The 116,443-nt window shown below is 43.4% G+C and overlaps 4 protein-coding genes and 1 pseudogene across 6 annotated transcripts; 3 read left to right on the top strand and 2 right to left on the bottom strand.

The window, feature by feature from the left end:
• Nucleotides 1–17,429: 17,429 nt before the first annotated feature.
• LOC311145684 (calmodulin-1) lies at nucleotides 17,430–31,460 on the bottom strand. Its single transcript, XM_084181942.1, has 6 exons — nucleotides 31,353–31,460; nucleotides 26,467–26,497; nucleotides 25,813–25,956; nucleotides 22,773–22,879; nucleotides 19,067–19,202; nucleotides 17,430–18,455 (listed from the first exon to the last, which is right to left on the bottom strand). The coding sequence occupies exons 1-6, from the start codon at nucleotides 31,353–31,355 to the stop codon at nucleotides 18,427–18,429; spliced, it is 450 nt and encodes a 149-aa protein (XP_084038068.1). The 5' UTR covers nucleotides 31,356–31,460; the 3' UTR covers nucleotides 17,430–18,426.
• A 1,295-nt stretch (nucleotides 31,461–32,755) lies between these two features.
• On the top strand, nucleotides 32,756–58,023 carry LOC311145631 (nuclear exosome regulator NRDE2-like; annotated as a pseudogene). The gene is made up of 15 exons (XR_014615599.1): nucleotides 32,756–33,501; nucleotides 34,462–34,630; nucleotides 35,391–35,534; nucleotides 42,145–42,544; nucleotides 42,764–43,172; nucleotides 46,756–46,889; nucleotides 49,590–49,621; nucleotides 50,507–50,627; nucleotides 52,191–52,287; nucleotides 52,727–52,899; nucleotides 56,326–56,443; nucleotides 56,475–57,195; nucleotides 57,373–57,507; nucleotides 57,635–57,706; nucleotides 57,821–58,023. The product of XR_014615599.1 is annotated as a nuclear exosome regulator NRDE2-like (transcript).
• A 747-nt stretch (nucleotides 58,024–58,770) lies between these two features.
• On the top strand, nucleotides 58,771–62,456 carry LOC311145784 (epithelial cell adhesion molecule-like). Of its 2 annotated transcripts, none has more exons than XM_084182096.1 (8): nucleotides 58,771–58,974; nucleotides 60,701–60,941; nucleotides 61,051–61,122; nucleotides 61,223–61,286; nucleotides 61,390–61,491; nucleotides 61,719–61,895; nucleotides 62,000–62,059; nucleotides 62,144–62,456. In XM_084182096.1, exons 1-8 carry the CDS (start codon nucleotides 58,776–58,778, stop codon nucleotides 62,204–62,206), a joined length of 978 nt encoding a protein of 325 aa, XP_084038222.1. In that variant the 5' UTR covers nucleotides 58,771–58,775; the 3' UTR covers nucleotides 62,207–62,456. The 2 variants fall into 2 exon arrangements, with proteins under 2 accessions (XP_084038222.1, XP_084038221.1); XM_084182095.1 differs by having other exon boundaries at nucleotides 61,390–61,506.
• LOC311145783 (26S proteasome regulatory subunit 4) lies at nucleotides 62,452–77,641 on the bottom strand. The gene is made up of 11 exons (XM_084182094.1): nucleotides 77,594–77,641; nucleotides 77,270–77,323; nucleotides 76,983–77,079; nucleotides 76,574–76,698; nucleotides 76,130–76,315; nucleotides 75,865–75,993; nucleotides 75,588–75,684; nucleotides 74,816–75,005; nucleotides 63,369–63,520; nucleotides 63,032–63,186; nucleotides 62,452–62,848 (listed from the first exon to the last, which is right to left on the bottom strand). The coding sequence occupies exons 1-11, from the start codon at nucleotides 77,594–77,596 to the stop codon at nucleotides 62,714–62,716; spliced, it is 1,323 nt and encodes a 440-aa protein (XP_084038220.1). The 5' UTR covers nucleotides 77,597–77,641; the 3' UTR covers nucleotides 62,452–62,713.
• Nucleotides 72,275–74,703, top strand: LOC311145785 (intelectin-like). Its single transcript, XM_084182097.1, has one exon. It carries the CDS (start codon nucleotides 72,455–72,457, stop codon nucleotides 73,421–73,423), a length of 969 nt encoding a protein of 322 aa, XP_084038223.1. The 5' UTR covers nucleotides 72,275–72,454; the 3' UTR covers nucleotides 73,424–74,703.
• Nucleotides 77,642–116,443: the final 38,802 nt, after the last annotated feature.

The raw sequence follows: 116,443 nt of genomic DNA, 5'->3' as shown, positions 1-116,443 counted from the left end.
CTGACCTAAGACAGGGAATTTGTACTAGGATTAAATGTCAGGAATTGAAGAGGGGGATGACCGCGGCAGCTTTCCAATCTCTGGGGATCTCAGACGATACGAAAGAGAGGTTGAACAGGCTAGTAATAGGGGTTGCGACAATTTTGGCGGCTAATTTTAAAAAGAAAGGGTCCAGATTGTCTAGCCCAGCTGACTTGTAGAGGTCCAGATTTTGCAGCTCTTTCAGAACATCAGCTGTCTGAATTTGGGTGAAGGAGAAGCGGGGGGGGGGGGGCTGTTCGATGCTAATGCAGTACGCCACAGGATGTTTTTGTGCAGGTCAAGGGCAGTCAAGTCTGGGGTGAACCAGGGGCTATATCTGTTCTTAGTTGAATGGGGCATGCTTATTTAAGATCTAGAGGAAAGCACTTTTAAAGTATCTCTAAACACTCTGCCTCTGTCTCTGTTGGTTATAATTACTTGGCCATTGCTGTACACAACAACCATTGTTTTCCACTTCCCACATTGGGTGTTAGTGTGTGTGTGTGGTCTGGGGTTTCCAGTTTGGCCATTTAGTGGGAACTAAGTGGCTGGCTCTCTACAATATCTATCCCTGTTTCTATGAATAATCCAGTAGGGATGGTTTCTCCCACCATGGAGAAGGTGAGGATGTTCCTTAAGTAATCTGAACTCATCCTGACTCCTATACTGTAGGTTATAGTGGAACTGAGGAGCGTTCGTGTGTGTGTGTGTGTGTGTGTGTGTGTTTCTGAGGTCTTGCTCGGTATGGGCAATACTGATTGATCAAGGTGGTTTGTGAGAGAATGTAGTTTCCCGCTATACAGTAAACTGCTCATAAATAATTTATCCATTAAAGGTGATGAATAATGAAGAACATGCATTTGTGTTTTGTATGTATGACCATCTGGATGATTCGATTGAGTGTTTTCCAATTCACTAACATCAAGCCTAGTGGTACTGCTGTCCCCTATAGGTGTGTCAATGGAAACAATGTCACTGTGGATGTTAGTGCAGTTATGTACATTTCTTCATAAATGCTGGAAATGTCTAATTGTCACAAGAGTGGTCACTGGACATCAAATAAAAATGTATTTGTTACATGCTTTGTAAACAACAGGTGTAGAATAACAGTGAAATACTTACTTTAGGGCCCTTCCCAACAATGCAGAGAGAAAAATAATAGAACAAATTAAAACGAGGAATAAATACATAATGACTAACAATAACTTGGCTATATACACGGGGTAACAGCACCGAGTCGATGTGCAGGGGTACAAAGTAATTGAGGTAGTTATGTACACATAGGTAGGGGTAAAGTGACTAGGTAACAGGATAGATAATAAACAGTAGCAACAGCGTATGTGATGAGTCAAAAGGGGTCAATGCAGATAGTCCGGGCAGCTATTTGGTTAATTATTTAGCAGTCTTATGGCTTGGGGTAGAAGCTGTTCAGGGTCCTGTTGGTTCCAGACTTGGTGCATTGGTACCACTTGCCTTGCAGTAGCAGAGAAAACAGTCTATGACTTTGGTGGCTGGAGTCTTTGACAATTTTTAGGGCCTTCCTCTGACACCGCCTGGTATAGAGGTCCTGGATGGCAGGGAGCTCGGCCCCAGTGATGTACTGGCCCGTCCGCACTACCCTCTTTAGCGCCTTGCGGTTGGATTCCATACCAAGCGGTGATGCAGCCAGTCAAGAGGCTCTCAGTGGTGCAGCTTTATACATTTTGAGGATCTGAGGGCCGATTTTAAATCTTTTCAGCCTCTTGAGGGTGAAGAGGCGTTGTCGTGCCTTCTTCACAACCGTGTTGATGTGTGTGGACCATGTTAATTTTTTAGTGATGTGGACACAGAGGAACTTGAAGCTGTCGACCAACTCCACTACAGCCCCATCGATGTGGATGGGAGCGTGCTCGGCCCTCCGTTTCCTGTAGTCCACGATCAGCTCCTTTGTCTTGCTGACGTTGAGGGAGAGGTTGTTGTCCTGGCACCACACTGCCAGGTCATTGAACTCCTCCCTATAGGCTGTCTCATCGTTGTCGGTGATGAGGCCTACCACCGTCGTGTCATCAGCAAACGTAATAATGGTGTTGGAGTCGTGCGCGGCCACTCAGTCATGGGTGAAATGGGAGTACAGTAGTGAACTAAGCATGCACCCCTGAAGGGCCCCCGTGTTGAGGGTCAGCGTGACAGATGTGTTTTTGCCTACCCTCACCATCTGGTGGTCAGTCCCAGGGTCCTGAGCGTAGTGATGAGCTTGGAGGGCACTATGGTGTTGAACACTGAGCTATAGTCAATGAACAGCATTCTCACATAGGTGTTCCTCTTGTCCAAGTGGTAGAGGGCAGTGTGGAGTGAAATAGAGATTGTGTCATCTGTGGATCTGTTGGGGTGGTGTGCGAATTGGAGTGGGTTCAGGGTGTCTGGGATGATGGTGTTGATGTGAGCCATGACCAGCCTTTCAAAGCATTTCAGGCTACAGATGTGAGTGCTACGGGCCGACAGTCATTTAGACAGGTTACCTTGGCATTCTTGGGCACAGGGACTATGGTGGTCTGCTTGAAACATGTAGGTATTACAGAACGGGTCAGGGAGAGGTTGAAAATGTCAGTGATGGCACTTGGACGCTGGTCACGACTGCTCTGAGTACGCTTCCTGGTAATTCATATGGCCCCGTGGCCTTGTGAATGTTAACCTGCTTGAAGGTCTTACCCACATTGGCTAAGGGGAACGAAATCACACAGTAATCCGGAACAGCTGGTGCTCTCATGCATGGTTCAGTGCTGCTTGCCACGAAGCTAGCATAGAAGCAATTTAGCTCGTCTGGTAGGCTCACGTCACGGGGCAGTTCGCGGCTGGGTTTCCCTTTGTAATCCGTGATTTTTTACAAGCCCTTCCTCATCCGATGAGCGTCAGAGCCGTCATAGTAGGATTTGATCTTAGTCTTGTATTGACGCTTTGCCTGTTTGATGGCATTGTCGGAGGTCATAGTAGGATTTTTTATAAGCGTCCGGATTAGTGTCCTGCTCTATGAAAGCGGCAGCTCTAGCCTTTAGTTCAGTGCGGCTGTTGCCTGTAATCCATGGCTTCTGGTTGGGATATGCATTAGTGATGGCGGAAAAAAAACAATACAGTTACATATCGGGATATTCTTTTTGATGATATATATTGTATCTTTTGCCAATATCGCAATATTCTTTTTGCGCTAGTTGGCTGTAACTGGACCAAAACTCCAGTATTTTTCCTTAATAGTTTGTTCTCCATCTTCTTTTTAAATAGGGAGACAAGTTGTTTTCAGCACTTTTATTTCCATGACTGATCAAAACTCATTTTCTCATGCTCCCTCTTGTCTCTCTGCAGCAGACATATGGTGAGCAATATGTTAGGACCATGGAATCACAATAACATCACAGTAATGAATCACAATACATGTAGAATCGTGAGAATCGCAATACATATCGTATCGGCACCTCAATATCGTGATAATATTGTATCATGAGGACCGTGCAATTACCAGCCCTAATACAGTGGGGGAAAAAAGTATTTAGCCAGCCACCAATTGTGCAAGTTCTCCCACTTAAAAAGATGAAAGAGGCCTGTAATTTTCATCATAGGTACACGTCAACTATGACAGACAAAATGAGAAAACAAAATCCAGAAAATCACATTGTAGGATTGTTAATGAATTTATTTGCAAATTATGGTGGAAAATAAGTATTTGGTCAATAACAAAAGTTTCTCAATACTTTGTTATATACCCTTTGTTGGCAATGACACAGGTCAAACGTTTTCTGTAAATCTTCACAAGGTTTTCACACACTGTTGCTGGTATTTTGGCCCATTCCTCCATGCAGATCTCCTCTAGAGCAGTGATGTTTTGGGGCTGTCGCTGGGCAACACAGACTTTCAACTCCCTCCAAAGATGTTCTATGGGGTTGAGATCTAGAGACTGGCTAGGCCACTCCAGGACCTTGAAATGCTTCTTACGAAGCCACTCCTTCATTGCCCGGGCGGTGTGTTTGGGATCATTGTCATGCTGAAAGACCCAGCCACGTTTCATCTTCAATGCCCTTACTGATGGAAGGAGGTTTTCACTCAAAATCTCACGATACATGGCCCCATTCATTCTTTCCTTTACACGGATCAGTCGTCCTGGTCCCTTTGCAGAAAAACAGCCCCAAAGCATTTTTTTATTTTTTTTTATTTCACCTTTATTTAACCAGGTAAGCCAGTTGAGAACAGGTTCTCATTTACAACTGCGACCTGGCCAAGATAAAGCAAAGTAGTGCAATAAAAACAACACAGAGTTACATATGGGGTAAAAAACATAAAGTCAGAAATACAACAGAAAATATATATACAGTGTGTGCAAATGTAGCAAGTTATGGAGGTAAGGCAATAAAATAGGCTATAGTGCAGAATAATTACAATAGTATTAACACTGGAATGCTAGATGTGCAAGAGATTATGTGCAAATAGAGATACTGGGGTGCAAAAGAGCAAAATAAATAACAATATAGGGATGAGGTAGTTGGGTGGGCTAATTTCAGATGGGCTGTGTACAGGTGCAGTGATCGGTAAGGTGCTCTGACAACTGATGCTTAAAGTTATTGAGGGAGATAAGAGTCTCCAGCTTCAGAGATTTTTGCAATTCGTTCCAGTCATTGGCAGCAGAGAACTGGAAGGAATGGCGGCCAAAGGAGGTGTTGGCTTTGGGAATGACCAGTGAGATATACCTGCTGGAGCGCAGACTACGGGTGGGTGCTGCTATGGTGACCAATGAGCTAAGATAAGGCGGGGATTTGCCTAGCAGTGATTTATAGATGGCCTGGAGCCAGTGGGTTTGACGACGAACATGTAGTGAGGACCAGCCAACAAGAGCGTACAGGTCACAGTGGTGGGTAGTGTATGGGGCTTTGGAGACAAAACGGATGGCACTGTGATAGACTACATCCAATTTGCTGAGTAGAGTGTTGGAGGCTATTTTGTAAATGACATCGCCGAAGTCAAGGATCGGTAGGATAGTCAGTTTTACGAGGGCATGTTTGGCAGCATGAGTGAAGGAGGCTTTGTTGCGAAATAGGAAGCCGATTCTAGATTTAACTTTGGATTGGAGATTCTTTATGTGAGTCTGGAAGTTGAGTTTACAGTCTAACCAGACACCTAGGTATTTGTAGTTGTCCACATACTCTAGGTCAGACCCGTCGAGAGTGGTGATTCTAGTCGGGTGGGCGGGTGCCAGCAGCGTTCGATTGAAAAGCATGCATTTAGTTTTACTAGTGTTTAAGAGCAGTTGGAGGCTACTGAAGGATTGTTGTATGGCATTGAAGCTCGTTTGGAGGTTTGTTAACACAGTGTCCAATGAAGGGCCAGATGTATACAAAATGGTGTCGTCTGCGTAGAGGTGGATCTGAGAGTCACCAGCAGCAAGAGCGACATCATTGATATACACGGAGAAAAGTGTCGGCCCAAGAATTGAACCCTGTGGCACCCCCATAGAGACTGCCATAGGTCCAGACAACAGGCCCTCCGATTTGACACACTGAACTCTATCTGAGAAGTAGTTGGTGAACCAGGCGAGGCAGTCATTTGAGAAACCAAGGCTATTTAGTCTGCCAATAAGAATGCGGTGGTTGACAGAGTCGAAAGCCTTGGCCAGGTCGATGAAGACGGCTGCACAGTACTGTCTATTATCAATCGCGGTTATAATATCGTTTAGGACCTTGAGCGTGGCTGAAGTGCACCCGTGACCAGCTCGGAAACCGGATTGCATAGCGGAGAAGGTACGGTGGTATTCGAAATGGTCGGTGATCTGTTTGTTAACTTGGCTTTCGAATACTTTCGAAAGGCAGGGCAGGATGGATATAGGTCTGTAGCAGTTTGGATCTAGAGTGTCACCCCCTTTGAAGAGGGGGATGACCGCGGCAGCTTTCCAATCTCTGGGGATCTCAGACGTTATGAAAGAGAGGTTGAACAGACTAGTAATAGGGGTTGCGACAATTTCGGCGGCTAGTTTTAGAAAGAAAGGGTCCAGATTGTCTAGCCCAGCTGATTTGTAGGGGTCCAGATTTTGCAGCGCTTTCAAAACATCAGCTGTCTGAATTTGTGTGAAGGAGAAGCGGGGGGGGCATGGGCAAGTTGCAGCAGAGGGTGCAGAGTTGGTGGCCGGGTTAGTGGTAGCCAGATGGAAAGCATGGCCAGCTGTAGCAAAATGCTTGTTGAAATTCTCGATTATTGTAGATTTATCGGTGGTGATAGTGTTTCCTAGCCTCAGTGCAGTGGGCAGCTGGGAGGAAGTGCTCTTATTCTCCATGGACTTTACAGTGTCCCAAAACTTTTTGGAGTTAGTGCTACAGGATGCAAATTTCTGTTTGAAAAAGTTAGCCTTTGCTTTCCTGACTGCTTGTGTATATTGGTTCCTAACTTCCCTGAAAAGTTGCATATCGCGGGGGCTATTTGATGCTAATGCTGTACGCCACAGGATGTTTTTGTGCTGGTCAAGGGCAGTCAAGTCTGAGGAGAACCAGGGGCTATATCGGTTCTTAGTTCTGTATTTTTTGAATGGGGCATGTTTATTTAAGATTGAGAGGAAATTACTTTTAAGGAACAACCAGGCATCCTCTACTGACGGAATGAGATCTATATCCATCCAGGATACCTGGGCCAGGTCAATTAGGAAGGCCTGCTCGCTAAAGTGTTTTAGGGAGCGTTTGACAGTGATGAGGGGTGGTCATTTGACCGCGGACCCGTTACGGACGCAGGCAATAAGGCAGTGATCGCTGAGATCCTGGTTGAAGACAGCTGAGGTGTATTTAGAGGGTATGTTAGTCAGGATGATATCTATGAGGGTACCCATGTTTACGGAGCATGCTTCACAGTAGGTATGGTGTTCTTTGGATGCAACTCAGCATTCTTTGTCCTCCAAACACGACGAGTTGAGTTTTTACAAAAAAGTTATATTTTGGTTTCATCTGACCATATGACATTCTCCCAATCCTCTTCTGGATCATCCAAATGCACTCTAGCAAACTTCAGACGGGCCTGGACATGTACTGGCTTAAGCAGGGGGACACGTCTGGCACTGCAGGATTTGAATCCCTGGCGGCGTAGTGTGTTACTGATGGTAGGCGTTGTTACTTTGGTCCCAGCTCTCTGCAGGTCATTCACTAGGTCCCCCCGTGTGGTTCTGGGATTTTTGCTCACCGTTCTTGTGATCATTTTGACCCCACGGGGTGAGATCTTGCGTGGAGCCCCAGATCGAGGGAGATTATCAGTGGTCTTGTATGTCTTCCATTTCCTAATAATTGCTCCCACAGTTGATTTCTTCAAACCAAGCTGCTTACCTATTGCAGATTCAGTCTTCCCAGCCTGGTGCAGGTCTACAATTTTGTTTCTGGTGTCCTTTGACAGCTCTTTGGTCTTGGCCATAGTGGAGTTTGGAGTGTGACTGTTTGAGGTTGTGGACAGGTGTCTTTTATACTGATAACAAGTTCAAACAGGTGCCATTAATACAGGTAACGAGTGGAGGACAGAGGAGCCTCTTAAAGAAGAAGTTACAGGTCTGTGAGAGCCAGAAATCTTGCTTGTTTGTAGGTGACCAAATACTTATTTTCCACGATAATTTGCAAATAAATTCATTAAAAATCCTACAATGTGATTTTCTGGAAAAAAAATTCTCAATTTGTCTGTCATAGTTGACGTGTACCTATGATGAAAATTACAGGCCTCTCTCATCTTTTTAAGTGGGAGAACTTGCACAATTGGTGGCTGACTAAATACTTTTTTCCCCCACTGTGGGGACGACGTTTTCGATGCACTTATTAATGATGCCGGTGACTGATGTGATAAACTGATGATGAATCCCGGAACATATTCCAGTCTGTGCTAGCAAAACAGTCCTGTAGCTTAGCATCCACTTAATCGGACCACTTCCATATTGAGCTCGTCACTGGTACTTCCTGTTTGAGTTTTTGTTTGTATGCAGGAATCAGGAGGATAGAGTTATGGTCAGATTTGCCAAGGGGAGGATGAGGGCGAGGGCGAGGGCGAGGGCGAGGGAGAGCCTTGTATGCGTTTCAGTGTGTGGAGTAAAGGTGATCTAGAATTTTGTTGCCTCTATGCTGGTAAAAATGAGGTAAAGCAAATTTCAGTTTCCCTGCATTAAAATCACCGGCCACGAGAAGCGCCACCTCTGGGTGTGCATTTTCTTGTTTGCTTATGGCCCTATACAGTTCGTCGAGTGCGGTCTTAGTGCCAGCATCAGTTTGTGGTGGGAAATAGACAGCTACAAAAAATATAGATGAAAACTATTTTGGTAAATAGTATGGTCTGCAGCTTATCATTAGGTATTCTAACTTCCTTAACATTAAAGATCACGCACCAGCTGTTGTTAACAAAGAGACACACCCCTCCCTTCCTCACCGAGGCTGCCGACCGGTCTAGACGATGCATGGAAAAGCCAGCGAGATGTGTATTATCCATGTCCTTGTCCAGCCATGAAACATAGAATATTACAGTTATTCAGGTCCCGTTGGTAGGATAGTCTCGAACTGAGTTGTTCTCTAGTGACTGTACGTTCGCCAACAGAACGGAGGGTTGAGGTGGTTTATTTGCCCGCCAACGTAGTTTGATCAGGATGCCGGCTCGTCTGCCTCTTTTGCGCCTTCGCTTCCTCTTTCAAGTCCCGGGGATAAGGGCCTGGTCCGGAGTAAGCAGAACATCCAGAGCTGCCGACTAATTGAAGTAGAAATTGTCATCCAAATCGAGGTTAGTGATCGCTGTTCTGATCTCCAGAAGTTATCCACTGCAGCGCCATCTTACTTATCATGAATGGACATGAAAGGCAATCAAGTTTTTATTGGTGAACTCCTTAGGGTAGTAAGTGGTCTCTTTCTCTTCCTTTCATTGGAAGTATTTTTTATTCCATTACAAAATCTAAACTCCTATAAGAATATATGGTGTGTGTTTCGTAATGAGCTTGAGAATCAGTGTCCCATTTCGACAAAATAAACGCTCCTACCATAAGCACACACACACACACACACTGTATACACACTATATATAGTATAGGCTTAGTGTACACTGAGTATACAAAACGGTGTGCAACGCAATATTAGGAAGGTGTTCTTAATGTTTTGTACACTCAGTGTATATGTATCTTCAACAGGAATTGGCAGAGTTTCAAGCAGCAGAAAGATGGTTATTCCATATTCTCCCCCCACCATGCTCTTCTGCTCTACTGGACACCAACACACAGAGATCTTTACATAATGATTTTGCATGGGCCGCTGCCTGCGCCTCGCATCCAGGAGAGAGTGCTTTAATTGTCCAGTGCGCTCCAGCGGCTCGAATACGAGAGGGGAGTTAAGGGTTCGCAACCTTCAATAATTTATGAATTAAATATGCCCTGGAAGCACACTGTGCACACACAGACACACACACAGCGCAGAGTTCATTCAGGAGCCAACAGTATCAGGTGCTATATTTCAGCACTGTGGTGTTAGAAAGGGAGGGAGACGTTGAGTGACAGAGTTATTCACCCACAACCACAGTGAGGTGACATACCAGGGTGACCAGAGCTGCATACCAAATGGAACCCTATTCCCTATATAGTGCACAACCTTTCAGGGCTCTGGTCAAATGTGGTGCACTATATAGGGATTAGGTTGCCATTTAAGACACTACCCAGGTCCTAAGAAGGTCCGGTCAACAGTATGCTATACACTATCTCTACCTCTCCCAGGCCAGAACAAGAACTAAACCCTCTCAACCCTTTAATTTCCCTGACTGCATCTTTCACTGTGTTTTTGGTGCCTACTTGTTGTGTTGTTTTGTTCACAAAGCGCCTCTGTCATTGGGGATTACTGTTTCATCTCCTTGGCTGGGTTAGCACTGGGCATATGAGGGAGGGAGGGAGCGATGGATGCACAAGGAAAGAGGGGGAGGCAGAGGGAGGAAGGCAGAGGGAGGAGACAGTAGGCCATGAAGACTCCTCCAGCTCTGAATGCCAACTTGGGTGCATCTGATTGGTGCAATCACAGTCAGTCTCAGCACAGGGCTCAGCACAGGGCTCAGCTGTCTTCTGAGCATGCTGTTAGCCAAGCATCATAAACTGTCTGGGGATGGGGGATGAGAGGATGTGGGATTTAGTGGGAGTCCCATTTTAGCCCAGTAAAGGTCATGGGACAGGTCCCCTCTGTGGAATGGTACTTTTACATGGGGACCAGACCGCCTGTGATGCGTGTGCGAGCGTCACAAAATAAATGTACACATACATGTTATTCAATAATTTCACTCGTCAACGGGCATCTGCGTAGCCAGGCGCTAAAATAGAACTTGGTTGTATTTTAGACGCTTGACTCACTGCAAGTCCTGCCTCTCCCATCTACTCATTGGTTTTTACGAGAACGTGCCCACGTGGTCACAGTAGCGGTGCGTGGGTCAAAATCACTGGGGAAGCCAAGCCCCCCCAAAAAATACATATTACAACCTATGTGTTGTGATAATTGCGTTGTTTTCTCTATAACATGTTAGTTTATATGCCTTAACACCATGATATATAGGACTAAGGCCGAGACAATAAGAAGACAGTTGCATAATAAATTCAATTACACATTTGTTTCCTTGCAAAACCAGAGAGCAACATCTGTCTGGTGAAGTCCACAAAACATACTGCATATAACAAACAGTTACATGACCTAAAGCATGGTCAAGCAAGGTAATGTTTCAGACATTTTCAGACTACTAAACAACTATTGATTTAGAACCTATGCATGGGCCGCAGAGAGTTACCGCAAGTCGCAAAGAAAACAGGAGCTGCCTCCACTATTCCAGCACCATTTCAACTTCAACATCATCTAATCACCTCTGCTTAGTCTAATACAGTGACAACTAAAAGATACCAAAAACAATTTAGTCCAATCAACGTAAGCTAAATATGTGTCTGTCCATGGTACTGATTTCTCTCTGTGTGTGTGTGTGTGTGTGTGTGTGTGTGTGTGTGTGTGTGTGTGTAAGTAGAAAACATGTTGACTCACCCTACTTGTAGAGAAACGCCAATGCCGTCCTCCTCTTTCATGTTGCCTAAACATCATACAGTACACGCTTTTAGTTTTTGTTATCCTAGGCTACCTGGCTAAAATGCTTGCTCGCTAGCCTAACTTCCTTTCATGGGCAACGATGCACCAGCTAGTTAACATTAGCATACTACATCTAGCTACATATTGAAATTCCATCCTCTCAGGCCAGGGGCACAATGTCTGAATTTATGGTTGGATCAGAATTGCTGTTATAATCCTTGGCCAGATTCCTATCTCCATCCATGGATAATTTAGGAAAGGGACAATTTTAGCTAGCTAGCTAGCTAGCCACTGGAGGACAACAACACAATGAGATGCCACAATTCAAGTTTTTTTCTGTCAATGATGTTTGGCGTCTGAGGTGATGTGATTGGTCTGAAGCCAAATCCAAACACTTTTTTTTGGGGTGCCAGGACCATTCACAGCTGAGCTCACTCAGTTTAGCGCAACGCTGATTGGCTATTATTACATTTTTTTAATCAAGGGAGGCCAAATGCTCACTGGCTTCCCTTGCATTCAAAGCAAAAGGCGGCAACAATGTAATTCTCCTTTTGACCAGACAGCGTCAGATAGATATGCTACACATACTGAGATAGAGGGTCGCTGTTTCGTTCTGTCGGATGCATTCTCCGGTGAGATACATTCAGCCTCTTGTGAATTGAAGGAAATGTATGAAACACAGAGAGACGAAAGATACATTATTTAGTTTCATTTTTTCTTTGTAAATGTTTTGGGGAAGCCTGGCTTCCCTTGGCATCCATCAATACACACCACTGGTTGATTGAAAGAGGAACGAGGTCCACACTCCTGCCCAGTTGGTGACGGTAATGCACCTTAAAGTTGGTTGCCAAACGACATAAAATCCACAGAAGATGTAGATGAACGAGGAGAGATTTATGAAAGAAAACGAACTAAAAACAAACCAGGTTTCCCTTTTTAATCTGTGTATTAATTGTTGGAGTAGAGAACACACCATTTTTTATGACTCAACATGGGTCAAAAGGACCATATGCATTTCAGGTAAAATAACAACCCAATTATAAAATACACTGTCCGTAAAATGTATATAGTAGGTATAAGCTGGAAATAGAAGCCTAAGTGTAGTTGTCTATTAGTTTACTCCAATTAGGGGAGGGGTGGTAGGGTTAGGTGAAAATAATAAAGGAAAATATCTATATACACACTACCAGTCAAAAGTTTGGACACACCTACTCATTCAAGGGTTTTTCTTTATTTTTACATTGTAGAATAATAGTGAAGACATCAAAACTATGAAATAACACATTTGGAATCATGTAGTAACCACAAAAGTGTTAAACAAATCAAAATATATTTTATATTTGAGATTCCTCAAATAGCCACCCTTTGCCTTGACGACATCTTTGCACACTCTTGGCATTCTCTCAACCAGCTTCATGAGGTAGTCACCTGGAATGCATTTCAATTAACAGGTGTGCCTTCTTAAAAGTTAATTTGTGGAATTTCTTTCCTTCTTAATGCGTTTGAGCCAATCCGTTGTGTTGCTACAAGGTAGGGGGGGTATACAGAAGATAGCCCTATTTGGTAAAAGACCAAGTCCATATTATGGCAAGAACAGCTCAAATAAGCAAAGAGAAACGACAGTCCATCATTACTTTAAGACATGAAGGTCAGTCAATACGGAACATTTCAAGAACTTTGAAAGTTTCTTCAAGTGCTGTCGCAAAAACCATCAAGCGCTATGATGAAACTGGCTCTCATGAGGACCGCCACAGGAATGGAAGACCCAGAGTTACCTCTGCTGCAGAGGATAAGTTCATTAGAGTTACCAGCGTCAGAAATTGCAGCCCAAATAAATGCTTCACAGAGTTCAAGTCACAGACACATCTCAACATCAACTGTTCAGAGGGGACTGTGTGAATCAGGCCTTCATGGTCGAATTGCTGCAAAGAAACCACTACTAAAGGACACCAATAATAAGAAGAAACCTGCTTGGTCCAAGAAACACGAGCAATGGACATTAGACCGGTGGAAATGTGTCCTTTGGTCTGGAGTCCAAATTTGAGATTTTTGGTTCCAACCGCCATCCCATCTGGTTTCAGATTAGTGGGACTACAATTTGTTTTTCAACAGGACAATGACCCAACACACCTCCAGGCTGTGTAAGGGCTATTTTACCAAGAAGGAGAGTGATGGAGTGCTGCATCAGATGACCTGGCCTCCACAATCTCACAACCTCAACCCAATTGAGATGGTTTGGGATGAGTCAGACGGCAGCGTGAAGGAGAAGCAGCCAACAAGTGCTCAGCATATGTGGGAACTCCTTCAAGACTGTTGGAAAAGCATTCCAGGTGAAGCTGGTTGAGAGAATGCCAATAGTGTGCAAAGCTGTCATAGAGGCAAAGTGTGGCTATTTGAACAATCTCAAATATAAAATATATTTTGATTTCTTTAAAACTTTTTTGGTTACTACATGATTCCATGTGTTATTTCATAGTGTTGATGTCTTCACTATTATTCTACAATGTAGAAAATAGTAAAAATAAAGAAAAACCCTTGAATGAGTAGGTGTGTCCAAACCTTTGACTGGTACTGTGTGTGTGTGTGTGTGTGTGTATATATATATATATATATATATATATATATATATATATATATATATATATATATATATATATATATATATATATATACACACAAAAATATATGGGGGTTTGGAAATGCAAACAATTACATTGATGGAAACTACAATCTATCTGCAATATTAAAGCTGATCTACCCCCCACCCCCCCAAAAAATAAGAACGTTTATTTTCAAGGACAAATTAGCTAGCAACAGCAAGCTAGCTAAATGTCCATGAATGTTTAAATGTGATTCAACCTGTCCCCAAATTAATATACAGTGGGGAAAAAAAGTATTTAGTCAGCCACCAATTGTGCAAGTTCTCCCACTTAAAAAGATGAGAGGCCTGTAATTTTCATCATAGGTACACGTCAACTATGACAGACAAATTGAGATTTTTTTTTCTCCAGAAAATCACATTGTAGGATTTTTTATGAATTTATTTGCAAATTATGGTGGAAAATAAGTATTTGGTCACCTACAAACAAGCAAGATTTCTGGCTCTCACAGACCTGTAGCTTCTTCTTTAAGAGGCTCCTCTGTCCTCCACTCGTTACCTGTATTAATGGCACCTGTTTGAACTTGTTATCAGTATAAAAGACACCTGTCCACAACCTCAAACAGTCACACTCCAAACTCCACTATGGCCAAGACCAAAGAGCTGTCAAAGGACACCAGAAACAAAATTGTAGACCTGCACCAGGCTGGGAAGACTGAATCTGCAATAGGTAAGCAGCTTGGTTTGAAGAAATCAACTGTGGGAGCAATTATTAGGAAATGGAAGACATACAAGACCACTGATAATCTCCCTCGATCTGGGGCTCCACGCAAGAGCTCACCCCGTGGGGTCAAAATGATCACAAGAACGGTGAGCAAAAATCCCAGAACCACACGGGGGGACCTAGTGAATGACCTGCAGAGAGCTGGGACCAAAGTAACAAAGCCTACCATCAGTAACACACTACGCCGCCAGGGACTCAAATCCTGCAGTGCCAGACGTGTCCCCTTGCTTAAGCCAGTACATGTCCAGGCCCGTCTGAAGTTTGCTAGAGTGCATTTGGATGATCCAGAAGAGGATTGGGAGAATGTCAGATGAAACCAAAATATAACTTTTTGGTAAAAACTCAACTCGTCGTGTTTGGAGGACAAAGAATGCTGAGTTGCATCCAAAGAACACCATACCTACTGTGAAGCATGGGGGTGGAAACATCATGCTTTGGGGCTGTTTTTCTGCAAAGGGACCAGGACGACTGATCCGTGTAAAGGAAAGAATGAATGGGGCCATGTATCGTGAGATTTTAAGTGAAAACCTCCTTCCATCAGCAAGGGCATTGAAGATGAAACGTGGCTGGGTCTTTCAGCATGACAATGATCCCAAACACACAGCCCGGGCAACGAAGGAGTGGCTTAGTAAGAAGCATTTCAAGGTCCTGGAGTCTCCAGATCTCAACCCCATAGAAAATCTTTGGAGGGAGTTGAAAGTCCGTGTTGCCCAGTGACAGCCCCAAAACATCACTGCTCTAGAGGAGATCTGCATGGAGGAATGGGCCAAAATACCAGCAACAGTTTGTGAAAACCTTGTGAAGATTTACAGAAAACGTTTGACCTGTGTCATTGCCAACAAAAGGAAATATAACAAAGTATTGAGAAACTTTTGTTATTGACCAAATACTTATTTTCCACCATAATTTGCAAATAAATTCATAAAAAATCCTACAATGTGATTTTCTGGATTTTTTTTCTCATTTTGTCTGTCATAGTTGACGTGTACCTATGATGAAAATTACAGGCCTCTCATCTTTTTAATTGGGAGAACTTGCACAATTGGTGGCTGACTAAATACTTTTTTCCCCCACTGTAGTTGGTAAACAGTTGGTTTTGGTATTTGAAGCTGCGTGTCATGAACACGTCTGGTGGGGATAGACAAAATCAACATGCGCACGTGCAGAGCCGGTCTTTTCAGCATGTTAGGGTTAGCTTCGGTCTAAACATTTTACAATAAACTACAGGAGCATTCATCAGTGTACGGTTCTCCATCTTAATTTCATTTATTTTTTGTACCCAGCACCTGCAAGTTATTGGATGTGCGTTCACTATATTTGTGTTAGGACCAAACCTAGTGAGAGTGAGTGTTGCCTTCACGTCATCATTCATAGGAGGATCTGATCCAGCTTGAGCCAAACAGATTAATGGACCTGTTTTTTTGCTTTTCTGGGAAAATAATGGCTAGCACACTCCTTTTAGAAAATGATGTGTTTCCAGTCTGTCAAACAGCCATGGTAGAGCTCATTAGGGCCCACAGCAAGGCTGTAAAGTGTGTGTTCAGAGGAAGCCATTGTTAGTGCCATCATAGCCTCTCATCATATCTGCTTTACAGCTCTGAATTATCTCCCTGAGTTTGCTAACCTGCCTCGAACATGGAAGCTGAAATGATCAGTTGACACACAGACACGCACATGGCAGGCCACGTGCAGCTTGTCTGTCAGAGGGGCCAGGAGGTGTGGGCCGCTGGCACGCCACGCTGAGCATCTCTCTCCTCCTCCCACGCGCCTGTCACTGCGCTCCGTTCCCCACCACTGAACAGCACAGCAGCAGCCAGGCCACTACACACGCTACAGTACAGCTCAAGTGAACACAAGGCAGAGAAATGCCCATCCATGGTTGTCTAAATCTTCCCTAATTGGCCAACTGTGTGTAGCCATCTTGAAGCCTTTGCCGATCTCAGCTACATGTTGAGGAACGATGACTGGGGTTGAGCAGTACATAGCTGAGATAACCAGCAGCACTTCTGAAAAGGAGGAAGTTAATAAACCGGTCTGATTCTACATCACTGGAAGCTGGGCGACACACATACGCTTCCCTACATCACTGGGAGGGGCAGGGTGGGAAATCAATAGATTCTGTGGCTTCGCGTGCCGAGGACCCTATACAACAGCAGATAAATGTTCTTCTCCATTTCTCTCTCTCTCCCTCCCTCTACAAACTCCCACGTGCCTTTTCAAATCCCTGTCATCCCAGCCCCAGCATGCGCCCGCCTGCTGCTGTTGCTTGGCAACCCACAGTCTCGCTCCCTTTCTGCGAAGGCAGACGCTCTCGACATCCGACCGCTCGGCTTGGAAGAGAAGTCCTCATGAAACACAACACGTAATCATATTGAGTAACACAGCTCCCAAAAAAGATACGTGTTGCTATGGTGATCCCAGTCTAGCTCTTTCTCTGCTGTAAGTGGTTACTAGAGTGTAGGCAGCAGTGAGCGGTAGATCGGGTTGGCTGGGAAGGGAAGCAGGCTCAGCTCAGGATCGTTGCAAGACTTTTAGGACAGCCATTCTTTTCAAGCTAACGTGTCGACATCTAGTATAGGATGGAGGGGGGGGGGGGGGACTGTCAAATGAACAGTGGGGGGTTCGCACCAATCCACTCAGCCACTTAACTTCCTGGATAGTGACCTCCTTCAGGTTTCTGATAGCATAAAATGAAACATGGGCTGTATCTTTTGATCTAAAATTAGATGGCAGTCATCAAATCATAGGTCAGGCAATTATCAGAATGGGTAATTAATGTCAGTGAAGAGGCCGGGTGAGGGTGTGCATTAATAAGTTGAAGGACAGAATCTTCAAGAAAGAGATATTTGGGTTATCAAACCTGTCCTATTCTAATGTAATACAATTCCCGCACAACAGACAGATCACAAGACAGATCCGCACGCACTCACCATGCACGCACACATAAAGGAAAGGGAGGGAGTTAAAAAGGTTAAGTTCATGGTCTTTTATTGGAAAAAAAAAAAATTAAAAGACTAGCATGTACAACTTGGAATGAACTAAACTGAACTCAAGATTTACAGTCTAGAGAAGACTCTGGTGTTGAAGACCCTAGGATGCGCTGTAGATCGATCAAAACCCACACGCAACCATGGTCAGAGTCGAGAAACAGAAGATAAAAACATTGACGGTACAACCGTGTTCCCTTGCCAAAAATACTTCTCCAAGCAGGTAAAAAGAGTCCAGAACAACCCGACTCTCCAGCTCGCCTCCAACCCCCTCGAATCATACCCAAAGTTCAACGCACAACAAGGAAACAGAAATCCAAATATTCCCAACATGCCAAACATAGTTCTAAAATGATTAATTTTTTTAAATGATAATTTTCTTAAAAATATCTATTTTTGTAATTAATTACGCAAACTGCAAAGGTCCCATTCATTTGATCTCTATGCGAGTTTAGTATGACCACCCCCCCCACCCACCCATCTCTTCTGAGCTCTTTTCTCTCAATATAGACTGTACCAAAACCCTACGGCGGTACCCTCGACACCGCTGTGGAATCAGAGTGAGCCCATTGGCTGGCTAGACTGCGGCGCCAGTCTCAAGCTGCATGCATGAAGAACAGAAACAGGAAAAGAAAAGACGATTGGCCAGCCCAAACATTACCACTAGCAACTGGAACCAATAAGCAGTTCGCCAAGTGCTTTCTTTAGTTGTTGACGGTTTTGTTTACAGGTATTATTTCTGTTATTACTGATGTCTAACTCATCTTTGGGGACAGGACCACTAACCAGTACATGCAGATAATGTTTTTTTATTTTATTTATTTTTTTACTTTTATGTGGACAGATTTTTTCATTTTTCAACATTCAGTTATGTTTTCTATACAGAAACAGTATGAATAAATGTATATTTTTGCAAGAGGTAAGTAAAACATTTGACTGATTTTTTTTGTCTTCTAAGGTCAGGAGAAGGGTAGGGGAGCTTCATTTTGCTGTCATCATTTGTACAAATTCTGTGGACAAAAGAACAAAAAAAATAACAGACATTAGGAGAATGAAGAGAAAACAACCAACCACTGATCAAGGCAGCAATTTCATTTGTCAGATCCAGACAATCAAATAAAAAACATGTCCGTCAAAGACAAATCCAGACATGACAGAAAATAATACAATTAAATTAAACTCATTCTCATGAAAACTGTTTATGTAAGCTCAATATCCTATTACAGAGAGACGGACCAATTACATAAAGGGATCAGGATGAGAGAAAGGGATGAGAGAACAGGTGGATCGGGCAGGAAAAGGATGAGAGGTAGTGAAGAGGGGATCAGGATGGTAAAAAGGATGAGAGAAGAGGGGGATGAGAGAGGTAGAGAGTGGAGAGAAGAGGGGCATCGGGTAGTAGAAAGGGATGAGAGAAGAGCGGAATTGGAGCTGTAGAAAGGGATGAGGGGAGCGGCAGAAACCCAAGACTGGCTGTACTGTAGCATGGTGAGTATGAGCGAGTTGGTGACAGCTCTACTGACTACAGGCCCCTATAGGGACACTGCTGAGATCTACTGTACACTCCTACAAAGCAGAACGAAAGAGAAAGAGTTAGACAGTTCCACTGTCCTCTTCTTACCTTCATAGTTGACCTGTCCATCTCCGTCAATGTCGGCTTCTCTGATCATCTCATCGACCTCCTCGTCTGTTAACTTCTCTCCCAGGTTTGTCATGACGTGACGGAGCTCTGCTGCACTGATGTAGCCGTTCCCATCCTGCAAGGGAGAGGAGGTGAGCTGGGCGAGACATCACAACAAACAAACCTGCCTTTCCCAAAGGGACTTTACCATACTTATGTAATGTATGTTTGCAGTAAGCTTACTCTAGGACTGACATGCATTCTACGTGTCACGGTACACTAGTGTGAACATTGGAACAAAGCCATGATTGTCTTTTTACAAAGGGACTGTACTTTGTAACTGTATGCAGGAAGAGCAACCATAAAGGATATCACTGATCATTAGGGCTGACCCCATTTAGTCGTCTGGTCGATTGGTTGGTCGACCGAGATTTCTTTAGTCGAGCAGTTGCACAAAGAAAATAATCAAATAATGGTGTACAAGACACGTATCTGATTCAAGCCTGTCTGAGTGGACTGATCCATTGTGGATGCCGTTGGGATGGCACAGTCCATCAGTCTAAGACATTGTATATGGTTATATTATGTAAGAACAATGGTGCAACAAATAAAATAAGTATTATTTTATAACAAATGCGCTTTCTCCTGCTTTGGATAGTGGTCACTGTCCACGGTTCTGAAACATAAGTGCGCTGTTGAATTGGCCCTTTTCCTAAACCATGTTGCTATGTGCATAATAGCAAAGTTAACCAGCATATTGGTGTTGAGAACAATGCAGCGGAGGAGGCAGCAGAGTTAGGAGACAAGAAAACAGCCCTTGCCTTAATTGTCAAAGAAAATGTATTAGGTCTAGAAATCAATAGCCTAACTGTTAAATGTGCCTGGCTTTAGGCTTAGAAGGGCAGACTTGTATAACCACCATTGAGCTGTAGGCCTAAGAGTGCATCCTGTTTAGTCTTAATACCGTAACTTACTTAGGTCTATATTGCATTACTTATATAGGCTACTGTATCAATCATTCATTCGTTCATGTCATCACACTGCATACGAGTCATTCATGATTTGAAATGAAATGAAGCATTTTTGTTTAAAAATAAAGTGAGACTTTAACAATTAGCTTAAATAAATACAATTGTATAATAACATTTCTGAAAATTGCAGAAATTGCATTCACAAATAAATGAGACTGTTTTTAGTCTTTGCTCTAATAAAAGGCTTAACAAACAAAAAACATTACAGACTCTCTGGTACGCTTATAATTTATTTAGTGTTGTTTATATTGTTCCAAAACAGTCCGAAAAATTATATTGTCACCTATACAGTACCTGTTGTTTGGCACACATAATATGCACGCAGCGCTTGCTCCTTACCGTTTTGTTGACCTCCAGTATTTTCCACAACTAGTCAAATTTATTCCACACATCTGACTTCCCCTTTACCTCCTGAGCAACCAGTAAACATTCCCCCGTTACAAATGTATTTGTCACATCCTCTGCCTCCATTTTGCTGTCTCGTGTTACGGTTCAGAGTTTGTTATAACCAATTTATTGATGTAATTATGATACACTATAGGTCAGGCCCTATTGGTCACATGCATGAGACACATACATGTATAAGGTGAAGAGAGCAAGGGTTGAGGGAATAGATTGTTTTCCCTAAACAAATGAGGGATTTTGGTAACTATAACTTTTCAGTCAGAAATGGCTGTAATTAGGTTGTAGCTTCAGCAACACGGACAGTGCGATAAACACTTTGATGTTCTGTGGTGGTCGCTGCAGCAGGAAGGAGAGAGAGACAACGGGTGCTGGTCACATAGTAAGTCGCTGGGTATTTTCTTTTCGAGCCCGGCACAATCAAATCAATTGCTGGACGGACTCCCTCTAGTCATTTGTGTGTCTTAATTATTTCATCAAACAGTTCGCTTAAAGCATCAGACAAGCTCAGTGCATATAGTTGATTTGATAAAAAAACACAGGATGTGTCAATATATGGAAAAATACACATTTGAAAATTTTGACCGATCGATTGATCGAAAGAACAGGCAACTCTTTAGTCGGGGACAGCCCTACCGATCATATACTGCTTGACAAACAGTGGCAAATTATATATACAGCGCATTTGGAAAGTATTCAGACCCCTTGACTTTTTCCACTTTTTGTTACGTTACAGCCTTATTCTAAAATTGATTAAATTGTCCCCCCCATCAATCTGCACACAATACCCCATAAAGACAAAGCAAAAACAGGCTTGTAGAATTTACATTCAGACCCTTTACTCAGTACTTTGTTGAAGCACCTTTGGCAGCGATTACAGCCTCAAGTCTTCTTGGGTATGACGCTACAAGCTTGGCACTCCTGTATTTGGGGAATTTCTCCCATTATTCTCTGCAGATCAAGCTCAGTCAGGTTGGATGGGGAGTGTCGCTGCACAGCTATTTTAGGTCTCTCCAGAGATGTTAGATCGGGTTTAAGTCTGGGCTCTGGCTGGGCCACTCAAGGACATTCAGAGACTTGTCCCGAAGCCACTCCTGCATTGTCTTGGCTGTGTGCTTAAGGTTGTTGTCCTGTTGGAAGGTGAACCTTCGCCCCAGTCTGAGGTCCTGAGCGCTCTGGAGCATGTTTTCATCAACGATCTCTCTGTACTTTGCTCCGTTCATCTTTCCCTCGATCTTGACCAGTCTCCCAGTCCCTGCCACTGAAAAACATGCCAACAGCATGATGCTGCCACCACCATGCTTCACCGTAGGGATGGTACCAGGTTTCCTCCAGACGTGACACTTGGCATTCAGGCCAAAGAGTTCAATCTTGCTTTCATCAGACCAGAGAATCTTGTTTCTCATGATCTGAGAGTCCTTTAGGTGCCTTTTGGCAAACTCCAAGCGGGCTGTCATGTGCCTTTTACTGAGGAGTGGCTTCCGTCTGGCCACTCTACCATAAAAGCCTGATTGGTGGAGTGCTGCAGAGATGGTTGTCCTTTTGGAAGGTTCTCCCATCTCCACAGAGGAACTCTGGAGCTCTGTCAGAGTGACCATTGAGTTCTTGGTCACCTCCCTGACCAAGGACCTTCTCCCCCGATTGCTCAGTTTGGAAGAGTCTTGGTGGTTCCAAACTTCTTCCATTTAAAGAATGATGGAGGCCACTGTGTTCTTGGGGACCTTCAATACTGTCAAAAAAGAACGTGGTACCCCCTTCCCTAGATCTGTGCCTCGACACAATCCTGTCTCTGAGCTCTATGGACAATTCCTTCGACCTTCCTTCGCTTGGTTTTTGCTCTGACATGCACTGCCAACTGTGGGACCTTATATAGACAGGTGTGTGCCTTTCCAAATCATGTCCAATCAATTGAATTTACCACAGGTGCACTTCAATTAAGTTGTAGAAACATCTCAACGATGCTCAATGGAAACAGGATGCACCGGAGCTCAATTTCGAGTCAATTTCTAAAAACCTGTTTTTGCTTTGTCATTATGGGGCATTGTGTGTAGATTGATGAGGATTTTTTTTATTTAAATCAATGTTAGAATAAGGCTGTAATGTTAACAAAATGTGGAAAAAGTCAAGGGGTCTGAATACTTTCCAAATGCACTGTACATAGTTGATATTGTATGAGGTGAAGCTGTGTAAACAGGGTATGTAATCCCTCACACACATCCAGTAAAGACACGTAGTGTGTACACACACACACACCTGACTGGCACCATCCTTACCTTGTCGAATACCCGGAACGCCTCACGAATCTCCTCCTCGCTGTCTGTGTCCTTCATTTTCCTGGCCATCATAGTGAGGAACTCTGGGAAGTCAATGGTTCCGTTGCCTGGGGGGGGGGGGAGGGGCGAAGAAAGAAGCTTTATTTTTTTAAACTTGAAATGGGGGGAGAAATAAATAATTGAAAGTTGCTTATCAGGGATTCAAACCCCCGTCGCAATGGGCCATGCGTGGTCCAGAGTGGGCTATGTACTGTAGACCACTACAACAGGCTCTGGTAGGGGTTGAGCTGTCTCTAATGCAAAGCAGAGGGAGCCATGACAGGATCACAGAGAGAGGTGGAGGCCACTGGATCAGAACTTCAGGGGGCCTGACTAAACTCTTTGGAGCAGACTCACCCCAAACACTGATCACATTTAACCTGGATTAGTCTTGGCTCGTCAAGGGTGTGTGTGTGTGTGTGTGTGTGTGTGTGGCGGGGGGGGGGGGGGGGGGGGGGGGGGGGGGTGATCATGTGTGTGATTCCTGGTTAAGACAATTCCTCTGAGCGCACAGCTGTTCCCTCTCCGGACATACAGTTCCCCAGTGAATCAATACATGTCTGTTCTGTTCTCCACTCTACATGTCCTCTCTCTGTGTGCGTGTCTACCCATCTTACTGTTACATTCTATATACAGGGCGGGGCAGAGTCTCTCCTCATGTACAGTGATGGAAAAAAGTATTTGATCCCCTGCTGATTGTGTACGTTTGCCCACTGACAAAGACATGATCAGTCTATAATTTTAATGGTAGGTTTATTTGAACAGTGAGAGACAGAATAACAACAAAAAAATCCAGAAAAACGATATGTTATAAATTGATTTGCATTTTAATGAGGGAAATAAGTATTTGACCCCGTCTCAATCAGAAAGATTTCTGGCTCCCAGGTGTCTTTTATACAGGTAACGAGCTGAGATTAGGAGCACACTCTTAAAGGGAGTGCTCCTAATCTCAGCTTGTTACCTGTATAAAAAAGACCTGTCCACAGAAGCAATCAATCAATCAGATTCCAAACTCTCCACCATGGCCAAGACCAAAGAGCTCTCCAAGGATGTCAGGGACAAGATTGTAGACCTACACAAGGCTGGAATGGGCTACAAGACCATCGCCAAGCAGCTTGGTGAGAAGGTGACAACAGTTGGTGCGATTATTCGCAAATGGAAGAAACACAAAATAACTGTCAATCTCCCTCGGCCTGGGGCTCCATGCAAGATCTCACCTCGTGGAGTTGCAATGATCATGAGAAAGGTGAGGAATCAGCCCAGAACTACACAGGAGGATCTTGTCAATGGTCTCAAGGCTGCTGGGACCATAGTCACCAAGAAAACAATTGGTAACACACTACGCAGTGAAGGACTGAAATCCTGCAGCGCCCGCAAGGTTCCCCTGCTCAAGAAAGCACATATACAGGCCCGTCTGAAGTTTGCCAATGAACATTGAATGATTCAGAGGAGAACTGGGTGAAAGTGTTGTGGTCAGATGAGACCAAAATGGAGCTCTTTGGCATCAACTCAACTCGTCGCTGTCAAACATGGAGGTGGAAACATTAAGCTTTGGGGGCGTTTTTCTGCTAAGGGGACAGGACAACTTCACTGCATCAAAGGGACGATGGACAGGGCCATGTACCGTCAAATCTTGGGTGAGAACCTCCTTCCCTCAGCCAGGGCATTGAAAATGGGTCATGGATGGGTATTCCAGCATGACAATGACCCAAAACACACGGCCAAGGCAACAAAGGAGTGGCTCAAGAAGAAGCACATTAAGGTCCTGGAGTGGCCTAGCCAGTCTCCAGACCTTAATCCCATAGAAAATCTGTGGAGGGAGCTGAAGGTTCGAGTTGCCAAATGTCAGGCTCGAAACCTTAATGACTTGGAGAAGATCTGCAAAGAGGAGTGGGACAAAATCCCTCCTGAGATGTGTGCAAACCTGGTGGCCAACTACAAGAAACGTCTAACCTCTGTGATTGCCAACAAGGGTTTTGCCACCAAGTACTAAGTAATGTTTTGCAGAGGGGTCAAATACTTATTTCCCTCATTAAAATGCAAATCAATTTATAACATTTTTGACATTTTCTGGATTTTGTTGTTGTTATTCTGTCTCTCACTGTTCAAATAAACCTACCATTCAAATTATAGACTGATCATGTCTTTGTCAGTGGGCAAACATATAAAATCAGCAGTGGATCAAATACTTTTTCCCCTCACTGTATAGGGCCGTATAGCACCCCGACTGGCTGTTTCAACTTCCCCATTGTGAATGAATGGACGGCTACTACTGTGTGTGTGTAAACAGGGTCTACCACGGCTGCTCTGAGCTCCTTCCCTGGGCCCTCAGAGAATGTGCAGCCCAGCAGAGCAGAGCTCAGAGTGGATTATGTCATGGATTTCACTAGGCCATTATTACCTGCTGCCGTTATTCAACTGGCTTTGTTGTAGGCAGTCGCTAGGTCTGACTGACCTAAATAGTGCCAGTCAGTCATTGTAATCAATGCAAATACTCCCAGTCCCAGCACTAACACAAGTTAGGCCGTGGATAAACTCATCAATAACTTGATTAATAAGAATCAATGTTCATCACTGTTGGGTTGACTTCCAGAAGGGAGAGCAGGGAAGTGACTGAACACACACACACATCTGCATTAGAACTGCTGCATTAGAGCATAGCCCAAGGAGATGGAGTAGTACTTATGTCTTGCTTAAATTCCCAGCATTTCCAGAAATCTCAGTTGGAGCCTTCCCTCCTTGCTTATTCCCTCCCGTTTCCAGGAATCCACCACCCGGGATTTCTGGAAAACCTGGAAACTTTACAACCCTAGTTGGATCCGCTCCAGGGTGCTGTTTTCCATAGGTACATATCTAGGATCAGCTTCCCCTTCCCTTCCCTTCCCTAACCTTAACCATTCCCCAATTCTAACCTTAACCATTAGTGAGAAAAATGCTAAACTGACCCAAAAATCTGCATCCTGGTGCAACTTCACCCTACATCGTAGCAGGCGGAACTCACCATCAGCGTCAACCTCGTTGATCATGTCCTGCAGCTCTGCCTCTGTGGGGTTCTGTCCCAGCGACCTCATCACGGTGCCCAGCTCTTTGGTTGTGATCGTGCCATCGCCGTCTTTATCGAACAAGGAGAACGCCTCCTTGAACTCTGCGGAGAAGACAGCAACAGTTAGTTATGTGTCAAAAATAAATATAAGGAAAAAGATCACAGCTGAGCTACATTAACAACTTGATTAGACAGTCACTGACTTTTTAAATTGACTTTTATCTCATAATGTATGCCATTTAGCAGACACTTTTATCCAAAGCGACTCAGTCATGCATGTATACATTTTACATATGGGCCAACTCATCTAGGCTACATTTGTTCATTGTATTGAGTTACATTTTCAACCAGTAATAATCACACCTCAGTTTGACCTCATGGGCTATGATATGGCCTCGGCTTGAAAGGATTACATTTGTTCATTGTAAAGGTGAGTGGATAAAACGTCTCGCCAACAACAGGTATGTCTGCTAGGTCTCGGTCTGCCATTACGTCCAGAGCAGAGTTTATCAGCAGGCAGGAGCTAGCTAGCTGACATGCCTCACTCACATTAAATATTCATACACAGCTGAAAACTGAAATGTGTGCGTGCATGTGCGTTGAACTCTTTACCGGCAATCTGCTCCTCTGTTAGTTGGTCGGCCTGAGGGGGGACAAAAAGAGGGGGAGGAGGAAGAGAGGAATAAAAAAGATTAATGGCTTTGTATTGTGGCTGAAGACTGAACACAAGCAGCACTACAGAAAAATGAACAATTTCTTCCTTTTTCCATCCCAGTCCACCTCTGAGCAACAGTATGTAATCAGTGATGTCTGAGCAACAGATACAATACAGTACTATGAGTCTTGGCCATGATCCATCTAAGGCAGAGCAGAGAATACAGTAACCTGATGTAGAAAACACACTGTCAGGCTGCCTGTCTCTACTCTGTGCTGCTGAGCTACATTGCACATTAATGCCACGGAGGAGAGGCCAGACCAGACATTTCCCACTTGAATTCAATATAGTCCTGGCCTACATACACACAATGCATGAGTACAGTAAAAACACTGGCAGTCACCTACACAGAATCATATACACTTCAAGCCAAGCCAGCCATGTTTCCCACAAAATCTGATATCACTCATGCAGCTACACAGGTGTACTGTCCAAAATTAACTACAATAAGAAAGCAACAGAAGGGTAGGCTAACTGGTTATTCTAAACTAGAGCCTGTTTTTCTGCTTACACACCAGCACCGGCTTCCCTCCCCATCGCTCATACAGTCATCAACCAGTTACAGCTCCCCTATCATTCATACAGAGGGCACAGTAGAGTGTTGGGACCTGAAACTCATCAAAGTGCAGGTCGGTCAGGTCGGCCACCAGCTTCTTTGCCTTAGGCTGGTCCTGCCAGGTGTCCGCCTTCCTCGCCTCTGGCTTGCCATCCAGACGTAGATTACCCTTCTTCGGCTTTCCATCGAACATCCCAGCCTTGGAGGAGAGGGCATCCATGGCCTCCCGCACAATCACCAGCCCCTCGGCCAGGCACTCCGCCCGCTTGGCGTTTACGTTGCCTTGGCACCTGACTTCCACCAGTTCAGTCTTGGTAATATGCAGGCCGTTCTTCATGTCCTGGACCTCTTTGACCACGTTGTCGATGCGGCTGTTGATGGAGTCCACCAGCATCTGTAAGAAAGACTTGAAGTTCCTCTCCTGCTGCTCGATCAGCTCCTTGTAGAAGAACTGCTGCTGGTCCAAAAGCTCATACACCATGGACAGAGAAACCAAGTCGTCATCCTGGTAGCAGGGTGCCTTCTTTGGCAACATGGTTCTCCTATGTCTCCTCTGCCTGCCTGTCTGGATAACTGGAGCTATGTTTGTCACGTCTCTGGCTCCTAGATGTGAGGAGCGGTGTCAAGCTGTGTCAAGTCTCTGGGAATGGGGCTCAGCTGGCTGAACTTAGCACCAGACAGAGAGGAGGACTAGACTGACCGATAGTGAAGCAGGGTTTACCTGACCTGAAGCCAGAAGTATGCTACTGTGGCAGTGATGTGACTGACTGGCTACCTCCCACTATACTGTAGTGGCAGCCTAACATTGGGGCTGCTGTCTGTATTGGATATCTTTGGGAATCCTAACTTCCACATGGGTCGTTTCAACAGAAGCTCTGGGGTTGATGTATCGTGTTGTGCTTTTCACCACCCCGCCGGCCGCAATCCGGGCTGTCAGCGTGGTGGTATGGTTACAGAAACCAACAAGGGGCCCTGAAGGATCGTTTCCATGATTAAAGCCCGGTCACATGGTGTTTAGGGCCCCCCACCAGGCTGGTTGGACAGACAGAGCCAGAGCATCCAGGGCCAGAGGCTAGATGCTGACGGCTCCCTGCCTGGCAGCCCCACAGACACACACAGAACACCCAGAGCCTGGCAGTGGCTGCATGTCACATCAAGGTGTCAGGTCTATTGTACGGTCTCTGTCAACCAACCCCTCTCTGATACATTGGCTTTCATCTAAGCTATACCTTGGCTTTGTTTCTCTGAACCATCAGCAGTATTCTTTGGCAGTGTCCCCAGAGGGGAGGTCCTCCTCCTGCTCCTTACCCCTGCTGGCTCCTCAGGGCTAGCCCAGTACAGCCCCAGCCTACAGCCTGCAGGACTGCTGGACTCCAGCCAGGAACACCCTTCTTCCCTCCAGCCCCCCAGGCAGGGAACAGGACCCCTAACACACACACACTCACACCGCTATACACACAGCCACACACCCGGCTGTCAGAAATCTGACCTGAATTCACAAGCGCCACACAACCTCGCCAGGAATCTGGCCTCGATATGAGAACTAAAAACAGCATAGCTGCTGATCAGCGTGGTATTGCCACTTTCACACCACATTGACAAGTGGTCCCCGAGGGCCATGTGGTGATAGTGTAGTGCCACGTGGTGGTAGTGTGTTGCCACAGAGAGAAGTTTGTGAGTGAGGGCTTCCTGTCACTGCTATGTCCCGTTTGTGTGTCTGGTCTGTCTGCCCACATGACTGGAGCTCCACTTTCCTCCTGAACACATTACATAGGCCTGCAGCAGAGGGATGGGGTTATCAGACACTACCACGTCATATGAGCATGTGATATAATGTGCAGTGATATCATGGGCATAGTAATCCTCTAGGCTATATGATCATATACACCAAACCCACACTTGCTCATCAATCTCTTGCAGCAATATTCAGCACATTGACATCAACACTCGGGCTCCCGAGTGGCGCAGCGGTCTAAGGCACTGCATCTCAGTGCTAGAGGCGTCACTACAGACCCTGGTTCGATTTCAGGCTGTATCACAATCCGTCCGTGATTGGGAGGCCCATAGGGCGGCGCACAATTGGCCCAGCGTCGTCCAGGTTTGGCCGGGGTAGCCCGTCATTGTAAATAAGAATTTGTTCTTAACTGACTTGCCTAGTTAAATAAAAGGTTAAAAAAACAAAACAAAATTGTTATTGCTGCTTATTGTTGAATAGCATGAACATGGTAAATGTGCAACTTGTCGTCACAGAATGGAATATAGCCATGGTTTTTTCCCCCTGCTTGTTTGCATTAGAATCACCCTACTTTGGATAAATAATATAATTTGAGCTGTGGGCCTGGTTGTCCGCACTCGGAGTTGGGAGGCACTGCTAAGGCAGTCAGTCAGTCACCCTGCATTTATACTTACAAAGCCTGTGGCCATTCCGTGGCAGTAAAGCGAGAATAAAACAGTCAAGACACAGTGCAATGGCGTTTTTTCCTACATTGAGTCAAAATACTAACTAATAGAGTAGATCATTGCAGTCCACTGAGTCTGTCTTTTAGCCATTTCTGCATGGAAACACACATTCATTTCCTGGTCAGGGCACACAACAGGATCCCGTGGAAGGGTCAATGACTCCACAACTACAGCCGAGATAGCACAGAGGACCCATCCAGCTTCTTAGGCATTAATACAGACGAGAGCAGAGTTCAAACAATCTTTCAGTACACGCCTTCACAGCACAGCAACACACAAACAAACAAACGCACACCTAAAAATATTTATTCTTGTGATTGCCCACCACACCCAATCAAACATCCGAGCAAGGGCCGAAACAGTGGACCCAATGTACCCAGGCCAGTAGGCACACTGATGTGTGTGTCCATATGAAAGGCTTGATTCAGAGTCTACAATCAGTAGCTTTGTTATCACCACTTTGGTGGAGACATTCCTTCCATGCTTTCGGAGAAACAATGTGTGCATTGAGCACAAGAACATCATTTCCTTAGAGAATAATGTTGTCACGCTGTCCTCCCGCTGCTTACACAACACAATTAAGCACTCCCACTTAGGCAGGCCAGAGAAAAGTATCTTGGACGTTGAACCTCCTGTGACAATGGTAAAGTGAATTACTAACTGAAAACCACGTGATATGCAATACATTGTTCTCCTCGGTGTATAAAATGTGATAAGACCAAGGCATAAGTCAAGCATCTGCATGTCCTGTCAGAAATAGGGCAACTATTCCAAAAGTACCATGTAGGCTATATCATCACTTTCGATCTGACACATAACATAATGGCGCAGATAACATTTCGATTAAATAGAGTCCATAACTGACCAGAAACAGTGATAAAAATAACAAGTCCATAAATTATTTTTAAGCATAGATGAACATTGAAAAAAATGGGACAAGCAGCCTGAATCAAACGCCATTAATATTGCACCAAGTAGCCTTAAATTCCATAGATGGGGTTCCCCTGCTGTCTCCTGAGGCAAAAAGATACATGAAACAATACATTTTACATCGTTCTGACCAGTAACAGAACCTGAAAAAGATTGATAATATATCAAATGATACGATCAAGTGCCTTGCTGGATCAGATCAAAGTCGCCTAATAAAAAAATGCAACATCGTGTCAAATTGATTGAATCATTTATATAATTCTGAATTATAGTGATTTTCTGGGTGGGGGGGTTGGTGTGCAGTAGGCACAGCAGCATGCACTGGTCCCTCGAACAGCATCAACAGATAGCTACATTCGTTCGTCTGCCTGTACATGTGGAAGTTACAGAAATCTCAATGGTTTCGCAGCTTCCGTTTGATCAAAATTGGATAGCCCACATATTTTATGTTACATGATCTTAACACGTTCCATTACCGCCTCATAACACCGATTTTTTTCAACATTAAATCGTAAACTGCGCCTGATTCACGGACGCATGGAGTTAGGTCTGTCTCGCTGATATGATTAAGCCATTGCCTCGATTATCAGCCTAAAATCAACTTTTTAAGAGTTATCATGCGTCTTATATCCGACCAATATGAATTGTAGCCTCCAATACTCAAAAGATGTGACACCCAACAATCTGACAAGCCAGCATCGACGCATGATCACTCGAACCGTACTTCAACGGTACACGCGAATCCTCCTCTGCAGAAAACCTTAGTATTCCTGCCTTACACTATATTTTACTTTAAAATGATAAAATTTCGAATGCATCACATAATATAATACTCACCATGTCTGACGGCGCTGGATGGTTTGGTTTTCTAAAACTAGACTACGAGACTGACCAGCTCCCGTGGACCTCTAATGATGGGCTGAAGTTGTGTATCTCTCGCGATCTGTGTCTATATAGCTTGGTGTATTCCTCCGCCGCTGAAAACCGTCCTCACTCACTTCCGCATTTTCCCACTGCAGGACAGGCAGCCTGGATCACTCACTCAATTTGCCAAGCAGAGATTAATTGGCACTAAAAAAGCTATTGGCCACACACAGAACAACACACACCACCAGTGACACTTAAATGGTCAAAGTAGGCTATATCTACATTTGACCAGCCATTCCTTTATTGTTGCATTGTAGATGAGCAGCACCAGATAGAAATTCATATTTCAAAAGAAAAGGCACACATAAGATGTTGTTGGTAGAAAAGCTGGTATTCAATCATCACTTCATGATAAGGCAATAAATGTGCTGCATTACATTATTTTATTGGTTCATAAGGCAATAGTGATAGTCTGAGAATAATAGAGATGTATTTCAACAGATGATAGAGCTGGGAAAGGAAAAACACATAGTGATTCATAAAGTTGTCATGACAAATTAACAATTTAAACCTCTGCAAACAGAAGTAGGCTAGCTATGAATATTGAATTCATATTCATTCCCCAATATCAGTCATTGACAAACGTAACAATAATGCAGTTTTATTGTTGGACTGCTTGGTAATAAAACGGGTGAAAAAAATATTTTTATTGCCAATGTTTTGCAAACTCTGAACCAACTTGTTTCCAGTATTTTTCATGATATCCTAAATCTGTAATTTCTTCTTAGAATGAAATTATAGGGAGCATGCCTTAGGGGATCCGTATTCAATATCTATAGCCTATTCTTTGTTATTCTCAAATAAAGTGAAAAGCATATATTCAGTTCATGCATTTGTATTTTGATCAGGTTATGCAAATAATTACTAGGTTGTTTAACTCAATTCTGCATGCTGTTTGTGATAATAAAAAAACCTAACACCTAATAAGGTTTAATATTTACAAAAGAAACCGTTGCAAAAAAACTGTAAATTGTTGACATAGGCAGAGAATAGGTTGTGACAGTGGCTTTGGTCATCTGGCAAACAGTACAGATTGTAGTTTACTTCGACAAAATGTCTGTCTGTGCACTGTAAACTCCTCCCTGCACCCCGTGCCTATGAACTGACAGGTTTCTGATGCGCTCGAGGTGGAACACGGGCGCTCTACTTTTTGCAACGCACTGTTTTATCTCTGCGGAAGAATACTTTAAAACACACGGGCCTGTCTCTTTGTTGACGCTGGAGAAATTGCGGTTATTTTTGAGACGGCGCTCCTCATTGGCTACAGTGGACCTGCAATATTCTGTTCACTGTACGAACGCCTAAGATTGGCTACGTTGGATCTGCAATGCGTCAAGCAATGGCGCCTAATGTTACCTGAGTAATTTTGGAAAACGATGTGGCCGGACAGTCTACATTGTAACACAGAGTATTTTTGCAATACTGTAATAATTGCTTACGACAAGACGTTTCTTTCAGTCTTTCTAGTTTCTAAAAATGTTTCCTCACCTGGCAAGGGCTCGATTTGAGTTTTTCGGGAGGAGTGGTTGTGATAGGCGATTGGTCACCGCAAACATACACGGAACATGTAGTCGCGGAATTTAAAATGACAGGGGTATCGATGAAGGAATAGAGAATTACAATATTAGAAAGCCTGTACTGATTTCAAGTCTATTTTGTAAATTAGACCAGTAATGGATACAAAAACAAGATTTATTGTGGCTAAACAAACTGTTTAATAGTAATTATGATTGATTTTAGACAATCTCGCAGCCTGCAACAATCAATGGACTGACAAACCATTAACGATGAGTCCCAACCATATTCACGCTTTAATCAGTCTATGGAAGTGACTGATTGATTCATGCTCAAAGATGAATAGGCTAAACTAAATCATAAAATGTGCATTCAAGATAACATGATGTAGCCTAAAATTACAGCTACTACCTCCAACAAACCACAATCGCTTCCGAGGTGACGTCATATTTAGGCGTCTGTTTACACGCAGAAGAGAACAACATGGCTCTATTTCCAGTTTTTGCAGGATTATCAAATACAAAACCTGAGAATGCACCTAAAGGTAATACCACAAATGTTTATTTATGTTTAGTGGATGTGTGAACCAGCTAGCCCTCTTTCTGTGACGGTCTGGGACTTCGAAAGAGAGATCTTGTGAAAGTAAACTCAAGTGCAACGTTTCTGTCTTCGACAGAACACATTAAAAGAGCTGTCTGTCAGCTAGTGGTAGTCAGTTTGCTAGTTTCTCTAGCTTGTTAGCTAAATATTTTACTACAGCTAGCTAAGTGTCTTTGCCATCGGTAAAACACAGTCTGCTCGTAACATAGCTAACTAACATCCCCCAAAAATGCATTCATAGCTATAATTTAATTACTCAATGATGTAGCCAGGTAAATTATTATGATAAACAATTTGCCTACACGCACTCACTGTAAGTCAGCAGTGCATTGGCCGCTCGGGCCCTCACCATAAACTAATTCTAACCAAAAAGGTGTGTTAGTTATATCATGTCTTCACAAAATTAAACCCTAAACCCATGGACACAGTGCGAGAACTAATTGCGATTGATTAGACATGCCTCTTCTCTCTCTCAGAACTAGAATGGCTGAGCAATCAACGTTTTTGCACCGACAACGCTCTTTCTGTCCTCCAGCTAGCCACTGAGTAAGCCAACGAGACACAACTAGCAGAAACGAGGTGTTGTGTTATTATCATAAAGGTCTTTAATAATTATTCAATTATTTCCCTTTCACTGTGACAGAATAGTATTTCATGCTCCATTGTACAGCAGATAGGATAAGGCATTCCGCCCCTTTTGAGAAGCACTGGTTTTATTGAGTGGCTTTGAATGTTATTGCACAGTCTTGTTGTTATTACACAATGATATATCTCGTACTTTTGTGGGATGATATGATCTGAGCATTGACACCGTTGTTGGTAGTTTCACCCAAAAGTCAACGGCTTGTGGTATTTGTACTTAAATGTTTACTTCTAACATTTCTGAACATACTTTTTACAACAGATAGAGAGGATAAGAATTACGTCCCATCCAAGAAGAAGAAAAAGAAGGAGAATAAAAAGAAGAAGCACAAGAAGAAGAGTGGATAACCCTCCACAGCAAGCAGTGGCTCAGATTCAGATACTATCTACCCCAGTGATCTCCTGAAAAATGTTGAGAGCACTCCTCCCAGGTATGACCTCACTCCCTTTGTTCCCAGTGAGACCCAGTCACTCAGGTGTACATGCTCTGGTAGGGATTTCAGGACTGGGCTCAAATGTTGAAGTATCTCAGAGTAGGAGTACTGATATAGGATCAGTTGGACAGGGGGTGAACTGTTCCTAGACCAGCACTCCTACCCTAGGATGCTTTTTTAATACTTGCCCATGTCTGGTAATACTGTACTAGTTGTTGCTGGGTAGGAGTAAGATTCAGTGTCTGTGGCTCAGTGCGTTATGGGAGGTCTACTCTGTGTGTCTAGGCTGACTGCCAGTTGAAGGTGCTCTTCTTGACAGACTTTGAACTCAACTACGTCACACACACACACATACATACACCTGTCTCTATGCCTCTCTCTCAAGGACTGTCTCCTAAACAGGAGACTTGTATAACTCATCTTTGAAGCCACAGTTAAATTAGCCTAATGTTAGGATTATGTTTTGGATCTGTACTGTACTACTAATGTTTTACAACTCATCTGTACTGTACTATCAATGTTTTCTGATTTACAGTAGACCATTATATTTTAGGTCTGTACTCTGCTCTATCAATGTTTAACGATTATGTCTCTTTAATGAAAATTTCTGTTATGGTTGTTTGAGTTAGCACCACTAGCCCTAATATTGTATTTTTATCAAATCATGAAAATGCTAACTTGCTACATGTCACTCAACCCTTCTTTAGAGGTCTATACTCTGCATTGATCCTGACGGTGTTGTTCTTTCTGTCTGTAGTGAGGAGGCGCAGTGTCAGGTGGAAGGGTCTTTTGTGTGGCTGGACGACCTCCAGACCCTCACGGATTGGCCCTTCTGCGTGGACAGGAGAGCAGACTGCGCCAACTGGGAGTACAGATCGCTCTACAGAGGAGACATCGCTAGGTAGGTAACCTCCCTTCCCCCACCACTGCACCACCTTTCCGCCTCCCCCTTCACTCCCCCCTCCAGCACCCCTTATCTCTGCACCACTACTGCCATCTCAGCTCTGGTGTAGCCGCCCATCAGCCGTCATCCGCCCACTCTTACCCTGTCCATGCTACTGAGCTGAACAGAGCTGAGCCAAGCTAAACTATACTGCACTGGCCTGGCATAGAAAATATCTGAGCCAGCACAGTCTGGTTCAGGTTGGCACAATAGTGTGAAAAGGGTATCTGCTGGCCAGCAGTGTTTAGTTAACCCCCCCCCCCCTCCCCAGCCTGGTTCTGCTCCCAACTCAAGGTCATTCAGAGAGGGAGTCAGTCAGCTCCAGCTGCAGGTGCCAGAGCCTCCATTACAGTACCAGGGGGTGATAATAAAAGCTGCACTGAGAGTTTTGGGTCTGCGGTCCTGCAGTAATCCATATCTCACAGGCGGTTTTACTACTTCAGCCCTCTGCCTGCCTGCAGCCCACAGTCAGGGTGCGGAAATCAAAGCGTTCACCTGCTGTAAATTCCTTCCTTCCTGTCAGAGCACTTCTTAGATATAAGCTCTCTATGCCCTAGTGAGTTTAATAATAGGATGTATGCTTGTGGAGGGGTATATAGAAAGGGCCTATAAACGTCTACACCCCCCTTAACTTTTTTCACATTTTGTTGCGTTACAAAGTGGGATTGAAATAATAGATGTAATTGTAATTTCTTGTCATTGATCTACACCATAATGTCAAAGTGAAAAGAAAATTCTACAAATTAATACAAATGTATTAACTAAAATACAGTTGTTGCATACTGTAAGTATTCACCCCCTTTGTTTAGGCAAGCCTAAATTAGTTCAGAAGTAAAATTTGGCTTAACAAATCACATAATACATCTTATGGACTCTGTGTGAAATAATAGGGGTTGACATGATTTTTGAATGACTACCCATTCTTCTGTCCCCCATACATACAACATCTGTAGGTACCTCAGTCAAATATTGAATTTCAAGCACAGATTCAAACAGACCAGAGAGCTTTTCGAGAGCCTCATAAAGAAGGGCAATGATTGGTAGATGGGTAACAATAACAAATCAGACATTGAATATATCTTTAAGCATGGGGCCATTGGTGATTTTAATAGCTACAGAGTTCATTGGCTTTGATAGGAGAAAACTGAGGATGCATCAACAACATTGTAGTGACTCCACAATAATGACCTAAATGACTGAAAAGTGAAAAGAAGAATATAAATATACAATGCCTTCAGAAAGTATTCATACCCCTTGACTTATTCCACATTTTGTTGTGTTACACCCTAAATTCAAAATAGATTCAATAGATTTGTTTCTCAACCATCTACACTTCACACATTACCCCATAATGACAAAGTGAAAACATGTTTTTGAGACATTTTTGCAAATGTATTGAAAATGAAATACATAAATATCTAATTTACATAAGTAGTCACACACCTTAGTCAATACTTTGTAGAAGCACCTTTGGCAGTGATTGCAGCTGTGAGTCCTTATGGGTACGTTTCTAAGAGCTTTCCACACCTGGATTGTGCAACATTTGCGCATTATTCTTTTCAAAATTCTTCAAGCTCTGCAAAATTGGTTGTTGATCATTGCTAGACAACCATTTTCAGGTCTTGCCATAGATTTTCAAGTAGATTTAAGTCAGAACTGTAACTCGGCCACTCAGGCACATTCACTGTCTTCTTGGTAAGCAACTCCAGTGTAGAATTGGCCTTGTATTTTAGTTTATTGTGAAGTGAGGTGAACTCTTCTCCCAGTGTCTGGTGGAAAGCAGACAACCAGATTTTACTCTAGGATTTTGCCTGTGCTTAGCTCCATTCTGTTTCTTTTTTATCCTGAAAAACTCCCCAGTCCTTAACGAATACAAGCATACCCATAACATGATGCAGCAATAAGTAATGTGTTGTATTGGATTTGCCCCAAACATAACGCTTTGTATTCAGGACAAAAAGTTAATTGCTTTACCACATTGTTTGCAGTATTACTTTAGTGCCTTGTTGCAAACAGGATGCATGTTTCCTTCATTTCACATCCTCAGTTTTCTCCTATCACAGCCATTAAACTCTGTAATTGTTTTAAAGTCACCATTGGTATCATGGTGAAATCCCTGAGCGGTTTCCTTCCTCTCTGGCAACTGCGTTAGGAGGATGCCTGTACAGTGAGGGAAAAAAGTATTTGATCCCCTGCTGATTTTGTACGTTTGCCCACTGACAAAGAAATGAACAGTCTAAAATTTTAATGGTAGGTTTATTTGAACAGTGAGAGACAGAATAACAACAAAAAAATCCAGAAAAACACATGTCAACAATGTTATAAATTGATATGCATTTTTATGAGGGAAATAAGTATTTGACCCCCTCTCAATCAGAAAGATTTCTGGCTCCCAGGTGTCTTTTATACAGGTAACGAGCTGAGATTAGGAGCACACTCTTAAAGGGAGTGCTCCTAATCTCAGCGTGTTACCTGTATAAAAGACACCTGTCCACAGAAGCAATCAATCAATCAGATTCCAAACTCTCCACCATGGCCAAGACCAAAGAGCTCTCCAAGGATGTCAGGGACAGTATTGTAGATCTACACAAGGCTGGAATGGGCTACAAGACCATCGTCAAGCAGTTTGGTGAGAAGGTGACAACAGTTGGTGCGATTATTCGCAAATGGAAGTAACACAAAATAACTGTCAATTTCCCTTGGCCTGGGGCTCCAAGCAAGATCTCACCTCGTGGAGTTGCAATGATCATGAGAACGGTGAGGAATCAGCCCAGAACTAGACGGGAGGATCTTGTCAATGATCTCAAGGCAGCTGGGACCATAGTCACCAAGAAAACAATTGGTAATACACTATGCCGTGAAGGACTGAAATCCTGCAGCGCCCGCAAGGTCCCCCTGCTCAAGAAAGCACATATACAGGCCCGTCTGAAGTTTGCCAATGAACATCTAAATGATTCAGAGGAGAACTGGGTGAAAGTGTTGTGGTCAGATGAGACCAAAATGGAGCTCTTTGGCATCAACTCAACTCGCCGTGTTTGGAGGAGGAGGAATGCTGCCTATGACCCCAAGAACACCATCCCCACCGTCAAACATGGAGGTGGAAACATTATGCTTTGAGGGTGTTTTTCTGCTAAGGGGACAGGACAATTTCACTGCATCAAAGGGACGATAGACGGGCCATGTACCATCAAATCTTGGGTGAGAACCTCCTTCCCTCAGCCAGGGCATTGAAAATGGGTTGTGGATGGGTATTCCAGCATGACAATGACCCAAAACACACGGCCAAGGCAACAAAGGAGTGGCTCAAGAAGAAGCACATTAAGGTCCTGGAGTGGCTTAGCCAGTCTCCAGACCTTAATCCCATAGAAAATATGTGGAGGGAGCTGAGGTTCGAGTTGCCAAATGTCAGCCTCGAAACCTTAATGACTTGGAGAAGATCTGCAAAGAGGAGTGGGACAAAATCCCTCCTGAGATGTGTGCAAACCTGGTGGCCAACTACAAGAAACGTCTGACCTCTGTGATTGCCAACAAGGGTTTTGCCAGCAAGTACTAAGTAATGTTTTGCAGAGGGGTCAAATACTTATTTCCCTCATTAAAATGCAAATCAATTTATAACATTTTTGACATGCGTTTTTCTGGATTTTGTTGTTGTTATTCTGTCTCTCACTGTTCAAATAAACCTACCATTAAAAGTATCTGATCATGTCTTTGTCAGTGGGCAAACGTACAAAATCAGCAGGGGATCAAATACTTTTTTCCCTCACTGTATGTGTGGGGTACAGAGATGAGGTTGTCATTCAAAAATCATGCTAAACACTATTATTGCACACAGAGTGATTCCATGCAACTTATTTTGTGACTTGTTAAGCAAATGTTTACTCCTGAACTTATTTAAGCTTGCCATAACAAAGTGGTTGAATACTTATTCACTCAAGACATTTCAGCTTTACATTTTTGATAAATTTGTAAAAATGTCAAAAAACATAATTCCACTTTGACAGTATGGGGTGGGTATTGTGTGGAGGCCAGTGACAATTATGTTTTTTGAATCCATTGTAAGTTCAGGCTGTAACACAATAAAATTTGGAAAAAGTCAAGGGGTTTGGATACTTTCTGAAGGCACTGTACATAATAAAACATATTCTAAAACATGCATATGTATGCAACAAGGCACTAAAGTAATGCTTCAAAAAAACACGGCAAAGGAATACACTTTTTGGCCTAAATGCAAAGCCTTATGTTTGGGGCAAATCCAACACAACACATCACTGAGTAACTGCGTGCTTATTTTCAAGCTTGGTGGTGGCTGCATCATGGTTAGGGTTGCAAAATTCCAGGAACTTTCAATAAATTCCCTGATTTTCCAGAAAAGTTCCAGGAATTTTGCAACCCTAATACCCTCCATGGTATGGAAATGCTTGACATCGGCAAAGACTAGGGAGTTTTTCAGGATGAAAATGGATGGAGCTAAGCACAGGCAAAATCCTAGAGGAAAACCTGCTTCAGTCTGCTTTACACCAGACACTGGTAGAGGAATTCACCTTTCAGCAGGACAATAACCTACAACACAAAGCCAAATCTACACTGGAGTTGCTTACCAAGGAAACAGTGAATGTTCCTGAGTGGCCAAGTTACAGTTTTGACTTAAATCTGCTTGAAAATCTATGGCAAGACTTGAAAATTGCTGTCTAGCCATGAACCCCAACACCTTGACAGAGCTTGAAGAATTTTGAAAAGCATAATGGGCAAATATTGTACAATACAGGTGTGCAAAGCTCTTATAAGATTAACCCAAGAAGACTCACAGCTGTAATCGCTGCCAAAGGTGTTTCTAACATGTATCGACTCAGGTGGTTAAATACTTATCTAATCAAGGTACAGTATATCAGGGTTTTATTTTTCATTCATCTTTAATCCACTTTGACATTTAGAGTATTTCGTGTAGGTCGTTGACAAATTACAATTAAATCCATTTTAATCCCACTTTGTAACACAATAAAATGTGAAGTAATCCAAGGGGGTGTAGACTTTCTATAGGCACTGTATTATTGCCACACCCCTTTACTTTTTCCACATTACAGCCTTATTCTAAAATGGATGAAAGAAAAACATTTCCTCATCAATCTACACACAATACCCCATATTGACAAAGCGAAAAGAGGTTAAGTTTTTGCACATTTAAAAAGAACTGAAATACCATATTTACATAAATATTCAGACCCTTTGCTATGAGACTCGAAATTGAGCGCAGGTGCATCCTGTTTCCATTGATCATCCTTGAGATGTTTCTACAACTTGATTGGAGTCCACATGTGGTCAATTCAATTGATTTGAAAAGTCACACACCTGTCTATATAAGGTCCCACAGTTGACAGTGCATGTCAGAGGAAAAACCAAGCCATGAGGTCAAAGTAATTGTCCGTAGAGCTCAGAGACAGGATTGTGTCGAGGTACAGGTCTGGGGAAGGGTACCAAAAAAAGTATGCTGCATTGAAGGTCCCCAAGAACACAGTGGACTCCATCATTCTTCAATGGAAGAAGTTTGGAACCACCAAGACTCTTCCTAGAGCTGGCCGCCCGGCCAAACTGAGCAATTGGGGGAGAAAGGCCTTGGTCAGGGAGGTGACCAAGAACCCGATGGTCACTCTGACAGAGCTCCAGAGTTCCTCTGTGGAGATGACAGAACCTTCCAGAAGGACAACCATCTCTGCAGCACTCCACCAATCAGGCCTTTATGGTAGAGTGGCCAGACGGAAGCCACTCCTCAGTAAAAGGCACATGACAGCCCACTTGGAGTTTACCAAAAGGCACCTAAAGGACTCTCAGACCGTGAGAAACAAGATTCTCTGGGTTAATGAAACCAAGATTGAACTCTTTGGCCTGAATGCCAAGCGTCACGTCTGGAGGAAACCTGTTACCATCCCTACGGTGAAGCATGGTGGTGGCAGCATCATGCTGTGGGGATGTTTTTCAGCTGCAGGGACTGGGACACTAGTCAGAGCATTCTCCAGAGCGCTCAGGACCTCCGACTGTGGCGAAGGTTAATCTTCCAACAGGACAACGACCCTAAGCACACAGCCAAGACAACGCAGGAGTGGCTTCGGACAAGTGTCTGAATGTCCTAGAGTGGCCCAGCCAGAACACACTGAACTTTTTTATAAACTGCTCAAGGGCAACAAATGGAGCTCCTGTCACATGTCCAGTTGATGTCGTTTTTAATGTGTTGTCGAAGTGGCATCTGTAACTTAAGAGACCTGCAATCAATACCTGCTAATACACTCACTCACTCACTCACTCACTCACAGCAAGCTAAGAGAAATGTGATCAATATAGCCAATGATTGGAGGGGTGTTTGGTGTATTGCTACAGGGGGACTTAGGTATTCCCTTTTGGACATGGTCAGGTGATGCAGACACTTTATTTCTCTCTTTCTCCCTATTTGTCCTCCCTTACTGAGCTGCACCCCTTTCACAACTCTCTCAACACAACCATTTCTCAAGACATTCCATTACTGTTTTTCTTGACAGGGATTTTACATGTGACTGTAATTATTGTAATGTCTTTCAAGGTACAAGAGGAAAGGCCGTTCGTCTCTGGGTTTGGACCCGCGATCTCAGGCTGTGAGCTGGTCTGAGTCCGTCCCATAGAAGAAGAGAGTAGAGGAGACAGGAGACAGTGACCCTACCGCTACTTCTCCCTCACCGTCCACCAGCTGCTGTGGTCTGTGGGAAAACCCACGCTGCCTGGACCAGGCCTCCTGGGTCAACCCCCTGGGGGTGGATGACTCCTCCACCTCCCTGTGGCTTCAGGGGAAGGGGAAGGCGGAGCAGGGCAAGGCAGTGGAACAACCCTCTACTCCCAGAGTCAATGCTGCCGCCCTGCTGGCTGAACGGTTGGAGGACTTCAACAGGAGGCTGAGGGAAACCCCCACAGACACACAGACCTGGCTGCAGTTTGTCCACTTCCAGGTACGGTATTCAATGTTAAAACCCCACAATTATACACCACACCAATCAGTGTCATCACATCACATGAGATTTCACAAGAGTTTGCTGGCCATTTCACCAGGTCAGGAAAAACTCCAGTCCTTGGCCTGTATCTTGATACAGAAAACATCACATGATTAATTATGTACTAGCTACTATCATTACTGTTAAATTATAATAACTTCCCGATCTGTATTACAGGACGAGGTGGCGAGTACCACCGGGGTGTTTGGTGACATCTCTGAGAACGAGACAGAGCGCCGGAAGAGGTCAGTGAGGGCCACGCTGGAGAAGAAGGTAGCCATTTTGGATCGAGCGGTGGACAGTATCCCCAGGTCTGTGGAGCTGAAGCTGGAGCGACTGCGTCTGTGCAGGGAGCTGTGGGAGCCGGCAGCCCTGTTGAAGGAGTGGAAGAAACTGGTGTTCCTGCACCCCAACAGTGCCCCTCTGTGGAGGAAGTACCTGCTGTTTGTGCAGAGCCACTTCAGCACCTTCTCTGTGTCAAAGGTCAATGCGGTGTACGGGAAGTGTCTGAGCACCCTGGCGGCAGTGCAGGATGGGAGCATGTTGTCTCACCGGGCGCTGCCGAGCACTGATGAACACATGCTGGGTAATGGTCCAAGCCACATACAATATACGCTACATATTATTATGTTTTCAATTCAATTTTGCATGAATAACTTATAACATATTAAAGGTAGACTCAGCGATATGACGTCGATGCAGAAAGTAAATGGCATAATGGGTTGGAGTTGGAGGGCAACGCTCAACTTTGCTGTTTTGGTGCTCTGGCTACAACACTGTGAACAGCGTGAAGCGAACCCGTGCACATACGCAGATACTGTGTGTGACTGTGTGAGAGCGAAGTCTTGCATCTTGCTCATCTCAATATCTGCGGTGCTGCTCGTGGCAACGTCATTTTTCACTCACTGCCTGCTCTGTCGTCATGATACTGTACATTCAAGCCTGTTCTATTTGGTCAAGTATTTTTTCTTCTTTTTTAAAATCCTTCATTCGCACAGGGCTGTACTGTAGAGGGGCTGACACTTTAGATGTAAATATTCGTAGAGGCGAGCAGAGAGCGAGCATTATGGTTCAGGTTTCTCCTTGTCAGTATGTTATGTGCTGCTGTATTGAACTGTTTGTGGTTTGGACTGTGACTGTCACCGTGAGAGTGGAAGAGAAGAGTTGATGAGTTGTCATTCTGTGGGAAGAGAAAGGTGCCATTGTCTCTAATATCATGTTATAGGGATGATTTAGATGGTCTAGACATGGAGGGAGGGATTGAGAGCTATTTCGTTATTCTACTGTGGGCAGCTAATAGATTAATAGTGTGTGTTTGTGTTTATGTATCTTTCAACTCCTTTCAGAAGCCTTTGGTATGGATTTGATGAGCTTGTAATCTCTCGTGATAGACTAAATTGAGTTAGCTGGCTAGCTAGCTCCATTATTGTGGTTATATGTGTATCATGATGTCATCACCAGATGTCCATGGGTGTGGCAGATCGTTCAGTAGGCAAACATTGTGGAATGGTGCAGATGGATATGTCATAAATAGAACTGACATGATTCCTTCTACATGACTGACAAATATATCTGTTTTACACAGGACATTTCTATCTGCAACATCCTGTAACATGTTTCCCCCTCCTGAAAAGACCCCTAAACAGGTTTGTGCTGTGTCATGTTTCTGACCATTGACAGGACAGAGGATAAGGACCAGAGGAAAGGGAGGGAGAAGGAGAGATGAGATAGGGAGTGGGAGAAGGAGAGGCAGAAAGAGGGAGGATAATGGATATCCAGTGTCCATGCTGCTGAGCCATGATATGAGTACTGCAGCGATGGCCTAGCCTCCTGGCCCTCTGGCAGCTGCCCCTCAATTTGTCTAATGAAACTATTATCTAGTTTGGCTGGCCAGTGGGCAGTCTGGGTAGGGCTGCTACTGGGCTAAACCAGGAACTATCCTGTCAGGGCTTTAGCCTGCTGAACAATGATAAGGATGGGATGCACTCCAGGAACAATTCAAGTAAACATTTTTATTTTCTTTATGAAAAATGATAAGATTTAAACAAACAGAAACAGAAGCCAGTGCTCGATATTCTTTAGCCTACTGAAACAGTTTGTCTGTCTACCACAGCTAACTGTTATTACAACAATGACTGGGTATGTAAGGGTGGAATAACATTATTTGGATTTGATGTTATCCAGTGATGCCTCGCTTATTCAAATCACCTGGAATTTTGTTTAACATACTGGGACTATTTGGGTTCATAGATCACCTGCTGCAACTCATAGAAAGTAGGCTAGCTGTTTCAGGTTCAACAAATGGATGTAATCACTTGTGGAATCTTTGGTATTCTCAACTCGACTTCATAGGTACAGAAAGCTATTTTATTTGAGTGATTCTCTTGTTATAATATGATGGTCACAGACTCCCTCTTGTGGTTGGATAGTACATATTCTAGCGTTTCTGCAGCTGCACTGTGGACAGATCAAACAGTGTGGGAGATCTAAGCATGGAATAAGCAGCATGTGCTAAAACTGGACGATAGCCTCTGCTTACATACGAATGCTGGGCATATATCTACACCAGGCTCCTTGCATTCCTCTGAGGGAGACTGTCAGTCTCTTTGACTGTTTGTTTCCTTTTAGAATATGCTGATGGTTTCTGTACTGGCAGTACAAGGCAGGTAGCCTGGTACCAGATCTGTTTGTGCATTGTCATGCCAATGATCATAGAAGTTGGGCAAGACAGTACAAACAGATTTGGGACCAGGCTACAAGGCAGGGTAATGAAAACCCCAACTTGTAGGGAACATCTGCAGGAGACGGCAGCATTAATTATAACTTGATAATGATTTAATGAATAATGAAGATGCCTGTGAGGAACAATAAAAAGATTTTGAGAAGCTGCCATTTCATGTGACCTCAGGGATGTGTACCTTTAATTCGCCTGCTGAATTTTTCATTCAGGGAAGATTAGCTATCTGTTATTACTTTTCAAACTTTCTTTCCGCCATCCCTCACTCTCACTTTCTTTTCCTCATCCTACTTAGTTTTTTCTTCACTCATAGTCTGAGGATATATTAATCCTTAAAAGCTCATACTAAACTAATGCACCTGTGCTGGTTCTAATAGGTGGAATTGAAGTGGGTGCTTTGTGTGACGGCCTGGCAAGAGTCAAAAGGCCTCCTGTGGGGCAGGGATTTTTTAAAAAGTAAGACAAGATGGACAACACAGAGGGAAGACACTTGGCAACAGCACAGATGCATCAGCAGACAGACAGTGGAAACAAAGCACTTCACGACAAGAGAGACATCACCAGGGAGACCTATGACAACAAAAAGCTACATGGCACAAACAACGTTAAGGGCAGACAACAGCACGATGGAAAAAGACTGTCACACCACAATACAAGCTACATAGCCCTACTGAACAGACAAATAGACAGACAGCACCAACAAATAATGGCAGCGCAAGCGGACAGACAGAAAACAGACACCACAATCAACAGCGTAGGTTATTGGCTCGCATAACAGCTACATGTGTCCGTGAGAATGTCCATGATTGAGTCCTTGAAAGCTGAGACGGGGACAAAACTTTCCAGCTTTAGCATTTTTTGCAGATAATTCCAGTCGCTAACTGCAGCGAACTGAAAAGAGGAACGACCCAGGGATGTGTTTGCTTTGGGGACTTTTAACAGAATGTGGCAGATTGGGTACTGTATGTAGAGGATGATGGTTGCAATAGGTATCTCAGGTAGGGGGGAGTGAGGCCTAAGAGGGTTTTGTAAATGAGTATCAACCAGTGGATTTTGTGTCTGGTATAAAGAGATGGCCAGTTTACAGAGGAGTGCAGTGATGTGTCCTATAAGGACGTTATTTTCAGATCGGCAGGTAAGGGTGCACTTGAGCGGCTAGATGTTCTGTACCATTCTGCCATCCGATTTGCAATGGCAGAATGGTTCAGAACATCTAGCCGCTCAAGTGCACTCTTACCCGCCGATCTGAAAATAACGTCTCCATAATCTAACATGGGTAGGGTGGTCATCTGAATCAGGGTTAGTTTGGCAGATGGGCGAAGGAGGAGCGATTACAATACAGAAAACCAAGCCTAGATTAGATGGCCTGATTTAATGATGTGGTATTGTATGTCCTCTCTCTCTCTCTCTATCTATTTCTTTATCTCTGCAGCCATCTTCCTCCAGCAGTGTCATTTCCTCAGGCAGGCAGGCCACTCAGAAAAGGCTGTGTGCCTGTTCCAGGGCCTGCTGGACTTCACCTTCTTCAAGCCAGACACTGTCAAGGACCTACCCACCAGACAACAGGTAGAGACACACACACACACACACACACACAGTCATTCCCCCATGTACCTCTGAAAATAACACACATGTTCAAACACATGCACACATACAGCTGGTTGGTCTCCAGAATAGATTGATGATGAATTGGGGGTCTGTGTTACTGTATTGGCTGTTTATCCAGAGCCAGTGCACCAGTGGGATGTGTTTACCTTAGACTAGGGCTGTGTGTTTTCCGTCTCGGGCATTAAAGCAGTGCTGGGGACCCATCCAGAGAGTGCCCTTCAGCCTATGGTCTGGGCCTTGTCACTTTACTTTATGCTCTACATGGAAACTTTGCTAAGGGGGCATTTAAAATGCATGGCCAGCTTTTAATAGAGGCTTTTTTCCAGCAGTGGTGCATTCTAATTCCTATCTAACTGAGCCCTGGCTTTCTCAGCCAAATCCATTTCTGCTGAGTGAAAGGTAGAAGAAGGAATATTACCCTTTTTAAGTACAGGGAGAGAGAGGTCTCTCTTTCCTCTGTGTGTTTATACTGACAAATAGCTGGCCAAATAGAGAGGTACAATAGAAATCATTTTGAGAGGTTTCATATTCATGGAATATTGAAGCATGGAATACGAATGAGTGTTTAATAACTTAGCTAGTATAAATGCAGAATTATGAACCATGTTGCTTGTATCACCCTTGCGATCCTCAGAAGGATGTGTCTGGGCACTGAGCTTCTGCTCACTGTGGCTTCTGTCTCGCTCTGTGTGTGTGTGTGTGTGGGGGAGAGCGAGAGAATGAATAATGGCCTGTTTGCAGTGGCTCACAGATCACTCTCCCCCCAGGACATGTTGCTGTGTGTGTCTGCATGGTAAACATAGCATTAACTGTTTTAATTGATCAGAGATCCTTTAACACTACGTCTCTGTTCCAAGGTCCATACTACCAATTAGAATGAAGCAACATGTAGCCTATTAGGCATGCATTGAAAGTGGTATGCTAGTGTGGATATTGGAACATAGTCTAGGTCAATTGAGCTTTGTATTGTTAAAATGTAACACCATATAGGATCTAGTGATATTTCTCTACCAGATTTGGAATTACTGATACCCAAAGCCCCATGTTCAGAGCCTGTCTGTTTTTTGTCTCGGAGACAGTGAGATTTAATAAGAATATTAATGGGTTGGATCCCAACGCTGCCACCAAACGTAAGATGGCTACAGTGCATTCAGAAAGTATTCAGACCCCTTGACTTTTTCAACATTTTGTTAGGTTACAGCTTATTCTAAAATTGATTAAATCATTTTTTCCCTCATCAATCTATACACAATACACTAGAACAATCTATACACAATACACTAGAATGACAAATCGAAAAAAGGTTTTTAGAAATTGTTGCAAATGTTAAAGAAAATATTTTAAAAAATACCTTATTTACGTAAGTATTCAGACCCTTTGCTATGAGACTCGAAATTGAGCTCAGGTGCATCCTGTTTCCATTGATCATCCTTGAGATGTTTCTACAACTTGATTGGAGTCCACCTGTGGTCAATTCAATTGATTGGACATGATTTGGAAAGGCACATACCTGTCTATACAAGGTCCCACAGTTGACAGTGCAGGTCAGAGCAAAAACCAAGCCATGAGGTCGACAAAATTGTTTGTAGAGCTCCGAGACAGGATTGTGTCGAGGCACAGATCTGGGGAAGGGTACCAAAACATTTCTGAAGCATTGATGGTCCCCAAGAACACAGTGGCCTCCATCATTCTTAAATGGAAGAAGTTTGGAACCACCAAGACTCTTCCTAGAGCTGGCCGCCCGGCCAAACTGAGCAATCAGGGGAGAAGGGCCTTGGTCAGGGAGGTGACCAAGAACCTGATGGTCACTCTGACATAGCTCCAGAGTGGAGATGGCAGAACCTTCCAGAAGGACAACCATCTCTGCAGCATTCCACCAATCAGGCCTTTATGGTGCCCTGACGGAGACACTCCACAGTAAAAGGCACATGCCAGCCCGCTTGGAGTTTGCCAAAAGGCACCTAAAGGACTCTCAGACCATGAGAAACAAGATTCTCTGGTCTGATGAAACCAAGATTGAACACTTTGGCCTGAATGCCAAGCGTCACGTCTGGAGGAAACCTGGCACAATCCCTACGGTGAAACATGGTGGTGGTGGTGGCAGCATCATGCTGTGGGGATGTTTTTCAGTGGCAGAGACTGGGAGACTAGTCAGGATCGAGGGAAAGATGAACGAAGCAAAGTACAGAGAGATCCTTGATGAAAACCTGCTCCAGAGTGCTCAGGATCTCAGACTGGGGCGAAGGTTCACCTTCCAACAGGACAACGACCCTAAGCACACAGCCAAGACAATGCAAGAATGGCTTCGGGTCTCTGAATGTCCTTGAGGGGCCCAGCCAGAGACCGGACTTGAACCCGATCAAACATCTTTGGAGAGACCTGAAAATAGCTGTGCAGCGAAGCTCCCCATCCAACCTGACAGAGCTTGATCTACTGAGAAGAATGGGAGAAACTCCCCAAATACAGGTCTGCCAAGCTTGTAGCGTCATACTCAAGAAGACTCGAGGCTAATTGCTGCCAAAGGTGCTTCAACAAAGTACTCAGTAAAGGGTCTGAATAGTTATGTAAATGTGATATATTTTTTATTTTTTTTGATACATTTGCAAATATTTCTAAAAACCTGTTTTTGCTTCGTCAATATGGGGTATTGTGTTGTAGATTGGCATCAGCATGCTTCAGTTCGGCCAGTGGTTAGCCAAAGTCATCTAGGCGACCCGAACGAATGTGCTCGAATTGTATCTGCATGGCTGGGGAATTAGTCTACTAGTTTATCAAGCCTGGTATTTTTTAATACAACTTTTCACATAACACACATTACCTGCCGTTGTTGATGAAGCCGTCTGTGTCATCAGGGCAGTAAAGACCTTCGCTTGAAAAATGAGAGAAAAGCGACAATAGTACTGTTTGTCCATTTTGAGACGCCGTAGCCAGTATACACTTCCTCAAAACTGTCAGAATTAATCTAAGATAACTCAAGAAATGTGTCATTAATTTTGATGTTTTTGCCAAGGAGATCTTAGTCGCGCAATTTTATATCTAACTAAGATGTTTGATGCAGTATTTCTCAATGAAAGAATGTGCATGAAAACGAGTAATCTCTCGTTGAATGACAACAAAGAATCCCTACAGTTGACCAATCACTGACGAAGGGGCGTAGACTTCGGCTGGCCTGGAGAAAACAATGTGTTTGCCCGAACAGCCGAAAAACCCCTTAAGTCCAAAACTAACAAAAACGTCACAAAATGTCGTTATAAAATTTGCACAAACTCTTCCAAACTGTTTCGGCTGGGAAGCATGCGGACGCCTTTACTGCCCTGATGACACAGACGGCTTCATCAACAACGGCAGGTAATGTGTGTTATGTGAAAAGTTGTATTAAAAAATACCAGGCTTGATAAACTAGTAGACTAATTCCCCAGCCATGCAGATACAATTAGTAGTCATTTTGTTTGTGAATTTACCACTTGGCTGTCGATTTATATTACCCTGTCACAGGCCCTCCCAGTCAACACCACCTCATACGATTGCCTGTTGCAGTTGTTCGAGAGATGTCCAGTTTGCAGCTGAACATGCAGCATAGAGAAGTCCAGAAAGGGGGCCTTCATCAGCCACATGTTGGCAAGTATCCGGGCCAGCAACCTTCACCTGTCAGCATTAAAAGCTTTCACAGGCTCATCATTTGTACAAATACAGAAGGTAACCCACTTCATTACTTTGATACATTTGATAACCCAATTGTGAAACATAATTTATGTAAACGGACATTATTTGTTGCTTATTTTCTACTTCTTAGACGCATATAATGTCCAGGGCATAACCAAGCCTGGTAGAACCAGCCTGATCGCTGTGTTCACCATTCTATTTCACTTCACATTTTATGATATCTAAGGTGAACACAGAGATCAGGTTGGTTCCACCAGGCTAATCATAACCACCATTGATAATGTAGTCAGTGCTCTCTTGCAAGATGATGTCCAGACTGACAGACAGGCTTAATACTGATTTCTCTGAATGGAGAGAGACCTGGCACTTTGCATAAACATTTTACTAGACAACTTTTACTTGTATTTATTTTGTATTATTGAATTTAATGGTATTAGTCAATATGGGGAGGGGAAACCCTGTGTATTCTGCACCAGGATCAGGGAACTCCTGTTGTATACAGGACACCACACAGGAAGGTATGACCACTCTGACATTTGCCAAGGTACCCCCATTACCACCAGACAAAATGCAGATAGGCACAATATCTGTATCGGCTGGGAACGACAGTGAAAGATGCACATTGTTATATAAGCAGAACACTGCTTCTATGGTATTATGTAAAGGGTTGTTTATTCTAAATGGATCTGTTACTACATTTGAAAGTTATCAAAACACTTTGTTTAGAATATCTACATAAATTCAGCAATTGCATTCTTCTCATATTACTCTGTAGGCTACTGACTTATTCAAAGCTTTCTCTGGCATCTCACCATACACCTGCATGTAGTTATTGAACTCAGCCTGCAGGAGGTTTGTTTGTTGTGATTGAGTGGGGGGAAACAGCTGCGGGCAAGGTTCTGACAAGGTTCTGGGTTCTGTTGGTGGTGGCAAGGACACACCCAAGAAACACCCACATCAAACCACACCCCCCAAGCCAACTCACGTTTGGCTTCTGTCATTGCTGCCAGCATTTCTTGAGGAGCGAGCGAAAAAACTAGGCCAAATCAGCAGATGCAGTTCCCCTTTAATGAGGAAGAGAGAGACTCCCTGTGGCTTTACTCTGTAGTCATCTGATTATTAGAAAATGATCTGAGCAATTTCTCCAGAAATGTGTGCAGTATTAAACAGTACCACCTTTAATTCCACACTAATGAGTTTCTGCTGTTCTCCATGGAGGTCTGGTTTGCTAATCACTGCAGCACTCTGTTGATGGCAGCCAGAGACATGCACTAGCAGCATTGTGTTGATGGCAGAGAGAGACATGCTGTCCTGTCTCTGCCATGGTCCTGTTACTGTCCTGTCCTGCAGGCTGTCCTGCAGTGCAGCCTAATGTTGTTCTTCCTGTCAGGAGAACTGCTGTCCTCAGCGCAGACAAAGACAACTGCCCATCAACCCATGAAATGATTACATTGTTGAAATAACTGACATTCCCACTCCTCCACCCACTCTGTGATTGTGCTTAGTGTTAATTACTGTGTTATTGAGGAATTGATTTATATAAATATCTGTTTTGTATTGTATTAAACTATACCATTGACCTTTACGGTCCCCCAGGTGGAGTTCTTTGAGCCCTTCTGGTACGGTGGGGAGCCCCGTGTCGGGGAGAGGGGGGCCAGGGGGTGGAGAGCCTGGCTCCAACCCAGTGAACAAGGTCAATCACATTATAGCTAGCCTATTCTAAAATCTGTGGTAACACATTACATGAAGTTGCTCTTATTCCCGTGTTGTAACACTAATTACACTAGTAACATCATAGTATAAGGACTTTTTGGCAATGTAAGTCATACTGTTGTAATGTTAAAGGGATACTACGGGATTTCGGCAATGAGGCCCTTTATCTACTTCCCCAGAGTCAGATGAACTCATGGATACCATTTTTATGTCTGCATGGGGTTTGAAGGAAGTTGCTAACTAGCGCTAGTGCAATCGCTAACTAGCGTTAGCGCAATGCCTGGAAGTCTATGGGTATCTCCTAACGCTAGTTAGCATTGGCTCACGAAACGACTTCAAACTTCCTTCATACTGGACACAGAGACATACAAATGGTATCCACAAGTGTCCCTTTAACCTTTGGAACCTCTTTGTGACAGCTGATGAAGATGGTGAAGATCAGGAGGAATCAGAGGTGAAGAATAAGACCTGGCCCAAGTGGAGGATCTGGTTGGACGTGGAGACGTCACGTGAGATCATCCATTGGCTGCCGTGGAGGCCAGACAAAACCAAAGGCCAATCGGTGGAGGACTGTGAGGACCCAGACCAACAGGTATTGGCTGTAATCACTGGTGATAGTGGTGCCGAAACTGGGATATATCTACCATTAAAAACGGGTCCTAGCGTTGCTGTTTACAGTGCATTCGGAAAGTATTCAGACCCCTTGACTTTTTCCACATTTTGTTACGTTACAGCCTTATTCTGAAATGGATGAAATCGTTTCCCCCCCTCATCAATCTACACACAATACCCCATAATGACAAAGCAAAAACATGTAGAAATTTTGCAAATGTATTAAACACAAAAACAGAAATATAACATTTACATAAGTATTAAGACCATTTACTCAGTACTTTGTTGAAGCACCTTTGGCAGTGATTACAGCCTCGAGTCTTCTTGGGTGTGACGCTATAAGCTTGGCACACCTGCATTTGGGTAGTTTCTCCCATTCTTCTGTGCAGATCCACTCAAGCTCTGTCAGGTTGGATGGGGAGCGTCGCTGCACAGCTTTTTTCAGGTCTCTCCAGAGATGTTCGATCGGGTTCAAGTCCGGGCTCTGGCTGGGCCACTCAAGGACATTGAGGCTTGGCCCGAAGCCACTCCTGCGTTGTCTTGGCTGTGTGCTTAGGGTCGTTGTCCTGTTGGAAGGTGAACCTTTGCCCCAGTCTGAGGTCCTGAGCGCTCTGGAGCAGGTTTTCATCAAGGATCTTTCTGTACTTTGCTCCGTTCATCTTTCCCTCGATCCTGACTAGTCTCCCAGTCCCTGCTGCTGAAAAACATCCCCACAGCATGATTCTGCCACCACCATGCTTCACCGTAGGGATGGTGCCAGGTTTCCTCCAGACGTGACGCTTGGCATTCAGGCCAAAGAGTTCAATCTTGGTTTCATTTGACCAGAGAATCTTGTTTGAGTCCTTTAGGTGCCTTTTGGCAAACTCCAAGCGGGCTGTCATGTGCCTTTTACTGAGGAGAGGAACTCTGGAGATCTATCAGAGTGACTATCAGGTTCTTGGTTACCTCCCTGACCAAGACCCTTCTCATCCGATTGCTCAGTTTGGCCGGGCGGCCAGCTCTAGGAAGAGTCTTGGTGGTTTCAAACTTCTTTCATTTAAGAATGATGGAGGTCACTGTGTTCTTGGGGACCTTCAATGCTGCGAAATGTTTTGGGACACTTCCCCAGATCTGTGCCACGACACAATCCTGTCTCGGAGCTCTACGGACAATTCCTTCGACCTCATAGCTTGGTTTTTGCTCTGACATGCACTGTCAACTGTGGGACCTTATATAGACAGGTGTGTGCCTTTCCAAATCATGTCCAATCAATTGAATTGACCACAGGTGGACTCCAATCAAGTTGTAGAAACATCTCAAGGATGATCAATGGAAACAGGATGTACCTGAGCTCAATTTTGAGTCTCATAGCAAAGGGTCTGAATACTTATGTAAATAGGGTATTATTATTATTTGTATTTTTGTATTTTTTTCAAAAAAATCTAAAAACCTGTTTTTGCTTCGTCATTGGGGGGTGTTGTGTGTGGAACGGATTATATTATTATCTATTATTTCTTCATACCTGTTATCAAGAATCCACGGCTGAAACTAGCCAGCTAACTAGCTATTTGCTATTAGCTATTGCTATTAGCCACCGTTAGCGGTCTTCACCACTGTCCGTGGCCTGCACTACCTACCAGCCAGCTCTAGCCTGGACAATTATCGGCCAGTCTGCACAGCGTGCTATCGACCCAGAGCATTTAGGATTTTCTGCCGGAATCACTGAATCACTGGACCTTAACACCGGATCATCACAACTAGCTAGCTGCAACCGAATGGATGTTGTTGTTGGCTAATCACCACTAATCACCACTTGTCCCAAAGCTAGCACCAGTTAGCCTTGAGCTAGCCTCGAGCCAGGCCCATCTCCAGGCTATCCACCTCTCTGTCAACCGGACGGGACCTCCTAGTGTCGACACGGAGCCCCGCCGATCCATCACGACTGGTCTGCCGACGTAATTGTCTGATGTGGTTTCAACAGGCTTCCCGTTGCGACGACCACAAAGATCCATCTGCTAGCACCGGCCCGCTAGCACGCGCAATCAATAGCCGTGCCTCCTGCTCGCCTGTGCTGTAGCAGCCTACGAACTGCTCCCGGACTTACCTATTGCTGTTCACTGGACCTTATGATCACTCAGCTACACATCTGATGCCCGCTGGACTGTTCCTTTACACGGTACCCCATCCTGTTTAGCCTCAGCCCAAACTTTCGTCGCCATTACCAGTTGTTGTCTTAGCCCTCTCGAATAACACCTGTGATTGCGTTATGCCTCTCTCCCATATCAATATGCCTAGCCTATTGCTGTTTGGGTTAGTTGTTATTGTACTATTTCATTGTAAAGCCCCCAGTCCCGCTCAACCTGCCTCAGATAGCTTCTTTGTCCCACCCCCCATACACGCGGAGACCGGCTCAATCGGTACCTCCAGTGATGCTATCTCTTTCATCGTTACCCAATGATTAGGTGTACCTCCACTGTACTCATATCCTTCCTTATCTTTGTCTGTACATAATGCCCTGAATCTATTCTACAACGCCCGGAAATCTGCCCCGTTTATTCTCTGTGCCCAACGCACTAGAAGACCAGTTCTTAAAGCCTTTAGCCGTATACTTATTATATTCCTCCTCTGTTCCGCTGGTGATGTAGAGGTTAACCCAGGCCCTGTAACCCCCAGTATCACTCCTACTCCCCAGGCGCTATCATTTGTTGATTTCTGTAACCGTAAAAGCCTTGTTTCTTGCATGTTAACATCAGAAGCCTCCTCCCCAAGTTTGAGTTATTCACTGCGTTAGCACACTCTGCCAACCCTGATGTCCTAGCAGTGTCTGAATCCAGGCTTAGGAAGGCCACCAAAAATTCAGAAATGTCCATCCCGAACTACAACATTTTCCGTCTAGCTAGAACTGCCAAAGGGGGCAGAGTTACAATCTACTGTAGAGATTTGCAGGCTATCATACTATCCAGGTCTGTGCCCAAACAGTTTGAGCTTCTACTTCTAAAAATCCACCTTTCCAGAAATAAGTCTCTCACTGTTGCCGCTTGCTACAGACCTCCCTCAGCCCCCAGTTGTGCCCTGGACACCATATGTGAATTGCTTGCCCCCCCATCTATCCTCAGAGTTCGTACTGCTTGGTGACCTAAACTGGGATATGCTTAACACCCCGGCCGACCTACAATCTAAACTAGATGCCCTCAATCTCACACAAATTATCAAGGAACCTACCAGGTACAACCCTAAATCTGTAAACATGGGCACCCTCATAGATATCATCCTGACTAATTTACCCTCTAAATACACCTCCGCACCAATTGTAAATGTACTTATCTTCAGTCCTTTTTAATGCCGAACTATGTGTCCACTGAGATTCTCCCACTAATGCTCATGTCTCTCTGTGTCCCTTCTCCTTCGCTCTGTATGTAACATGAAGGTGCTGAGGTACGTGCGTGGCAGAAACAAGAAGCGTGTGAAAGCCCAGGGGAAGAGGAGCAAGTGCTTGGCCAAGCGCCGGCTGAAGCCTGTGGGGGAATCTGGACGAGGCTCACAAGGTATTCGACACAGCCCTGGGACAGTATTCCCAGCTGGAGGTGGAGGAGGCCTGGCGATGGGGTACGGACGGAGCAGTGGCAGGGAATACTGTCACGACCGCTATTTCTTCACCAGCGGTCTATATCCTCACCAAGCTAGCAGAGGTAGTTCGTATGCCCCCTTCACTGGACAGTTGGCTCCAGTGGCTGTTCTGAAGGCCAGGAAGGCATATGAGCAGGCTGTGGTGAGCTCCCTGCCTGGACTGGAAAAGGGGGCCTCAGGGCAGGGACACTCCAAGAAGCCCAGGCAGGTCAAAGGGCTAGTGGAGTGTTATGCCCTGTTCCAGTACCTGACTGTGGGGGTTGATGCTGCAGATGCAGTCTACAGCCTGGCCAGGGAGAGGCTGGAGCAACACCCCAGTATGTCAGCCCAGGGGTCAGCTAGCAGCGAGGCTAATAGTGACACACAGACACAGAGCTCTGCTGCCTCAGAGTGTGAGGCCCTGGCTGTCCAGCAGGCGGCACTGCTGCACTACCACACCAGCACCAGTGTGTACCCACTCAGCCATCTCAGACTGGCGCTGACTGCGGTGCTAGTCTGCTTTGCCTCTAGCGCCCCCCTGTGGCAGCTCTATGTGCAGGTGGAGAACCGCTACCACAGCGCTGGCAGGGCTCGCCGCTTCTTCCACAGCGTGACCAAGGCTAGTGCCAGTGTCGTGCCACGCCTGTTTGCCATCAGTGCAGAGGAAGCAGCTGGTGGACTCTGTACAGACGTGAGAACACTGAGGATGGAAGACTTTAATCAGTATCAGTTAATCTAATAATGTCAATAACAGAACACACACACACAAAGAGATAGTACTAGTCTGTAGTAGCTCACATTTAGATTGAAGTTCATTTGGTTAACTAACTGGATGTTTTTTCATGAGTTATTGCTTTCTTCTAGGCAGGTCTGGTTGCTATTGCGACACCTTTTCCACCCTTCCAGAAAACGGCCTAAGCAACCGTATCCGCTCGCTATTTGAGATGCCATAGCAACAGAGCACGGGGTCCACTGTCCGTTGCTGTGGAGGATGTACTTCCTGGTAAGACACCTCTTTAAAACATACGCCTAAATCATTATCTAGTTATCAGAACCTATATAGCCGAATGATGAAGGAGCATTGGAAGTATGGCTGAAGCTGACGTCTGGTGTTTTGTTGTGTACTATAGGTGACAGAAGGGAAAGTGGAGAAGGGAAGAGGGATCTTCTACAAGGCTCTCCAGGACGTCCCATGGGCCAAGGTGAGCACAGTGACAGATGAAATGATGAAACAGTGATAATTAGTAGCTCTTTGGTGTGTTTTGGTCAGAATATATGACATTGTTTCTGACGTGTGTGTGTGAGTCCATCCACAGGGTTTATACATGTACGCGGTGCAGCTCTTTCCTGAGCACGTGCAGGAGTTCCTGGACCTGATGACAGAGAAGGAGCTCAGACAGAGTTCCCATGGAGGAGGTAGACATACTGCTCTAAAACTTTTCCCACAGTGCAACAGGGTCCTGGCTTCCTCACACACTACTGTGGACACCCATAAGTCGTGCACTGACCAATAGAACAACCAAGTCTCCTCAGGAAAAATAGCATTTTACTTTTCAAACAGATGTGTGAATAAATTATGTGTTACACATACACTGTATTATGTGTTAATTCAAAAATGTCCATATTTTGATTGAATTAAATATCTACTTTTATGTCAAGGACTTGAGTTTAAACTGATTTAAAAAATAGATTACTGTGTTCATTTAAAATGAATATTTTGTTTCCTAACACTGGTCTGTCAACCTTTATTTAAAAATAAGCTCTAAGCCTTTCACGCATTGTGAATCCTGAGGGATGCTTGTGTGCATTTCCTGCAGGATAACGACATCACAGCTTAATGGTGTGGAACGGAGCACACCTGAGTGTACACTTTAGAGTCAGGAGGGAAGGAGTGAGGAAACACAGACATGAGGGTAGAGAAGCTTTATATAGTCTCATTACTGCTTATCCTTCAGAGTAGTAGAGCATCCACTCTGGCTTTCCCAGGTGAGTCTGACATTTCTGATGACCTTTAACCCATTATAATGTGCCTCTGTGAGTTAACTGGATTGACCTCTCTACATGCTACTAACTATATTCTAAATTTCTACTTGATACATACTACTCCGGCTATGCTATGGTGATGTAGAATTTCATTAGTGAAATAAATGGTAACATGGATATTATGTAGTCTTGCTGATCCTATGTAGTTATTTCTCATAGCTGATAGCATTTTTTCCTGAAAGCAGATCAACAGAACTTTTCTCTTATATTTGAAAATAACTTCCATTCATGATGTTCTTTATTCTGATCACAGATAAAGAATGTAATGATGATGCATTTCCTTTCCGGGAAGACTGCGAGGTTGACACAGTGTGTGGAGAAGCTGTATGTCATCACAACCAGTATGTCACCTGCCATGTCAATCGCTGTGGCACCTGTGAACCTGTGTTCCGAGGCTATGACAACATCACTGTCAACTGCACCCAATGTAAGTGAGAGACCATCTTCTATAGTATTGGCACATATCTCTTATCTACAGTGGGATTTGCCTTGTATATCAGTATGATTTTAGACATGTAGGCTTGGACATAAATTAAGTGGTCAATGGTTTCCTTTGTATAAATCCACACACATTACTCTGTAGGCTATGTCTATCTGATATCTCCTCTGGGTGACCTGAGAGAGTAAGTTTTGAATGATACACTACCAGTCAAATATGTGGACACACCTAGTCATTCAAGGGTTTTTCTTTATTTTTACATTGTAGAATAATAGTGAAGACATCAAAACTATGAAATAACACATGGAATCATGTAGTAACCAAAAAAGTGTTAAACAAATCCAAATATATTTTATATTTGTGATTCTTCAAATAGCCACCATTTGCCTTGATGACAGCTTTGCACACTCTTGGCATTCTCTCAACCACCTTCATGAGGTAGTCACCTGGAATGCATTTCAATTAACAGGTGTGCAGGGGGTATACAGAAGATGGCCCTATTTGGTAAAATACCAAGTCCATATTATGGCAAGAACAGCTCAAATAAGCAAAGAGAAACGACAGTCCATCATTATTTTAAGACATGAAGGTCAGTCAATACGGAACATTTCAAGAACTTTGAAAGTTTCTTCAAGTGCAGTCGCAAAAAACATCAAGCGCTATGATGAAACTGGCTCTCATGAGGACCACCACAGGAATGGAAGACCCAGAGTTACCTCTGCTGCAGAGGATAAGTTCATTAGTTATCAGCCTCAGGAATTGCACTCCAAATAAATGCTTCACGGAGTTCATGTCACAGACACATCTCAACATCAACTGTTCAGAGGGGGACCGTGTGAATCAGGCCTTCATGGTCGAATTGCTACAAAGAAACCACTACTAAAGGACACCAATAAGAAGAAGAGACCTGCTTGGGCCAAGAAACACGAGCAATGGACATTAGACCGGGGAAATGTGTCCTAATTGTCCAAATTGGAGATTTTGAGTTTGAACCGCTGTGTCTTTGTGAGACACGGTGTGGGTGAACGGATGGTCTCCGCATATGTTGTTCCATCTGTAAAGCATGGAGGAGGAGGTGTTATGGTGCTTTGCTGGTGACACCGTCTGTGATTTATTTAGAATTCAAGACACACTTAACCAGCATGGCAACCACAGCATTCTGCAGCGATACGCCATCCCATCGGGTTTGGGCTTAGTGGGACTATCATTTGTTTTTCAACATGACAATGACCCAACACACTTCCAGGCTGTGTAAGGGCTATTTTACAAAAAAGGAGAGTGATGGAGTGCTGCATCAGATGACCTGACCTCCACAATCCCCCGACCTCAACCCAATTGAGATGGTTTGGGATGAGTCGGACGGCAGAGTGAAGGAAAAGCAGCCAACAAGTGCTCAGCATATGTGGGAACTCCTTCAACACTGTTGGAAAAGCATTCCAGGTGAAGCTGGTTGAGAGAATGCAAAGAGTGTGCAAAGCTGTCATCAAGGCAAAGGGTGGCTATTTGAAGAATCTCAAATATAAAATATATTTTGATTTTTTAAACACTTTTTTGGTTACCACATGTTATTTCATAGTTTTGATGTCACTATTATTCTACAATGTAAAAAATAGTACAAATTAAGAAAAAACCCTTGAATGAGTAGGTGTGTCCAAACTTTTGACTGGTACTGTACATGAAATTGGAAATATTTCATTATTTTACTCTTAATTAGTGACTCCCAAGTGTCGTCTAATACACCTGGAGATGTTGAGCAAGCACAGAATGGGGACCATGTTACCTGGGGGGAGTTCAGAGACAAAGTACCACCCAGACTGTGATGGAGCTGGTATGTTCAGACCTAAACAGTGCAGAGAGGAGGACGCCAACCTATGCTGGTGTGTTAACAAGGCTGGAGTCCCAGTCTCTGACAAGACGCATGACCCCCTCAAATGTGAATGGCTGGTCACAGTCCAGTGAGTAAAATCATGAAAACTATATTTTATTATTGTATTATTATTATATAATGTTTCTAAAATATATGCTAAGTGATCAATAATGATATGTTCTCTCTTTCATTTGTAGTGTCATTGATATTCAATTCGCATTTAAAGTGGCGTTCACACCTGTTGCAAAAACCATGGATGAGATACGAAGGTATGCGTCCTTCCTCTGTAGTAAGCCATTGATATGCATTTCTTATTAAATAACAATTTTATTGAAAAGTTATGTTGTCACGGCACCATTGTTGTTTCAGGCAGTTGGTATTAAAGCTGGACAGGGAATATACACTGGATAAAACACAGATCTTAGACATAACTGTGAGTAAGCAGGCATGTTTCCTCAGATTATTGTTCGAGATTGAGTGTGAGAGAGATCTGTCTTTATGAATGTGCCATCTGTGCCGGTCGGCCCACTCCTCAGGTGCGGGAGCTGTACCAGGTAGTGTCCATCCGCCTGACTGACAACAGGACAGACAAAGAGCCAGTGGACATAGCAACTGTGGCCTACTACATTGAGAGAGATGTGAGACATTTTATTGTAAGAGCTGTATCTGCTTTCAGACCCTTCAAAAAGGCTTTGTTTGCTTGTAAAGTCATTGAATGTAACATTCGATTCAAGGGCTCCATATTTTAAGAAATAATTCAAAGGAAATATTTTTTGTATAAAAGTCTGTTCAATCTGGCATGCCTGGTGCTAATATTTTGCTTTAACTATGCAGTGAAATTTAACTGTTTTGCCATCCCGTCTAGTTGAAAAGCAACACTTTTGGGTTTGAGGTGGACGGTTGGAGACTAGAGGTGGTGAGGGACTCCGTCAAGGTCCTATTCTTTCACTATGACCACCCACACATGGACATGATGACCATCAATCCAGGCGTTGCTGCCCTCATCATTGCTCTGGCCATTATCATTGGTGTTTCTGTATCTGTGAGTCTAAGAGCAAAATCACTTGTACACTAGATTCAGTACGATACCACTGCTACCCTCACGTCACAACTTCTTTCTCTCTCTTTGTCCATCACTATTGTCAGGCGGTGGTACGAAGGAAAGCTCTGCTGGAGAGAAGGAGATTCCAGTTTGAAGTCATTGAGGTATAGTCACTGGGAAGAAACAAAGACCGATACAGTAAACCCTTATGTATTGTCCTGTGTTTTACTCGCTCTTTTTAAATGCAGGTTCAAGGGCAGGACAACCACATGGAACAACAAGAAGCTACCATGACCTACTTTGTTATGTGACATCGTACTTTAATATCTTTGTTGATTGTAGTAGATTTGTTTTCTCTTCATGTTTGTTTTTTTAGTTGTCACGCATTTCATTTATATGCAAAGTTGCCAAATTATCTCCTTCCCTGATTGAAACAATAGTCAGCTGTACATTATGGAAATATTGTAATTGGTTGATTTCTTAACATGGATTCTATCTTGTAGCTTTAATCAAATATTAAAACAAGAATGTACTTTATTTGAAATAAAAATCTGAACAGTTTCCAAAATTGTTTATTTGCTATTATTGTACTTCGAGGTGATACTTACAAGGTTATGGTAACAGACCATAACACAAGATTGTTCATTTGTTCAGAAAGCCAAATTTTATTGAACAGCTGCAGAATTGAATACCAAACAGCTGGCTACATCTAGTCCCAACTGTACAATGAACATGTATGAAAAGATGTACTACGTGATAAGTTTCTAAGCAGTAAGTGAAAGAATAGGACGTTGCTGAGGTGCGTTTCACCCCTGTGGTTAGAGGTATAGTCCCTCTGGTGTCCCTTCCTGTTTCTTGTACAACACGTTCTCCTTCGACTTCTTAAAGTCCTCGTTCGTCACCTTCATCCTGCGCTCTCTCAGAGCCATCAGCCCTGCCTCTGTACAAATGGCCTGAGATGAGAGAAATAAGTTAAACACTTCAGTGAAAATTCTTTGAGATGCCACAGGACTGCAGCAAAACCAGAACATTCAAATATAAAGAGGGGCATACAGTCTTTCTTTTGAGTATGCTGCATTTTCACAGTTAGTCTAATTACTATGTCCCAGCTGGTTGCTGTAACGTCAATACTGCACCTTGATGTCAGCTCCGGAGAGGTCATCCTTGGCCAGGATCAGTTCATCCAGGGTCACATCGTCTGCCACGGTCATCCTGCTTGTGTGGATCTGGAATATCCTTCGCTTGGTCTTCTCATCCGGCAGGGGGAACTCTATTTTACGGTCAATACGGCCTGAGGAGTGGGGGTGGGGGACACAAAAATATATACCAAATCAGAGGACATGCTCCTTGGGGTAATAAGATACTGTATCTCCAATCATTACTTGCTCAAAGTCAGGATTAATTTAGGTGGGCATAGCCTGCATTGTAATTTCCATTGAAGATTTGAAGTCGTATAATAATGTTATTGTGTACCTGGTCTGATGAGTGCGGGGTCCAGGGTCTCTATCCTGTTGGTGGCCATAATGACCTTGACATCGCCTCTGGAGTCAAAACCATCCAGCTGGTTAAGCAGCTCCAGCAAAGTCCTCTGGATCTCCCGCTCCCCTCCCGAGTTAGAGTCATACCTGCAGAGGACACATTACTCAGCACACACCCTCAACCACTGAGACACGCAATACTATTGTAGAGATTACCTCCTATACATGGAGGTTCATTGAGGTATACAAAACTTAGTACTGTAATCCGGTGCCGTTTAAGATGAGGCAGGACGTAATTTAATTTAATTTATATTTCTATTACCGCATATTGGATGACTGTCATTCATATTCCATTCACCCAGCTCAATGTAACGGCTACTACATGATACTCAAATTTTCCCTATACCCATCATGAGGTTGCTAGAACCTAGCCTATGAATGAAAGTTTACAACGTAGGTGCACAGGTCGAGAGAAATTTTAGTAATCAAAGTGACACGTTCAATACCGCCTTGCACACTTGTAGTAATAATAATAATAATAATAATAATAAATTACGGCCCCCCGTAATAATAATAATAATAATAATGCCATTTAGCAGACGCTTTTATCCAAAGCGACTTACTGTCATGTGTGCATATTTTTTTTTTTAAACGTATGGGTGATCCCGGGGATCGAACCCACTACCCTGGCGTTACAAGCGCCATGCTCTACCAATTGAGCAAGAAACTCTTGCCTGCCTCTAGCTGATCTAGGGTGTAATAATTTACATTTAAGTCATTTAGCAGACGGTCTTATCCAGAGCGACTTACAGTTAGTGAGTGCATACGTTATTTTTCATACTGACCCCCCCCCGTGGGAATCGAACCCACAACTCTGGCGTTGCAAATGCCATGCTCTACCAACTGAGCTACATCCCTGCCGGCCATTCCCTCGCCTACCCTGGACGACGCTGTGCCAATTGAGAGCCTGGATTCGAACCAGCTAGCACTGCGATGCAGTGCCTTAGACCACTGCGCCACTCGGGAGTTGACCCTGGATAACCATGTTCCTAACCCATGTCCGTATCCCAAATGGCACCCTATTCCCTACACAGTGCACCACCTTTGACCAGGGCCCATAGGACGCTGGTCAAAAGTAGTGCACTATATAGGGAATAGGGTGCCATTTGGAACACGCACTATATCTTCGGTTTAAGAAACATTTTTTCAACTGAATCGGCGGAATGAATACACCCCTGATCACACGCAAACACAGTTCACTTTCATAGCAGGCACATACAAACAGCATTTACATTTTAGTCATTTAGCAGATGCTCTTATCCAGAGAGACTTACAGTAGTGAGTGAATACATTTTTCAAACCCTCAACCCTGGTATTACAAGTGCCATGCTCTACCAACTGAGCCACAAGGCATGATCCCTTTGATTTTTGTACAATTCCTTCTCGCATCTACACGCTCTCCTCCTCTCACCTTTTCCCTTCGCTTGTGGACTTCAGTGCATAACACATCAGCTGTCTATGACCAGGCAAAAAAAATATTTTAAGCCAAACCTTCATATCATAACTGCTAACCGCCACACACAGCCTACATCGTTGTCACCATATTAACGTCATCGCTACTAGAATTAACGCGTTAGTAAACCTGCTACAATCATGCAGTACAGGCGGGCCCCGGGGGCAATAAATTAATAAAACCAAAAGTTTACCTTGACTTGGAAGAGTTCCAGTGTTGGCTAGCCATAGCCAGCTTGCTAACATAGCATACCTCTCGGTTTGAGCCAGGTGTTTGAGTAGGCTAAACTAGCTAGCTGCATTTGCTAGCTAAGTAAGTGAAAGTAAAAAATATATATACAACAAAATATAGCTAGCGCTCTCTCTCTCGCTTCTCCTTCATTTTTGAAGAAATTAATTTGTTCAATAATTTTCCAACTATTGTCTTTCTCTTTGAGTCAACTACTCACCACATTTTATGCAGTGCTAGCTAGCTGTAGCTTATGCTTTCAGTACTAGATTCATTCTCTGATCCTTTGATTGGCTGGACAACATGTCAGTTCATGCTGCAAGAGCTCTGATAGGTTGGAGGACGTCCTCTAGAAGTTGTCATAATTACTGTGTAAGTATATGGAACGGGTTGAGAACCACGAGCCTCCTAGGTTTTGCATTGAAGTCAATGTACCCGGAGGAGGCCTGAAACTCGCTGTCCTACGGCTACACTATGGTGCTACCCTACAGAGTGGAAAACAGTGTTTTAATCAATTATTTGTTGACGTGAATACATTTAGTATAGTTTTATATAAAAAGGATAACATTTTTCATGTTACACCATTTAAAAAACAATGAAATTCACTGAGGATGGTCCTCCCCTTACTCCTCTTAGGAGCCTCCACTACTGTAATCATATTGTGTCCACTGTACTGCTAATTCAATCATTAAGCAAAAGTAAAGCAAGCAAGTAAGCCTTGTCCGACAACGGCCCTTAGGGCAGGAGCTTATCTCCTGTTTCTGTAGCGAGAGCCAACTTAATGTCGGCCTACCAGTACACTCCCTGGACATACAGAGATGCATCAAGGTTTTGGTATGACTTGATCAGGGATTGAACCCCCAACCTTCCAATCTCAAGGCAGACACTATGGGCATATATTGGGCGACCAACGGAAATTTGGGTGATGGCATGTCACAATTGATCAGAGTTCACATAGAGTGCCTTCAGAAAGTATTCACACCCCTTGACCTTTTCCACATTGTGTTACAAAGTGGGATTAAAATTGATGTAATTAAAAAAAAAAATTATAAAATAAAAAACACCAATACATCTTGATTAGATAAGTATTCCAACCCCTGAGTCAATACATGCTAGAATCACCTTTGGCAGCGATTACAGCTCTCTGCACTGATTACAGAGTATTTCTGGGTAAGTCTCTAAGAGCTTTGCACACCTGGATTGTACAACATTTACCCATTATTCTTTCAAAAATTCTTCAAACTCTGTCAAGTTGGTTGTTGATCATTGCTAGACAGCCAGTTTCAAGTCTTGCCATAGATCTTCAAGCCAATTTAAGGCAAAACGAACTACTCCACTCGGGAACATTCAATGTCGTCTTGGTAAGCAAATCCAGTGTATATTTGGCCTTGTGTTTTAGGTAATTGTCCTGCTGAAAGGAGAATTTGTCTCCCAGTGTCTGTTGGAAAGCAGACGGAACCAAGTTTTCCTCTAGGATTTTGCCTGTGCTTAACTCTATTCCATTTATTTTTATCCTAAAATGACATGCATACCCATAACATGATGCAGCCACCACCATGCTTGAAAATATGAAGAGTGGTACTCCGTGATGTCTTGTTTTGGATTTGCCCCAAACAACACTTTGTATTCAGGATTGCCAGGATTGCCATCTACCAATAGGTGGAATTCTTTGCAAACCATTGGAAAACCTCGCTGGTCTTTGTGGTTGAATCTGTGCTTGAAATTCACTGCTCGAATGAGGGACCTTACATATAATTGTATAATGTGGGGTACAGAGATGGGGTAGTCATTCAAAAATCATGTTAAACACTATTATTGCACAGAGTGAGTCCATGCAACTTATTATGTGACTTGTTAAGCACATTTTTACTCCTGAATTTATTTAGGCTTGCGTTAACAAAAGGGATGAATACTTATTGACTCAAGACATTTCAGCTTTTCATTTTTAATTAATTTGTAAACATTTCTAAAAACATAACTTCACTTTGACATTATGGGGTATTGTGTTTAGATCAGGGACACAACATCTAAATGTAATCCATTTTAAATTTAGGTTGTAACACAACAACATGTGGAAAAAGTCAAGGGATGTAAATACTTTCTGAAGGCACTGTAGGTCTCTGTGATTCAGCAACCAGGAAAATAAGGAGTGCTCAACAATATAAAAAACATTTAAAAAAGGTATTTAAGAAAAACTCAGCATCGGAGCACTCAAAACACCACAGATAGATAGATATACAGTCAGGTCTATAATGATTGGCACCCTTGATAAAGATGAGCAGAAAATACTGTATAAAATAAATAATACAAATACTAACCTATATTGTATGCTCCCCTAAAATTGGGAAATAATATTATTTTATACTAATACAATTGCACAGAGAAGGTTTGTTTAACAAGTAATAAAACAAATCTCAAAGCTTCCACTGGTCCTGTTGCCCTTTTAAAAGGTCAAAGGTCAACGGCATCATTAACTTTACTAAGTACTGGGACATTTTAGCCAAAAACCTGGTTGCCTCTGCCAGGAGGCTGACACTTGGCCGCAAGTGGATTTTCCAGCAAGACAACCCCAAGCAGACATCAAAATCCAAAGAAATAGTTAATTGACCACAAAATCAAAATTTTGCAATGAACATCTCAGTCTCCGGACTTGAACCCCAATGAAAACCTGTGGTCCATAAGTCCATAAGCGCAGACAAAGGATATCAAGGATCTGGAAAGATTCTGTATGGAGGAATGGTCTAAGACCCTTCCCAATGTGTTCTCCAATCTCATAAAACATTTTAGAAAAAGGCTCAGTGTCATTATCCTCGCAAGGGGAAGGTGCTAGAGTATTGAAAACAGGGGTGGCAATAATTTTAACCTTTTTTAGATTTTTTAAAAATTATTAAACATAATTATTTATCTGAGCAATTGTTCAACAGATACTTATTGAAACCTTGGTACAGCAGTGAAGGGAACAGGGAGAGGACTGCGCCTAGGCCGAGTGTGGCCCCTATTAGCAGAACACACACTACCAGTCAAATGTTTGGACACCTACTCATGCAAGGGTTTTTCTTTATTTTTTACATTGTAGAATAATAGTGAAGACATCAAAACTATGAAATAACACATATGGAATCATGTAGTAACCAATAAAAGTGTTAAACAAATCAAAATATGTTATATTTGAGATTCTTCAAATAGCCACCCTTTGCCTTGATGACAGCTTTGCACACTCTTGGCATTCTCTCAACCAGCTTCATGAGGTAGTCACCTGGTAACAGGTGTGCCTTCTTAAAAAATACTTTGTGGAATTTCCTTCTTTCCTTCTTAATGCGTTTGAGCCAATCAGTTGTGTTGTGACAAGGTACACAGACGATAGCCCTATTTGGTAAAAGACCAAGTCCATATTATGGCAAGAACAGCTCAAATAAGCAAAGAGAAACGACAGTCCACCATTTCTTTAAGACATGAAGGTCAGTCAATACGGAACATTTCAAGAACTTTGAAAGTTTCTTCAAGTGCAGTCGCAAAAACCATCAAGCGCTATGATGAAACTGGCTCTCATGAGGACTGCCACAGGAATGGAAGACCCAGAGTTACCTCTGCTGCAGAGGATAAGTTCATTAGAGAGTTACCAGCCTCAGAAATTGCTGGTACTGTATGTTCTTGTTATTGCTAAGTAACGAAGGTAAACACAAGGACAACGGTCAAAAGACGAGGGTGGGGAGGGCACGGTTCCTGTTTTGCAAGCTACAGTGCATTTCAGAAAGTATTCAGACCCCTTCACTTTTTCCACTTCGTTACAGCATTATTCTAAAATTGATTAAATAACACTAAAATCTCATCAATCGACACACAATACCACATAATGACAAAGCAAAAACTGTAATTTTCTTTTTTTTGGTTGAAATGTACATTTACATTTAGTCATTTAGCAGACGCTAAAAAATAAAAAACAAATACTTTATTTACATAAGAATTCTACAACTTGATTGGAGCACTTGTTGTAAATTCAGTTGATTGGACATGATTTGGAAAGGCACACACCTGTCTATATAAAAGGTCCCACATTTGACAGTGCATTTCAGAGCAAAAACCAAGCCATGAGGTCGAAGGAATTGTCCATAGAGCTCTAAGATAGGATTGTGTCGAGGCACATATCTGGGGAAGGGTACCAAAACATTTCTGCAGCATTGAAGGTCCCCAAGAACACAGTTGCTTCCATCATTCTTAAATGGAAGAAGTTTGGAGCCACCGAGACCCTTCCTAGAGCTGGCCGCCCGGCCAAACTGAGCAATCGGGGAGAAAGGCCTTGGTCAGGGAGGTGACCAAGAACCCGATGGTCACTCTGACCGAGCTCTAGATTTCCTCTGTAGAGATGGGAGAACCTTCCAGAAGGACAACCATCTCTGCAGCACTCCACCAATCAGGCCTTTAAGGTAGAGTGGCCAGACGGAAGCCACTCAGTAAAAAGGCACATGAAAGCCAGCTTGGAGTTTGCCAAAAGGCACCTAAAGGACTCTCCAACCATGAGAAACAAGATTCTCTGGTCTGATGAAACCAAGATTGAACTCTTTGGCCTGAATGCCAAGCATCACGTCTGGAGGAAACCTGGCACCATCCCTACGGTGAAGCATTGGTGGCAGCATCATGCTGTGGGGATGCTTCTTTGGTATGACTGCACCGGGGATTGAACCCCCAACCTTCCAATCTCAAGGCGGACACTCTAATAAGGCCACTGAGTTTGTGCAATAGCACAAGAACATATTTGCCAATAGGCAAATATTGGTTGAGTAAGCATTGTTTTCTGGTCATTTGGCATATGCCAACATAGTACTTAAGTAGTAGCTTTCATCCTAGATTTCAATCAAAAATAAACAACAGCGTTGTACCTAAGAATTTAGCCGTGATATATTGGCCATATACGACACCCCCGCGAGCCTTATTGCTTAATCAATTTTAAGTTAGTTGATAAACTAAACTAATATCTATGGAAATGTGTGTGTTGATAGGACTCCATGACTCAGCAACCAGGAAAATAGGAGGGGTGCTCAACAACAAGGTCTTACTCAAGAATAACTTGGCGTTGTAATTGCTAAATAACGGGGTGAAAACAAGGACATGGGTCAACAGACGAGGGTGGGGAAGGCATGGTTCCTGTTTTATGGTTTCTGTTTTGCAAGCTACAATTTTGCCTTTTCACTCTACAACTGTCACCTACAGTACATTCGGAAAGTATTCAGACCCCTTGACTTTTTCCACATTTTGTTACGTTACAGCCTTATTCATCAATCTACACACAATACCACATAATGACAATGGAAAAACAGGTTTTTAGAAAATATTGCAAATGTCCCACGACGCCAGGACAGCAGAGTCACTGACCACCTTCCGGAGACACTTGAAACCCTACCTCTAAAGAATTCCTGGAATAGTATAAAGTAATCCTTCCTCCCCACCCCCCATAAAAAAAATTAAAATAAATAAAGTGGTTGTCCCACTGGCTATCATAAGTTGAATGCACCAATTTGTAAGTCGCTCTGGATAAGTGTGTCTGCTAAATTATGTAAATGAATTAAAAATAAAAAAACAGAAATATTACATTTACATAAGTATTCAGACCCTTTACTCAGTACTTTGTTGAAGCACCTTTGGCAGCGATTACAGCCTCAAGTCTTCTTGGGTATGACGCTACAAGCTTGGCACACCTGTATTTGGGGAGTTTCTCCCATTCTTCTCTGCAGATCCTTTCAAGCTCTGTCAGGTTGGATGGGGAGCGTCGCTGCACAGCTATTTTCAGGTCTCCCTAGAGATGTTCGATCGGGTTCATGTCCGGGCTCTGGCTGGGCCACTCAAGGACATTGAGACTTGTCCCGAAGCCACTCCCTGCGTTGTCTTGGCTGTGTGCTTAGGGTCGTTGTCCTGTTGGAAGGTGAACCCTCGCCCCAGTCGGAGGTCCTGAAAGCTCTGGAGCAGGTTTTCGTCAAGAATCTCTCTGTACTTTGCTCTGTTCATCTTTCCCTCAATCTTAACTAGTCTCCCAGTCCCTACCGCTGAAAAACATGGCCACAGCATGATGCTGCCACCACCATGCTTCACCGTATGGATGGTGCCAGGTTTCCTCCAGACGTAACTCTTGGCATTCAGGCCAAAGAGTTCAATTTTAGTTTCATCAGACCAGAGAATTTTGTTTCTCATGGTCTGAGAGTCCTTTAGGTGCCTTTTGGCAAACTCCAAGCGGGCTGTCATGTGCCTTTTACTGAGGAGTGGCTTCCGTTTGGCCTGATTGGTTGAGTGCTGCAGAGATGGTTGTCCTTCTGAAAGGTTTTCCCATCTCCACACAGGAACTCTGTCAGAGTGACCATCGGGTTCTTGGTCACCTCCCTGACCAAGGCCTTCTCTCTCGATTGCTCAGTTTGGCCGGGTGGCCAGTTCTAGTAAGAATCTAGGTGGTTCCAAACTTCTTCCATTTAAGAATTATGGAGGCCACGGTCTTCTTGAGGACCTTCAATGCTGCCAAATGTTTTTGGTACCCTTCCCCAGATCTGTGCCTCAACACAATCTTGTCTCGGAGCTCTACGGACAATTCCTTCGACCTCATGGCTTGGTTTTTGCTCTGACATGCACTGTCAACTGTGGGACCTTACCTAGACAGGTGTGTGCCTTTCCAAATCATGTCCTATCAATTTAAATTATCACAGGTGGACTCCAATCAAGTTGTAGAAAATTCTCAAGGATGATTAATGGAAACAGGATGCACCTGAGCTCAATTTCGAGTCTCATAGCAAAGGGTCTGAATACTTTTTTAAATTTTATTTTTTACCTTTATTTATACAGGTTTTTCTCATTGAGATAAAATCTATTTTTCAAGAGAGACCTGGTCTAACAGCAGCAGGGGGAACAAAGTATCAGACAAAACAACTTACATACACTAACACAACATTGAACAAATCTATAGCCACACATACAGTACAACAATTACAAAAATGTCTAAAAACCTGTTTTCGCTTCGTCATTATGGGGTATTGTGTGTAGATTGATGAGAAAAATGTTTTATTTAATAAATTTTAGAATAAGGCTGTAAAGTAACAACATTTGGAAAAAGGGAAGTGGTCTGAATACACTATGTTAATGATGCAGATGGTTTGCACCCGGTTTATGTAAATGATTTTGTGGTTAACGAAACAGACCTATTAGCGTGCAACAAGTACAACTCATCCCTGAACCCAGAGTATAAATAAGATGAGTGTGCCTCTCGAGTGTCTCCAGAAGCTGACAAACAAGCTGACGAAGTATTGACAAACTTGAAGCCCTGCCTAGTGTCATCTCTGAGTCCGGTCCAGCCTTCAGCAGAAATGATGTACTGTTCTCTTCTGCTGATGATCCCTCTCCTGATGGCGCAACACATGTCCTGTACAAACCCTTCACTTCTGGGTAAGGCTCCAGAAGTTTCCAAGAGAGAGAAGTTACTAAGAGATAGGTCCCTTTACATCGGCAGAAGCTGCCAGGAAATAAGGGAGCACTATTTTGAATTTGAAGACGGGCTGTACTACCTGACCACAGAGAACGGGGTGGTGTACCAGACCTTCTGCGACATGACCACAGACGGCGGCGGCTGGACACTGGTGGCGAGCGTACACGAGAACAACATCTATGGGAAGTGCACGCTGGGTGACCGTTGGACAAGCCAGCAGGGCAGCAACCCCCTTCGGCCAGACGGGGATGGCAACTGGGTCAACATGAACACTTTCGGAACAGCTGAAGGCGCCACTGCTGATGATTATAAGAATCCTGGCTACTATGACATCAAGGCACAAGACATGTCGGTGTGGCACATTCCCAACAATAAACCGATGAAAGACTGGAACCCCACCGCCATCCTGCGCTACCACACCGAGACACGCTTCCTGAGCCAATATGGGGGAAACCTGTATCAACTCTACCACATGTACCCAGTGAAGTACAACATTGGGGCACCTCTGATTAACAATGGACCCTCGATTCCCATAGTTTATGACCATGGGAACAAAGAGACCACCAAAGCGTTTTACGGCCCTCTCCCTCAAAGGGAGTTTGAACCAGGCTTCATCAGTTTCAGAGCAATTAATAGCGAACGGGCAGCCATGGCCATTTGTTCTGGGACCAAACCCAAAGGCAGTCAGGTTGATGCGTACTGTATTGGTGGTGGTGGGCATTTCCCTGAGGCGGCCCCAAAACAGTGTGGGGACTTCACCTCCTTTGCCTGGAATGGCTATGGGACCCATATAGGCTGGAGTGCATCAAAAGACATGCTTGAGGCAGCTGTGTTACTCTTCTACCGCTGATGGCCAGGCCCATTTACTTTCTACAGTAATTTTGTCAATTATATTACTGTAAACTAAAGCAATACTATAAAAACAGGGGTCTCCAACCTTTCCAAGCATGAGAGCTACTTTATATTTTTATTTTACTTGTCACAAAAAAAAATCTCTTCTAGCTTTCAAATAGGCACATTCTCATCCTCTCCCCTGCAACTCTCAAAGTAGTGCACTGTTTTCTGTCAATATACCTGATAGAATAATGGTTAAAAAACAACTCTAAGGGGGGCCCTATAAAATCTGATTTTATCCCCAAATTATGTTTTATATTTTACCAAATTATGTTCAGTTTAATTTCCTGGTTTTAGAAAAATTACAATTTTTCATAGAGAAACAACAAAATTGGATGTTCTGAATCCACGTTAATGCTTAAATCATATTTAGATTTGAGTGCAATTCCCTTTTAACTGTGCATCTAGCGAGTGAGGAATGCCCTGTCTAATGTGCCAGTTTAGCAATGGTTCTGTATTGCTGCTGCTCATTTCATGGCAAAGTTTGCAAATAACAAATAATAGATACAAATGATATACTTCCTCATGATATACTTTCTGCCAGGTAAGCCTACTTTGCAGTTAGCATATAATTGAGAAGGTTATGGAGAAAGTATTTCTGTCAACCCACAAGATGGTTATCACATCAACTGACTACACACGGAGTGATAGACAAACGCGCACACCACACACACAGACAGATAGAGGAAATATTGCTGGAAATTAATTGGCAGATAGTGTTAGGTTTTTCTTTTTAATACAATAATCGATAACCAGGGGTGGGATACTGTCAATGTTGCATTGAGTAGATAGCAACTGGGAGCTTGCGGTGTCTGATACTTGTGAGATTTGTTTATGACAGTTTGCGGTGGAACATGTGAAAATTACATGTACTTTCAGAATTGTTTGGCGAGCTACTCATAAGTGGGCTGCGAGCTACTGGTAGCTCGTGATCGACCTGTTGAAGACCCCTGCTATAAAACAATAACTATTCAGTACCATCACATGTGAAGATGTGTGCCTTATATAATCATTAAGTTGCTGATTTTGTGATGCCATCTTGATGCCAAAATTATGATTAGCATCAACTTTCTACTTGCTCTAGGCCAGCCCAGGATAATGTAAAACCCTTAATGACAACTGTTGTATTTAGGAGGATGGCAGTTGGAAAGTGGGTTTGTGTGTGCTTGTTTGCATTTTTTCCCCACTGTGCAATAATGTAACAATAAAGTAGTCTATAGATTTGTGAACATGAAATGAGCATACTGTATTTTTTCATTATAAATTATGATGAACTCCTCATCAACATAAGACACATACTCTGCACACAACCTCAATGACCATGGTCTGAAAACCACGCTAGCCTTGCCTTTTAGTCCCGATGGCGTCGATCTCATCGATGAAGACGATGGAGGGCGCGTGTTCCTCAGCCACCCTGAACAGCTCTCGGACCAGCTTGGGCCCGTCCCCCAGGTACTTCTGGATTAGCTCAGAGCCCACCACACGCAGGAAAGTTGCTGACGTCTGGTTAGCCACTGCCTTGGCCAGTAGGGTCTTCCCTAACACACCATAAGAACAGTGTCAAACTATGGCACTTTTAGAGGCGGTTTGCAGAAGTAGTTTTGGACTACAAAGCAAGTTCAACAGAGAATCTCCCTTAAAGGCTTTTTAGTCCAGGATTAGGCTTAAAGGGGCAATCAGCAGTTGAAACTATAACAAAGTGTTTCGGTATAAAGCTGAAGGATGGGGCTGAAGAAATGTAACCACCCTTAACTTCATAGACAGAGCTATGGACTGACCATCCATGATATCAAAATTATAGTTTTAACCATGTTGAGGCTATACAGTGTTTGTTTACATTTACCTTGTTTACAAACATTGGAGTAAAAAAAAGCTAATATTTTGGGTTCTGATGGGGTACTACAGTTGAACTAAGTCCATGTGGCGTTTGTAAGTTATATTCTTCAAGAATCAATGGGAAAATATCATTACTTTATAACTCCGAAAATGAATGTAGCAACTGCAGATTGACCCTTTAATCTGTACACAGGAAAACACCCCTTTGAGTATTACCAGAGAAAATACATATCCAAATGCTGTTCGGTCTTAATTTTTTCCCACAATTGTTTTAGTTGTTTTACCTGTCCCTGGTGCGCCATACAGAATGACTCCTTTAGGAGGTTTGATGCCCATCTCTTCATAGTACTCTGGATGGGTCAGAGGGAGCTCCACAGACTCCTGAGAGGAACACAGCGAACCACAAGTACAGTTGTCAATTAGGAAAAATGGTTACCATGTGTTTGATATCGTTCCATATAAGCCATTACAATGACTCTGTCCTCCAATTTAAAGTGACACTGGCCTCCACATATCCAGCTGTATTAACATGAACTTTTGCAGTGTACTCTACTTCTCTACCTTAATTTCCTGGATCTGGTTATCCAGTCCACCAATGTCAGCGTATGTCTCCTGTGGGGCCTTCTCCACCTTCATCACCGTCACCAGAGGATCAGTGTCATCCATTAGGACCCCAATGACGGCATGGACCTGTGAACACACACGTCACTCAATGGCAGTGTACAGTAAATATCAGCTTTTCAATGAATGCTTTGCCAGAGTCAGGGCAACAGCCAAACACAGCTTATTGGCAGACTCCGTCAGTAATGGCAGACTCAGTCAGTACCTTGTGGTTGAGAAGGACGGAGCAGCCTGGCTCCAGCAGGTCCTTGTCTACAAAGGAGAGGATGCTGACATAGTGCTCAGAGCCCACAGACGTAGAAACGATGGCGTGGTTGTCGTCGATGATCTCCTCCAGGTTCCCCACTGACATGGGGGTTCCTCTCAGATCATCTACCTTTGACCTCTCCTCCTGCAGGACAACAGAGGATGGATTAATTAATTAATATTTAGATAAAAAGGTACAGTGTGAAGGCTTTATAGTGTTATAGTTTATTTATTTTAGTTTATAGTGTTATAGGCTTTATAGGGATGCATTTATAGGGATGCACATTTTTACTGATAGACTACATACTGTTCATATGGTCCTTTTTTTATGCTGCCTGCACATTAAGTGCCTTTGGGGAACAATAAAGATCAAGGCTTTTTAATTGATTTTCTAGTACACTACCTCCTGTTTCTCCTCAAGGGGCTTCATCTGTTCCTGGTTCCTGATAAACTCCTCCTCCATCAGCAGGTAGTCTTTGATCCTCTCCTGCTTCAGCAGCTTCAGCCTGCAGTGTGTGTGGGGAGTTACTGAGAGAGAGGACAGAGGGGAGAGAGGACAGAGGGGGGAGAGAGGACAGATGGGGGAGAGGACAGAGGAGAGAGAGGACAGAGGAGAGAGAGGACAGAGGAGAGAGATAGAGAGAGAGCGAAATCAGTCAGTTGTATGTAACGGGTAAATTGTCTGGGAAAACAGCAGTTGTAAAATTGTAAACAGCAGTCTGTTGCAGTTTACAATTCAACATCAGTAGGTAGAAAGGATCTCTGCCATGACAGTGAAAAGTATAAAGTTAAATGTAGCCCAACTAACTTACCAAGAGGTAGCTTGCTGGCAGCATCAGGTCCCTTGCTCTTCTTCTTCCTCTTCCCAACCCTGGTGGGGATTGGTGGTTCATATTTCTTTTTCTTATCCTGAACAGTCCAGCAAAAGTTACAGAACAGTGTGACTGCTTATCAAACAAAAAGAGTCGGTGTGTATCAAACTGGTTAGATTAATATTCACGTTTTCACAAGGTTGGCCTTAGTGTTATTATCAACATTAGATAGGTACTAGATTGAAACAGAGTAGCAAGCTAGCTAGCTACTAGTATGGATTATTTACCTTGTCGTCTTTTTTTCCTCCCCCGGGTCCATGTCCTCCACTCTGACTTTGACCCTGTCAAATAAATCACATATCGGACACACAGTGAAGATGCACTTAGCTAGTAACAGTAGCTGGATTTCAAAACTATAACAAATTGCTAGCCACAATCTACCTAGGTAGCTAACATGTTTCCACTGGCTGCAAATGGCAGATTGGAGTTAAAATACAGCAAACAAGTCCAACAAAATATGACAGTTTAGAATGTGATCCTAAATTAAGTAAAAAAGTGATTAAATCCTTTAAAATTCTAGAAATAATGAATTGGAGAAACTGCTGGCTCACCATAGCTTGCTATCCGGTCTGTCAGCGTCGCTCACGTAATACGTCATAGTATGGCAAGCGAAGCGCATCAAAATGAAGAAAAACCGACCATATGAAAACTGAGGGAAACCCTGTCGTGGCAGTTTTTTGTGACAACCAAATCAATGGTGAAGACACTGTGGCCAGGACATACAAAGCTATCAATAAGTGAATCTTCATGGAGATTCATTTGCATTTCAAACCAATTCCAACACATCCAACCAGGCCTTTAAACATTGTAAGTACATTCAATCGGCTCATGAAGCCTATCATCCGCTACAAATGGGTCTTGGCTAGAAGGGATACAGCCTTTGTCAAATTGAGGTCAAAGGTAGATTTGTTTAGCATTTTAGCTAACCCAACCCTTTTCCTAACCTTAACCTAATTATCTTAACCTGTTACGTTAACTCTCCTAACCTGCTGGGTAAGTTCTCCTAACCTGCTACGAAAAGTCAAATCTGACTAAATCTGTATCCCATCTAGTCAAAGTCCTGCAAATGGTGGAGACCTCCCAGTGAACAAAATTAAGGAGAAAATATGTTTTTTAGACAACTCTTCCAGATGTTGAAATTAGGTACATTTTCGGTTCTGAATTTAAGTTGAAAATACATATTTTCCGGACGTTGAAAATTAGTTTTTTTCTGGACATAGAAAACCGTATTTTCCGGACATTGAGAAGACATCTTCTACAGAAGAGGTATTTTACAGACGTTGAAAATACGTCTTTTTTTGGTCATTGTTTCTAAGGCCATATTTCAACTGTATACATGTCAATGAAGAAAGCATTATATCACATTCCATTTTTTTTTCAGTGAAAATAGAAAAATTGAGCAAACTGAAGATTGCAGAATGGAATCTGGTTGCCAATATAGTGAGTAGAGATCCCAAAAACGACCATATTGTTCGATTTGGTATAGAAGCGTGAAAATTGGCACACTCTCAACAGAACCTGATATAGTGCTATTTCAGCAAAGCCTCGGGTCGGCCTGTAGCGCCCCCTATAGTTCAATTGTGGAAATGCATTTGCCTGCTTTTTACGTTTTGGGTCATGGCTTCCCTTGTGTTGGGTCGACATGGCCCCAAAATAGCGTTACATGTTTGTATTGGCTTGGGGAACACATTTAATCAACAACCAAAACCATATGGTCTTTGCTTTTATCTTGATGATCACAACAATGATGAAAAGTCATCAGAAATCGCAGTAAAAATTTTATATTCTCACTTTCAAAGTGGTGTATTAAATAAAAAGTTACCTTTTTGTAAGTATTCCTTGAAGTCTACTGTTTACAAATTATATATATATATTTTGTTACATTACAACTTTATTCTAAAATTGATATAATAGTTTTTCCCCTCTTCAATCTACACACAAAACCCAATAATGACAAAGAAAAAAACAGTTTAAACATTTTCACAAATCTATATTTAAAACAAATACAGAAATTACATTTACATAATTCAGACCCTTTACTCAGTACTTTGTTGAAGCACCTTTGGCAGCGATTACAGCCTGTGCTTAGGGTCGTTGTCCTGTTGGAAGGTGAACCTTCACCCCAGTCTGAGGTCCTGAGCACTCTGGAGCAGGTTTTCATTAAGGATCTCTCTGTACTTTGCTCCATTCATCTTTCCCTCAATCCTGACTAGTCTCCCAGTCCCTGCTGCTGAAAAACATCTCCACAGCATGATGCTGCCATCCCCATTCTTCACCGTAGGGATGGTGCCAAGTTTCCTCCAGACGTGACGCTTGGAATTCAGGCCAAAGAGTTCAATCTTGGTTTCATCAGACTAGAGAATCTTGTTTCTCATGGTCTGAGAGTCCTTTAGGTGCCTTTTGGCAAACTCCAAGTGGGCTGTCATGTGCCTTTTGCTGAGGTGTGGCTTCCGTCTGGCCACTCTACCACAAAGGCCTGATTGGTGGAGTGCTGCAGAGATGGTTGTCCTTCTGGAAAGTTCTCCCATCTCCACATAGGAACTCTGGAGCTCTGTCAGAGTGACCATCGGGTTCTTGGTCACCTCCCTGACCAAGGCCCTTCTCCCCGATTGCTCTGTTTGGCTGGGCGGCCAGCTCTAGGAAGAGTCTTGGTGGTTCCAAACCTCTTCCATTTAAGAATGATGGAGGCCACTGTTTTCTTGGGGACCTTCAATGCTGCAGACATTTTTTGGTAAACTTCCCCAGATTTGTGCCTCGACACAATCCTGTCTCGGAGCTTTACAGACAATTCCTTCGATCTCATGGCTTGGTTTTTGCTCTGACATGCACTGTCAACTGTGGGACCTTATATAGACAGATGTGTGCCTTTCCAAATCATGTCCAATCAATTGCATTTACCACAGGTGGACTCCAATGAAGTTGTAGAAACATCTCAAGGATGATCAATGGAAACAGGATGCACCTGAGCTAAATTTTTAGTCTCATAGCAAAGGTTCGGAATACTTATGTAAATAAGGTATTTCCATATTTTTAATTTTTTTTTATACATTTGCAACAAAAAAATGTAAACCTGTTTCACTTTGTCATTATGGGGTATTGTGTGTGATTGATGAGATCATTATTTAAAAAAAATCTATTTTAGAATAAGGCTGTAACGTAACAAAATGGGGAAAAAGGGGTCTAAATATTTTCAGAATGCACTGAATGTATATATATATGTGATTGTGTGGGGGTGCTTTGCTGGTGACACTGTAGGGGATTTATTTAGAATTCAAGGCACACTTAACCAGCATGGCTATCACAGGATTCTGCAGCGATACGCCATCCCATGTGGTTTGGGCTTAGTGGGACTATCATTTGTTTTTCAACAGGACAATGACCCAACACACCTCCAGGCTGTGTAAGGGCTATTTGCCCAAGAAGGAGAGTGATGGAGTGCTGCATCAGATGACCTGGCCTCCACAATCACCCGACCTCAACCCAATTGAGATGGTTTGGGATGAGTTGGACTGCAGAGTGAAGGAAAAGCAACCAACAAGTACTCAGCATATGTGGGAACTCTTTCAAGACTGCTGGAAAAGTATTCCAGGTGAAGCTGGTTGAGAGAATGCCAAGAGTGTGCAAAGCTGTCATCAAGGCAAAGGGTGGCTATTTTGAAGAATCTCAAATATAAAATATATTTTGATTTGTTTAACACTTGTTTGGTTACTACATGATTCCATATGTGTTATTTAATAGTTTTGATGTCTTCACTATTATTCTACAATGTAGAATATAGTAAAAATAAAGAAAAACCCTTGAATGAGTAGGTGTGTCCAAACCTTTGACTGATACTGTATGCATACTGTACGTCCCCTGTCTATTGCGAATGATGAATAACATTTCATTTGAACTTACTCTACCTGTTGTACGCAGATTTCGTCCTTTTGTGGGTAGAAATTTGAGACAAAGTATCCACAGCCCAATTCTGATCTATTGCCCAATTATTGGTCTTTTGACCAACCAGATCAGATATTTTGCCGATAACTGGACAAAAGATCAGAATTGGGCTTCCTGTGTAAACGCAGCCAATAAGTATTTTTCCCGTTCCTAAAGGAGTAATAAAGGCCTAGTTCACTAATTTGGTGAAACATTTTAATTTTTAATTTTTTGTTATTTAGTAAATTTTCGAATTATCAGGGGGTGCTGCAGCACCCTGTCACGGTTTCGGCCGAGGCTGCTCCTCCTCCTTGTTCGGGCAGGTTTCGGCGGTCGTCGTCCCCGGAGTACTAGCTGCCACCGATCTATGTTTCATGTTCGTTTAGTTTTGTCTTGATGTTGTACACCTGTGTCTAGTTAGTCCTCATTAGTGTCCTATTTAGTTCTCGTTGTGTGTGTATGGTGTTGTGTGTGATTGCTCTACTGTTTGGTGTTCTGAGCTACGTATCTTCCCTCCGTTGTTTGGAGAGGTTTTCGCACATGTTAGTGCGCCTTTTGTTTGACGCCTGTGTGCGCCTTTATTTCGCCTCCGGGCTTATTGTTCTCGTGTACTACGTGAATAATTCACTAAAGTCTTTTGGACTTAGCTTCTGCGTCCTGCGCTTGATTCCTGCACCATACCCACCTTCAGCACCCCTGACAGAATCACACACCTTTATGAATGGAATCAGCAGGAGCAACAGTCACGCCTGAGTCGCTGGAGGAGCATGTCCGCGGCCAGGATGACCAGATCAGACAACTGGGGACCGCTCTACAGGACGTCATCAACACCCTGCACCGATGGGAGTCCAGAGGGGTACCCACACCTCCACCTACCCTGCCACCCCCATCGGCCGGTCCACCAGTCCCAGGTCCGGAACCCAGTGGGATTCGGCTCTCGCTCCCGAGGGCGTATGACGGAACAGCTGCCGGGTGTCAGGGTTTCCTCCTGCAGGTGGAGCTCTACCTGGCCACTGTACACCCGGTGCCCTCGGGACACGAGAGCGTTTCCGCCCTCATCTCCTGTCTCACGGGCAAGGCGTTGGAATGGGCCAACGCCGAGTGGAGGAGGATGGACGCCACCACCATCTCCTACGCCGAGTTCTCCCGTCGCTTCAAGGCCGTGTTCGACCATCCACCTGAGGGCAAAGCGGCGGGGGAGCGTCTATTCCACCTGCGACAGGGGAGGAGGAGCGCACAGGCGTTCGTGCTGGAGTTCCGGACTCTAGCGGCAGACGCAGGGTGGAATGAACGGGCCCTCATCGACCATTTTCGATGTAGCCTACGGGAGGACGTTCAACGTGAGTTGGCCTGCAGGGACACCAATTTCACCTTCGACCAGTTGGTCGATATGTCCATCCGTCTGGACACCCTGCTGGCCACCCGTGGACGTCCCGAGTGGGGTCCGTCCATTCCACCCTCCGGCACCTCCGAGCCGAGCCCTATGGAGCTCGGGGGTGCTGGCGCTAGAGGAAGGAGGAGGAGGAGCCCGAGGGGGCCTGTCCCCTGCACCAAGTGCGGTCGTGGAGGGCACACTGCGGCCAGGTGCTGGGGAGGGTTCCCCGAGGGAGGAGACAACAGGCCACGCACTGGGGAGCCTTCCCAGGTGAGTAGACGCCCCACTTACCCAGAGCTCTCTGTTGCGCACTTTTGTATACCTGTTTGTTTTCCACAGGTTGCACCTCATTCCCAGCATAAGACGCTAGTAGATTCAGGCGCAGCTGGGAATTTTGTTGATCGGAAGTTTTGTTTAGATTTAGGGATCCCTCTCCTGCCTGTTGACAAGCCTTTTCCCGTTCATGCTTTAGATAGCCGCCCGTTGGGGTCGGGGTTGATTAGGGAAGTCACAGCGCCACTTAGGATGTGTGCGCAGGGGGGTCATGAAGAGACTATACAGTTGTATCTGATCGACTCTCCTGCGTACCCGGTGGTGCTGGGAATTCCCTGGTTAAGCACCCATAACCCTGCTATTTCGTGGCAACAGAGGGCTCTCAATGGGTGGTCTGCTCAGTGTGAGGGGCGATGTCTGGGTGTTTCCGTAGGGGCGACTTCGGTGGAAAGTCCAAACCAAGTGCCCGCACTGCACATTCCGCCTGAATATGGGGATTTAGCTCTCGTGTTTAGTAAAGCTAGGGCGACGCGGTTGCCTCCTCATAGACAGGGGGATTGTGCGATTGATCTCCAGGCAGGAGCAGCGCTCCCACGGAGCCACGTGTATCCTTTGTCTCAAGAGGAGAGAAAAGCTATGGAAACTTACATAGCCGAATCTTTGAGACAGGGATACATACGGCCCTCCACTTCTCCCGCCTCCTCAAGCTTCTTTTTTGTGAAGAAGAAAGATGGAGGGTTGCGCCCGTGCATCGATTACCGTGGTCTCAATCAGATTACTGTGAAATACAGTTATCCACTCCCTCTGATTGCGACCATGACGGAGTCATTGCATGGAGCACGGTTTTTCACAAAACTGGATCTCAGGAGCGCGTATAACTTGGTGCGCATTAGGGAGGGCGACGAATGGAAAACAGCGTTTAGCACCACGTCAGGTCATTTCGAGTATCTCTTCATGCCATATGGGTTGATGAATGCTCCATCAGTCTTCCAATCCTTCGTAGATGACATTTTCCGGGATATGCAGGGGCAAGGGGTGGTCGTGTACATTGATGACATTCTAGTGTACTCGTCTACCCGAGCCGAGCATATAGCCCTGGTGCGTCGTGTATTGAGGAGGCTGTTGGAGCACGACCTATATGTCAAGGCAGAGAAATGTCTGTTTTTCCAGGAGTCGGTCTCCTTTTTGGGTTATCGGTTGTCCGCGTCAGGGGTGAGAATGGAGGTGGATCGTGTGTCAGCTGTGCGTAATTGGCAAACCCCAACCACTGTCAAAGAGGTGCAGCAGTTCTTGGGCTTTGCGAATTACTACCGGAGGTTTATCCGGGGTTTTGGACAGGTGGCAGCTCCCATCACGTCCCTTCTGAAAGGGGGTCCGGTGCGCCTGCAGTGGTCAGCTGATGCGGACAGGGCCTTTAGGAGACTGAAGGACCTGTTTACGTCGGCTCCGGTGCTGGCGCATCCGGACCCCGCATTACCCTTTCAGGTCGAGGTGGATGCGTCTGAGGCCGGTATAGGGGCCGTACTCTCTCAACGGTCCGGCACGCCATCTAAACTCCGCCCCTGTGCTTTTTACTCTAAAAAGCTCAGCCCGGCGGAGCGAAATTATGACGTCGGGGACAGGGAGCTGTTAGCTGTAGTTCAGGCCCTTAAGGTGTGGAGGCATTGGCTTGAGGGGGCTCAACACCCTTTCCTCATTTTGACTGACCATCGGAACCTGGAGTACATCCGGGCAGCGAGGAGACTGAACCCTCGCCAGGCTCGATGGAGTATGTTTCTCGCCAGGTTCGTATTTAAAATCACGTACATCCCTGGGTCCCAGAATGGTAAGGCAGATGCGCTGTCCCGGCGGTATGACACGGAGGAGAGGTCCGTTGAGCCTACTCCCATACTACCGGAGTCTTGTCTTGTGGCACCGGTGGTGTGGGAGGTCGATGCTGAAATCGAGCGAGCGTTGCGTACCGACCCCAGCCCTCCACAGTGTCCTGAGGGTCGGAAGTACGTTCCGCTCGAGATTCGGGATCGACTCATTTACTGGGCTCACACGTCACCCTCCTCTGGACATCCGGGTATTGGCCGGACAGTGCATTGTCTTAGCACTAAATACTGGTGGCCCACGTTAGCCAGGGATGTGAGGGTTTATGTCTCCTCCTGCTCGGTGTGCGCCCAGTGTAAGGCGCCCAGACACCTGCCCAGGGGTAAGTTACAACCCCTGCCCGTTCCACAATGACCATGGTCCCACCTCTCGGTAGATTTTGTGACAGACCTTCCCCTCTCTCAGGGGAATACCACCATCCTGGTCGTTGTGGACCGTTTCTCTAAGGCCTGTCGTCTTCTCCCTATGTCGGGTCTTCCTACTGCCCTACAAACCGCAGAGGCACTATTTACCCACGTCTTCCGGCATTACGGGGTACCCGAGGATATAGTGTCTGATCGAGGCCCCCAGTTTACCTCCCGAGTATGGAGAGCGTTCATGGAGCGTTTGGGGGTCTCGGTGAGCCTTACCTCAGGGTACCACCCGGAGAGTAACGGGCAGGTAGAACGAGTCAACCAGGATGTGGGTAGGTTTCTGAGGTCGTATTGCCAGGACCGGTCTGAGGAGTGGGCTCGATACATTCCCTGGGCCGAGATGGCCCAGAACGCTCTCCGCCACTCCTCTACCAACCTAACCCCCTTCCAATGTGTGTTAGGTCACCAGCCGGTTCTGGCACCTTGGCAGCAGAGCCAGATCGAGGCCCCTGCGGTGGATGATTGGATGAGGCGCTCGGAGTAGACGTGGAACGCTGCACACGTCCACCTGCAGCTGGCCATCCGTCGTCACAAGGCGAGCGCCGATCTCCACCGCAGTGAGGGGCCGGTGTACGCACCCGGAGATCGAGTCTGGCTCTCTACCAGAAACCTACCCCTCCGCCTGCCCTGCCGGAAGCTGGGTCGGCGGTTTGTGGGGCCTTTTAAAGTCCTGAGAAGATTGAACGAGGTGTGTTATAGGTTACATCTGCCTGTTGAATATAAGAATATTAACCCCTCATTCCATGTGTCTCTTCTCAGGCCGGTGGTAGCTGGTCCACTCCAGGAAGGTGAGATAGGAGAGACTCCTCCGCCCCCACTGGACATCGAGGGGGCTCCGGCGTACACCGTTCGGTCCATCTTGGACTCAAGACGCCGGATGGGGGGTCTCCAGTATCTCGTGGAGTGGGAGGGGTACGGCCCGGAGGAGCGGTGCTGGGTGCCGCGGAGGGACATCCTAGACCCATCTCTCCTGTCGGAGTTCCACCGGGACCATCCCGCGCGCCCTGCTCCGCGGCCTCCTGGTCGTCGCCTCCTGGTCGTCGCGAGCGGTGCTGGGAGCCGCGCGTCAAGGGGGGGGTACTGTCACGGTTTCGGCCGAGGCTGCTCCTCCTCCTTGTTCGGGCAGGTTTCGGCGGTCGTCGTCCCCGGAGTACTAGCTGCCACCGATCTATGTTTCATGTTCGTTTGGTTTTGTCTTGATGTTGTACACCTGTGTCTAGTTAGTCCTCATTAGTGTCCTATTTAGTTCTCGTTGTGTGTGTATGGTGTTGTGTGTGATTGCTCTACTGTTTGGTGTTCTGAGCTACGTATCTTCCCTCCGTTGTTTGGAGAGGTTTTCGCACATGTTAGTGCGCCTTTTGTTTGACGCCTGTGTGCGCCTTTATTTCGCCTCCGGGCTTATTGTTCTCGTGTACTATGTGAATAATTCACTAAAGTCTTTTGGACTTAGCTTCTGCGTCCTGCGCTTGATTCCTGCACCACACCCACCTTCAGCACCCCTGACACACCCTCAGCAGCCCTACTCCCGCGGCTATGTATCTTTATACCATGGTACATGCACTTCTTTTTTAAATCTCTTAATTCAAGTGCCTCTCCACCTTGTGAGACCTGGGATATTAGTTGAAACATTAGCATTTGTTCATAATGAGAGTCTGGCAGTGAGACGCGACAGCATCACATTTATCTTTTCAAAAGCCAGAGAGACATAAAACCTAATAATGCTCTACGATACGGTAAGTAAGTACACCTCCAGACTGATGAAACATGGAAATGCCTCTTGTTTGTTCAGTGAGGTCTGCATTTGCTGCTGACATTTTCCAACATAAAGCCACTGTAAGCCTATTAATCTGAGGGACATTTCAAATGAAAACTACTGTGGAACAGAAATAAGCTTCTTGGGAGTCATATAACTTTTATGCAACCCACTCTTATGCTTAAATGAGGACATACGGATGCTGATCTCTGTACAGTGCATTCGGAAAGTATTCAGACCCCTTGACTTTTTCCACATTTTGTTACGTTACAGCCTTATTCTAAAATGGATTAAATAAATAAAAATCCTCACCAATCTACACACAATACCCCATAATGACAAAGCCAAAACAGGTTTTTAGACATTTTTGCACATGTGAAAACAGAAATACCTTATTTACATAAGTATTCAGACCCTTTGCTATGAGACTCGAAATTGAGCTCAGGTGCATCCTGTTTCCATTGATCATCCTTGAGATGTTTCTACAACTTCATTGGAGTCCACCTGTGGTAAATGCAATTCATTGGACATGATTTGGAAAGGCACACACCTGTCTATATAAGGTCCCACAGTTGACAGTGCATGTCAGAGCAAAAACCAAGCCATGAGGTCAAAGTAATTGTCCGTAGAGCTCAGAGACAGGATTGTGTCGAGGTACAGGTCTGGGGAAGGGTACCAAAAGAAGAATGCTACATTGAAGGTCCCCAAGAACACAGTGGACTCCATCATTCTTAAATGGAAGAAGTTTGGAACCACCAAGACTCTTCCTAGAGCTGGCCGCCCGGCCAAACTGAGCAATTGGGGGAGAAAGGCCTTGGTCAGGGAGGTGACCAAGAACCCGATGGTCACTCTGACAGAGCTCCAGAGTTCCTCTGTGGAGATGGGAGAACCTTCCAGAAGGACAACCATCTCTGCAGCACTCCACCAATCAGGCTTTTATGGTAGAGTGGCCAGACGGAAGCCACTCCTCAGTAAAAGGCACATGACAGTCTGCTTGGAGTTTGCCAAAAGGCACCAAAAGACTTTCAGACCATGAGGAACACGATTCTCTGATCTGATGAAACCAAGTTTGAACTTTTTGGCCTGAATGCTAAGTGTCACGTCTGGAAGAAACTTGGCACCATCCCTACGGTGAAGAATGGGGATGGCAGCATCATGCTGTGGGGATGTTTTTCAGCTGCAGTGACTGGGAGACTAGTCAGGATCGAGGGAAAGATGAACGGAGCAAAGTATAGAGAGATCCTTGATGAAAACCTGCTCCAGAGCGCTCAGGACCTCAGAGTGGGGCAGAGGTTCACCTTCCAACAGGACAATGACCCTAAGCACACAACCAAGACAACACAGGAGTGGCTTCGGGACAAGTCCCTGAATGTCCTTGAGTGGCCCAGCCAGAGCCCGGACTTGAACCTGATCGAACATCTCTGGAGAGACCTGAAAATAGCTGTACAGCGACGCTCCCCATCCAACCTGACAGAGCTTGAGAGGATCTGCAGAGAAGAATGGGAGAAACTCCCCAAATACAGGTGTGTCAAGCTTGTAGCGTCATACCCAATAAGATTCAAGGCTGTAATCGCTGCCAAAGGTGCTTCAACAAAGTACTGAGTAAAGGGTCTGAATACTTATGTATGTATTTGCAAAAATGTAATTAAACCTGTTTTTGCTTCGTCAGTATGGGGTATTGTGTGTAGATTGATGATGAAATAAAACGATTTAATCCATGTTAGAATAAGGCTGTAACGTAACAAAATGTGGAAAAAGTCAAGTGTTGTTTACAAAGACTTTACTGCCATAGCAGGCTCTCTTTAGGGGCACATTATAGAGTACAAGTCGTTCCATGATTAAAAGTCAGATCTGTAATTGACAGTTGTAATGAATGAGATCAGTGTATATCAATCTTAGCACCATAATTGTTTTGTCATCCATCTCCTGCTAGGGGGAGAATTGGTCTGGACAGATGCACTTTGTCATATTCTCATCAGGGAGTAACTAATTCACTGGAAGACATTTGCACACCTGTCCTTCTGCTGTCTTGTCCTGCAGCTTGGAGCAAAGTACGGAATGAGAAAATACTGTATGTAGGGCAGAGAGCTTCTTGTCAACATGTAATCATCTGAGAATTGAGGTCAAGTCAGCAACAGGGGACAGAAATCTATAAACGGCATGGTTTGGTTTATATATTCTTCTCCATTGTCATACACAGATTAGACATGAGGAACTAACACATTGTGCTCAATCGTTTCTCCAGTAGATGGGGATGTGTTACTGTGGACAAATAGCCCATCTATACACGGTACGTGCTATCTGGGATTATTGGGACGTCCCTACCCCATTGAAGTTGACATTTTAAATGGTTAAGGTAAGGGTTAAGGTTAGGGTTAGGTAAGGGACATTTTAAATGGTTAAGGTTAGGGTAAGGGCAGGGGTTAAGGTTAGGGTTTAGGTTAGGGCTGTCCCAAGGATCCCAGATAGCAATGACTCACTGGTTGGTATTTTTCCATTCTAGAACACAGCTATTTAAAGTAGCCTGCAGTGGCATTCCAAGGCCAGACAACATTCTGAAGGTCAGTCAGTTCCCCTGAACACTCACCTCATAACGGCACATCTACTACTCGTGCGATCAAGACACTACCCATGTTATATTTGTTAATACAGTCATACTTGACTTAGCACATTAATTACCTATACTGTGTATCCTATTGTGTACATATCAGGCTATTACTATGCATAGTACTTTTTCTATTACTTGTTCTTTTTTATTTGACTTCTTATTATTGATATTGATTATTGTATTGCAATGTTGTGAGAGTTGGTGCACAACCATTTCGCTGCAACTTTTACACCTGCTGTAAACTGTGTATGTGATGAATAAAATTTTATTAGAAGACAACACAGCTACCTGGAAATACCTAACAGCTCCCATATGCCTAATATCCTCCTCTGACTGGGGGAATTTAGCAAGCCATAGCAACACCTGTGAAATCACAATAACCTCTGTGGTAAGGTTAGCATAGACGTTGTAGGCATAAAAATTACAATTGGAAAAGGATGTCCTATACCTTTCATTGTCACTCCATTCCCGATCACATTGTGATGATGCCTATTATTTAATTGTATCGGTAGTTCCACAGTTTAGTGTCCAACATAGTAACACAATATTGCAGAATCTCCTAGTAAAATGAAATTAATTTGATCGGTACCTTAATATCGTTTAAAGAAAATAACTTTTTCGTGACCGTCAGCCTCTAGAAACGTACACTACTTGGACGGTGCTGTTCCCTTCAGAATAGAGTCTTTTTTTGCATTGAAACGTTTTTTCTCTCTCTCAAGGTTTCACCTATTTACTAAGCGTGCCAAGAATGAGAATGAGCGTAGTTGGCGGTCACTGGAAAAGCGCTTTCGTTTTACATGCATATATATACTCTTCTTTGGATTGTGGTAGTTATGCATTCGCATGGGTATCTTTAATACATGCATCACCAATGAAGTAGCTAGACAGTAGACACGTACTGTAGCAGTTATCTAGCAGCTTTCCCAACCTTTCACAGTTGGTCCCCAGTGCGCCATTATGTGTCTTACTCCTACGATTCTATTAATGCAGCGAATCAGCAACCTAGTATTCCAGACTACAGTACTTATATTCTAAACCACAGACTTTGGTGGAGAAACCTGGAGAGATCATGTAAGATGTATGAGGCTTGAATCCTCGGTACTGACACTGTGCTTGTCACTGGCATTAACTCTTCACCTCTGTCCCCCTACTCTGCAATTACTGAAGATCCCATACCTAAACCCATCAAATAGAAGGGCAGAGAGGGCCTGACTTATCCTATTAAAACCACTGCACCTGAGACGGGTTAATAACCGTTTGGAAATTCCCAACAGCTCAATTATTTACACGAATCTAGTTACTCTTACTCCGTATAGATGTATGGCCACAAAGCCTGTTTTAACATGGGCAACACCATTGTCCTCTTACCATCACTATCCCACATAAAAAAATACTACAGTTTACTAAATAATTATATAGTAAAATGTAATTATATAGCAAACTGTAGTATACTGTAGAATACTATACTACACACTGTAGTATCCCTCGATCATGTGTAGTTTCTATAGAATGTTGTAGTATACTGTAGAATACTATAGTAAATACTACAGTATTATCCACTGCCCATTCCCTTCCCCCATATCACAATTTGTGCCACCAATAAGTGAGAAACCTACACGCCAAGTATAGACCATATATTGTGTGCCCTACAGGTTATAGAAAAGAGCAGAAGCTCTGAACTATCCGTTCAGATCCCAGTACTATCTACCTACAGGGTATGGAAAATTGGCTCTTTTAGTATTTCTCCAGTAGGTCTCCTCCAGGAGAAAGCCTCTACTTCTATGTCAAAGATAATAAAATAAAAACACTATAGTAAACACTACAGTAATGTCTGCAAAAACACTACAGTAAATACTACAGTATACTACAGTCCGCAAAAACACTACATTCATTACTATAGTATATACTATAGTGTTCTTTTACTACAGTATTTATACAATACTTAACATAAATACTACATTATAAAATGTGGTTGGTTCGGGGCGGCAGGTAGCTTAGTGGTTAAGAGCGTTGTGCCAGTAACCGAAAGGTCGCTGGTTCTAATCCCCGAGCCGACTAGGTGAAAAAATCTGTTGATGTGCCCTTGAGCAAGGCACTTAACCCTAATTGCTCCTGTAAGTCGCTCTGGATAAGAGCGTCTGCTAAATGACTAAAATGTAATGTAAATGAATGCTGATTGGATGACAGCCGTGGTATATCAGACCGTATTACACGGGTATGGCAAAAAAATATGTATTTTTACTGCTCTAATTACATTGGTAACCAGTTTATAATAGCAACAAGGCACCTCTGGGGTTTGTGGTAAATGGCCAATATACCATGTCTAAGGGCTGTATCCAGGCACTTAAGAACAGCCCTTAGCCTAGGTATATTGACCATTACCACACCCCCTCGGGCCTTATTGCTTAAGTATACTACAGTATAATACCGTAAATACTACAGTAAATGCTACAGTAAAGTCAGCAAAAACAATACAGTGAATACTATAGTATTTATACAATAGTTAACTGTAAATACTATAGTATTTTTTATGTGGGATGTCTCGCTCTGTGTCTGTCCTTGGATGTTCACCATGTACAGTCAGGAGCTGGAGAGTTTCATGAATTTGAACTGCCTTTACCAATGACAGCTGGATGAGCTGAGATCTATCTTTGATGGGAGAAAGCTGGGCTCTGGCAGTTTATTAGAGTCATCAAAAGAGATGGGTTATGGGTAATATGACTGCCCTGGGGTCAGGGGAAATGGAGCCACTCTCCTTCTCCACACTCCTTGATCAAGTCCTTATATGCTGTAAGATAATATAGGTAGATTGTCTATTTGTAGAACATTGTTTGAATTGTATACTGGAAATGTAGTTTTTCATATTTACATTCTCAGAGACGGATTAAATAGTGGGTCATGGATGCACAGTATTTATCATTCACTTTCACACACAAAAACATACAATAGTTTTCTGCTAGAAATGGCACTATAAAACCATGGAAACTAAAAACATAACCTTGAGGTTATATTGGGATGTTTTTCAACATTTCAGCACATTTTTATTCTTAAATGAAAATCCACAGAGGCGGAATTAAATATACTATATAAAAAAAATATTGTGAAATTCAGTTACAGTTTGTCACTATAATCAACACATTTTTTCCACACTGAAAATACTTTGTTAATTTACAGGTTGTACAATACAGCACATGCAGATTTAGAGACAAAAGCTTTTATACATAATTCATAGTAAATCAGAACAGTATCTCTAAACTGCTATGTGTTGAGCTGCCTGCCTTCCTCCCCATTAACCAGCTGATGGGTTGACACATACATTTTCTCTGCTAATTCTATGTGCGGTACGAAGTCATTGCTCATGGTAGATAATAGTTACTCCATTGCCTCATATTCATCAACGACATCGCCAGCCTAATTTATTGCATCTTATTTCGCTTGATCTACTTTATCTTCATTAAAGGAAAACTAAAAGGGCATAAGGACAGAGGCTACAGCTTCCTTAAGATTATAAAAATGTAAGCCCGGATCATTTTTAAATTGTCAATCTAAGATTTGGTATAGAGTTATGTAAATATAAACCTACATATTTTGATAACTTAATAGGCATATATTCTTTCAAGTTATTACTAAATAATGAGTATTTTACAGTATAATTTCTTCGTAAATACCTGGTCGTTTCGGTACAGTAAAATAAAGTGCTACCTGTATGGTATGTCTGACAGTCATTCAAGGCATTAGCCTTTACAGAGGAGAGGGGAGAAGACAACCAGAGCTCTCTTTTTCCTCTGGGATCAGATCAGTAAAGTTAGCTGTATCAGGTCAGTGCCAAGGAGCTTACTGTGCCACCTGTCTGCACTGTACCCAGGTGTTTTTTTCTCCTCGTCCCACGCATCAGTAGATCCCTTTACTGTGGAAGGGTTGTGATGAGGGGGAAGTGGATCACCCAGCCAGGAAGGATGACAAGAGAGCAGAGGGCAATCTGACACAAGGGAGAGAACAGTGAACTTTGGAAATGGCCACAGCTTTGGCATGAACACCTGTGTGCAACAGCAAACCACATTATCTTCTCAGTCAATCAATAGGAATTTGTATGTCTTCTACTACTACCCACTTACTATTTTTACCACCCCCACAACTACTGCTACTATATCTAATATAATGATATATGCCACTTGTATCCTTACAGGACAGTGAGTGCGTGCATATTTAATATGTGTATGTGGTCCCTGCGGGAATTGAACCCATGATCTTGGCTCTGCCAGTGCTACTCTTCCTTTCTGAGCCACACTGTCAGGTTACATTAATCATCCTTGTGACTAGTAGCACTGTTTCCCTGTCTTGTACGTAGCAGCATCGTGTTCAGGGGATTGGGGCTGCAGTGCTGCCATTATTACTGGATTTATTACAGTTGAAGCGTTACCTTGTGGAAAGCAGGGGGCTATAATAGTCTAATTCCAGCTGTACATTGGGAACAGGGGGCTCAGTCAGAAGACAACCTGCTGAATCCATTCATATCCAAATATGAAAGGGGAAAAAATGATTGGTTGTAAGTCCGCGGGTGGATGATGCTGAACAAATACATGGGGATTTATTAGTTTGGATAGTTTGGAAAGGTGGTCGTTGGAATGAGAATTGGTGAAATGAGAAGGTGGTTGTTGAAAGGAGAATTCTGGTACTTACTTGCATTGTATATTTACATTTTAGTGTTTTAGCAGACACTCTTATCCAGAGTGATTTACAGTCAGCATTTCATGGTAAAGGTCAATATTGAGTGGATCCCTGGCGTTCAACCGTTATCCAGTATTATTGTTTATTGATATAATACCATAGAGCAAGAACATCTTAGTATTAAGACTTCCAACGGTAACGCCAACACTGTGTTAGACATGTACATTGCTGTATAAACTGTCCACAGGTGATTTCAAGAGGAGATTCTAAATCAGTTTTTATGGTGTTCATTTTCCTCTTTGTCCTCTCTTTCCTCCATCTCATCTCCATCTATATAATTTACAGTACTGTGGCATTCAGGGACGGCCTGTTCAATAGGGCGATATGGGCGACGCACTGCCAAACGGGAAAAGAAAGGGATTTTTTTTCTAATCAATTATATCACTGCAACAGTAGTTATCAGTGTTGTAATCTATACGTCTGATCTGCCACAGTGCCACACTGCCACTAAATGTCGAATCAGGCTAAAGTCGTGCTTCAAATGGCTCCACCCCCTTTTGGGGCGATTTCAGTCAGATTGAAAATCGCCCAGAACTTCTGTCATAGACTCCCATGTAAAATCTATTTTTTTCAAATTTCAGAGCCTTCAATACAATCTCAATGGGTGTCTGTGGGCTTGCACTTACGCGCTTTCGTCATACGTTACGTAACCATGAACGTAACTGAGAAAAGAGTGGATTGTTTGAAAGAAGTTCCTTTTTGTCGGCGAACAAATTAAGATAAATTGGCAACGAAACAATTAGGACCTCCCAGACCAAATTTAATAATTCAACAGGTTTCTACTAAAGGCGGAAAGTCCTACACCCGAGGATTTTCCAAAAATTGGTACGAACGAAAAAAGACATTGCCACTCACTCAACTGGATGACGAGGGATACAGGCTAGCTGTCCGCCGCCACAACGATGAGGTTAGTGTTGATAATCACAAGTTTACTGGATGTGGATATGGTGTAATAAAGGCAGTTTATTCAGAGGTAAATATATCTGGAATCGCGTTCACGGACCCGTTCGTCAAACTCTTAGGGAGCTATAAATTAAGCCCCATTACTTACCATATCAGATAAGAGAAATTGCTGCAGCTACATATATTTTACATCCTGGCCCTACATAGTTCACTATTTGCATCACTTACCAAAATATTACATGTGGTCATATATGCTTGGAAAGTGGAGATGCCATAGAACGTCAAAAAAGTAAACATTGCTGGAGACACATTGCCGTTTTGGAGAAGACATCGCGTTTGCTAGCGAAGAGATTTGTTGTGGCAAATGAACTTGGGCTGGGAATTGCCAGGAACCTCACGATAAGATATATGCATCAGCATTGCGAGTCTCATGATTCTATACGTATTGCGATTCGATACTGTGATTTTATTGCGCACCATATGTCTGTTGCAGAGGGATCAGAAAGCCATGAGAACGAGTTTTGATCAGTCATGGAAATAAAAGTGCTGAAAACAAATTGGCTCCCAATGTGAAAAGATTGAGAACAAGCTATGAAGGAACAATAATGGTGTTTTGGTGCAGGTACAGCCAACTAGCGCTAAAATATTGCGATATTGTCAATACAGTATATCGTAAAGTATCACTATGTAACTCGATTTCTTTCACCCCAATCCCTCAAATTAACGGTAAATAACTGAATTGTTTGCCCCACATTTAGCTAAGATGATTAGCTAGCCAGCTAAAATGTTTTAGTTAGTTAGCAGTCGCATCTACAATAGTTTACTGTCAATAACATGTCTCCAAAAATGACGTGGTGTCTCCAATTGTGTTGACATTTTACAATTGCAATGCGCATCCATGAGTATCCACTTTCTGTAGCTCAGCTGGTAGAGCATGGTGCTTGTAACGCCAAGGTAGTGGGTTCGATCCCCGGGACCACCCATACACAAAAATGTATGCACGCATGACTGTAAGTCGCTTTGGATAAAAGCGTCTGCTAAATGGCATATTATTATTATTATTATTATTATTATTATTATTATTATTATTATCTGAAGAGAGCCCCGAAACATTGTGTGCAGACATTTTATGCAATAAATGAAGTAGGTTCAATCTAGTAGTTCTGATCTTCTGATTGGTCCTGATGAGTTGGGCGAGGTCCCCTGCAGGCTACTGTCACTGTTGCATTGGCTCTGAGTCGGGTTCTCTGTCTTCAAATGTTCAGCCTAAGAGAGGGGATTTTTGTGTGTGTGTGTGTGTGTGTGTGTTTAACAGTGATGATGTGTGTGTGTGTGTGTGTGTTTAACAGTGATGATGTGTGTGTGTGTGTGTTTGTGTGTGTGTGTGTCCTCAGAGCAAGAACTCGTGAGTTGGAAGAACTGAGAGGCCTATGGCGTGGGTGTTGTCCTTGGCCACCTGCTGACAAGGCTGACAAGATAGGACCCTTTTGTCCATTGTTATTGGATAGGAACAGAACTTATAACCAGCTCCTGACCTAAATAGATCTTAGCACAACATTTTACTCAACATATCATATTCCATATTCACTATAACAAATATATTTACTACGACATTAGCAAGAACCGCCACATCCTCAGCCGGCTAATCCAGTGTGTGAAGTTTTGCGGAGTGTTTGAGTTAGCTTTGCGAGGCAAAGATGAAACTGAGGGCTCCACCAACCCTGGTAAGCCAACACTTTTGAGATCAGTCAATAAATGCTTCTGGTATTGACTTATATGCTGCCCCTGTCTTCATGTTGTTGCTGGACATATCTTTTTTAAAATGTGTGTAGGTCACCTAAATCATCAGAAAAATTGCCCCTCCTGAGAATTTTTTCAGGAGCCGCCACTGGTGGCATTGATTAGTGTGTTAGGCCTGTTCTTCCCTTAAAATCAATGACTATTTAATGCCTGTGTTCTTAGACTGTTGAATACGCAATCATGATTTATCGTTTTCATGTGGAGGGAATGGGGAGTTACAAGGTAGTGTGTCGAGGCCAGAATGCAATTATCATAATAGACAGCTGACAATCCAGTCCTTCTGTGTGAGATGAGCCCGAGAGCCACACATTACAATAGCCAAGGTGATTTCTTCTGCATGTATTAATCTATTTTACAAGATGAAAATGGCAGATGAAAAAGGATGAGGGAAAGACAGAGAGGAAGAGCGAGAGGAAGAGTGTGAGAGAGAGAGAGGCAAAGTGTCCTTTAAGTTTTTACAGCTTGGCAAGACTGGCAAACTACAAGCTATTCTGACTGAATGACTGATTCCATCCTTCTCCAGTGTGTCTTACTGTTGTACCTTTGTTATTGACAATACAAATGATAGAGAGATAGCCACATTAGACTCACACACTTCAAGGAACTCTCACAGAGCTGTTGGCTGAAATGCAGCCAGATATATTTTCATAGCCGAATAATGATAAACATTGCACTTATCAAACTGCACCTCTCCCTCATATACACACATACTGTACCTGTCTCCCATAAATCCACAGGGAACACCTCAATCCCACTGGAGAGAAATGCCAGCTTTACATTTGTCAATCAAACTAAACATACAGACCATAACAGACCATGGGTGCTCACTAACAATCTGTTTTTCCTTGAGCGACAGGACATTCTTTCTGGATGTTTCAGAGAGCCCATGTACATGCCAAGGATATCAAGCAACTACTCCACAGTGGGGAATCTCTCTGGCTGCATGCCTGCAGGAATATTGGGATTCCTAATAACAAACTGGCTGGGAATAAGAGACTATCTAAAGCCTCCATCTATAGCAGGAAAATAAGTTGAGGATGGAGGGGATAGGAAGGGGATGGGGAGGGGAAGCACAGCCTCGAGTGTTGTTGTGTCTTTGATGCTGCTGGCTACAATACACAGAAGATCTGGCAGTTACAGAGGTTATTATATCATTACCAACTTACGTTGATCTTGACAACGAATGGTTTAGCAGGGAACAGCACCTCACACTGTGTTGACTGGCTGGCAGGGCAGAGAGTTAGAGGCAAGGAAGGAAATTAGTTAGCGTCTAGTGGTGCCACTGCCTTAAGTCTGACCAATCCTTCAAACAAATATAAGCCTATGGTGCACACTGAGAGAGCGTGAAGGAGAGATTTAATAACTGACAAGCCTGGCAGTCATTTACTGCTGCTTTATTTAAATGTGGAGGAGAGAGATTACCTTCGTCATGCAGAGAGAACCCCTCCATCCACCTCTCAACACGGCAGCTTTGAATATTTCCTGTCATTCTTCCTTCCAACCTTCAAAAAGCCTCAATCCATTTCTGACCCACAGGTTTCCCCACCCAATCCCAGCATGCATTGCACCACCACAAGTTTAGTTTAGCTACCTGGGAAGCAAACAAGCTCTGATAATTTATTTTAAAATGTTTAAAAATAGTTTTTCTTCTGGAGTAATGCTTTAAACTTCCTTCTTCTTGCCTTTCATTTTAATATATTGTGTTCATGCTGCCTATTTAGAGGAGGAGAAGCTGTCTTTCTTCTCCAGAGTGTGTCCTCAGGGTCTGATTCACCCAGCTGTGGTGGTAGACAGACAGACTGATTGCCTTTTGGGGGAGACTAGTGCTTATTTTCTTCATCCCTTCATCATGCCAGAAAAAGAAGAAAGAAATGCTAAATTCAGTCCATTGTTTCCCTTAATACGATTTTCATCAAGGGGGATTTTTGACTCCCATTTGATTGAGCGGCTGCTTTAATCACATGTAATGGGTTTAAGTGCAACCTTTTGCTCCCGATAAAGATATGAATACATCTTAATCAATTACAGAGCCATGACGAGGAGACTTCTGACTGGAGATAATACCGCACTGGATTATGGATAGACAATACAGAATGTATTCTAGTAGTTCTGGTGCTACGTAATGTGAGCGTGAATAAGTATAGGAAACAGAATACATTTATATTTCACAGGTCATTATGGTGATATACCTGTTTAATGAATAACAAGTGAATGTTCATGCATGTATGTACAGAATAACTGAAAGTGAATGTGTATGTGTTATTGCGTGCATGTGTGTGTATGTATTTGTGTGTGTGTATACCAGAATGTGTATAGAGTCTTCTATTTATACAGAGTCAGGAAATGGATTCTGCAGTCTATTCCAGTGAGGTCACCCATGATACAAGTCAGTATTTGACGTCCATCCATGTCCGAGGACGTCAGGAGATGATGTGGAAACCGGCCACTAGGGGCAACAGTGAGTGTTGTTATGTTCAAGTAGGTTTTGGTTTTGCTAGGGTGTTAATGACTGGGATGGCGGATGGGTATAAGCATCTGCCTCTGATTCCAAAGGTTTCCAGTGATATAAAGTTGTTTTTCATACTTTTGTTTTAAGCCTATCCCAAACCTTAACCCTTACCTTAACATTTGGAGTTAATGCCTGAACTTAACCCTAACCTTAAAAATTATTCGGAGTTAAAACCTAAACCTAACCTTAAACACTTCGAAATGTGACGTTTGAGAAACATGGATGAACTTCTAATTCTGATGTGAGACTGTGGGAGCTGGTAGTCTATTTGGTGGCCATGCTGGAGAAGATTAAAGGAGCTGTCCAGGGGACTTGGTTTTTGAGAGCTGCTTTGTGAGAGCCCACTGTGACATCATCCTATTAGGAATGGATCCAGCCCATGGTACCTTGGGGAGCTAGCTGCACCAGTATGCACTCAATCACACACCCACCCACCCACAACACACACACTCCACTCTCTCTCTCTTTATCTCTCTCTCCTTCACTTTCTCTGCGCTCTCCACCTCTCTCTCCCCACCTGTCTTTCTCTCTCCACTGCTCTCTGCCTCTCTATTTATTTTCTCATAACTTCTCTGAGCATCGTGATTCACCTCTCTATATATTCACACACTGCAGTTAAAGGTCATGAAGAAACTGTGTGCCACCATAGAGCTCCATGCAATTGTCAGAGTCTCCTTAATCTTCTTAATGGCTGATTCATCTAAGTATTTCATTGTCACCCCAGTGTGTGCCGATTTGCAGTGTTGTCATTTGTGGACGTTTAAATCTATTTAAATCTTACTGCATATAGACATGGTTTGCTTTGATTTCGAACTCCAACTTGGATGGGGTTTGTATCCTGTCGAGATGTTAAATACAGACAAAACTGTGAGACGCCACTTTGTTAGATGACTGCCTGAGCCATCTCAGTCCACATCACTGTTGGTTTTCATCTTCCTTCTCTAATCAGAAGCTGCCTCAGAACTGCGAAACCAGGTGAGTGGACTTTCTGGCCAATAGATTATATTTATCAATTAACTACCAGGGAGAAAAGAGAACCAGCAGTTCAGCATCAGTATGATATCAACTGCCAAAATTTCTAAAAACATGTTTTCACTTTGCCATTAAGGGCTATTGTGTGTAGATGGCACTGTAAATCTGTAGGGCTATTATGTAGATGAACGGGAGATTAAACATAAACAGCAAACATTACACTCACAAAAGTTCCAAAGGAATAGAGACATTTCAAATGTCATATTATGGCTATATGCAGCGTTATAATTATGTGCAAAATAGTTAAAGTACAAAAGAGAAAATAAATAAACATAAATATGGGTTTTATTTACAATGGTGTTTGTTCTTCACTGGTTGTCCTTTTCTTGTGGCAACAGGTCTCAAATCTTGCTGCTGTGATGGCACACTGGTATTTCACCCAATAGATATGGGAGTTTATCAAAATTGGATTTGTTTTCTAATTCTTTGTGGGTCTGTGTAATCTGAGGGAAGTATGTGTCTCCAATATGGTCATACATTTGGCAGGAGGTTAGGAAGTGCAGCTCAGTTTCCACCTCATTTTGTGGGCAGTGTGCACATAGCCTGTCTTCTCTTGAGAGCCAGGTCTGCCTACGGCGGCCTCTCTCAATAGCAAGGCTATGCTCACTGAGTCTGTACATAGTCAAAGCTTTCCTTAATTTTGGGTCAGTCACAGTGGTCAGGTATTCTGCCACTGTGTACTCTGTTTAGGGCCAAATAGCGTTCTAGTTTGCTCAGTTGTTTTGTTCATTCTTTCCAATGTGTCAAGTAATTATCTTTTTTTGGTTAGGTCTCTCTCTGTATCTCTCGCTGTGTCTCTCTCTGTCACTCTGTGTGTGTGTGTGTCTCTCTCTCTCTCTCTCTCTCTCTCTCTCTCTCTGTCTCTCTCTCTCGCTCTCTCTCTCTCTCTGTGTGTGTCTCTCTGTCTCTCTCTCTCTCTCTCTCTCTCTCTATGTCACTCTCTCTCTCTGTCTCTCTGTCTCTCTCTCTCTCTCTCTGTCTCTCTGTGTGTCTCTCTCTCTCTCTCTCTGTCTCTCTCCAGACTGAGTTAGAGCTACCCCCAAGAGCAAAACGAGACACTACAGAATGCTTGATCTTATATGCTCTCTTTCAAGTCAGGACTTTCTAGGCTTGGAGATACAGCATCGACATGACAAGTCAGACAGCCACCGTTTGAGAGTGCCAACTCAGTGCAGCAGGCACCTGTGAATGAAAGCGAGAAAGGGAGAGAAAGAGGTGGGCAGAGAAAGAATGGAGAGCGAGAAAGAGGGTTGAGAGGGAGAGAAAGAGGGAAGGAGAGAGAGAAAAAGAGGGAGAGAGTGAGGGAGAGGGCATGTGTGGTGTGTGTGTTTGTGTGTGTGTGTGTGAGAGAGAGAGAGAGAGAGAGAGAGAGAGAGAGAGAGAGAGAGTGTGTGTTCTCTGAGTGACACCATGGGTTTACATGCACCCTGTTCTCCTCCTCCTCCTTTTTTTTCTCCTTCTTCTGCTGTGGAAGGTCAGGAGTGAGCCAGCCCTCTACTCCTCCATCACCGTATGGAGCGGGGGAGGGGAGATAATACATGGGGGTGTGAGTAGGCGTGTGGGAGAGTAGGTGTATGTTTGAGTGTGTGTCTGTACATAAGCGTGTGTGTACATAAATGTGTGTGTAGGTGTGTGAGAGTCAGTGTAGTGTATTGACCCCTGGCGAGAGATGGCTGGTTGCATTGCGCTTTGTGAGGTACTGTGGGTGCAGGGAGAGTGATGGGAGGCAGACGGAAGGCGAATCCCTACTAGGTGGAACAGCAAACGGGGGGCAAGACCCCACTAGATGGAACAGCAAATGGGGGGCAAGGCCCCACTATAGAGGTGGTGGTCGTGTTGGGTTGGGGGGGGGGGGGGGGGGGGCACTAGGTAGAACAGCAGGTGATGGTGAAGAGGTGCAGGGCTGGGTGTCAGGTTTGTATTGTATTCTATTGTATTGCAAAGGGTCAACCAAGCATGAAGGATCAACTCATCTGCTGTCTCTCTGGCTGGGACTGTGCTGCCTCGCTTCACAGCTCCCTGTATTCTCTCCCCTCTCCTCCCTGTATTCTCCCTCTCTCCTCCCTGTATTCTCTCCCCTCTCCTCTATGTATTCTCTCCGCTCTCCTCCCTGTATTCTCCCTCTCTCCTCCCTGTATTCTCTCCCCTCTCCTCCCTGTATTCTTTCCCCTCTCCTCCCTGTATTCTCCCTCTCCTCCCTGTATTCTCTCCCCTCTCCTCCCTGTATTCTCTCCCATCTCCTCCCTGTATTCTCTCCCCTCTGCTCCTTGTATTCTCTCCCCTCTCCTCCTTGTATTCTCTCCCCTCTCCTCCCTGTATTCTCCCTCTCCTCCCTGTATTCTCTCCTCTCTCCTCCTTGTATTCTCTCCACTCTCCTCGTATTCTCTCCTCTCTCCTCCTTGTATTCTCTCCTCTCTCCTCCTTGTATTCTCTCCTCTCTCCTCCTTGTATTCTCTCCTCTCTCCTCCCTGTATTCTCCCTCTCTCCTCTCCAGAGGATGCCCTCTATTGGATGTCTGGCCACAGTTGAGAACACAGTTGAGAGGGTGGAGGTTCTTTCTTTCTCTCTGTTTGCTTGAAGGAGTTTCCAAACTACATGGTGAGAGAGAGAGGGGGTGGGGGGGGGGGATGAGTAATGCCCATTTGTAGTAAAACACTGAAGCCCCAGTGAGAGACAGCGGGACACTCCCCCCAACCCCCCTCCCCTCCGCTGTCCCCTGCTCCCTAACACACACACACACACACACACACACACACACACACACACTTCCTCAACAAACTTAATGCAGTTTGACCGCAGGAAACTGCCATTCATCTTTCCCACGCTTAATTTCACTGCATAAAACCACCCAACGAAAGCTTCACACTTCAAAAAAATTGTTAGTAATTACACCCTTCATTTGAAGCCTTTTATCAACCCTTAATTACAGTCCCTCTGCCAAACAAACACACTTTATGCCCAATCTACTGCTTCTATTGCTACTGCTTTGTTTATCTGGGCGAGGTAGATATAAATGGAGGTTCATTTCTCTGTGAATATGCACCCCATTGTTGTTGGTTATGTAGCTTTATTGCAGAATATCAGTTAGATTTCAACTAACTATCTACTAACCCTAACCCTAACCTTGACCTTAACCCTTATCCTAACCCTAAACTTAACCTGTACCCTAGCCCTAACCTTAACCCTTACCCAAACCTATATTCTAAACCTAACCGTAACCTTAGCAAACAGTTGCTTATCAACAGATAGTTTGTTGATATATGCTTTACAGATGGTCATACTATCTGGACTATCCAGACTATCCAAATAAAGTGTTCTGGTTAACAATTCAGTACCTTACTGTGATTGTTTTCAATAAAATTATCAAAAAGAAACAAAAATAGCTTCTTAGCAAAAAGCTATTCTCAAGCAAGCATTTTGCTAGGACTGTCTGGGAGTGACCTGAATGTGGAGGGAAAAACAGAAAACTAATGGTTATTGGCAGAGAGGTTTGGAACTCTCTTTCTTATTGGTCTATTAACTTAGGCAGGACAAAACTCCACACAACCAAAACAGGCTAAATTGCAGGCAGTCTATTAAAACAGCTCTTACACTAAAATGGCATTATCATCATTTTCACAATTTAACACTTTTTTGTCAATTTCTCAGAGATTGTTTGAGCTACTACATTCAAAATGTGATAGGAACAACTTCCATCTGTCTGCTACAAATTGGTATAGGTATTATCTCTAAATTAGAAAAGGTGTGACTTTGTCTCAAATACAAGGAGTGAAATGTTACAATTTACCCCACCTCCCTGGTCAGTTGTAACACGGCTTGGGGTGAAATGTAACAGTTTGAAAAAATGCAGAAATCATGACATGCAACAAAATATTGAAAGCCTTTATTGAGAACATGAGAACAATATTGCCATGTTTAATGTTTTGTGTGGCAGAAATAATAAAATATTAATACAAATCATAAAATTATTATTTTTTACACTCCATTAACTGGCCTTTCTCAACTAAGCAACAACATCTGAACTAAACAACTGAATGTTTGTGGTGTGTGTGTATTTGACAGAGTTTAAGAGCGGTGTGTGTGTGTGAGTGCTGTGTGTGTATGAGTTGGACATGTTCACTCAATCAGAGTCACAGTTGTGACAGTGGTATGATAGTCCTGGGGTACAGACTTGGTGGACCCATAATTTGCATTCCCAGCATTGCACCCAGACCTCATTAGGCTTGTTACAACTAACTAACCATGACCCTTGCAGCCATGAGCTAGCTTCAGTGTTAGCTACATGTTAAAACTTTAGCATTGCTAACTTACATCAAATATATCTACACACACTGGTTATTAACCTGATATATGTTTGGTGAATGCAGGTGATGCCATCACAAAAACAAATGTGTTCAAAAAAATTACTTTCTTACCTCAAAATCAGATGTTTTTTCTAAAACATCTGCAGTGTCTATCACAGGGTCTTGCTTCTTCACATGAGGGTAGTGGACTAAACTGAGCATGTGCACAGTGAGTCACATGATTCTAGCTTGTTCCTGATTGGAGATATTGAGAGTGTTACAACTATCAGAATCAGAATTACTTTTATTCAGCAAGGACATTTGTGATCCGTTTCAGGAAGCTAGGCGTATGTCGCACGTCACTACTTCACAGGAGAGGTATTTGAATGTAATTTGTATTTATTTATTTATCAAAATGCGTTTTTTGGCAGAAATGCCTTCTGGAACATGTGAACTTCACATGCCGTAATAATACAATTGAATGCCATCTGTAAATACGAATACAATTGTTAAATTACGAGCCTAGTTTAGCCATGGAAAAAGACAGGAACCTTCCAGCTAGCCATGATTGCCTGAGATAATGGGTGGGCTGGACATTCCGAGAGATGAGTTTGCATTGGTCTGCCATGTAGCATGCTTCTGTCTATAACAATAACTGCTCAGTATGTGTAGATAATCCTTGCTACTGCTGCTTTTTTTAAAGATAACGTTAGCCATGGAGAACTGCAAAAGTGTTGCTACTGCTCTCAACAACATTGCTGGCCTGAATTTATCAGGCGCTATCGACAAAGATCAGTGGGAAAAAGTTGTGATGGACTACTTTCTGCACACGGTCAGTGTGAACCGGAGTGAGTTGACACAACAGGCCAAACAAGCTGTAGCTACAAACAAAACGGAAACGACACAGGACGTCTTACTTAGTTAAATGGGTTCCAGTCTGCCGTGAAGCGTTCATCCATGTATACAGGTAAGAGTCTAGCTACATTTTCAGATATTATAAGTTTCTAATTTTGTCAGAAAGTCGTTTTCATTGCAAGTTAAAGCTGGCTCGCTAGCTAACGTTAAGTGTATGATCTGTGTAGTAATATTATTTGTATAACAGAAAGCGATTTGCATTGCTAGTTATAGCTTAATGTTAGCTAGCTAGCTAACATTAAACCTAGTTGGTTAGCTTTAGCTACCTGCAGATTCATACTACAGAATTTCATGCATGGTGGCTAGCTATGACAATCCGTTTGTATTGCTAGCTAGTACTGTATGGGTTAGGATTACGGTTAATTGTTTAGCTAGCTAACTAGCTATATGTCTAAACAAAAGACTCCACTTTTCCAGATGATTACATGACCCATCAAGTTAGCCAGATGTGTCAGGGGGTGATTACAGCCATCTATTGTATTTCACGAAACATGTGTACATGTCTAGACAATAGTGAACCATACACTTAGCTAGATGTGGCTGGGGGGTGGTTATAGCATTTATTTCACATGAATTTAGACAAGTGTGTCTGGGTAAGCATCATCTTAGTGATGCTTACCCAGGTAGCTTAGTGGGTAAGAGCGTTGTGCCAGTAACCGAAAGGTCGCTGGTTCTAATCCCCGAGCCGACTAGGTGAAAAATCTGTCGATGTGCCCTTAAGCAAGGCACTTAACCCTAATTGCTCCTGTAAGTCGCTCTGGATAAGAGCGTCTGCTAAATGACTAAAATGTAAATAAAATATTTATAAAATATTTTTAACTGGACACTTTCTATTTTTGATATTGCTACTATGCAAATATGCAAGTAACCATTTCACTGTACCTTTTACACCTTCTGTATCCTGTGCATGTGACAAATAAAGTTATATTTGATTTGATATAGAGTGTGTTTACCATAGATGATAATGTGAAGAACATGACCTGCACCAAAGTCAGATTAGGATATATAGGCCAAGGACTAGATAAAGTGGATTTTTACCTGGATTTTTTCCTTATTGTAGGCTGCTACTTTCACCAGTTTTAGTCTTGAAATCTTTGGTTGTTTACTACTCTACCTTACTCACTCTGTTTAGCATATGGCCTCAAATGTGAATCCTTAAAGAGATGGGTGGGGCTACGGCTTAAGAGGGTGTGAACGATGCTGAATAGGTGTAGACAAAGAAGAGCTCTCCAGTCGGTATACCAAAACATTCAAGGGCCATTTTCTCAAAAGTGGGGTTACAAGTTTATCAACTTTCAAAGAAGAATTACTTTCCCATTGTTCCTCAACTGCAGTGTATGACATCCCATTTTGTAGTTCTGAGGGACTACTTTTTTCCGATGTAAAAAACAGCATTTCAAATTTTGCAACATACGACCGAATAGAGGTGGTCGATCACATTTACAAATACCCAGAATTTGCTTTAGTGTGTAGGTGCTGCCAGCAATAGACAATATACAAACAGAATACAGACACAAGTCCACATAGACATCATACAGAATATACAATATAGGTACAGTAAACATACAACATAAAACTCTGGAGTATAGGCTGATTGCAGTGGGAATATACTATTTACAGAGGGGATGTATCTATATAAGCAGAGGGAGGGATGCTGCCATGGCAAATATATCCAGTGGATATACAGTGTTGTGCGGACGTGTACATAGTGCAAATGCAGTATAGTGCAGATTAGTATTTGAGGTCATATCCCGTGTTACAACCATACCCGGTCTCCTCTATTATTCCAACCTCATAATGTGGAAATATACATTGAGAGCACAAAACATTAGGAACATGAAATAGACTGACCAGGTGAATCCAGGTGAAAGCTATGATCCCTCATTGATGTCAGGGTCGGAGACAGGTTAAAGAAGGATTTTTAAGCATTGAGACAATTGAGACATGGATTGCGTATGTGTGCCATTCAGAGGGTGAATGGGCAAGACAAAATATTTAAGTGCCTTTGAACGGGGTATGGTAGTAGGTGCCAGGCACACCGGTTTGAGTGTGTCAAGAACTGCAACGCTGCTGGGTTTTTCACACAACAATTTACTGTGTGTATCAAGAATGGTCCACCACCCAAAGGACATCCAGCTAACTTGACACAAATGTGGGAAGCATTGGAGTCAACACAGGCCAGCATCCCTGTGGAACGCTTTCGACACCTTGTAGAGTCCATGCCCCCACGAATTGAGGCTGTTCTGAGGGCAAAAGGGGTGCAACTCAATATTAGGACGGTGTTCCTAATGTTATGTACACTCAGTGTATATAAAACCACATTTTTGACTGCACTGGGCCTTTAAACTTGAGCCTTCTGAGTGTTGGCCTGCCCAGCATTTCAGCTGTGAGCAGAGTATTAGGCTGCTCTCTATTCACTACTCAGCTCCACTTTGGGAGACATCATCCATTCAATTCAGATCATTTGAGGCATCCAAATAACTGTCAGTCATCTCACTAAAGGATTTGTATTGGTATGATGGAAAGCTAATTAATAAACTCATACAATTCTCATTCAAGCACACCATGGCTCTAAAAACAGCCCTCAATGCACACTGAGTGGAACAAATTACTTAAGAGAACATGATAATTTCTGACTTGTATTACCTCTGATTAACACTAGTGTCTGTTGCTTTTGATGCTAATGCCGTATTAAAGCTCATACATTTACTGTTGTTTGCTTTGTGTGTGTGTGTGTGCGTGCGTGTGGCCCACAACAACACAAGTTTCTGTCAGTAAGCGTCATGCTTCAGCTCAACTCTATACAGTGTGCAATTATACTGTGGGATAGAGGGAGGGAGTCAATGGTATTGATCAGAAACCTCCATTGATCTGTCTCACCTGGCATTTAAATCGCCAATACACACATTTAGATAGAGGGAGGGAGGGAGTCAATGGTATTGATCAGACACACACACATTGCCTAAACAGCATACTGTTACTATGATTACGCCATGTATTTTCAGTCTGACCGAAGTCACCCTAAAAAATATGCAATAGTCTCTACAAGCCAGAATGTTGAATACAATTGTATTTATGCTTACTTTAATGGTTGTAAATGCTGTTGGTCCTTTTGGCGGTAGGAGGTTGAGATATGGTATCAACAGGAAAGTGTTGTTTACCCTACTTTTTGCAGCGCCGTTAGGTTCTGTCGCTTGTATTTTCAATCTCTTGACACATTGCAGTTGATGCACAATATGTAATCAATAGCCGATTGTAACCGAACGTAGTCGACCGAAGCACGTTTCCTCGCAATCAGCTGGAAGTGTTTGCCGTTTGGTCTGTGGTTTGGTTAGGGTCGTTCATATTGTGCAAGTGTTTGTCACAAGCGAATTGCATCAGTATTGAAAATAAAAAACTGAAATACAAACCGATATACAGACCAGCGTACTGAAGGTCGGGTTGATAATACTTCCCTGTGGATATTTTGTTTCAGATCATCTCCGACAGAGGGACAAAGTTGGCAGACAACAGGTAAAGAAAGTTGAAATTAAGTTTGTTCAACATTCTGACTTGAAAATGGGACTGTTCGGGAACGCTGAGCCTACATATTAGAGACGAGTGTGTAAGTATCTTGGATTCTAAAAGAGGCTAACACACACCCAGCCTGCGGAGGATTCTGGGTCTTAGAGCACATACAGTAGCTGCACACAAACCAAATAAGGCTGCCATCATTAGAATGCACAGGCTTCACCGGGCCCATGTTAAATCCAAATTACTCTCCACACACAGAAACACACACATTCATATGCGTGCGTGTTTAGGTATTTTGCTTGTTTTTTGGGTCGTTCCGCCAATTGAGTACCTTTTGGGTTGTGTAACAACACATTCTGTCACAAAGAGCACATGTTCAACTTCATAAAAAACATGTTTTTCCATCTCAGAATATTACATAAAAAAATCGCTATAGTAAGTGCCAAATATAGTAACAGGGTTGACCTTAACATTCCTTGTGACAGGGGGAATGGATGCTTGTTGTGGCCAAAAAGAGTAGAACCAGCTCATCTACTTTTACACTATGATTTGGCTATTAGATGTACAATGTTTCTTTTGATTTTTTTTTCTCAAAAGGAACAGTTTCACCATATTAAAACAAGAGTTCAGTTCACGTAACAGGGTTGATCTTAAAATGAGGGACAGACGTAAATGAATCACTAATCACATGAAATAAATAATAATCTTCAGAAATGACTTTGTCATAGCAACAACATAACTAGGGCTTTACAATGATGGTAAAACCTTGGAGAACTTTGGGAGTTGAGTGGGTTAAAATATTCTTAGATGTAACAGACGGTGCACAGATTTAGAAATGTCAAAATGCTGAATTTAGTTACTTTAGCAAGTCTTTATTCATATACAAAATGTGATTTACTGAATTTTCCATGTGGTATATATTAAAGGGCACTTCATTTAATACAACAGGCTTTTAAAATTCAGTATTGGTGCACAATTACTACTTAAAATACCAAAGGGCACTCATTTTGTGGAACGACATATTGTATGATTAATTTGGTTACAGAGTGATTTGCTTTCTGTGCTCAGTTGAAGAAAGCAAATTTATTTTGAGTGTTCTTTGTTTAGTAGCTATTTAAGATGTTTTCCTACCAAACACATCCTCAATGTGGCACTTCAGTCAAAATGTCACAGTTTGAATTTACAGACTTGCAGTTTGGCAGATACAGGAGCACTGGTGAAATGAGTTGAAATGTTTTGTAGATGGAGGAGCAGAATCTGACATACCTTATGTTGATATCGTTCTGATACTCTTAACATACTCTTAAGCCTGGAGGGTCTGGAGCACTGCTGGTTTTCTTTTCAGTCCTTAAAGGGAAGATTGCAGAATTAGGTTGTTGTTAAACATTCTGATTGGTTTCATCCTTCCAGCTAAAAGTCCCAATACGACATATCACTTTACATGTATATTTTGGGATAAATATTTTATCCGAATTTGACCGAAGTCATGTCGGAAAGCGTTCGGAAAAGTGACGTGAAGAGAAGAACACACAAGTGAATTCACAGCAGGAGAGAATCAACTGTCCACATAAGACGGTGAAGACCCTCATCATATCAATGAGTCCTCTTTGTTTAATTTGTTTTTATTTTGGCACTCTGAATAAAGCCAATTTATAATCTGACCATATCCTGTGATGTCTTCATTCTGTATCAGCTAAAAATGTTTTATCACTTATTCAGCACCAGGCTTTTAGCAATGCCCCGTTTACACCTCTGTTGGCTTACCCCTACTAGCTTACCACTAGCAGCCTTGAAACACATCACTAATAGCAGTTCATCAAAACAGCATTTCTCGTACTGAGACACAAAATCAAGATAAACCTCTACCATCATAGTAGACATTGAACGCCTATAACCAAACTGGCTAAAACTCTGTTGTTGGCTGATGGTAGCTAAAGCCAGCCACATGATAACCTGAGTGCTAACGTTACTAACAGCAGTAATAGTAAATCCAGGTTTAATGGCTAACACAAACATTGGCTACCATGATATTCTGCAAGTTATATTGGTCAATAAAGATCCGGCAGTTCAGCAAAACTGAAGACATACCTTGAAATAAACAATGAAATTAATCTGATGGTATTTGACCATTCATTTCTGCAAAACGTGCAGTGTTGATGGAGTTGTTGTCGCTTGCTTGCTAGATTGCTATCTTATTCCATTCCCAAACACCATGCAAGATCCAAGTTAGCCAGTTCATTTTTTATGGCCCAGTGCACTTACTGTACATTTTAGTCATTTAGCAGACGCTCTTATCCAGAGCGACTTACAGTTAGTGAGTGCATACATTTTTCATACTGACCCCCCGTGGGAATCAAACCCACAACCCTGGCGTTGCAAGCGCCATGCTCTACCAACTGAGCTACAGGAGGGCCATAGCTGGCTACCTTCGTTTTTTATCACCTACTAGCAACATAACATGACAAAACTCTTTGGGCACTTTAGTACCTACTACCCGATTCACCTCCATCACCGAAGCCACCAGCAGGCTGTTCCTTTCTTGACGTCAACGCCGCAATGTATTGTTGGTATATGGGTTTTTGGTAAATGTGAAAATTGCAACAATAGAAGTGTGTAATTTATTTTACTTTCATAAACTTTTGCATAAAGACCGTTTAGATGGAATATAACCAATCTACGTGGTTAGATTTGTGGAATATATATTGTGTAACCTTTCCTTTCAGAACAGAAATCAGCAGTGGAACTGGCTTCAAGGTCCAGATTTGAATTTGTCTGCTTTAACTGTATGGCAGTTTATCAATTGAATCTAACCTACAATGTCGCAGGCCACACCCTCTCCACAGGCCTACCAACCATGACAACAATGTTTTTGTTCAGAATGTATGGATTTAATGAGCTCTTTCCTGTTCAGCGTCTTCTTTCGCCAACTCTCAGAGGGACTCATTTATCAAACCAACCATAGGTATGCACTCACTGCTCAGGAGCGGAAAACTGTCAAGATCTTCCCAAGCAATCTGCTTCTGTAGGTTCGTAATCTATTATTCCTGATTTAGCACTTTACATTTATATTTTGGGATAAATATTTTATCCAAATTTGACCGAAGTCATGTCGGAAAGCGGTCGGAAAAGTGACGTGAAGAGAAGAACACACAAGTGAATACACAGCAGGAGAGAATCTATTATTCCTGATTTAGCTGTTTTCTGTTGTTTTATGCTTATCAATTTGTTTGAAGGGAGAATAGTAACTTGGTCAGTCAAGGGGAGAGCCTCCGCTTTATGCTCAATAACCATGTAAACAGCCAGAACAAAACATCTGCCATTTTCCTTTTCTTTCACCACCAGACAGCCAGCCAGCCCGTCGTCGCCATATAAATAAATTGACCCGGTTTGCTTGTCGGCTGCATGGAGATTTACTGTGGTCAATTAACACAAGAGCACCTTCAGATAAGTGAGATAATGAATAGATTCATCAGAGCCTGTCCCCCCCCCACCAACAAACAGGGTGTTTTTTGCCTCTCTGCTCCACTGGGCGCGTGGCGGATGCACGCACGCACACACAACCGGCCAGGGGGTGACTTTGTCTTCTCTCAATACCAGGTTAATGTGTCTGTCGAGATAAAGTGAGGAGGAGACACACACACACACACACACACAGTCCTCAGGGAGGAGAGTCAGTGTGTTGATTCCTCTTAGCAACTCCAGATAGGTGCAAGTAACAAGCTGGGAGTAGATAAGTGTATTGGATAGGAGAGCTTTCACTCTAAACCTCCCTCCAACCCGAATTTACTGCATATACCTACAGAAAAGCAAAGAAATTCACTGGACACTACATGATCTATTAAGAAATAGAAAACTCAACCTTCTCTTGACCATGCGTCTGACTCCACTCTGAGAGGAGAAGGGCTACACTTCCAAGGTCCACCAATGCGCCTCAGCATCTGTCCGGATGATTTCACAAGCGACAACACACTCCCCTCTCCCTGTCACATCGGACAGACACCATCGGTCCGTCTCTGTCTCCTAGACCCCCTCCCAGACCCAGACTGGAGGAGAGGCTGAGGCTGCACTAATGGCTAACAACCATTATGACCCTTCTGATCTGCTTTCACACGTCGCACAGCTTGTCTTGCTGGATAGACAGACAGACAGCCTGAGAGGTTGATCGACCTGACATGCCCTTCCACTCCACTAGAGCCGCTGGCTAGCGATTGTCATAGGAGACAAGTGGTCTTCCCTGAAGCCTGTTTATTCAGTGTTTCATACTCTGTCTCTCACTCTTTCTCTCGCTCTCATTTATGTTTTTCTCTCTCCTTGTACTCAGTTTCTGACCTGACTCCTCCTCCCTTTCAGTGTTAAAGTAACTGTCCTTTGAAAATCTCATTATTAAAAGTTAATAATTCTGTTAACTCATACCCAAATAATGTTGTTGACTCAACTTATACTTGTATTTGTGTCCAAAGCATAAATTGGAGAAAAAACACTTCAAAAACCCACCTCAAACCTTAACATCAAGCAGACTGTTTCAAAAATGCTTGCTATTTCCTCATAGAGAATGTCATCCTGCCTCATTGAGCTGGCATGAATATTTTTTATGACCGGTATACACCCAGACCATTCTGTTGTTGTGATACGCCCACACCTTTCCAACACAGAAAAGCGTTTTATTTTTTATATACTTCATTACCATTTTTTGGAAGGAAAAGTATTTCACTCATATTGTAATTCATTATAGGTCATATTTAATAGAAATCTGGAAACACCGGACAATTACTTTTAGAAAGAAAGCTGTCAATGTCTACTATTGTTTATTCAGATTCACCAATGTTTTGAAGTTTTGTGTTATTCTATTCGTTTTTCTTCTTCTATTCGTTTTTTCGATTTTTATTAGAAATTCAGTTTAGTTTCAGTTAGTTTTCAGACCTGATTTATTCGTTTTTATTTAGTTGTAGTTTTATAAAAACATTTCTATTTCGTTTTTAGATTATTCAGTTTCAGTTTTAGTTTTAGTTTTAGTGTTAGGGACAGAAAGCCTATGCGTTAGAGCTCAGCTACCCGATCCGAGCCCCGACACTATACATCTGGTTTTTCATCAATAACTAGGGTACGGGCAGGGCTCGGGTATCACTAAATACATCACTAACAGCCGAGATCCATAAAGCACGTTGGGGACAATGAAACAACAGAGCCCCATTCATTTTCAATGGAGGGAAGCGAAGTGGGCCAGTGGACCGTTGGGCGATTCGAGCATGGCGAGGGAGCGTGAACAGGGTGGGATTTAAGTTGTGGAAAGCTGATCTTTATGCAAATACTTGTGATTGACCAATCGAAGCTCACATTTGATTGGCTGTTGATACCTAGCACTACCTAGCATGCTTGCTAGAACCCACACGAGGGCGAAGCTAGCGTGGCTATCCAAATTATCACGTTATAGTGGATCCGTACTGTAACATTTTGAAGCTGAGCCATTTGCTTGTGTTCTGCTGCTTGGTACAGTCATATCTTACTAAGATCATAATATGGTGTCAGAAGTGCTTCAACCTCGTCAAATATGAGTCCAGAACATTGTCCGACAGGAAATAATATTTCACAGAAAATAATAACATTCCTTGAGATTTGTTGGAGTTTAGAGTGACGAAAAGTAGCTAGCTAACAGCTACCTGCTCTCTCAAGTCTTGTCATGGAGCAGCCCAAGGTGGAGTGGTTGCTATGGATACTCACACTCAGACTAACAGCAGAGCATAGAAGCACATGGAGAGAGGGAAAGACAAAGACGAGCAGCTAATGTATACTAACGAAGGAAGTTATTTCTGATTTTGGGTTCGGGCAGGATCTGGCATTAAATTTGGCAGAAGTAATTTGTCCTGGGTAGAGTAGGGCCTGAACGCTGTGGGAATGGGTAGGGCTCGGCCTTAAAATTCATGCCTGTGCAGGGCTCTACTATGCGTGGGAGGTTAGGAACCATTTTATGTGTTTTTGTGTTTTTCTGGTGTCACTTCTTGCCACTGAGGGGCAGTAATACATAAGGTGATGGTTCAGGTCATTGGTTCAATTGAAATTATAAAGTCAATCTCAAGGATTAGCATATAAACTGGTGCAAGAAAAATGGTGGAAGGAAACTCTGTCGACTGACCACTGGTGGTTTAGCTCACCCTTTGGTTAGGCTAGCTACCTAGCAGATTTCTTCCCCGTTCGCAAGTGATAGCTAGTGATAGTGATGGCCTAACTGAAACATCAACATTTACCCGCCAGATTCAGAAACTTGAAAACCCAATTAGAAGAAAAAAAAGCTTGAAACCCCATTAGATTTTTGCCCAAAGTTTAGGGGAAAAACGTAAAACTGAACATAATAATTCACGATAGTTTTTATTTTATTTTAGTTAGTTTTGGAGTGAAATAATAGTTTCAGTTTAGTTTTAGTTTGTCAAATGGGTTTGTTAATGATTTAATTTCAGTTTACAAAATTATTTTTTGTTGAAATGTAAGTTTTTGTTTACTGTAATAACCTTGGTACGTGCACACACACACACACACACACACACACACACACACACACACACACACACACACACACACACACACACACACACACACACACACACACACACACACACACACACATGTCACCGGGCCCCAGCAGCAGGTCTTACTGCCTCATTTAGTCTTCAGTAGCCAGGCATCCCAGCACCACAGGCAGCCAGGCAGCCTCCTGGGAACATTATATGAACATTATTGTGGCTAAAGACATGCAGGTGGAGTAAATACAGGAATCAGCATATGTGTTGCTAAATCATTTAGGCCCTCCAGGCTGACAGTCAGGTCTCCTAGGTTTGAGAAAATATGAACTGACAATGACAATGGCATACTAGAATGTAATGCCACCACCAAAATGGTGCTGGATTACAGAAAGGCACCGTTTTATTGTGTTCGCTCTTAATTTTTGGTTTATTTTGTCTCAACACATTTTAGAGCAAAATTAAAATGCAATTCCTTTTTATCGTCCCAGGTAAATGCTGCATTACTGCCTATCCATTTTTCTTCATATAAAATGGAAGTATATCTCTCTCTACAAACCTGTACTCTTTAAATATTCATGTATTATTCGCTATGAACTGCAAATAACTTGCAGCCATTACCAATTATAATGAATATTAAAAGTCTCTTTGCCTCAGCAGCACTGAATAATACAACCAGGTTATTTCAAACCAAAACAAGTATCGTGTAGCTCAGAGCAGAGCTGGGAGCCAGAACAGAAAGCCATGCTGTTCTATCCTGGAGAAGAAGAAAAAAACATAACAGAATAAAATGTTTTAGGACTCTTAAAATGTCTCATTGTATTACTCCAGTATGTTCTCAATTTTTCTATTCCACTCAAGTCATTAAGAAGAAAAGCTAAACAGGACATGACAGATGAACAGCCTAAATTTCCTTCCAGCCCCCGTTTACATCTCCTCTCTCTCTCTCTCTCTCTCTCTCTCTCTCTCTCTCTCTCTCTCTCTCTCTCTC

Source organism: Coregonus lavaretus, assembly GCF_964263955.1.
Source record: "Coregonus lavaretus genome assembly, chromosome: 18".
NCBI lineage: Eukaryota > Metazoa > Chordata > Actinopteri > Salmoniformes > Salmonidae > Coregonus > Coregonus lavaretus.
This window is presented reverse-complemented; position numbering and strand designations above follow the sequence as displayed.

Coding starts and splice junctions, on each gene's coding strand:
- LOC311145684 (XM_084181942.1), bottom strand. Junction 25,957..26,466: donor AACAGAGGAGCAGATTGCCG/GTAAAGAGTTCA, acceptor TCTTCTCCGCAG/AGTTCAAGGAGGCGTTCTCC. Junction 18,456..19,066: donor TGGACAGGTCAACTATGAAG/GTAAGAAGAGGA, acceptor TTTTGTCCACAG/AATTTGTACAAATGATGACA.
- LOC311145784 (XM_084182095.1), top strand. CDS start 58,776: ATGATGTTCTTTATTCTGATCACAGATAAAGAATGTAATGATGATGCA. Junction 58,975..60,700: donor CACTGTCAACTGCACCCAAT/GTAAGTGAGAGA, acceptor ACTCTTAATTAG/TGACTCCCAAGTGTCGTCTA. Junction 61,123..61,222: donor ACCATGGATGAGATACGAAG/GTATGCGTCCTT, acceptor TTGTTGTTTCAG/GCAGTTGGTATTAAAGCTGG.
- LOC311145785 (XM_084182097.1), top strand. CDS start 72,455: ATGATGTACTGTTCTCTTCTGCTGATGATCCCTCTCCTGATGGCGCAA.
- LOC311145783 (XM_084182094.1), bottom strand. Junction 76,316..76,573: donor CCCTTGAGGAGAAACAGGAG/GTAGTGTACTAG, acceptor GTTGTCCTGCAG/GAGGAGAGGTCAAAGGTAGA. Junction 63,521..74,815: donor GACGCCATCGGGACTAAAAG/GCAAGGCTAGCG, acceptor TGTCCTCTGCAG/GTATGACTCTAACTCGGGAG.